General features: G+C 48.0%; 1 protein-coding gene and 1 pseudogene across 1 annotated transcript; both read right to left on the bottom strand.

The window, feature by feature from the left end:
• Positions 1-24,693: 24,693 nt before the first annotated feature.
• Spred2 (sprouty related EVH1 domain containing 2) lies at positions 24,694-132,568 on the bottom strand. The gene is made up of 6 exons (XM_038311342.1): positions 131,689-132,568; positions 57,470-57,647; positions 48,376-48,544; positions 45,509-45,573; positions 29,718-29,855; positions 24,694-27,407 (listed from the first exon to the last, which is right to left on the bottom strand). The coding sequence occupies exons 1-6, from the start codon at positions 131,712-131,714 to the stop codon at positions 26,739-26,741; spliced, it is 1,245 nt and encodes a 414-aa protein (XP_038167270.1). The 5' UTR covers positions 131,715-132,568; the 3' UTR covers positions 24,694-26,738.
• Positions 132,569-138,366: 5,798 nt separating this feature from the next.
• Positions 138,367-143,006, bottom strand: LOC121677191 (annotated as a pseudogene).
• Positions 143,007-144,179: the final 1,173 nt, after the last annotated feature.

Genomic DNA, 144,179 nt, shown 5'->3' with positions numbered 1-144,179 from the left:
TAACTGGACTATTTGGTGCACGGTGACTTTCTCATTTCAGCACATTCTCTAAGTTTTAAAATGATATATTTATTTATTATGTGTACAGTAGTCAGGCTGCATGTATGTCTGCCAGAAGAGGGCACTGTTATTCTTTTGTAAAGATATAAGGGAGGAAGGCCAGTCCCATGAGAGGTGGTGGTTCCACAAGCCAGTCCCATGAGAGGTAGCAGTGGGTGATCCGAGGCCTTGGTGGATCCCCCAGGCTTTGGTGAGTCCCCTGAGGTCTTGGCGAGTCACCTTGCTTGGTGGGAGACAGACAGATATATCATGCAGAGAGAGTTTGAGTATAGAGTTTATTCAGTGGGTTATGGAAGGGAGGGGGAAGGAGGAAAGGAGAAGGAGGAAGAGGAGAAGGGGGAGAGAGAGCAAGAGAGAGAGCAAGAGAGCAAGAGAGAGCGAGAGAGAGCGAGAGAGCAAGAGAGAGAGAGAGAGAGTGCAGAAGTTACCTTTTGGAGCCTGTCCTGGAAGTAGCTCTTGTAGACCAGGTTGGCCTCAAACTCACAGAGATCCGCCTGCCTCTGCCTCCCAAGTGCTGGGATTAAAGGTGTGCACCACCACTACTTGGCCCCATCTCTTCCTTATAATAAAAAGGCACAACATGCTAAAGAAATTGGGACAGTGGATTCTCAAAACTGCTTCCTGTTTATTTGTGGGCATCATCTTGGGGGAACCTGAGAAAGCTGGGTACTGGTCATATCCTGAGGTAGCTGGTTGCTTTACTCCTGTCCAGGGTTGGTGGTGTGGAACTGTCCGGTGTCTCTTGGACCTGACAAAGTTTGGCAGAACACAGGACAAAGTTATGTTTAGGAAGAGAAAAAAAATATTTCAGGACCAGGTAATTGAGAGGGATGTATCTGACCTGTTTAAGGTGAATTCTTCAATTTGGCTCCCAAGAACTCACAAAAATTCTTTGGGTTTGTGAAAACATAAGATTTAGACATATGCCTTGTGTAAACAGCAGCAGATTTATGTCAGAATGATTGTGACAGATGTTTTTGCACAATGAAAAGTATTTTTGAGACTATGAAAGGCAGTGTGAGAGGGAAATTTGAGAGTGTGCACTTGTTCTCACACCTTTATAACTTGCAGGTACTCTTACCTTGATACCTGTATTTGTATTTTACTAAATTTTTTTGGTGAGGTTGTCCTTTTAAACTGACAAAACCTCTTAGCTATCAAACTGCAGGACTTGGTCACTTGACCTGCCCTTAGTTAAGATGGTGGTGAGGTCACCCACCTTAGTCAAAATGGCGGCAGTCACATGTATGGAGAAACCATTTTTAGAGCCACGGGAGTTTTAAATATAGTAACAAGAGAGACATAGAGGCTGTGTAGACCATACATTTGAAACAGAATTACATCTGTGTGTGTTTGGTTGGAAGCATCACCCCAGCCCCTGATATCCATTTTAGAATGTTGGGTGGAAAATTCCATTTCCATCTCCGCCCCCTGGGAGTGGCCTCAGTACAAACTCCACCTCTGACAAAGCCCACCAAATGGTGACCCCTCCCCAGAGAGGGTCAAGACCACTCCCACAGGCTATTTAAACTGCCCCCCAGAGAACAAACACATGGTCTTTCTGATTCTCCTTCCCCCTCTCCATGTTTTCCTGGGGCCACCTGGGAGCGCTGGCATCCATTAAACCTGGGCTTTTTCTAATTCAGTTTGATTTGGTCTGATTTGGATTACTGTGTCAGCAGAGAGACTTATTGGGCTGGAGAAACTTTACAGGTGGCCACAGCATTCACACATTCTTTCATACATGAAATAGAGAGGAAAATTACTCAGTACCGTGAGTATGCCCGAGCTGCCATGCCACCAGCTGCGGTGGGGAGCGAAGGCTGCAACTGGAAACGCTGCCTTGTGGCTCTAACTAATCTTGTCGTTTTCTGCAGGACCAGCGGTAGCAGTGGCAGAGACAGAATAGAAGGAATAGGAACGAGAGGTAAAGAGCATTTACAGGAGAGGGCTTGTCTCTTAAAGGGACAGAGTACCCAGGTGACAGACCAGGCCAGCAGATTATAACAGGTACCAGATATCATTATAGATGGTTGTGAGCCACCATGTTGCTACTGGGAATTTAACTCAGGTCATCTGAAAGAACAGCTAGTTCTTAACCTCTGAGCCATCTCTCTAGTCCCCACATCCTCTAATTTTTTAAAAATGGTTGCTACATTTATTTGTTTGTTTGGAGTGTGTCTGGGCACCTGCACTCCAGACGCACCTGGCAGAGGACAACTTTCAGAAGTCGGTTCTCCTCTTCCACCATGTGGGGCCCTGGAATTGAACTCTGGCCCTCAGGCTTGGCAACAGGCCAAGGATTTTCAAAATCCTCAATGGCAGCATCGGCTTCAGTGTTTCCCAGTAAGATGCTATGTCCTGGTGTGCTCTGTGGCGGGGATGTGGGAAGTGCCTCATAGATTGGGAAGGAGTAGGGAGAAAATCTAGTAGACTTCATCCAGGCAAGAGTGTTGCAGGAGGGCCTGCCTGTTTGTCCTGGCTGCCCAGACCTGAAATAACCACACAGAAATTGTGTTAATTAAATCACTGCTTAGCCCATTAGCTCTAGCTTCTTATTGGCTATCTTACATCTTAATATAACCCGTTTCTATTAATCTGTATTATCACCACGAGGTCGTGGCCTACCAGCAAAGTTCCAGCATGTCTATCTCTGGTGGTGGATTCATGATGTCTCTCTGTGACTCTGCCCTTCTTTCTCCCAGCATTCAGTTCCGTCTTCTCCTCCTACCTAAGTTCTGCCCTATCAAAAGGCCAAGGCAGTTTCTTTATTCATTCATGGAAATCACTGCACACAGAGGGGACTCACACACCACAAGAGGTCTCCCCACTGCCTGCTAGTCCTTCCCACTCTGCTTCTGGGCCACCATAAATCTCCAGAGCACCTTCTGGGGAACACAGATCACAAGAGCCATTCTGGCTATGGCTTTACCCCGCATTCCTGAGCTGTTTCTTTGGCTGTGACCAGCAGGTTCTCAGGTGCCTGAAATGGCCAGCCACACTTACCTTTGCCCCACTCCTCCATTTAGGGTCTCACTATGTAGGTCTGGCCGGCCTGGAACTCACTTTGTAGGCCAGGGTAGTTTTGAAAACTATACACCTTTTAAAGGTTCATCCTAGGAGTAGGAAGAGCTGGTCAAAGTAGCTCATGCCTTTAATCCCAGCACTCTGGGAGGAAGAGGTAGGTGGAGTTCTATCTGTATAGTGAATATCAGGCAACTGGGGCTAAATAGTGAGACCCAGTCCAGAAACACAAAAACAGCTGGGAATGGTGGCACACACATTTAATCCTAGCACTCAGGAGGCAGAGGCAGTTGGTTTGAGGCCAGGGCTATTACACAGAGAAACCCTGTCTCAAAAACAAACAAACCAAAAACCAACCAACCAACCACCACCATTTACTTATCCCACATCTGTGCGCGTGTCTGTGCACATGAGCACCCAGCTTTTCTGCACTGGGCCTCAAGCATGATGACATCTGCACTCCCAGAGAACGACACCATTGCTTCTTTCTGTGTCTTTTGTCACGCTGAAATGTTTGGGGAACAAAGGTCACGTATTTCATGGACCGACCTCCAGTTGAATGCCTTGGGTATCGCAGATGCCGGGCAGGCATCTGGAGACAATCAGTATGGCCTCAGGTGTCCCCACTGCATGACTACTGCTTTTTCCTGGCAACTAGCCAGTCACTGTGCGGCCATCTTGTCCTTTAAGAGGCTGGACATGGTGCTTTGATGGAGGAGTTGCAGAGTACTGGGACAAGAACTCTTGACTATTTCCCACTTGGCCATTACCTCGCTGCAGGACCTCATACAGCTACCAGCTTCTGGGAGCTACCTTCTCTTGTCTGGGAACGGGGTGACTTCTTCTTCTGCTTGTTGACAGGATTGTGCATGGCATTCCCCAAGTGAGAACTTTCCACGCTCCCCCTCCTTGGTCCGATGACTTCAGAGCTGAAGCTGAAGACAGTTTGTTAAGCTCTCGCTGTTGTTTGCAGCGCCGTGGAGGGCCAGCAACAACAAGTAGATCATATAGTGTCCCTCATGGCACAGGGCACAAAACAAAACACAAGACACATAACACACTAGTAGCCCCAAAGATGTCATTCGGGGCACTCTAGAAAAGCCAGGGGTAGAGAAGCAGCAGAATGGCCTTCTCAAGAGGCATCTCTGTGCTCAGCTTGGAAGTCAGCTTTCGGTAAAGGGCCACAAGGACAAAGGCCGAGACTACCTACGGAGTGTCGGAGACCAGCTTCGACAAAAATACCACTCGCCAGGGTAGGGATGTGGGGGTTTAGAAATATTAGTAAAGAATACAAAGACACATGAAAAATAATAAAACAGAAAAACACAGAATAGGATCGGTAGGGAGTTTGTGAATATTGAAATTGCCCGTATTTAATTTCCAATTGCCTAAAATACCGGACCCTAAGAGATAGAAGTAAGATTAAAAAAAAAACTGCATTAACATGATACAAGGAAATGAATAGACCAGTTGAAGGTCGCAGCTACCTCCATAGTTAAACATTCTGTTGCTAGAACAAAACAAGTCACTCTCATACCCTGTAGGCAAACCACTCCCTGGGTAGAATCCAATGTTATCTCCTTAAAGGAACTGGAACCTTAGTTGGATCCTTAGACTTTTGTTTGAGGTAGAAACAAACCTACTTCTCTATTCCTGAAATACAAGGGCTGGTTATTAGCCGTACCTGTTGACAATAACCTTGAGAGAGCAGAACTCTGATCTAAACCTTGGTGAAACCTTTGTTTGAGGTAAAAACACAACAACCTTGAAGGAATAGAGGTAAGTTCCAACTCTCTGATCTTTAGTCAACAAGAAAAAATAGGTTCACACTTTTGGGCCTCCACAAAGGGACAGCTAGGACTCCAGAGCTACCACTTCTAAGGATATAGGAGTTTTGCATCACCCCATGTGAGACAAAACTTGCGCTACTGCCAAGTAACTATGTTCCCCGAAAACACCCATCTGCTCTAAGCCTTCATTTCCTTATCTTAAAATGACAGGTTTGACCAAATCTGTATTTCTCAATTTCATCTATGTATCAGAAACTGAAGGGGAACTGCGCGACAGAGTCATCCCTGGGACTACCCCCAGCACACTGGAGAGGCATATGACACAGTCATCCCTGGGACTATCCAGGGACGCGACACAGCCATCCCTGGGACTACCCCGGCACACTTGAATCAGAACCCAGACATTGGAATCTGGAATTTTCAAAAGTTCCCCAGACGATTCTTCTGCAAGCCAAATGCGAAAGCCAGGACCTGAATGAGCTTAGACGTCTGTCTGGGCTTCAGGTACTATGAGCCCGTGAGTGGAATTTTCTGAGGAACTGGCCTTTCTGGTGAACTTAGAATTCGCTGCCAGAAATTCCTTCTTGTTTCTGTTCTGTTTCTCAGATTTCCTCTAAGGTGAACACGTGCAAATAATCTCCAGGGTCCTTCCCACCTCGGGGTTTCTATGGCTACACAAGAAGTGTTGGTTCTTGGAGGAGGTGAGTTTTCTGGTAAATTTAGGCCCCACGGACTGGTTATATTGTTGTTTGTTTTTGTGAGTGACCAGGTCTTGTCTAGCCCAGGCTGGCCTCCAACTCCCTGTGGCTGAGGATAACCTTGAACTCTAGATACCCCTACCTTTGTCCCCCCAATGCTAGGATCACAGGCATGTGCTAACTATGTATTAGCACCACTGAGAATTCTTTCTGCTTTTATTTCCATTTTTGAGATCTCTTCTTAAGTGTACAATTTGAACTTCCAGCCCAGGGACCACCAATTCATAACACGGGACCTACCCATGTTGTCTCCCTAAGCAGAACAGATACATTTTATTAGCGAGGTCCTGCCTCTCGTGGATTTGCCTTTAAAAGTCTTTACGGGGCAGTCACTACCAGTCAGCTGAAGGTGACACTCTACACGTAACCTGTTTGACAGTCTGCGCATGATGAATTTACCTCAACTTTTCTTTTATAATTTGGTGTTTCACAGCCTTTAAGACAAATTTCTCAACAACTGCTCCTTCCCTCCCAAAGGCTCGCCAGGGCTGTGGGACAGATGGGCCTGGACTTAAGTACGTGTTCTAGATCTGGATAAACTCTGGATAAAGAAAACTTTGCAACGCTGATGATGAACCCAGAGCCTTGTGCATATTAGACACTCTAACACAGATAATATAGTCAACTCCTAACATATTATAGAACGAGCTTCGTTGGCCTTTGTGTGTGTGTGTGTGTGTGTGTGTGTGTGTGTGTGTGTGTGTGTGTGTGGTGCTGGGGGTGGAGCCATAGGCCATTCCCACGCTAGGCAACTGCTTTATCACTGATCCACATTCCCAGATGTTATTTTCTGCAGCCCCATTTGCTCATCTGCATGTGGCTCTAGTGCGAGGTATCTACCTCACATGGTAACTGTGATCGTCTGAGTGAAACAACAGACCTAACCCCCAGGGGCAGACACGCCAGGAACTCAATAGCTGCCAATACCACACTCGAGAAGCTCACTGAGTGACTTCTGCTAAATCAGAATTGCCTAGAAAGGCCAGAAGTAGAAGAGCAGTAGTTGAGATACTAGAATCCCTCTGCTATATTCCAAATCCCAGCCTGCATGAGGACCTCAGTCTGTGTCTGTTCAAAAGACTGACAATGTAGTCATGGGTGTGGTCATACAAGAGCCGTGGTATCCCAGAAGTCACATTTTGGAAATTGGCAGATATAAATTTTGGTTGGTAATACCACTGGAACCAAGAACAGGGAAGATGCATGCCTTTAATACTATCACTGGGAAGGCAGGGCCAGGCAGATTGCTGTGAGTTTCAGCCAGAGCCGCACAATGAGACCTCAAAATAAATAAATAAATAAGTAAAAATTAAAAAGTAATAAAATATAAAAGACCAGCAGAGCAGGTGGCAGCATTGTGACCTCCTGTGCAGCTGTGGGGGGGGGGGCTTTTATTCTGAAACACATGCTACTTTATTATATATTATCTTCTCTTATCCTTTGTGTCAGAAGAGTGGTTCCCCCCTGGTGGTGGTGGCACGTGCCTTTAATTCCAGCAGTTGGGAGGTAGAGGCTGGCAAATCTCTGTGAGTTTGAGGCCAGCCTGAATTCCAGGACATCCAGAAAGGGACCCTGTATTAAAAAACAAACAAAAAACAAAAACCCAAAAAACCCACCACCACCACCACCACCCAAAAAAACCATGGTTCCCAAGTAGAGGTATCTTATCTTCCTCCCCCTCAGACACTTGGCAGTCTCTGGAGACATTCTTTGTTGCCACGCCTAGAAGCAGATGTTGCTGGCATCTAGAGGGCCTGGGGAGCTAATGAACCCAGTGATACACAGTGCAGTCCCCAAACACCCATACCAGCTTGAGAAACTCTGGCTTAGGAATCATATGAATTGCTTGTTTTGTTTTTCAAGACAGGGTTTCTCTGTGTAGTCCGGACTGCCCTGAAACTCACTCTGTAGACCAGGCTGGCCTCAAACTCAGAGATCTACTCAAACTCAGATTTCCACATGAGCTTCCTTTAATGTGTATATGCAGATCATATCATCTATGAGTTTCATGTGAGATGTTAAGAGTCTACAAATTATTTATTATAAAAGGCTATAAGCCACTGGAACGACAAAATGTGTGCTGGGAATATAGCTCAGTGACATTCGCCTGAGACGGGGTTTCCATCCCAACATGGGGGGTGGGTCTCAAAAGGAAATGGTTTGGGTAGATTTCGGATTTCCCACTTCTGCCATAGCCACTATGTAAGTGGAAACAGGCCTTGGAAGCAGTGCTCTGCCCCTTGATGCGCCGGGGAAGCCCGCGCAGCGCGTCTGACGTGCTGGGTTCATCACAGCTGCGTTTGACGACATTTGCTCAGCATTTGGTTATTTCATTTTCTTTCCCTCCCATATTCATGGTAAGATTTTCAGGCATGTGAGAGGGTCTAAGGTTGCTATAGAGTCTGGTTGTGACACCCTTCCAACGGTACCAGCCCTGGACCTCGCCGTGCCACAGCTCCTAACCTACAGGGCACAGATGCAGGAAGGGCTTCCTTTCCCAGCCACAAATATCCGGAGAAGAATGTCTCATAATTAGGGAAAGGCGTGGCATTTTATGTGACCCAAATGTGGGAGAAGCCGGCTTGCGTATAGAGCCATTTAGTGCATTCCTGCTCAAGATGCACCAGGAAGCCTCCCTGCAAGTGGCATTCAACAAATGGAATGGAAAATTCCAGAGTGCAACACACACACACACAAAAAAAAACCGTAAGGAGCAGACAGGTGGAGGCGAGCTTTAGCATGGGGGCTCTGACACTGATGCTTCCTTGTGGTTGTGGGCACAACCATGTCTTCTCTGTGTGTTGGTCAATGTTCCCTTCTGGTAAACGCCTTGCAGGTGTTCCCACACGAGCTACGCTCCCTCTTTCTCTCAGTGAAAACATCCACAGAGGGCCCCCATCCGTCAGAAAGGGAACCTGACTAGGGAGGGGTCTTCTGGGGAGGAGTCAATGCTGCTGAGGGGCGACTGCCGTAGGTCTGGGACACAGCATTTTGAGAGCAGCTATGTCCTAATTAAGCTCTTGTTTTATTCCCATTATAAGGCAAAGGGGAGGCCCTACTGTCACTGCTAAGTTGTGCCCAGGGCAGGGCAACTGCCCGCCCAGTCTGCCAAAGGGCAGGTATGGCCCCTGCGCACTTTCTGCCTGGCCAGGGTCCCATCCTTTATTCAGTAGTACAATCATTGTTGGAGCCAACTTACCCCATCTCTGCAGGGCAGGGCAGGCTCTGTGCAGTTAACCAGGCCCCTCTTCAAGACCCCAGTTCCCTGGCTCCCTCTCCTTCCTGCTGTGGGCCCCTAAGCCTTGATTTCTGAGCACATCTGCTTGGTGGAGAAATGGGTGGGTTCCAAATAGCAGCTTATTGTATCCCCAGAGCCTGGGGCTCCTTCTCAGCTTTGCAGGATTGGACTGGTGACAGGGATAAACATGTATGACTCTAGGCTCAGTCACCCAGGGTTTAGTTAGTAGCTACAGCAATAAAAACAGCCACACAGGCAGCACACAGTGGGATGGATCCTTGCTCCCTGGATGCTTGCATTCTGGCCTCCTGTGAGCCAGAGAGGCTCTGTAAGTACTTCAGAAAGGAAGGAGAAAGCGGGACTTTGACCTTCGAGATAAGGTATCTTAGAATTGCCCCGCCCCCAGTCTTTCTTGTCCGGTTGTGTGCCCTTCTCGTTAAGATAGAGTCTCACTGTGGGGCTCAGGCTGGAACTCGGTAGCCCAGGCTGGTAACCAAATGATAACAATCCTCCTCCCTCAGTCTCCCAAGTGCCAGACTACAGGCAGGAGTCCTTATGGCCAACTAAGAGGTTAAGTTTTTCCCTAGAAGCACAGCTGGTGAGGACAGCAGCCAGGGCTGCTGATCCTGCAGTGTGCACGCTGATTCCTTCCTTCCCTTCCTCCCGTCTTTCCTTCCTTCTGAGACAAATGTTTTCTTCCACTGTTGTTTTATTTTTGGAGACGGGGTTTCTCAGTCTAGCCCTGGCTGTCCTGGAACTCGCTCTGCATACCAGGCTGGCCTCGAACTCAGAGATCCTGAGTGCGGGGATTAAAGGCGTGCGTCACCACCAACTGTCCTCCTAAAGCAGATGTACAATTATAAACTCAACACGTCAGCCACAAGAGTGCCATGAGCTTGAGCTCAGTTGGGATGCTTAGTGAGGCCCTGTCTCGAAAAAGGACAGAGGAAGGAAAAAAAGGAGGGGGAAAGGGAAGGGCCAAACCTAAAGGGACAAGTGAGATGGCTCAGCAGGTAAGCGGGCTTGCTGCCAAGCCTGACAACATAAATTCAATCCCCGGGACACCTACCTGGGTGAAATAAGAGAACCAACTCTTGGACACTGTTCTTTGACTTCTACAAATGCATCATGGAACATTCTCTCTCTCTCTCTCTCTCTCTCTCTCTCTCTCTCTCTCATTTTAAAAAGCAAAACTTAAAACTATAGCTGAGCTGGAGGCGCAGTTCAATGGTAGGGCACTAGCCTACTAGCCTAACCTGTATAAAGACCCTCAACCCTTGCATGTGGAACAACTACGTTTATAGCTAAGTGCAAGAGAACCACCCCAGATCCCATCCCACCACCTAGAGACAAGCTACCACCGCCCTCACAGAGAACAGCTCATTTCTCTATCTCTGGGAATGAACGCAAGGCATGTGTTGTTGGAAGGCTGCTTGTTCGTTTCTGGCCACCCAGACTCCCAAAACAATCACACAGAAACTATATTATTTGCAATACGGTTTGGCCAATAGCTTAAGCATATTGCTAGCTAGCTCTTACAGCTAGAATTAACCCATTTCCATTATTTTATATTTTACCATGAGGCTTGTGGCCTACGGGCAAGGTTCCAACTGGCAGCTCGCATCTTTCCCCTCTGGCGGCTATATGGCTTCTCGACACCTTCTTGCCACTCCTCCTTCTTTCTCCCAGCATTCAGTTTAGTTCTCCCTCCCCCCACCCCCGCCTAGCTCTACTCTGCCCTATCACAGGCCAAGCCAGCTTCTTTATTATTAACCAATAAAAGCAACACATATACAGAAGGACCTCCCACACCAGGCATGACTTTGCCAAATCACATCATCTGCAACTGCTGGTCATCTCCCTCCCCAAAAGATGTGTATCAGCCATTCAAGTGACATCTAGGGGCCGCAGGGGGTGGGGGAGGGATGAGCTGCTGGACAGATGCTACAGGGAACTACTGGGCAGTGGCTCTCCTCCAGAGATGGAAAGCCCCACCTTGGTCCTCCGGTTACCACAGCAGCAGGGTCTCCTGAGACTTCCTTCAGCCCACTCAGCAAGTGTCCCTGCCAGCAAGAAAGCACAAACCCACCTTCATCCACAAATCTCTGAAGCCAAAGCCACAGAAAGAACTCTCCAAAGACATTTCTTTTAATTTCTCTTTGAGACAGGGTTTCTCTGTGTAGCCCTGGCTGTCCTAGAATTCGCTCTGTAGACCAGGCTGGCCTCGAACTTATAAAGATCCGCCTGCTTCTGCCTCCCGAGATTAAAGACATGCGCCACCATCCCCTGGGGTATCCCTTTTTGAAAAATAAATACTATTTTTAAAATCTTAAAAACAAACCAACAGAAGAGCCATCTGCACGTTGCCCCTTCTTCATCCAGGAGCACTACCATGCACGCGGACCTGCTCCGGTAAATTCCACTCAGGTTTCCCCGAGTGTTCTCTGAAGAACACCTAACCATCCGCAGAGTCCCCTCTGGCTCCCAGGCCTAGTGGTGCTCGGGTTCCGGCTGTCCCTCTCCGAGGCAGCTTCCTTACAGTGCACAGAGTGTAGGCCTGGCAGGTGGCGAGACTTGTGGGCTCCGGGCTGTACAACGGCAGAAGGCAACTGGGCCAAGGTCCGCTCCAGCCCGAGCTCTGTATTTCTGTTTCTGAGATGGGCGGCCATCAAGTCCAGGAGACGAAGCGGCCAGAAACTTGGGCTTCCCAGATAAGTCCATTGACTCAAGTCTTCTTGGAGTTCGGCTACAAGCCAGGAGCTCTCCCAGGCCCTGGAGATACAGGAGAAAGAAAATCTGGGGAACAGCTGAATTATGGTTCAGCCACTATGAGGCAGAAATACTACTTTATAGAAAGTGATGTGAAGAGACAGGGATACTGGAATTCAAACCAGGGCCTCCCACAGGCTAGGCAAGCACTCAGCCCTGGAAGGCTATTCTTTCTTTCTTAACAGGAGCTCAATATGTATCTCTGGCTGGTCTCACAGTGGAAACTTGTGGGAATCCTTCTGCCTCTGCCTCCATATTTTTGGGTTTATAGGTACATGCCCCAGTGCCCAGAGAGAAAACGCTTCAAAGAGACATAGTTGCCAGGTATAACAACACAGGTCTTTAACACCCAGGCCTTAGGAGGCAAAGGCAGGTAGATTTCTGTGAGTTCCAGGCCAGCCAAGGCTATGTAGTGAGACCCCTTGTCAAACACACACACACACACGATAAAAACTGATCAGAGAGGCTTGAAAGATGAGGGTTGAAGCTACACAGAGATGGGAGGGCAGTGTACTTCAGATGGCGGGAACAGCAAGCGCGAGGGTCCAGAGGCAGGAACATGTAGAAGAATACAGAGACCAGTGTGGCTTGAGGGGCTGAAAAGGGAGCAGGCTGCAGAGACGTCTCCATGGTTAGGAGCATTTGCTGCTCTCGCAGAGGATCTAGGTTCAATTCCCAGCACCCGCATGGTAGCTCCCAAGCACCTGTAATTCCAGTTCCAGGGGGGGTCTCTGCTGTCCCAGAGAACCAGGCACACACATAATATATAAACATAGTCATTAAGTATTTTTTTTTTTAAAGAAGTAAACTTGAAACTCTAGCCAATGGGAACTAGAATAGGTCCTCCTCCACTCACAGGAAAGAACCTAGGTCACCTCCACGGGTGCCGCAGTGACCGCTACATGAGAGCTTTGTCCCTTCTGTGCGTAGCTTTTCTGCAGAAAGGGTGCAGTGTGGACTGGCAGCTTTGCTGCATGGAAGGAAGTGCTTAGCTGGGGAGAGCAGAAGTAATTGAATCCTTGCCAGACTCATAATGGCTTTCAGAGCCTTTTCTTCCCCATGGGTAGGAGGAGTTCTTCCTTAGCATCCTCCATGGAAGCTCCAGGAGATAATGATGCTCACCCCATCTACCCCCACCCCGCCCCCACACTGAGCAGTTTTGGGAAATCACATGGAGAAGCACATGGTTTAAGCAGACTTTGGGGACTGTTAATAGCAGGCTGAGCAGGGCACAGGAAGAGGCTGCAAGGGAGTGCAGCTCGGAGGTGCAGCCAGGTGGTGAAATATTAAAGCGTCCCTGACTGTTCGGGGAACGCTCTTAATGGTTCCAACCGCTCTCCAGGCAGGGGTCGAGTGTGCAGTGAGTTTTGGGCTCTATCAAAAATAGTTTAAGTGGGTGCTAGAGCTGGATGGCAGGAATGTCCGTGGGCAGCTTGCCTCTACCTCTGCCTCAGAGGGCTGGGGTTCTAGGCGGGTCTTTCGCAACTGCTTAGCTAGATCATCTACACTTTAGGTATCTTTAGGACTTTTGTTGTTATTAGTGTCGTAGGAACATCTTCAAGAAAATGCCACTTCACAGACTCAGGGGCAACATTCTTTCTTTGAGACAGTGTCTTATTTAGTCCAGGCTGGCCTCAAAGTCCCCAGAAAGTTGAGAATAACCTTGAAGTCTAGATTCTCCCGTCTCAACTTTTAAAGGGCTAGGACTACAAGCACGCAGCAGCACACCAGGCTGAACACTGCCTTTGGTGGTCGTTGTTTTGAGACAGGGTTTCTCTGACTAGCCCTGGCTGCCTGGAACTCACTCTGTAATCCAGGCTGGTCTTGAACTCAGAGAAGCACTTGCCTCTGCCTCCTGAGTGCTGGGATTAAAGGCACGCCCCACCAGGCTGATGAGTTACAACCACATTTCTTTTGGGGGCTGTAGGCCTCCCCCTTTATTGCCTTCTCATCACTATGATGTCTGTGGTATAAACTGCTGCTATCTCCTGTCCATCAGAGGGTGTCTCACTGGTGAACCAGCCCAGAATTATACTGGTTTAATACCAAGATTCATTTTCCTCTTGCTCAATCCCTGCCTCTGGTTTCTCCGTCTCAACTGCCCATCACCCTGCAGTACCCAGTGTGCTTTCATCTTGAGGGACCTAGATGGGCTGCAGAGCTGGAGTGGGGAGGCCCTGGGAGGATCCTATACTGACGTGGTAGTATCTCACCACTAGTCAGCTCGTCAAATGACCATACCAACTGGAAAAGACAAGGAATTGGGGGAGGGGCCTGTGGCTTGAAATTATACTGAGCATCAAATCCCTCTGCTTTGCCCTGAGGCTGGTGGAACAAGGGAAACAGGGGCTGCATCAAGGAGGGAGTGAGCAGAGGCTTGTGGAGACTTGTCAATAGCTTTGCGGACCATAGGAACAGTTAGGGGCCTCTGGTCTTTGGGTACACCTGTAGAGTATGTTTCTTTTTTCTTAGCCATCTTACAAAATAAAGCACACAAAAATGCTCCAAGAGCCAGGTGGTGGTGGTGCACGCCTTTAGTCCCAGCACTCGGGAAGCAGAGGCAGGTGGATCTCTGTGAGTTCGAGGCCAGCCTGGTCTACAGAGTGAGTTCCAGGACAGGCTCTGAAGCTACAGAGAAACCCTGTCTTGAAAAACCAAAACCCAAAAATCAAAAAACAAACAAACAAAAAAAAACCCAAGCCAAAAAAAAAAACAAACAAACCACACACACACACACACACACAAAAAAAAACAAACCAAACGACACCCCCACCCAAAAAGTAAAAAACTGTCCAAGATACAAGCTGAGCTTAAGCTCAGGAAATTATTACAGGGCAAATATTCCAACAACCATGCCCAAAGCAGGAAGCACAACCCACAGCAGGCCTGGGAATGTCAATAGTTAGACGCAGCATTCTCGATTGCTGGACTTGGGTATAGCCTGACTTCCGCAAAGTAAAGTTTTAATCCATTTTCAGAAAAAGATTGCTGCCTTTTTTCATTTCATTTTGTTGTGTATGCTTTTGAGCAAGGTCTTACTGTGTAATCCAGACAGGTCAAGGGCTCACGTGGTCCTCCTTTCTCAGCCTCTTCAGTTACAGTTGTGAGAGTCACCATAGTGGTCTACAGAGCTCTCTTTAAAAGTGTGTGCATGTGTGTGCGTGCATGTGTGTGTCTGTGCGTGCGTGTGCAGGTGCAGAAGCTGGACTAGTCTTTGCTTCATTCTTTTGAGACTGACTCTCTCACTGAAGCTGGGTGCCAGCAAACTGCAGGGCTCCCCCTCTAGCCACCCCTCACAGTGCTGGAATTACAGACATTCATGGCCAGGCCTGCCTTTTCATGTGGATTCTTAGGATTTGAACCTGAGTTCTCATGGTTACCCACTGAGTTAAGTCCCAGATCCCAGAGCTCTGTGTTTACATAGGAGGAAGTGAAGCTGCCATTGGCCAGTGAACATGGGAAGGGAGGCATCTGTCACTCATCTCCTGAAACAAATGAGGAAATGAGAGAGGTTTTCTGGGTCATGGGCCAGCCTCCTTATGGCTCTGGCACCAAGGGAATGAGACCGCCCCGAAAGACTGTGGTATTTAGTATATGGCGGCTGCTTCGGAGACTCCCAGCTCTGGGCAGATGCCCTGTGGCCCCTGCCAAAGTATGTGTGTGCCTCAAGTAGCACATGACATATGAAGCAGGAAAGGCAGAATCCTAGAAAGACTCCCGTCCCGGGGCTGGCCACCAGCCTTGGTGATGCTCACCCTGCCTTGGGCTGCCTCAGGCACCCTCGGTGAGCCCTGCCAACCCAGATTTCTAGGCTCAGGTCAGACTCCAGAAAAAGCATGTGTTTCTTTCCTTTCCACCCCTGTGGCCTTTGGACCCATGCTGCCACTAACCTAGTTCTGGGTAGAAAAATGGAAAAGATCCCTAGTCAAATAGAGGGGATGAAGCAAATGCTGAGATGCTTAGGAGATCAGACACAGCCCTCCCGAGAAAGGGGTGAGAAATGTGGGCCTGGTCTCTTCCCAGCATTTGGAAAAAAACTTCCAAAATCCCAGAGGCTGAGTGCAAAGTGTTCTGTCATCCAGAGAGGAATGAGTCACACAGAACCCGTGAATCGTCTAGTCTTCCAAATGCTGCAATTCTATTTACATTTAGTGTTATTTTACATGTGCACCTTAACTCTCCCTCGTCTCTTTCCCTCACCTTCGTCCTCCTTTCCAAACCAAAAACCAGCTGAAAAACCTTTCCCTGCCCAGCTTGCTGCGGCGAAAGGTGGAGCAGCAGATAGCCAGGCCCCTGTGCTCTGACTCAGACCTTCTTCTTGGCAGCCTGCTGATGACTGGGTCTTATGGGCATGCATGCACCGGAGGAGGCCTGAAACATTTGTAGAGGTGGACATTAGGTCTGCAGAATGGAAGGCCACTACGCAAGTCTCTGGGCTTTGGCTGGGGTGATGCATTTTCAAAGTGGCACTAGGCTGGCAAAGAAGCGAAGACAGTCACTAAAAAGCACAAAGCAGGAGCCACAACACACTTCCGGGGAAGCTCAAAATGACCAGCGGTTTGGGGCCCTGTGTGTTGACCTTTCTCCGTTACTGCACTGCACAGAATGGTTTTGTGACTGTTGAACTTGTCTGCCTTTAAGGCTGGGCAGACAAGATCGATTTTCTTTTGGAAAGGAGAAGGTTTTTTTTTTTTTTTTTTTTGGAAGCTACCCAATAGGCAACCATCGCTGCGGAAGGAGCATGGCGAGCAGGAGTCGGAGGTAGTTATTATCCGGGCCTCACAAGAGGGAAACCACGTGGGTAGGCTTTTGCACCGAGCCACAAATGATCAGTACCGAGGATTCCCAGATGAGTGGGGATGCGGAGCCAGACGCACCTGATACGGCTTTAAAGTCGTCCTGTCAGAGGGCCAGGTGGCTCACAGGAACCGGAAACCTGGCAGCAGCTCTCGAGCACAGGCAGGTGAGGAGCCAAAGTCCTGGCGGAACATTCACTTACCGGCTTGTCCTGGGGATTCGTGCAGGAGGACCGTCTCGGATTTCCTGTCATTCATGTTGGCCCCTCTGAGCCAGACTGGCCCAGACAGGATGAAAGGAAGATTTTATTTCACTCAGTCCCTTTGTTGGTGACCATCTTCCACCTGGGTAGAAATTACCTTCTAGGTTGGACAGCTTGGCCTTTTCCTTGTTATTGGTGGTGGTGGTGGTGGTGCTGAGAGACAAACCAAGTGCTAAGCACTGTATCCATCGAGCCACATCCCAGTCCCCCCTCCCAAGGCAGCTCTGTGCCCGTGTCAATTCCTCGAGATGTTTAGTTGCTAAAGGAAGTGGCAGACGGTGGAAGAAAGGGTAGGGTGCTGAATGTGGCTGCTCAGAGACAGGGAGGACAGGGCAGGGGCGCTACTGAACTCTCTCCCTTAAGAATCCCAAGAGGTGGGGAACAGATCCAACTGTTGGCTGGCTCGGAAATATCTTGGATAACTGTCACCAGGCACGGACATCTAAGCTGGACAGGCTTACATCTATAAAAGAAGCTGCCAGCACCCATTTGGAAAGCGAAGACTGCTCACTGCATCTGCCTGGTCTGATGACCAAGGTTGAGCCACGTGGCTCCCTATGCAATGGAAAAACACCAACCAAGGGCCAGCAGGAAGAGAGCAGCCCTGTCCTCAAGCCCCGGAAGTCACACGGCTCCCCGGGCGTTACTGTGATGCGTGAACGAGATGCCGGCTTTAGACAGCTGCCCGGTGCTGGGCCAGAGCTCAATGACTGATACAAGAAGGAACTTAGAACAAAGAGATAAGACACAAAGGGCCTCTGATGAAAATAAGAAGGGAATACGAAATAACCCAAGCCAGAAGAGATGGAGCGGCTCTGTAACCGGAAGAGAGCTAAGAGCAGCGACCCCCGGTTGGAATCCTAGCACCTGGGAGATGGACGCAGGAGGATTAGAGGCTCAAGCCCATTCTTGGCTACAAAAGGAGTTCAAGGCTAGCCCGAGCTACAGGTGACCCTGTTTCCTACAAGAAACAAAAAGAAGGCAGAGGAGGCTGTGCTGGGGAGGGAGAGCGCCTGCCAATAAGAGGTCTTGGGGGCGGGACATAGCACATGGGGACAGGTGGATCCCTAAAGCTCATTGGCTTAAGGGATAAGTTCCAGGTTCAGAGAGAGAACTTATCTGAAAAAAAAAGGTGGAGAGAAATTGACCCCTCTTTTAAAATTCTAGTCCTCCACACATGCACACACACACACCATGAAAAAAAAAAAAAAAGAAAAAGGCTAGAAATGGCCACAAAATAGCCTGCTGACTGGAAGGGGACAAACACTTTTTGTTCTCAATACTATTTTGTTGTTGTTTTTTCTTGAGACAGAGTTTTTCTGTAGCTTTGGAGCCTGTCCTGGAGCTAGCTCCTGTAGACCAGGCTGGCCTCGAACTCACAAAGATCCGCCTGCCTCTGCCTCCCAAGTGCTGGGATTAAAGGCGTGCGCCACAACCGCCCGGCTCTCAGTACTTTTTTATTTTCTTAAAAGTTATTGTAGGTTCCAAAAAAGTCTTGTGTAGCTACGCATAGCTATTTTCAAATTCAATTTTTTAAATCGTATGTGTGTGGGTGTTTTGTTCGCTTGTAAGACACCACATGCACGCATTGCCCAAGGAGTCCAGAAGAGGGCAGCAGATCCCCTGGAACTGGAGTTACAGCCCATGGAGAGCCACCATGAGAGTACTGGGATTTAAACCTGGATCCTATGGAGAGCAGCTAGCATTCTCTACTGCTGAGCAATCACTCCAGCCCCAAAGTTCTTTATGACTCTGTTTTTGATTCATTTCTCTTGAGACAAAGTCTCACTATGGAGCCCTGTTTGGCCCAGAACTCTGAGACTCAAAAAGACCCATCTGCCTCTCCCTCCAGAGAGGTGGAACCACCTTGCCCGGCTTTCCCTGGCTATACCTATTAATACAACTACATTAGAAATCAAAACTGGCTGGTCATGGTCTGCATAGTGAGCACCAGACCGGCCAAGGCTGCATAGTGAGACTGTCTCAAAAAAGACTAAGAAACGAAAACAAAACCAACCAACCAACCAAACAAACAAACAAAAAAACCCTTAAAACTCCCAAGCAAGAGAACTTCAAAAACCCAAGCCAACAATAATAAAAAAGAAATCTTTCAAAAAAAATTTAACAGCCAGTGGTGGTGGTGCATGCTTTAATCTCAATACTCAGGAGACAGAGGCAGGCAGATCTTTATGAGTTCAAGGCCAGCCTCAGAGATCCACCTGCTTCTACCTCCTGAGTGCTGGGATTAACTAAGGTGTGTGCCACCATGCCAGCTATGAAAAAAATTTTATTTTGCAAGTATTTTAAAATGGAAGACAGATGGATTCTCATAACTGCTTATGAATTCAATCTGTTGTATTTTTTTAAAAAAATATCTATTTATTTATCTTATTTTATGTGTGTGTCCAAGTGTGTATGTATGGGCATCCATGTTCATGCAATGCTAGTGGAGGCCAGAAGAGGGCATCCGATACCCTAAAACTGGAGGTCATTGTGAACCATCAGGAAGTGCCAGAAACCCAATCTGGATCTTCTGCAAGCAAGAAGTGTTCTTAGCTGCTGAGCATCTCTCCAGCCCCTGTGGTGTTATTTTGATGGCTTATATGGAGAAAATCTGACCTTAGACTGATCTGTTATGGGAAAGATAAGGGGATTTGTGTGTGCGTGTATGTTTTAATTTCTTTTTGTTTTTCTTTTTAGACAGAGTTTCACTATGTAGACTAGGCTGCCCTTGGACTCATAGAGATTTACCTGCCACTGCCTTTTGGGTGCTGGGATTAAAAGTATGTGCCTCTAAGTCTGGCTAGTAAGAGGATTTTAATAAGCTTGAAGTCTGTGGCTAGTTCTTTGGTACTGTCCTAAGACTCACAAGTGACAGTTGCACAGCAGACTCTGAGAACATTATTTTGCCACATCAGATTTGTGTCCTCCGATCTTTGGCACACATGTAAATATAGATGCATACTTTGGCCAGTTGGCAGAAAATAGTACAGTGAATGACACAGCTATTGTGAGAGTTTACACACTTCATTTTTATTATTTTATAACACACACACACACACACACACACACACACACACAGACACACGTCCGCTACCCCTCATCCTAGTGGTGCTGGGTAGTGAATTCACACAAGTGTTCATCTACCACTAAGCTATACCCCTGCCCCCCCCCTTTTTTTAATCTAGGCTATCATCTTGCCCAGGCTCAGCTCCAGTGACCTTGAACTTCTGACCCTTCAGCCTCTGCCCTGGGACAAAGAGATTATCAAAGCAAGAATTACCCTATCTGCAGAGACACCACCATGCCCCAGTAAAACCTCGGTTTTTCCTGTTGTTCACCTGACCCTCTCTTTGCCCCACCTCTGTCAGCTCCCAGGAAGCCTCGCAAAGTGACAACAACTCTAATCAAAGATGAGGTCATGAGCAGCAGGCCAGGAGAATAGAATGCCCATTGACTGATTCTCCGTTACTCACGAGGAAAACCTACTGGGCAGCTGTCGAGCATATTTTTCAAAACTCAGATATGTTTGAGCACCTAAATTATTAGATTCACTTTACTAATTTTTTTAAATTAAGAATTCCCTCCCCTCCCCCCCCCCCAAGACAGGGTATAACAGCCCAGGCTGTCCTGGAACTCGATCTGTAGACCAGGCTGGCCTCGAACTCAGAGATCAACCTGCCTCTGCTTCCCAAGGGCTAGGCGTGCACCACCACCACCTGTCAAAAAAAATTTTTTTTTTTGAGACAAGACTCACTCTATGTAGTGAGACCTCTAACTGCCTAGCCTCAAACTCAACAGAAATCTACCTGCTTCTGCCTCCCGAGTGTTGGGATTAAAGGCGGTGCCACCATGTCTGGCACGTAGGAATAGTATGAGAAGTCACCGCTCTGTTTTGTGCAAGGGAACGTACCCAGTTCCTCATGCACACTAGCCAAGTTCTACCCGAGCTAAGCCCCTAACCACTGAAGCTTGCCAGTACTTGGCCCTCCCTTTCATTAGATCCTATAACTCTTGATCAGAGAACTGGGGAGAAGAAAACACTTTAGAAATCACTTAGCTCATGACATCCACAGTCAGGAATAAAGCATTCATTGTTCCTGGAGAAAAGGGGTGAGCAGGGTTAAAGACAACCCAACCATTAAATAGATTAGCACCACTGCAGGGCAACCTGGCAGTCTGCACTGGGGCCATAGGAGGGGTGTCTTGAAGGCAAACCACACCCTTTGGAGGTTCCATCCTGTGGAGATCCCAGTCCCCTGAAAGACAGAAAGAATAAACTGAAGAGGTTCTTTGAGCCTCAAAAGCAGTTGCCTGGGAAGGCGTTTCCCCAGAGTTGGCACTCAAAAGCTGTGGTCTTGGGGTGGGGGTACAGGGGTGCTCCATTCTAAGTTGGCCGCAAAGCTTGGCAGTGTCATCCGTTGGTATTGGTTTGCAAGACACAGAAGATGCAAGATTGAGAAGCCATGGAGAGCAAACTGAGGCCAGACTGTGTGGCAGGGTTGGGTCCCTTCATTTTAAGAATCTGGCTTTGCCTAAACACATGCGGGCTGGGTTGGAGCTGTAGGAGCTCAGAATGTAGAGGGCCCTGGGTTTGACCTCCAGAACTGACACCAGGAAAACAAAGGTCACCCGCCCAGTGTGGGACAGATAACCATCTCATTCCTCCCTTCAGAAAGCCCAGAAGGCCTGCAGTAAAAATGACTGTAGCCAAGGGTGACTCTACAAGTTCTGGTATCCATTATAAGCCTGCTTGCATTCCACGATAAAAACCAACTGGGCTGCAGGTCCCTTAAACAGGGCTCCATAGCCTGTGCTCTTCTCTTTGGAAGCGATCTAATTTTCGGGATGAATGTCCATCATTCACGGGGGGTGGGTGGTGGGGGGCACTTGTGACCTCACTGGCCGAAGAGCATCAGGGAGGACCCCAGAGTCCACAGAAATGTTCAGGCGGGCAGTGCCCTGAAGACACCGTGCCCTAACGTTGGGCAAGTACCTTTTGAGCTGGGACCAGCTCTCTCTACAGAACGGCTCAGACAGGGGCCACCGGCTTCTTCCATGTTGTACGTTCTGGCTGTCCAGAATCCAGCCAGCTCTGTTACCTCTGCTGGCAGCAGCTGTATACATCTGTGGGCAGCAGCTGGCTGTAAGGCTATTTGGAAGCGTCAGCGAGGAAGTGCAACCAAACGGAGAATTGCTGTTAGAAGAAGAAATACGGAGTAAACTGCCGCTAGACTAACAAAATGTCCGCCCCATGCGGCAGCTTCTTGTGCCTTGAACAGGGCGCCTTCTCCAGTGGATGATCTTTCCTCAAGGCCCAGAACAAACAAGGAACCAAGGAAGTAATTTGCCTCCTGTGGCTCACATTACCGAGGGCAGGGGTTACCGTACCAGTTGTCAAGGCCAGACTTCATACGGGTACTGCCTCGCCTCACCTGACCCTTTCCACAACTAGGCGAATTTGTTTTCTTTGGACAGCCGGCCACTCCTCCAGCCTGTCCACGTGGAATGGACAGAGCAGAAACGGGAAACGAAGCAGAGAGAATAACCCCAGGAAATGGTGATCTGTTCCGGGTTTTTAGGGGTGCAAAACATCTTGGGACGAGCTGGTTAGGATCGGATGTGTCTCTAATCACAAACCTCCACCTGTGTGAAGGCGCCTGCTAGCCTGCACGCCTCCTTTCTGGCTTCCTGGAAAGCTGGGCTTTGGATACTTTAGCTCAGGTTGGCTGGAACTCACTATATATAGCCCAGGCTGACACTGAACTCAAAGCAGTCTTCCTGTCTCAGGCTTTTTTTGTTTGTTTCTTCAAGAGAGAGTGAGCGGTCATGTGGGTGGGTGCTGGGAACTGAAGCTGGGTTTTCTGCAAAAGCAGCAAGCACTCTTAACCAGAGTGGGTTTTTGTTGTTGTTGTTGTTGTTGTTTTGTTTTCGTGATCTTTGCCTCAACCCATTGTCTCAAGTTAAGGTTCAATAATTCTCAATTATTTTAAAGGTAAATGTTTTTGCATCACTGAATAAATTCAACAGATGGGGGGGCAGAAACGATGCTGGGTTACAAAGGCGGCTCAGAGCCTGGGTGCCTTCCAGCGGCTGCAGTTCAGTTCCCAGCACCAGTGTTGGCTAGCACCCATATTGGATGGCTTGCAACCACTTGTAACTCTGGCTCCAGGGATCCAATACCCTCTTCTGGCCTCCAGGGACACCAAAATAAATTTAAAATATTTACACCAACCCATAAATTTAAAAACAAAACAATAAAACATCCCTTCAAGCATAAATATAAAACTTCAAAAAATATTAAGGTGGTGTGTTTTGTGGTACGAGACTGTTGCGGCTCAACTTCCTCGACAGAGCAGCTCTGTAGATTAGAACCCTACTTCTGGTAGGATTTCATCCCCCTTAGCAAGGGGAAAAGGAAGAGCAAGTAGCCGAATTGGGGGTCCTGTGACATTTCTGCCAGAGGAAACTGAGAAGGGTAGTTACCTGCCTGAGGACCACTGAGGACCACCGGCTAGTGACGGGAGACTGTGACCAAGCAGCATCTTTTTTGCAGAGGCCTTCTTCATGTGACTTGAGCATGAATGCTTCATTTTACAGAGACTAAAAACGAGACTCATAGCCAGTCTAGTTCCTGGTACCTGGTCCGTGTGCCATTCCTGAGGCAATCCGAGCGGTGGCCTAGTTAGTCCTGGCTCACTTTTGAAGCAGGGATGGACCCAGAGGCTTGGGACAAGGCCCTTTAAGAACTTGGGGTTTGTCACTAGCCAGCCTGACCAGGTCCTGCCTTGTGACTGTTGGGTCACCCCAGCTCCCATTCTTAGCTTTGGTGTCTTAGCTGTAAAATGCTGGGATGGAGAAAGGTCAAGTGAGGTCTTACAATGTTCCCCCCACACCAGCTCTCGGGGGGCGGGCACAGCATCCCCCATTACCTAACCTTTAGCACCCATCTTGTATTTGATCTCTACCAGGGGCTTAGGAAAGTGCCCCCCCCCCCCCGGAAACATCAGAACAAGGACGGAAGGTCTGCACACTTCTTTACCGTTCTATGGAGAAGTCATTTTCTTTACAACTCTCAAAGATCTATTTTATATTCTCCTGGGGACTGCCACTGTAGCTCTGTGGCATCCAAGAGAGCCATTTGGAAAGTGGGCAGAGAGCAGACTTGGAACCATGGGCTGGTGTAATCTCCACTGTCTTCGGTCCCCATGCCCTCTGTCAGGGCTTTAGCAAGGGTGTGTAGGAAACAGCTCAGAGAAAACATAGCCCTCTCTCTGACAAGTGCTTGTAGGGAAGACAGGAGGGGAGGGAAGGGCATTCTTCCTGTGGATGAAGGGGACACACAACCAGAGGCGGGAAGGACTTCACAAACAGATCCATGTCCTCGTGTGCTGCCAAAGAAACCTCAGCCCATCCCGCGTGAGGACTCCAGACAGACAATACCAGTAGTGAACGGTCTCATAGGATGTGTTTATATTTACATGGTACATTTGAAAGCAATGGCTACATTGGTCATACATATTAGAAACCATAAAAAAGTTAAGAACTAAAATGTACATCATACACTTGTATATATATATATATATTTATATATATGTATATTTTTACAGAGGTAAAAAGGCTTATAAAAATCAATACAACAGGGGTTTTAGTATACAGGTGAATGAATTATGCTTCAGGCACTTTAATTTGTTAATGAGAGCAAATAGCTTGGGCAGGGGGGAAGAGTCAGGGAAACTTCTGAACAGGAAACCTTTTGGCTAAGTTTTGTTACCACAGATATAAAAATAAAATCTGAATAATTTCTCTCAAACGATTGACATCAGCATGGCAAAGCTGACTGGGAAAATATTCCACACCGTTCAGCTGCAGTGTGGCAATTGAACATATTTACATCAACGTCCCCATGGCTGTCTTTGTGCCCTTAACCGCTGCCTTCACAAACCAAAAAAAAAAAGAAAAAAAAACAAAACAAAACCAAAAAACGGTGCACGGAGTAAGATCTGCTAGCGTAACTCTCAAGAAGGGTGGAAATGAGGGGGGAGAGGGGGGGAACGGAGAGAAACAAGGAAGAATACGAATACCAAAGGCAACCAACGTGAAGCAACTGGGATCCGGGTTCTTAGTGAAATAAATAGGGGCACTTGAACTGAGGTCTGAGGAAAGAAAGATTAGTGTTGTGCTTTGCAGATAGGTGCCGTGGAGAAAGGCCCTGAGGACAGACAGTTTCTCCACAGCACTGGAGGCTGGTTGGAGGCAGTCTAGGTCTCCTGGCCTGGAGACCCCTCCATCGACAATGACGGTAGCTCTCTGCACCTTTTCTACAACAGATAGTCCCAACCAGTCATCCCAGCAAAGGGAAACATCTACCAACTAACTCAGAAGCACGCTATGATCTAACTGACGATCCGTCTACAGAAACAAGACAGGCTGTCAAGGCCAGAGGAAGAAGACATTTGCTGAAACGGTGAGCATGGCTAGCGTTTTCCCAGTATGACCAACACACTGGGGAAAAAGTCCTTTTCCTTGAAGACTGTATCCTGTGTGCAATAAAGGGAGAGGGAAGAAGTAGAAGGGACTGAGCCTGCCTTCCGCTGGTGATTACCATGGAAAGATCCTGGTGGGAAGAAGAGTCAGCGGCAACAAGCATGTCCCTATGGTCCCCACAGAGTTCTGATTGTCCTATGCTAGGTACAGGTGAACACTTCATTTTTCTTTTCCAAGACCTGGCTATTCCTTGCAACATACATTACAAAAAAAAAAAAATGTTCCTTTTCCTCGTCTAGCAAATTAGAAGCCTTTTATGTGGCTCGGCGACAGGTAGAATGGGCTGGTGATCTACCCTTATCTGTGCACCCCAAGCGGCAAGTGTGGGCGAGGAGCTGCAGGAGCAAAGAGGACACTTAGGCATCGGAAGGGTTTTTACAGATGGCCTTGTTTTTTCCTAAGTATAAATGAGTCAGCCCCAAATTAAAACAGAAACGTTAAGCCTAAAACAAAATGCAAGGCACCACTAATTTATGGTATTTAAAGTTCCCCCTGAATAATATAAAACAGTTGCAAGGGGCGGGGAGTGGCTATAATTTTTATCTACCACAACTTCTAGTGTTTTTCAACTGGAACTTGATCGCAGAACACTGGTTTGTGTTTGAATAAATATATTTGGTTTGCGAAACTATGAGGAAAATTTATTTCATTGATGTGTTATTCTAATATTGCTAAGGTTTTTTTAGAAGTGGTAATATAATTCTAAAAAAGGTTCTATTTTAGGGGTAAACTGGGCAGGCTCATAAAAACCCAAAATCCCCTTTCTAACCCTGGTCTAAGAGGATGCAATGCAATTTGAGGAATTTTTCCTGATTCTCACAAGTTAATCTGAAGTTAAGGCTCAATTCTCAAGTCATTTTAAAGGTTACTGCTTTGCATGAGTGAATGAATTCAAGATGTGGGGGAGGGGCAGAAGATGACGACAGGCGACAGGTGAAAGACAAAAAGCGAAGGGCTAAAGACAGAAACCACAGAAACCGCAGTAACTGCGGGCATTGGCTTTCAGAGTTAAAGCCCTATTGTTTAGTTATTCCGCTCACCTCCCAAAGTTACAACACACTGCAGGTTACAAACACTAACGGTAGGGTCTCACCATTCGGTCACATCTCCGACGAACCTGTGCGTGTTAGCAACAAGCAAACTGGACTGCGGAGGAAAAATCAACTCTAAACCCCTCCGAATCTATGTTTCTACTGCAGGTTCCTTAGAACTGGAAGAGGTGGGGAGGCAGGACAGGAAATCAACACGTGGATAAGATGGCGCGATCACAGGCTGATAACATACTCGCGTCTATGCAGAAGGCTCCTCTCCTCAGAACACTGCGAGGGAATGGGTTATGTGGCTGACACAGGAGTGGTAGATTCCCCAGGTTTGGAATGACGTTGTTAGGGACCAGGAAGGCCTGGGGAGGCGATGTGGGGTGGAGGTGGGGTATGCAAGAGACAAGTTCCCTGTGGCTGTGGAGGGAAGAGGGGGGAAAGCGGGAAACCGAGTCACACAGCGGCTTTGTGCTTCCCGCCGCAGCACCTGCACATCACTCCACAGTGATAACAGGCCCGGAGGGGAAGGTAACAGCACATACAGGGGGCCAGGAAGGACAAGGCGATTAACGCCAACCACCGGGGACAAAAGTTCTCGTCGCTAGTGTCGCAGGAGCAAGGGTCCGTGTAGTCTCCCTCGGGGTCCGACATACAGTGGTAGAGCATGCTGTCCGCGCACCACATACAGCTCACGCGGCGGATACAAGTTCTCACGGCATCGGGCGCATCCTGGCAGTGGCCCCTCCGGTTCTCCTCGTGGTTGAACATGTCCCTGCAATACACACACCGGGAGCGCTCGCCATCCTCCTTGCGCCGCCGGGACTTGCCCCTGGCTGGCTGCGTCTTGATCACACTGCTACCACGGCCTTTAGGATCCTCGCCGAAGCCAAAGTCTGTGGAGTCCACATAGGGGTAATTGTAGTCGTGTTTGGACACCTCGCCCTTAGCAAAGCGCACGTAGGAGTCCGCGTCCTCCGCAGTATCCAGGTATTTGTTGCGCACCGGCGCATGCCGGTAATCCTCATAGCCGCTGGTCATCCAGATCCTCTCTCTAGGATTGATGCGCACAATCTCCTCATCGTCCTCCGGGAAGGTGACCTGGGGGTAGGACCTCGGCAGCCGCTGTCCAGGGAAAAACCAGATACTGTTACAGCCCGAGGCTCCATGGTCAGCCGTCAGAGAAAGATCTACCGGCCCTTCCTTCCTTCAAGGATTCGGAGAAGAGCTGACAACCTTTTACGGACAGCTTGTCACTCACTCCCAGATGAGCCTCAATTATAAGCAGAGCCCCGGAATTCTGCGGTTTTCGTTGGAAGGTTTGCCCACCCTAAGAGCAGTTTGAGTTCAGCTCTTAAATCCTTGCCGAGCAAGTAGGAAGCCCCAAAGTTAATCAGCTCTCAACATCCCATAGACGAGGTGCCTAGACCACCCCTTTAATCCCAGCAGTTGGGAGGCAGGGGCAGGAGATTAGTACTTTCAAGGACTTCTCTACTAGCTTGGGCTACTGAGTCTGGCTCATAAAGGAGTACAGTTGAGTGAGTCCAGCATTCCCATGTAGAGGAAAAAGAGACCCTGCCTTAAAAACCTCACCTCCTGTCCCTCAGGTCAGCTGCACTCAGGGTGCTCTGGGTTGAGCGGACCTCGAACAGAGTACAGCAGTTGCGTACATTTTTATACAGTGTGCCAGATGCTTATTTATTTAGAGGTGCTCCTTTTTTTCTCTTTTCTTTTGATACAGAGTTTCTCTGTCCTGGAACTCTTTGTAGACCAGGCTAGCCTTGAACTCACAGAGATCTGTTTACTTCTGCCTGGGATTAAAGGTATGAGCCACCACTCCCTGGTGGGGAGAAAAAAAAATAAAGAACAAAGCCCACTAGCCTGTGTCATAACTGTTATCTGATTGAAATCACAGGTGCACAAAAGTGAGAAAGATAAGACGATTCCAGATTGGATTCCTACATTGGTTAATCTCAATGATCAACTTGCTGAGTCACTAGGGAGACAGCCTTTAGGGCATTACCTTGGATAAAGCTAATTGAGGAGACCTACCTACTGCAGGGCTGGAATCCTGGATTGTATATAAAGGCAAAGGTGAGCCAGCCACAGGCATTCTCCTGGCTGTGGATACAATGTGGCCAAGTGCTTTAAGCTCCTGCTGCCATGATTATCCACCATGAAGACTATCTACCACTCTTAGGCAGACCCTCCCCATCCCACTGCCCAATTCCCCCCCCACCCCCCATGAATTTGGATCACACAACAACCACCTCCCAAGCGCTGAGATTGCAGTCCTGGTTTAAAATGGAATATTTTGTTGTTGAGTTTTTTCATTTGTTAAGATAGGAATCTCACTTTTAGCCCAAACTGTCTGGAACTCACCACGTAGCCCAGGCTGGCCTACCTCAGCCTCCCAAATTCAGTACTACAGGTTTATGCCACCACGTCCAGTTTAAAAAAACAAACAAACACTTTGATGTCAAAATATAGGAAGCACATAGCACAGTAAAACCATCTTAAAACAGCAACAAAAATGAAGCAAAATCTCGCTGTCCCGTACTTGCTTCTTTTCATTTCAAGTCAGCCAATGATGTGGGATTCCCCTCTGTATGCTGTGAATATCAATGATTAATAAAGAACTGCTTTGAGCCTATGGCAGGGCAGAACAGAACTAGGCAGGGAAAGCTAGGCTGAATACTGGGAGAAGGAAGGCAGAGTCAGGAGACACCATGTAGCCCTGCCAGAGACAGACCAGGGAACTTTAGTCAGTAAGCCACAGCCTCGTGGCGATACACAGATTAATGGAAATGGGTTAATTTAAGATATGAGTTAGCCAGAAATACGCTTTTAAGCTACTGGCCAAACAGTATTGCAAATAATATGGTTTCTGTGTGGTTATTTCGGGGCTGAGCAGCGGGGAACAAACAAGCGGCCTCCTACTACAAGTCAAGAGGCCACATAACCCACAGGGGCACCTGTCTATTCCCATGATTTGGGAACCTGTTTTAGGAAAGAGCCACTCAGTACATATATGTTGAATTATTGAATTCAGACTGCAGTTATATCTCCCTGAGCAAGACTGGACCTGCAGCCCGCATGCCAGGGGTGCGGACCAAGTCTGCAATGTTCCTTGACTGGGCTTTCACAGGAGGGTCCTTTGGATGGAGGAACAGAGGGAGTCCCGCACCCTGTCCAAGTACTACATGGGCCTGGACCTCCTTCTCCCAGGCACCCACAGCTCTAAACCAGGGATGCCGATGCCCTGCTTTATGGGGTGATCTGGATAAATGCAGACAGAGCACACACAGGGTGAGTGAGGCACGGTGCTATCACCCGGACTTCCACCATGGCTGTGGGTAATGCGGGGGAGAAGGAGGGAGAAGGCCAGTGCAGAGCTGTCCTTACGTTTCCATGGGAATGAAGCCCCCAGCTCACCTGGTCGGGGTGGTAATGGTCCACAGGGTATGGGTCAAGGGTATAAATCCTCCGGTGCTCACATGATGTGGGGGAGGAGATTGTCCTCGTATGCTGCTCCCTCTTCTGAGAGGAATTAGAAGAACTGTCTGTAGCTGTCTGTTTGGAGAGAAGCAATGAAGATTTCATTAAAACGAAACAAAAACCCAGCAGGGCCTGCCAGATGGTTCGGCAGGTGGAAGTGCTGACTGCGCAAGCCTTGGCCACCTGACTTGACTGCCTGGGACCTACAGTAGAGAGAAGAGACTTCCAAAGATGTCCTCTGACTTCCACACTTGCCATGGCACACACAAGTACAGACGAACGAGCATGCACACACTCATGTTCACACACACACACACACACACACACAAGTAAGTAAACGAGGGCAAAACACACAAGGTCTACCATGCACTATCAAAACACCACCTGTTTCCTCGCTGGGGCATCTTCCTGGACCTTCCAATCCCTCTTTAAGGATTCATTCCTTTATTCATTTATCTGGAATAGGGTCTGGTTATGGAGCCCCAGCTGGCCTGGAACTTTGTTGTTGTTGCTGTTTCTCCATAACTTTAGAGCCTGTCCTGGAGCTAGCTCTTGTAGACCAGGCTGGCCTCCAACTCACAGAGATCCACCTGCCTCTGCCTCCTGAGTGCTGGGATTAAAGGCGTGTGCCACGACCACCCGGCTTGACACTTGCAGTTTTTGCAGAAGACCCAGGTCGGACTCTTAGCGTCCGTATCAGACAGCTCCACTGCCTGTAACTCCAATTCCAGGGATCTGATGCCCTCTTCTGGCCTCCACGGACCCTGGCATGCATGTGATGCACATGCAAACAAGGCACATGTACATACACACAAAATACACTTAAAAAAAGAAAAAAAAAAAGGTATGTGTCACCACACCTTGCTTATTTCATTTCTAATATGTGTGTGAGTGCAGGTGCCCATGGAGGCCAGAAGAGGGCACTGGATTCCCTGGATCTTGTGAGGCACCCGAGCTGGGTGTTAGGAGCAGCAGCAGTAGTAGATACTTTTAACCTTTCAGCCATCTCTCTAGCCCCAGCAGATTGACTAGCCACCCAGGGTGGCTTGACCTTCTGATGACCTCTTGTGGAATATCTGTACACTATGTGAAGATGTACTGCTGTGATTGGTTTAATAAAGAGTTGAACGGCCAATAGCTAGGCAGGAGGCATCGATGGGATTTCTGCAGAGAGAAGCAGGACAAGGAATCTATGCACACAGGGACACCAGGAGACACAGAGAGGAAACAGGAGGTGAAAGATGGAAGAGAGGTAACACCAAGTGATGGAATGCAGACTAATATAAATGGGCTAACGTAAGTATAAGAGCTAGTTAGGAACAAGCCTAAGCTATGGGCCAAGCTTCCTTTCATAATTAATAAGAAGTCTCCTTGTCTTTATTTGTGAGCTGGTGGCCAAAGAAAACTCTTGAACTACAACATCCCAAGTGCTGGGATCAACACTCATGGTTTTCCAGTAATGAGTGTAATGGTCTGTCCTGTCCCTTTAAGAGACAAGCCTCACCCACTCTCCACTTCTGCCAAGGCAAGCAGATCTTCCTTCCTCCTTCCCTTTCCAGCCCGAGCTCCTTCTTTTTCTGGCTCTCTCTTGAAGAGGTAGCTTCTCCTCTCTTCTCCCTGCACCCTCTGTTTCTCTTTCTCTCTGTTCTTCCCCTTTCTCCCCTTTCCCTTCCCCCTCCATAACCCACTAAATAAACACCCACTTTCTCTGCATGGCGTGCCTGTCCATCTCTGCCTCTCACCCGCCATGGCTCCTCGTGGGACTGGCTGCCCCGCTGCCCCTTATGGCCTGCTACCCGCTGCCGCCCCTCAGGGAACTACACTGCTTTATCATTACAGTGCGTTCATCTTAGACATGCCAAGGACCATCTGTCTCAACATGTAGTTAGCTCAATGGGCAGAGAGGCCCAGCAGCAAGGCCTGGGAAAGACAAGTTGGTTTTCTAAGCTCAAAACCAGTACTGGGTGGGGCTGGAGAGATGGCTCAGAGGTTAAGAGCATTGCCTGCTCTTCCAAAGGTCTTGAGTTCAATTCCCAGTAAACCACATGGTGGCTCACAACCATCTGTAATGGGGTCTGGTGCCCTCTTCTGGTCTGTGGTCATACACACAGACAGAATATTGTATATGTAATAAATAAATATTAATAAATAAATATTTAAAAAAAAAAACAGTACTGGGCCACAAATGGGCTACAGATGGTCCCCACCATCCCCGTGGGTGTGACTGAGCACAGATGCTGTGACCTGGGTTGCCAGGCACCATGACAAGAAGAGATGTACGTTATGTGGAAGTTCCCTCACCCTGCCCCTTTGGAAACAGGGTTTGTCTAAGTAGCCCCTGGCTGTCCTTGAACTCACGAGACTGGCCTGCCTCTTCCTGGTGAGTATTCGCAGCTTAATGGGCCACCCTTGTGGGAGCTTGGAAGCTAAGAATGCTTAGAGAAACACGGGATAATGGAGGCCTGTCCTGTGGGGTTTCAGAGGCGGCAATATTGAGATGTGATGGTAGGGGGTGTAAGCGTTGATACTTTGATTAAAAAATGTGTGCATGCTGATGACCTGGTGTTGAAGAATCAACAGTGACTAACAAGATCAATAGTACTGACGGGTTAACATTGGGATGCTGGGCGAGCTGGGGCCAGAAACCCCACTGTGACCAATGAAAGATCAGCACCATTGAAGTAAGGTCTTCTGAACGTCTTTGAGACAACTATTTCTTCACAGTGAGAGCAAAGAGCTGGTCCATGGGAGGCAGGCTGTATTTTGCTTTTGCAGTAGAACTTGGCAAACAGTATGTTAAGTGTTGTTCAGGTAGAACTGGTTTTGAAGGCGTGAGGCTGTCATGGAGGGTAGCTGAAGTTTGGTCTATCAGGCAAGCATCCAGAGTGGCCACCGGGGAAAGCACGGCCTCAGGTGCGATGGAGACCCCTGGATATCACAGGTGGATGCCAGGGGAACAGTAGGAGGAGCCAGCTTAAACCTAGGATCTGTGCTTGCTGCTGACGACGGAGTTGGAGAAGAGGGACTCCCCAGGCCTGTTAGAGCCGGAAGATTACACAATGCTGAGTTCCAGTTGCCAGGGAGTGAGCTACAGGATTTCTGACTTACACTGCTGGGCTTTGTTTTTGTTTTGATCTAATCATTTTTATGGCCTGGTTCTTCCTTTTTGGAATAAGTAGGAAACTTTTTTAGTTTTACAGGATCCCAGAGTTTAGAGGTTTTGGCTTTTTATAGCTGTAGTGTATTTTGTGCTGTGATACTAAGAACCTGAGACAAGGTTATGTTTTAAAGGGACATGTTTCTGCGTCGGGCTGACAGGGGTGGAGTGTCCTAGTCAGCTGTACCTGTCAACTTTACAGGCCAGTCACCTGAAAAGGGCACCTCATTTGAGGGACTATCCACATCAGAATGGCTGTAATCACAAATGTGGGGGACCTGTTAATTGAAAGAAGGGGGCTCAGCCTACAGTGGGTGACACTGTTCTCGGGGCAGGTGAGCCTGTGAGGAAGTCAGCAGACAGTACTCCTTTGTGGTCTGCCCCTTTAAATTCTGCTTCTACACTCCCTTCCAGATAACCCCAGATGGACCGTGATCAGGAAGTGAGAGCCAAATAAATCTCTCCACCGTCTAAACTGCATGCGTTCACGGCATTTATCACGGCCGTGGAAGGCAACTAGAACAGAGGGAACGCGAGAGAGATGAGGAAGGTCAAAATTTATTCCAGGTCTGTGCTATCAGATAAATCTTGCCAAGTGCTGATACGACGGAGACGTGTGCCTTGGAACAGGTTCACCTATTATCCCGTGGGTGCCCGAGCGAAGGGGAAGTGAAAACACAAGGCGGGCACACAGGCACGAGTAAGCAAGACCCTTAAGTATCCTGCTGACTTGCGCCAACGTCCAACTCCAAAACCTGGCCATCAAAGCTCTTTTTAATCTGCCTTGCTCTGGGGGAGGTTCACTGAACTAACATCGGGGAGATCCCTTAATTCCTCTGGGCCTGGGACCCGAACGCTTAGGAGAGGTGGCTTTGGCAACAGGCTTCCCGGTAAGCAGAGGCAGCAGGGTCAAAGCCACTTCATTCACGCCCCTGGCTGTATCCAGGGAAGCTGCCATTGGGTAGAGGAGCCTCCTCAATGCAGGAAGCACAGCCCCAGTCACCTGCACGTGTGACTTTGTCAATACCCATTTAGTAAAAGGATGTTCGGTGAAGATACGCACATCCCACAGAAGCACCGCCGCACGGCAGGGGGAACCACAGGGGGATAGTATACTAACAGGAACCACAGGGGGATAGTATACTAACAGGAACCACAGGGGGATAGTATACTAACAGGAACCACAGGGGGATAGTATACTAACAGGAACCACAGGGGGATAGTATACTAACAGGAACCACAGGGGGATAGTATACTAACAGGAGTAGGATCCCTCCTCCCCCGCTGGATATGAGTGACTCTGTTAATTAGTAGAAGCTGACCTCTTAACTCCAGTTTTTAAATTTGTAAAATGGGGCTAAGCTCTTCAAGGTTACTTAGAGAAATGAAACAAAGCTTACGATGTCTGTATTAGTTACTTTTCTACTGCTGTGATCAACATGGGGACCAATATAAAAAACATGAAGAGTCTAGAGCTCACATCTCAAACTGAAATCAGGACAGAGAGACCGAGTGCCTCTTGAGACCTGAGAGCCTTTCCCAGTGACACACTTCCTCGGCAGAGCCACACTTCCGGCGACGTCACAAACTTCCCACCAACTGGGGACCAAGTATCCGAAAGTCTGACAATCATAGGGGATTTCTTATTCGAACCACCCCATTCCACTTCCTGCCCCCCCATAGACTCACAGCCATTATCATAACGCAAAATGCATACAGTCCAACTTCAAAACTTCCCAGTCTTTTGGACTCAACGCTGTTTGAAAGCCTGAATTTCAAGTTGGGTGGTTGTGTCACACACTTTTAAGCAGAGGCAGGCAGATCTCTGTGAGTTCGAGGACAGTTTAGGGCTATGCAGAGAGACACTATCTCAAAACAAAACAACAAAAAGTCCAAAGCTCAAATCTCTTCCAATCAAGGCAATCTCTTAACTGTCATTCACTGTAAAATCAAAAGCAAACTACGCACTTCCGACGTACAATGGCACAGAATACATGCATCACTCTTCCAAAAGGGAGGGGAGAGGGCACGGTGAGGGAGGACCGGACCAAACCCAGATCCAGACTCAGCAGTACAAACTCTTGTAGCATTATGTTCGGTGTCAGGCCTTACATGGCTTTGTTTTCCAGCTCTGCTGGCTCCAACACACTTCTCTCTCGGGGAGGTTCTACCCTCTGTGCGCAGCTCCCCCATGGCTGGCAAGGCTACCATCTTGGGTTCTCCAATATGATTCGGGTTTTGTTTTTTGAGCTTTACACAATGGCCTCTCAGGGTCTCTTGCCCTCTAAAGGCCTTTGTGCAGGGACTGCTCTGTTATGCACTGAGTGGTGCTCCTTGACCACAGAGGAAGATCCCGCAACCCCTTTACTCCTGTACATCCTGCTAAGGCCAGAAGCATGCAGACGACAGTCAAGTGAGCTGCCTGCCTGGGACAGAGCCTGGACCCCTGGGTTCACATCTGCAGTGGTGTTCCTTTGTTGACTTTTTTTTTTAAAAATTAATTTATGCACGCATATAAGTACTTTATTTGCATGTATGACTTCCTAATAGAAGTGGGCATCAAACCCCATTATCAGTAGTTTTGAGTGGTTGCTGGGACTTGAACTCAGGACTTCTGGAAGACCAGGCAATGCTCCTAACTGCTGAGCCATCTCTCCAGCTCCCCCTTGTTGCTTTTTAGGAACAGAAATTCCTTGGCTTTTTCCTTTCACAAATTAGAAGCACCTGCCTTTTGCCCAGATGCAGACCAGGGCTCTGTGTGCACCCGCCCTGCTGCAAATCAGGTCTCTGTGTCTCGTTTCTTTCAGTATGTGCCTTCCTCTTTTCCCCATATATGTGTGTGTGTGTGTGTGTGTGTGTGTGTGTGTGTGTGTGTGTGTGTGTATGTATTGTTTTTTTTTTTTGAGACAGGGTTTCCCTGTAGTTTCTAGAGCCTGTCCTGGAACTAGCTCTTGTAGACCAGGCTGGCCTCGAACTCAGAGATCCGCCTGCCTCTGCCTCCCGAGTGCTGGGATTAAAGGCGTGCGCCACCACCGCCCGGCATCCCCACGTATATTTTTGCATTTCATTCTGTCCATTTGATCATTTTTAATTGTGCACCTGCCAGAGAGTGATTATGAGTGACCAAGCGACGGAGTCAGTATTAGGCTGTTTTGCAATCTCTTTGCCAAAGAAATTAGTCCATTACTTTTAACTTTAGCCTCAGGCAAGTTCTTCAGACTGTAGCATAAAGCAGCTGCATTCTTTGCCAAAATATCCCGGGTCATCTCCAGTTCTCTTAACTTGGCTTTCTATTGCTGTGAAAAAACACCACAGCCATGGCAACTCTTATAAAAGAAAACATTTAATTGGGGCTGGCTTACAGGTTAGAAGTTTAGTTCCTTATCATCATGGTGGGAAACATAGCAGCACGCAGGCAGACATGGTGCTGGAGAAGGAGTTGGGGGCCATATATCTTGATCCGTAGGCATCAGGAGACTGCCACACTAGGCCTAGCTTAAGCATGAGACAGACCTCAAAGCCCGCTTCACAGCGACACACTTCCTCTATAAAGGCCACACCTCCTAATAGTGTCACTGCCTATGGGTCAAGCATTCAAACACATACGTCTAGAGGGCCATTTCTACTTAAACCACAACAGCCCGGAAGCTCCTATTTCCCCCTCTGAAACTCTGGAGCTGGGCCTCCTCGGTCCTCAGCTCTGACTACTGCTGTCTTCCAAGTCTCCGCTGCGACAGCCCATTGCAATTTGCTTACAGCCCGCAAAGTCCCAAAGGCTTCCACGTTCCTCCAAAACGGCATGGTGAGACGCGCGTCCCAACTTCTGTATTGGTTATGCCCCTGCTGCTGGGATGAAACACCACGACCCAGGCGACTTTAAAAAGTGCCCACATGTTTCCTTCCATAACAGACTTCTAGATCTTCCACTGGAAGACACTGGGTGTCACGGCCGACTTCTCTGGATTTGCTGCTATGACGACACAGCCCTTCAGCTCACACGCACGACCTACAGTTTGTTCCCTCCACACACCTGCCCGGGCAGTTTCCTGTTCTTTTATTACATGTGTTTTACTAATATTTCAAATAACTTGTTAAGGTCACAATATAAAAATAAAACATTAGGCGGGGAGGTGGTGGCACATGCCTTTAATCCTAGCACTTGGGAGACAGAGGCAGGGGGAATCTCTGTGAGTTGGAGGTCAGTTTGGTCTATAGGGTGAGTTCTAGGACAGCCACCCTGACTCGAAAACCAACAGACAAAAACCCAAAACAAAACTAAAACTTTACAATAAAATTAAGTTACAAAAAAACCTCCCCCCAAAACAAAATCTAAAACACAAAAACAAAAACAGAAAAAACTCAGCAACAAGCAAGTTCTTAGAAAAACATCAAATAAATACCCTCCTCTGCATTCTGCTTCTGCAAACTGGTGGTCATAACATTCAAGAAGTTTACTAAATCAAGACTGAAAAAGAAGCACAATTTACAAATATTCAAAAGCCCACCCTGGTGGGTGGGAGGGATCAAGAAGTCTTAGGAGGGGCAGCTGTAGTGAACAGCCAGCAAGTCATAACAAGCTTGCGAAAACCAGGGTGTTACAGGTTCAAGCACAGGGTCTGAGGATGGACTAAGTTTTCCAGTCTGGGGAAAACATGAACAGAAGCAGAGTCAGCTGGGGCAAAAAAGGTGTCCTATTACCCGTGGGAAGGGAGAAAAATAAGGAATAATGAAACCCCAAAGCCTACACATACAGTTCTTTCCTGCAGGTCTCTGGTGCTGATGCTCACACAGAATGAGCCGAGGGGCTTCTCAGTTCAGGGACAGGGCAGTACACTGTGGGTACCTGCTAGGCACATGGGGGAGATGTCAATGTGCGGGCATCCATCACTCTCAGCTTGCCTGTTGTAGTGGTATTTCAAATGTATCTTAATAAATAAAAACTGCCTGAAGATCTGAGAGTAAAACAGTCCCGCTGGTCAGCCTTACAGACCAGACCTTTAATCCCAGTAGCCACCCTAGTTGCCATAGAAACCAGGTAGTGCACTCCTTTGATCCCAGCCCTAGAGAGGAATATAAATGGGGAAAGGCAGCTCCCGGGCACAGCCTCCTTCTGAGATTCCAGGAGGCAGGATCGCCATTTTAGCCTGAGGTTGAGCCAGTGGCTGGCTGTTTTGCTTTTTGGGTCTTCAGGTTGAACCCCAATTTCTGACCCTAAGCTTTTATTAACCGTACTTCGGCCTGTTGCCTTTGCTTCTGGCTTGCGTGGGCATTTATCCCACTGCAGCTGCTACCATGCATCAGAACCCAGCTTTCACGCCCTCTACTGTAAACTGAGGACCAGCAGGCATCTAGGCATGCTCCAGGCCTCGAGCATCAGACCGGAACTACCAAGTTCTCAGCACTGCATGGCAGCTGGCTACTGCTGGACTACCCAGCCCATAGCGTGTAAACCAATCTAATAAATCCCCTTTATAAATACCTATTCACTCCATCATCTGTGCTCCTCTAGAGAACCGTGAGTAACACAGTATGGGAGGCCTTCCTGTGGTCTAGCCTTCAGTAACTGTTTTGGGATTTCAAGGGTGTAACATTCACTACAGCAGGTCTTGGGCTCACCACAGGACCAGGTGATGAAGAACACTGACCAGTGCTTAGCTCGTCTTATCTCCTTCTAAAGAACTAGAGTCTAAGACAATGTTCAAACATGATTGGGAATTTGGTTATTGTTTATAGGATGGAATAGCTGCTGATTGTGGTGGCACATGCCTGTAATTCCAGCATTTGACAAGCGGGAGCAAGAAGCCCAGGAGAATTCAGGGCTATCCTCAGCTACGCAGCCAGTTCAAGGTACCCAGCCTGAGGTTCCGGGCTATATGAGACCATGTCTCAAAAAACGATGGCCTGGCATGGCAGCCATATCTTTTTGTTGTTGTTGTTTTGTTTTTTGTTTTTCGACACAGGGTTTCTCTGTGTTACAATCCTGGCTGTCCTGGAAGTAGCTCTTGTAGACCAGGCTTGGCCTCAAACTCACAGAGATCCACCTGCCTCTGCCTCCAGAGTGCTGGAATTAAAGGTATGCGCCACTACTGCCTGGTGGTAGCTCATATTTTTAATCTTAGTATTCAAGAGACAGAGGCAGGAGGATCTCTGTGAGTTCAAGGCCAGTCAGGTGTACATATTGACAGCAAGCACTACACAGAGAAACCTTACTAAGACAGTAACAACAACATTAACTTAATGATTCAACCAAGGAAGGAGCAGCTCTAGTGACCAGTTTCTAGGTAGTGTTAGTTGCTCGCCCACCATGAAAAGGCAGTGTGACTTTATGTAATCTGCCCATCTGAACCCTGGTTCCTCCGATCTGTAAAACCACACACAACTTCATTTCCCAGAAACAAGGAGGCCAGAGCAGATGACTTCACCATCCTCTGTCTGTGTGTTCAGAGGATCCACTGTGTGGCCACTATTTTAGTTACGGATGCAACCAACTGCATTAAAACACACACACACACACACACACACACACACACACAGAGAGAGAGAGAGAGAGAGAGAGAGAGCCGGGTGCGGTGATGCAGACCTTAATCCCAGCACTTGGGATGATGAGGCAGGCAGATCTCTGTGAGTTCAAGACCAGTCGGGGCTACACAATGAGACCCCATCCCAAAAATAAAAAAAGCAGAATAACAAATCACACCTTTGTTAATTAGGTACAGATATCTTTTTCTTGCCACAATTCCCTAAACAATAGTTAAACAAATATTTATTAAGTATTTGCAATGTGTTAAGTATTACATGTAATCTAGAGATAAGACAAAATATACTCAAAGATGTGTTCAGGTCACACACAGGCAGTAAAATACTATGCCATTTCATGTAAGGGCATGAGTACATTGTTCTTAATCCATGTTGTCAAGGTGGGATACATGACAGTACTGTACAGTGACAGTCACCAAAGAGACCCAGGGCCTTGGCACACACTCTTGGCTGAACTTCAATTTCTTTAAACCCAGAGACGGGTAAGGATGGGGAGAAGAGGTATCCGATGGCTGGAAACGCAGGGCTCTCTTTTCCTTGTCTCTCTTAGCCTCACCTCTCCCTCACCTCTGCTCCTGGTGTGGGAGGTTCTTCTATGTATTGCTTTTATTGATTAATGAATAAAGAACTGCTTTGAGTTTATGTCAAGGGCAGAACAGAACTAGGTGGGAAAAGCTAGGGTGTATGCTGGGAGAAAGAGGGCGGAGTCAGAGAGAAGCCATGGAGCCGCTGCTGGAGACAGACGTGCTAAAACTTTGCTGGTAGGCCACGACCTCGTGGTGATGCACAGATTCATAGAGATGGGTTAAATTAATATGTAAGAGTTAGCCAATAAGAAGCTAGAGCTAATGGGCCAAGCAGTGATTTAAATAATACAGTTCCTGTGTGATTATTTGGGTTCTGGGTGGCTGGGACGAACAAGTGGCCTACTACCACATGCTCCCTCACACTCGTCCTTTCTTTAACAGGCCAAAGCTTCCCAACAAGAGCTTGGAAAGATTTGCTAATATGGCTCCCATGTCTGGGAGGGTCTCCTGTCTCCTCAGACCTCTCCTCACCAATACCCACATCTTCTTTGCTGGCTCCAAACCTCTTTTCCTCTGAGCCCAGAGCTGCAGGGGTCCAGGAAGAAGTCAGCTAGCAAGCAAACCAGCTAAGCGTGTCCATGGAGCTAAAGTGTCGGTAGCCCAAGTTTTACACAGAATTCCTCAAGGCTGGCCAGTTGCCAGTGCAACAAAAACTGACTTTGGCAGAGCCAGCCGAACACAAGTCTCCTCAGCTCTGAAGCGAAAGAAGATGCTGAAGGGACAAGAGAAAAGAAGTCTACTTTTAGCAATGCCAGAAAGTCCCCATCACCGAATGTTAGCCTCTCTGTTGTGTGGCATGGTTGCAGATAGAACCCAGGCCCTCACATAGCTAGTGAGCACGCTGCTCACAGGCTATGACTCCAGCCCTTTTGTTGTGTGTTCTTAATATGCATCAAGTCTGTGAAGGTTCTCGCTGCCCCACAGCTGATCCCTGGAACCCGCATGGTGGAGACAACCGACTCCACAAATCTGACCACACACAAACACGCACACAGTTAAAAAAAAAAAAAAAAAAAAAAAAAAAAAAAAAAAAAAAAAAAAAAAAAAAAAAAAAAAAAAAAAAAAAAACAAGAATTAGAATAAACAACAAAAACTTATACAGAGCAAAGAATTTCTGGTGGGGCCTCTGACAGGAAAGACATGGGCTTAGGTAATGAAACAGGGGACAGGCTCAGGAGGAGTGGGGGGCAGGGAGAGAGGTGGGCAATGTTGACAAATGATACAATGTACACAGGCAGGTATCTTTCCACAGGAAGACGGTCTGGTTTCTTGCTGACAAGGTGATTCCTAGAGATCACTGGGACAATTGAGAAAGTGTTAGGGCAGAGACAGCCACTGCCTTGTGAGCCCACAAGGCCGTATGGCTGACTCCACAGGGCAGCTAGGTGGGTGTCCCTTTGTCTAGGTTTAGTACACAGATTCATACACTCTCCATTACTAAACCAACAGTAGAGATAGAAAGGCCTCTTTAACCCCACAGTTCTAGAGGTTCGACTTCACGGAGCTGGCACCTGGCGGGCTCTGGTGAGGGCCCTACCTTCGGAGATTATAATGGTGGGAACATGTGTGAGAAGCCACACGGCAAAGGGGCAGAGGGAAAGGCTAGGAAGGGGACAGGCTAAGGACAGCATTAATCTCTTCTGAGGCAGTGTCCTCACTCACTATCAACACTGCCACATTGGGGACGAAGCTGCAACACGCGAACCCTTGGGGGACACACTCCACCTGGTGTCCCCAGGGCGAAGTTCAGCAATGTGTGTGTTCATAAGCACCCACACAGTGTCTGGAGCATCCTGTGTCCCCCAAGTCCCAAGGAATCCTGAGAGCTAGGGAAACCTCTGGCCCCACTGGCAGACACAGAAAACAAGCACTTGACAACACCGGTTACAGCGCTGAGGGCTCCGAATGCCAGCGGCTGCCTCTGAAAACCACACAATTCTCAAGACTCAGAAGAGGGGACGCTTAGCGGCATTTACACCCTTTCTGATAGGAATTCCAACTTCTAAACATCTGTCTTCCAGAAAACGTTTGAGAACACTGTACCCACGTGGGAAGTGTCCGGCTCAGGCTGTGAAGTAGTGGCTCGTTTCCTTGGCTCATACTCCTTTACTGTCTTGGGGCGGAATGTCTAAGTTACAGAGAGCTAGCTGGTCAATGAACAGGAATCTGGCATGTCAGCCCCCCACCATGCGCCCATTTTCCCACAGTCAACAGCCTGGGAATAAATCTGAGCCTTTCCTGGGGAAGGGAGGTACCACTATAAATAGGCCTGTGTTTGTAAACAGGCCAGTGACCCTCTACACCAGCTCTACACGGAACGCAGTCTCTCGTGAGCGCCTTTCCCCAGGGCACGGCTTAAAGGATGAAACCTAGAGGATTTGATTTGGGTTTCCGCCCTGCTTTAGCCTATAAATCGCTGCTGGCAGGTAGCTGGGAAGCAGCTGCTGATTCCGGTTGTGCTCTGGATCACAGGAAGCCACCTTTAACCTCCCCGCTGTTGTCTGTCTCCCCAAACGTGACAGAAGAACAGATGTAAGCACATGCCAGCTGCTGAGAGGGTCTGCTCAGAGCACTAGAGGAAGCCTGTTCAGCGGCACCGCCAGCCGCTCCAAGGAAGGACGACCGAGTTCACTTCCTGACGGTCTCACTACACAATGTATCTGCGGCATCCGGACCATGATGCTCCACAGTTCCCACTCCTCCTCCAGCCTTGGTCCCCGAGCTCCCTCAATGAGATCTCTTTCCAAAATTCTGTGCAGATGTCAGTGAAGTCCTGTTCAGTCACCCCCACTCCCTGGCAGTGAAGGGTCTTCTAACCTCCTGCCTTATGTGTAGACGGGACTACCTTCCACTGCCTGCCTTCTGCCATTCTCAGGTTTCCTGTGGGTCAAACTCAGTTATGCAAGCTCCGCCACTGGTTCTGTGATCGTTGGTGCCTGGGCTCACACACCTGTATCGTCCCAAAGCAGTGTCTTTCACACCAATGCACACTCTGCACAAACCGTTAGTGCAGAGATATGAATTTATTCAATTACTCCGCATATTTTAAAGTGTGGAATTAAAAACAAACAAACGAAAACCAGCTTACAAAAGGCAGTCTGGGAGCAACTGGATAATTATAAAGGAGATATTAGGCAATGGCCTGAATTTCAGTGCTCTATGGAGGAGGCCTTATTATATTTAAATACTTTCCTTCCAACTTCATTCCTTATTTTATTTTAGGTTACAAACCAACAAAACTGAGCAAAAGGAACTGAGAGCACCTATGCATTTTTTGCCTCACACTCTGCAGTTCTTCTATTAGCAATGTTGCCCACCAGACTGCGTATTTGTTAAAAACAATCAATAAACCTTCCAGGTGTGCTGGTGCCCTTAATTAACCTCAGCACTAGGAAGGCAAAGACAGATGAATCTCTGTGAGTTCAAGGCCAGCCTCGTCTACACAAAGCAAGTTCCAGGTCAGTCAGGGCTATACAGCGAAACCCTTTCTCCAACAAAACAAAAGCCCAATTACAAAATCAATGAACCTATACCCACACATTATCCCGACGCTCAGTTTTCTATGGTTCGGTGTAGGTGTTACACAGTCTAGGGTTTTGGACAGATGTACAACAACATGTGTCTATTATTAGAGCATCAGAATAGACTGGCTACCTAGGACGACTCTGTGAGACTTACTATTATTAAAAGGGATAAAAGCCCTGCGAGGTGGGCTGGAGGGATGGTTCAGCGGGTAAGAGCACTTGCTGCTCTTCCAAAGGGGGTGTGTTTCTCAGCATCCATATCGGGTGGTGGCTCACCAACACTCTAATTACAGCTCCAGGTGATAGGATCCCCCCCTTCTAGAGCCCATGGGCACGCAAATACATGTAGTGTACACACATGTGCCACATACACACAGACAAACATATATACACAAAAATCAACCAAGCAATAAAAATGAAAATTGGGGAAAATTATACTCAACTTGATCAGTAAAAAAGTATCTGTGTGTGTGTGTGTGTGTGTGTGTGTGTGTGTGTACGAAGACACACTGGCACTCCTATGGCCAACTCATTGTTGGCCTGTGAGGTAACTGCCAGAGAAATGCTTGCCATACAAGCCTAGAGACCCAAGTTCGATCCCTCAGACTCCACATAAAGGTAGTGGGAGAGAACAGACCATGCGTAGAATACTGTGGCACAACCCCCACCCCTACCCCCCCCACCATGCACAGATACAAACACAATAATAAGCAACAAAATAAAAGCAATATATTAACTGTCAAGCTGATCGGCTCTAGTAAGAAACTGTACCTAGTCTAAATATAGGCTAAGTGAGCCCCTGATTCGGCCTGGGAAGCATTATCTTGATTCGGGTAATAAGACGGGAAGATCCACCCAAGAGGTGGGCAGCACCACCTCCTGGCTGGGGTCCTGCACTGAGTAACAGGATGACGTTTAGGCAAGCAGCAGCATTCAAGGTTGACTGCAGATACAATAGGACCTGCTGTCTCAAGCCCCTGCTGTAATGACTTCCCCACCAGAATGGCCTGTGACAACCACACACTGTGCCAGAATAACCCTGTCAGCCTTAAGTCACATTTGCCAGGACACTAGGGGAGTTGCAGGAACACAACTAGCAAGTGTGCTGAGTCTTGGTGCCATACACAGTCACCGTGCCATTCTTTACATTTTCGTAAAACACACACACACACACACATACACACACACACCAGGAAATGGAATCACCAAAACCAGAAAGTATAGTACAAAAAGAAGATTAGCTTTGAGGTGTCACAACAATGTGTCATAACCCTGCTGGGTCACAACAATGCTCTTCTCATTGGGGGGTCAAGATGCTTGGATTCACAATGCTGCTTGACCCCTACTTGCTGCTCCAAGCAGTGGATGAGCAAGCAACTGCACGGTAACTGATTTTTCAGAAGCGAAGAATTTCCAGGGAGAAGGATGCTGAGCAGTCATTCTGTCCCAGTTACATCCCATTAACTGAAGAAGTGTCCACACCTTAAACCCTTTCCTTCTTACTCAATATCACTTGTCTCATGTCGGAAGCAGAATCACTCGCGGGGAGTGGCGGTGGTGGTGGCGGTGGGGATGTCCTTTTGGCTTTCCTTTGGCACCAGTGTGTTCAAAGAAGGCTACAAGGAGATGATCAACTGTCCTGTTCTGCCTGGGACTGTCCTGGGCAAACCAGAGCAGCTGGTCCCCTGGATGTGCCAGGAGCCCTTAGGACCTGAACTTTGAAGCTCTGGGAGTGTGGGCTGCGCGGAGGGCTGTATAGGATGAGCAGGGGGGTCAAGACCACAATGTGACAAACCGAAATGACAGAGTTTTCTATAACAGCAGCCACAGAGCAACTTCAAATGCCATGCGGCAAAGTGTCCTTAATGGGCAACGTCTCTGAAGGTCATCTAATATGGGGAACAAAGGAGAAAGGAAACTCACTGTAAAAACGTCATCGTCTCCGAGCTCGGCCTCGTTGTGAATAGTGGAAGATGAGGTGGTGGAGCCTAAAGAGACAAGAGCGCAATCAAATCAATCAAGTTGTGGATAATCGACTTCAATCAGTTAAAAAGAAAAGCGTGGTGGCTAGGTGTTTTTGTTTTGTTTTTTGTTTTTTGTCTTGTTTTCCTTCCTTTAGTGCTGAAGACTGAACCCAGGACCTTACGCATGGTAGGCAGGTCACATCTACCACCGAGTCTCATCCCCAGTCTTTAAAAGCATAGTGTGTATTTCTTCCTCTCTTTATTTTAGCAGTAGTGGGGATTGACCCTGGGGCCCCGTGGACACCACGGGCAATTCTACCACTGAACGATTATCCCTACCCTGAAGAAAAAAAAAGTGTTATCTTAAAGTATCTTCCACTCTTTCAGTACACCGACCCTAGCGTATAATCACACGGGGATTCAGTATTTTAAATCATTCCCCTTGGCTGTGGCCATGATGCTTCCCAAATTAATTTTGCCTACTGTGGTTCCCATTACTTTAACTTTTGTACTGAAGGAAGGGAAAAGTCAAGGCTCTCTCAACTAGACCTACTCAGCCTCAGGAAAGCCGGGCTTTTACTGCCCTGATCTCACCTCCAGCTGAAGAAGCCCCAATCCCCGCCTCTCCTGAACTCAGACCCTGCACTCCCTGGCCATACTACGGGAGCTGTGTTGTTGGCAGACACATGCTGCTAGAGACTTGGCGTTGCTTTTTCCAGATCAAAACTGAGGTTTCTGTTAGAAAATCCAGCTAATCCCATCATGAGACGACCTGGTGGTTCAAGTTCAACTTTCTTGTTCACCTCTTTATCTAGTCTGCAAATAGTGCAGCAACCCCACTTCTCCCATTAACAGGAGCCAGGAATGTGGGGGTCAATTCAATACATATACCTGAAGAGAAACTCAAGTCTTTATACATATATAAAGTGATGTGCGTGTGTGTATGTGTGTATGTGAGAGAGAGAGACAGACAAGAGAGAGAGAAAGAGAGAATGAATTTCTGGAAATTGGTCATTTCCCTCCACCATGTGGGTCCCAGAAACCAAACTCAGGTTGTCTGGCTTGGCAGGAAGCAACGTTACCCACTGAACCATCTCCCTAGCTAAAATCTCATCTCTTAAGCAAACGAAATAATCATTTTGGTAATCATTCCTTTCAATCCTGACTTTGGTGTTACCACGCCTCAGGGTCCCAGTACCTTAAATACTGACTTGTGACTGAACTGTGCAGAGTTGAGACTTTGAATGCACAGCTTCTAAGCTGTGGTCATGCGCTGCCCGCACCCTGGCAGAAACAACCCTTTCAATTTGTAGCAGATTCACCGTGTTGGCACAGGCCCCTAACAGTTAAAAACAGACTGAATTACCATCTGACGACGAGAGTGTTTCACTATCGTCTTAGAACTTTTTTTTTGTCTATGGAGTATTTTTGCCTGCACGTTTGTATACTAATTGTGCGTTTGGTGTCCCAGGAAGCCAGAAGGGGACCTCCTGAAACTGGAGTTATAGGCTGTGAACTATCATGTGGGTGCTGGGAACTGAACCCTGGTACCGTGATGAGCAGCCTGTACTCTAAACCACTGGGCCGTCCCCAGGCCATTTCATAATTCAGTCAGAAGATGTTTCAAAATATTTCTCCTGTATAAAATTATTCATTGCTATTCTCACTATCTGAAGGCTGTTGATAACTGTAAATATATTTCCAACGCAATTTCTTTAAATAGTAAGTTCTAGGGATGGGGTCCCTCCTCTGCCCCCACTGCAGGTTCCAGGGACGGGCTTTAATCACCGAGCCGTCTTGGGGGCCCCCACTTTGCACTTTTCTTTTCATTTTTTTTTGGGGGGGGGGTCAGAGTCTCTCTATACAGTCCTGGCTCTCAGCGGGAACTTGCTATGTAGACCAGGCTGGCCTCAAATTTAAAAAGATCCTCCTGCCTCTGCCTCCTGAGTGCTGGGGTTAAAGGTGAGTGCCACAACAACCAGCACATTACACAGTTTTAAATTCTAAGTATTAACCTGAAATAGTGTAAGAATTCTATTGTTCTTAAAAATAAAAAAGAGGGAAAAAAGGAATCCTATTGTTTATGTGCATTTCCACACAAGAGAAGTAGTTTGTACCTTATTCTTTCTGTGCAGAGTTCCAGCCTTTTATGTTTCAAATTAAATACCTGGCTTAGTTTCTTTCTTTTCTTTTTTCTTTTCTTTTCTTTTTTTTTTGGAGACAGGGTTCCTCAGTAGCTATGGAGCCTCTGTAGACCAGGCTGGCCTTGAACTCATAGAGATCTGGCTGCCTCTGCCTCCCGAGTGCTGGGATTAAAGGCGTGCACCACCACTGCCCAGCTAGCTTAGTTTGTTTTAAAATTAAAAAAAAAAATAGATGTATGGGTGCTTTGCATGCATGTAAATCTGTGGACCACACATGTGCAGTGTCTGTAGAGGCCAGAAGAAGGCGTTGGCTTCCTTGGAACTTGGGTTCCTGGTGGTCATTAGCCAACTTTTAGGCGCTGGGAGTGCTGGAAACCTAACCTGGGTCCTCTGCAAGAGCTGCCACTGCCCTTAACTGCTGAGCCATATGTCCTGCCCCGGCTTACGTTCTTCTAAGGGACCCCTTTGTGTTACACATTAGCTACTTACATGAAACAGTAAACAATCTCAAGAGCAGGCACATCCCTTTCAATGACCGGCATTGGTGAAATGGGAGAACCATAAACCCACAGGGAAAACTTCCTACAAACAAGTCACGAATATAAGATGGCTGACTGTGGGAATGAAAAAGAAACCGGAACATTCCACAGTCCCTCTAAGGGTGCAGTGACAAGTCCAGTACCTTCTATAAGGTCTTCAATGGCTTTTCTCACGCCCCTGTCAAAGGCTCGTGCATCCGCAGGGCTTTGGAAAGTAAGACCAAACTTCCTATTGTCAACTTTCCAATGATGAAACGTCGGATTGGCTTTGGTGTAGACCAAGTCCTTTCTGACATAGCATTCCAATACCACCTAAAGGATGGAAACACAGGCTGGTTACTTGTGGGACAGTCACGGCGGTGTCTGTTGTAAGCCTAACCGAGAACCATCACTGATGGCCACCAACGGAAGGACACCGGCTTCATATGTGTACCTCTCTACGTGAAAGAAACAGATGATTCCCACTGACCCCCAATCTTTGCTGTTCCCTGCACACGGGCTCAGTTAAGACCCACTGTCCTGTCTTCCCGCACCCCACTTCTCCTCCTCCTGGCCCCTCAGTGTTGGGGCTTCTGTATGTCATCTCCTGCCTTCCCTCCTGGTCCCAATGGGTGTCTCCCTGTGCCTGTGGATTCAACAAACTGAACATGTCTAAATCTCTCCCAAGTTCTTCACACCTGGCACTGTCAACCCCGGTCTGCGCATTCGCTCTGGCTCAAAACTTCTGTGGCTATCTCTGTGTTCGTTCTCTGTCCCCCTACGCCATCAGTCACCGGGTCTACTTCCTGTGTGTATGGCCCCCCAGTCAGCTGCTGCAGTTCTAAGCTGGTGGCATTACTACTAACTGTACATTAGGATTATGAGCGCTCTCTGTGTTCCTAACGACCTAGCCTAAGGAATGGCTTTTCATCTTTACACAGAACCTGGTCCTGTTTCCCTAAGACTGAAAACACCACCAATGTTATGAGCAAGAACAAGAATGTGTTCTGAAAACACAGAGGAACTGAACAGGGTCACATGACTCCCCAGGACTTCTCAAATTCGACTTGTTCCATTCACAATTAATTCTGTACCGGATTCAATATTCTCTAATAGTTTCTTACATGCTAATCTTGTTCCTCCACTTAGATGGCAAGATACATTACAGCTTAACTCCCCTTCTAATCAGCGCTCTTGATGACAGACACCGTTTATTTCATGTCTTAGAAGCTTTGCAATCCAGCAAATATCAACTTCACATTCTCATTAATAAAAACCCCAAACTATTCAACAGCTTTATTACAAACACCAAAGCAACTTCACAGGGTTTTCACAGCCTTGACCTTGTTTTGCAAAGTCCCGCCATTAACACAATGTAAGCTTGTCAATCTAGGCTAAATGAAGGGCAAGAATAAAGGTTTACCTAAATTAGGGTAAATCTAAACTAAAGAATAGTACAAATTTCAAGAATATGTCAAAGCAGTAAGAAATAAAATACCGCTTACTAAATGTTTTCTAAATTAATAACAATCGTATAATTGGCATATTAAAAGCAACACTGAATGTTAATTTTATAACATTGTATTGAAGAGGACAGCTCCTTATAATTCTATTTATGATTAAAATGCTTATCACGGTCATTTTCCCCTAAGAATAGCACAGTGACTAAATGCCAGCCCAGCTTCGTTCCAAATTGGGGAAGTCCAAATAATCAAGGCTTTAACTAACAAATGTCATCCATTTTAGAATCCAAAGACTTCAATTCAAAACCTCAAGTTATTAATTTTTTTCTTTGCTAAAACAAAGAGACTCAAATTTCCCCGTATTTTTAGAATGAAAAAAAAAAATTAGTCTCTGGCTATCATTGTCTAACCGGGTTTTTTTGGTAGCTTTGAACTCTCCGTGTATTTGAAGATGACCTTCTAAATCCTCCTGCATGCTGGGATTACAAGGTGTGTCTCAAACCATGCTAGGGACGGAACCCATGACTGTGTGCATGCTAGTCCCCTACCAACTGAGCCCCTGTCCCGGCCGTGTTCCTCTCCCCACTCCGGTATCCCCAGATTTGTTTCCCATGGTCATGGAGAGCACAGCCCTGGCCCTTGTTCCTTCTTTACATAGGAACAGAAGTCTGTGTTTCAGCAGAACCATTCCTATAAATTGCTTCTGCAATGGGCCTTTTGTTTTCCTTAAAATGATGCCTGGGGGGGGGGCCTGGAGATATGATGGCTCAGCTATTAAGAACAATTGCTGCTCTTGCAGAGGACCCAAATTCGGTCCCCAGCACCCACATGGTGGCTCTTAATCGTCCCTAACTCCAGTTCTATGGGATCAAACAACCTCTTCTGACCTCCGTGGGTTCTAGGCACACATGCAGTACACATACAAACAAACATTCATAAACATAACATAAAAATGAAAAAAAAAATCATGTCTTGGGGAGTAAGTGTGTGTTTATGTATGCAGCCTAGTGGAAGATCATGTGCTTAATTAACATGCCTAAGGCCCTGGATTTGATTTCTAGCACGCGCGCGCGCACACACACACACACACAGAGAGAGAGAGAGAGAGAGAGAGAGAGAGAGAGAGAGAGAGAGAGAGAGAGAGAGAGAGAGAGAGAGAGAGCGCAAGTGCAAGTTAAACAGACACCCCCAACATTCTAGAGACAGGAGTTAATGGTTCTGTTCAATGACTGTGTGATGTTCTCCTATACAGACATGAATCCATTTAACCACAGACCACACAAATGGCCCCTCTCCCAAACAACACTACCATCTGTACTGTTACACATGAATAATTGCCCAAATCTGATCTGTGGGCTTCTGAGCACCTCCTTAATCTCCATCCCCTTTCTGGTAGTCCCAAGTGGGAGAGCACCACACTATCATTTCTGCCATCTTCCTCTGTGTGGACCTTTCTGCGGGAAAGGGAGGGTGATGTACCTGCCATGCGGCAGCATGAAACCAGCAGCTGGCAGTGGTTTGCGGCTTAAAGCCATCACCACGTACAATGTCCGGTCGGGTTACTCAGGAATGTCCTTCACCTTCTACTTCACGGCATGATCCAAAGCAGACACGCCTGGATTCTCACACCAGCTTCTTTATACTCAGCCTTTGGTGGTAACACACTGCTTTGGTAGGTACCAGTGATGAAGAAAGCCTGGCTTACACAGATACAGGGTCAGAATAGAGCGGGGTTCCCAAGCCTGCCCTCTTCTGAACAGGGAAGCAGGGTGACTGTCGCCGTACTGGCTGGTACAACCGTCTCTTCTGTGAAACGGGCTCCTTCGTAGGCTGAATTAACTTCTTCCTTTTCCCCTCCATTTTAGGACTGGGTCTCTCGTGTAGCCTAGGATGGCCTTGGATGTGATGAACAGCTGAAGCTGACCTCAAACTCCCGATCTCCCTGCGTCCATGTCTCCAGTGCTGGGACGTCAGGCATGTGCCATGGCCGTCAGCACAGGTTGCTCTCTGGGAATCATCGTTTTATTAAAAGATCAACCAAGAGATCAGGTATGGCTAATTGGGTATTTGGCAGAGATTTTCTCAAAAATGAGCAAACTGAGCTCGCTGTCTCGGAGAAAATAACTGGACACTCCCGCTCCTAATAGTAAAATCTGAACTTACAAGTTAAAAAAAAAAAAATCAGAGTTTTGGACAGTAACCAATAATTAAACACTTTCCCCCCCAATTATTCTTTTGCTTTCTATGTATGGATGTTTTGCCGCATGTAAGCCTGTGTACCGTGTGAATGTCTGGAGTCTGTGGAGGCCAGAAGAGAATGTCAGATCCTCTGGGGCTGCAGTTACAGATGGTGATGAGTCGCCATGTGGGTTTTGGGAACTGAACCCAGGTCCTCTCTGATAAACCATCTGTCCTCTGACCTACTTTTCTTCCTAAAAAGATTTTTCATATTTCTATGTGCATCAGTGTTTTGTCACATGTATGCTCGTGCGAAGGCACCGAGATTCACTCGAACTGGAGATGCAGACAGTTGTGAGCTGCCACGCGAGTGCTGGGAATCGAACCTGGGTCCTCTGTAAGAACAGCAAGTGCTCTTAACTGCTGAGCCCATCTCTCTAGCCCTGCCCTCCGACTATGAAATATGCACTGTGGCATGTATGCACACGCACCGTGTCATGAAATAATTGACAGGCGAGTGGGGGGTACTTAGGGGGGGTGTGGAGCAGGTATGGTAGCACAGGGCTGTCTGTAATCTAGCTCGAGAGGCAAATGCGTAGGAACTGCAAGTTCAAGGCCAGTGAGGACTGTGTCATGAGAGCTTGTCTCAAAGAAGGGCTGGGGCTACAACTCAATCCCTGTGCCTTCCTAGCCACAAAGAACATAAAGCAAAAAAAGAAATCTTTTTGTATACTGCTGGATGAAATGTGACACCGTCCTGAAGACTGGCCCAATCCCAGCAAACACCACGTTCTCTTCTCCAGACAACCAATTCACGACGCCACAGAATCAGGCCAGAGTAAGACATTCACACAAGATGAAGGATTAAACAGCAGTTTCCACGGAAGGAAGCATGAGAAAAAGGTGTGGGCTGGGCGTGCAGCTTCGTCTGAAGGAGGCTTCCTATCATCCAGCATACCCTGAGCATCAGATAAACCGGGCACATAAACACATGCCTGTACAATTGGGAGACAGAGCAGGAGGTTCAGAAGTGCAAGGTCATCCTCACCTAAGAATTGGGGCCAGCCTGGACTACCTGAATCCCTGTCTTAAAAACCAAGCCCGCCAGGCAGATCTCTAGGACAGCCAGGGCTACACAGAGAAACCCTGTCTCCAAAACCACCCCACCCCACAAAAACAAAAAAAAACCAAAAAAAAAAAAAAAAAAGGAAAGAAAGAAAACGTTACCAGTTAAATTCTGATATACAATCTAGGAAGAATATCTATAATTATAAGGAAGGGGGACAGATATGGGGGCACAGACCTGAGTCCCAACACACTTTCTTCTTAATCCCAGCATTTGGAGGTGGAGCGAGGGTGATAAAAATCGAGCATGTTGGAGGTCAGCCTGGACTATACTGTGAGTTTCAGGCCAGTCTAGGCTAGGCCACAAAGCTTCAGCATACATACAATTTCTCAGCAGCCAATTACCAAAAATTCTCTGACAACTTAAAAATGGGTATATGTAGAAGCAATGCCAGTTAAACTCACAGACTCCAATACAGAAGTAAAACACACGCGCACATGGACGTGTATACACACACACACAAACACACACATACACACACACAATGTTGACTTCCAGAACCTTGGAACAAATCCCCATACACTCCTATGAAAAAAGCACTTTGTGCCGAGCTGAAATACAGGGAACGAGGCCTCCACCTCAGGCTCACCCAACCACCACCTCACATTCCCCCTCCAGTTAAAGGGGCTTCCTTCAATGACCTGCCCCCTTTTAGAGCTCCTTCAGCGGGCAGGAGCATTGCCTTACAGAGCAGGGAGATCAAAGAGATGACACTGTATCTGCAAATGGTGTAGGAGTAGGGACCGGAATCCAGAATTTCCCAGAGCAAGCAGGCAAAGTGGGGGTTAGAAAAATAAAGCACAGCAGGTGGATGGGTGTGGGACAGAAATGCCACCAGGTGCAGAAGTGTGGTCAGAGCGCAGGGAGCAGGAGGAGGTAGGGAGAGGTGGGGAAAACTGACGGTGGCATAAAAGGAACACCCGGAGGATGGCGTCATCCTGAACCCAGGGAAGCAACGTGGAGACAGTCTCTTCCCCTTTTGGATGTGGCATGAATACAACAGAGGTTATTCATGTCAGGTCCTTGGACAAAAAGGAAAACATTTGTAGTTACTATGTATACGTCACTGGGAAGACACGAGTTCATAATGCAGTTTGAAAGGAAGAGGCTGGGTTAGACAGTCTCAACTTCGGCTATTTTTAACCCTGGGTGTGGTGGTACAGGTCTGTAATCCTGGAATTTGGAAGTAGTAGACAGGAAAATTAGGAGTTCAAGGTCATCCCTGCTACAAAGCGAGTTTGGGCTATAGGAGAGCCTATCTCAAAAAGCCAGAAATGGAGACTATTCTAGGTCGACTATCTACAACAATCCAGAAGAAACCCAGGAGAAATAGCCCTAAGTATCCAGAACCCTTCACACGAAGACAGTCTGATAACAGACTAGAAAGGGAAGATGCAAATGAAAGAATCTCTATTGAAATTCTGCCGAACAAGAATGCTGATGAAAGAGAAAAAAGACAAGAAACACATTTTTAAAATCCAAATAAGGCAGGTAAAGATGAATACCTCGTAACACCAGGGCAGGACACACACAAAAGAAAAGTTCCAGGAGATAGATACACAAAGGACACTGGCAGATAACTCAGTCACGCAAAAGACTAAAAACACTTATTTTTGTGTGTGCATGTCTGTGCGGGCATGTGTGGAGGTCAGAGGGCAGCCTACAAGAATCTGTGCTCTCCTACTATGTGGGTCCCAGGGACTGAACTCACCATTAGGCTTGGCTGCCTGAGCCCTCATACATTGGGCCATCTGGCTGGCTGGCAAGTTATAGCTTCTTAGCAAGTAGGAAACCGTATGAGGTCATTCATAAAAAAATCAACCGAGACTACTATTATTCTATTGAAATGATAGCGATTTAAAACCTATGGCCTTGGTCTGGAGAGATGGCTCAGAGGTTAAGAGCACTGGCTGCTCTTCCAGAGGTCCTGAGTTCAATTCCCAGCAACCACATGGTGGCTCACAACCATCTGTACTGAGATCTGGCGCCCTCCTCTGGCGTGCAGGCATACATCAAGGTAGAATGTTGTATACATAATAAATAAATCTTTAAAACAACAACAACAACAAAAACACCCTATGGCCTCAAAGGTTAAAGGAAAATCTCACACAGTGGCAGCACCCCTATACACTAATGGTCATGAAAACCAGGCCCCAAATTCTCTCTCTCTTTCTCTTTTGTTGTTGTTGTTTTGTTTTGTTTTTCAAGACAGGGTTTCCTCAGTGTAGCCCTGGCTGTCCTGGAATTTACCTTGTAGACCAGGCTGGCCTTGAACTCAGAGCTCAAGCGATCCACCCACCTTCTACTTCCCGAGTCTGGGATTAAAGACTTGTGCTACCACTGCGCAGCTTCTAATTATTTCTTTAAAAACATGGATTGTGGAAGGTGGGAAAACGCAGTTAAGTGTGTCTTCACAATGCCATGGTGACGAGGGGCCACAGGAAGGAGATGGTCTAAGAGCAGCACGCCACACTGCTGCGAGCGGCACAGGAAAGCCCTTGAAGAGAGCACCGGTGACAAGTAAGTAAGAGGCACAGCTCTTCACAAACCGACAAAAGGCGTGTGGAAAAGAAAACACGCACAGCTGTGTGCCGTGATGCTGCTTTTAAACTTCTGGGGTTTGTGTAATGCTGCACCAAATATGGTCCCCAAGAACACGAAATCATTCCCTGAGCATCCGCTAACTAATGGGCTAACCTTGGGCTTAGCTGGGGACACACACATGCCAGGCACATGGGAGCCAAGCCACTTTTTTCTTTTGTGTGTTTGTGTGTGTGTGAGAGAGAGAGAGAGACAGAGAGAGACAGAGAGACAGAGAGACAGGGTCTCACTATGTAGGCTGGTCTGGAGTTGGCTGTGTAAATCAGGCTGGCCTTCAACTTAAGAGAAATAGGCCTGCCTGCCTCAGCCTCCGAAGTGCTAGGATTAAAGGTGTGCACCTTTAAACCTGGCCACTTTGTTTTCTTTATAGTGTGGTCACACTGCCTACACTGGGAGAATTTTTAGGAAGGAATCAAGTGTACAGTGGCATTTCAGTTAATTTATCAGTGATATTTACAAGCTATTCTGTCTTATCTATTTGGTAATTTTCTTCAAACATAAGAAGTGGTGGAGGGGGGGGGAGAAAGAGCCTATCTACACACTTCATACATAAAAACCTGTCCAGCTCTCAAACGCAGCACCAATTTAGCGTGGAGCCACGAGCGTTTTCTCTGGGAGACCTTACCCAATCCATCACTTTCAGTCATTGTAGGTTTTGAATCTCTACTTCCAACGACAGTGGAAAGCAGGCTATGCCGAGCGTAGTCAGTCTAAAGGAGACTTAGGACTGGGGACACATGGCACCCGACACAGAAGTGCTTGCCCATCCTGCGCAAGGCTCTGGGTTCAATCCTGACCAAGAGAGTAGGCAGGAAGGCGAGAGAGTCTAGCGTGGACTGGGGACGTAGTTCAGTGTTAAAGCACATGCTTGGCACGCACGGGGCCCTAGAGCACAAGCTCTGGCAGCACCCACCCTCCAAAGAATCAACTGGGCTTGGACGGTCCACCTTCCTCCCTATCAGAGACCGTCCTGTAACTGGTCATCCAGGTTCCTCCATGACACTGCATGCTATTGCATCCCTGGGGTAAGACTCACTTTCCCATGCATTTTGTTTTGTTTGGTTTTTCGAGACAGGGTTTCCCTGTAGCTTTGGAGCCTGTCCTAGAACTAGCTCTTGTAGACCAGGCTGGCCTCGAACTCACAGAGATCCGCCTGCCTCTGCCTCCCGAGTGTTTGGATTCAAGGCGCTCCCATGCATTTTTCTAAGCACATGCAATTACTTATAGCAGTGCCATGTTACTGTTTGTGATAAGGCTGTATGTGTTGGTGTGGTGTGTGTGCACTTTAGTGAGCAGAGGCGACAGGAGGACGTCAGGGGCCCTGCTTTGCCACCCTGCATCTTATTCCTCTGCTTTGGGTACCTCACTGGACATGGAGCTAAGGCTGGGTCAGCAAGGTGTGGGGATCCTCTGTCTCTGTCTCCTACAATGCTGGGGGTACAGGCCTGCATGGCCAGCGTGTTTTTATGTGGCTACAGGGATCCAAACTCAGGAGGTCTTCATGCTTGCATAGCAAATGCTCGTACGCTCCAGGCCAGCTCTCCCAGCCCCTAAGCTCTGGTCTCTTTCAGACAAACATTTGTTTAGAAGGAACCATTGCTAGGTGATGCTGTCTCCCGCATTACCTTCTTGCACCTAAATCTCCCCTGGAAAACCCTGATTCCAGTTTGTTGTTACATGACTTGTAATAATAAAGAACATGCTTTTGACTCCAATACCTGTCATAACAGTACACCTTGATCAATCAAGGATGCAAACAAGATGGTAAATGCCCTTGTGGCATGCGCTCTATATGGTGTGCGGCCAAGAGACTGCACTCGAAAGGGAGGATTATATGTACAGAAATCAGTCATTGCAATTTCAACGCCCGCGATGTGTGTCTGTCATTACCAGTTTGTCTTTCTGTCGTTCACCATGGATGAGAAAGCCGCTTCGTCCATTGCCTTCAGGGTGCATGACCTTACACACCCCAACGCGACTGATCCCGCCTCCTTCCTGTGGGAACCATCCCCCGCTGGAGTCATCTCTGGTCATAACCACAGCCTTGACACGCACAATATAGCTGTCACTAAAACGACAACAAGAAGGGGCATGACAACAGTCTAGTAGCTGCAGGACACGCTTCCCAGGGCAAGACACTTCTCTTGATTTGTCCCAGAAATACGGTTGACAATAACCCAGAATGGGAGTCCATCTCGACATTTAGGAAAAACAGCATGTGACGGTAATATCAAAGTTCATCTTAAAAGAGACACCCACTGGTTAACAAATTTTACTTATGAGTCTTTGAAGGCCACATGGGCATATGTCCTCCAGTTTCTGGGTGCCGCACATTAACTGAATGAATAAACTAAGCTCTAGAATTTGACGTCTGGGCTGAAACGCCAAGCCTATTAACTTAAAAGGACGTTACAACTTTAATCTTTTAAACCTAGTTTACAATAATTGACCAAGCGTTAACATGTTATGACGTTAAGAATTCTATTTAGCAAGCAATATCAAAATTCACTTCTAAATTACAAAGTCCCCATCCCATGCACCATTTCTATAGGTGGGAAGACTTCAACTCACCCCAACCCCCTGTAGCCTTTGCTTATGATTTCCTTTTTCACGGTCGAAATATATGACCCCGCCCTAAGCTCTAGTGTATTATGGCCAAAGATCCCTTTTTCTTCCAAAGACCAACTTACGATTCTTTTCATTGTTTGTTGGTTTGAGGATAAATAATTCTCGCTTGATATTTTCTTTCTTTGCATATAATTCATTTGTTTGTCTTGCCCACGAGAACACACACTGTACAGAGCTGAGGGAAGCAGCAGCACAGAATGACAGGAGGACTGTGTCACACCTCAGCTCTCTGGGACAAACGCCACAATCTCAGAGACAGCCTGTCTCCCGTGCCTCTGCTCACCTCTCACCCAGACTTCCTGTGATCTGCTACTGTGACTTCATTGCCTTCCCACACCCAGGCAACGTCCTGTCCCACACAAAAGTCCCTTCTGCTTTCTTCACCTAGACTCAAAGAAGGCGCCTGTGGCGGCTCTCTCAGGCTAACGCGCCCTTGCCCTGGCCTGACAGAGACGTGTGTGTGTGTGTGTGTGTGTGTGTGTGTCTATAAAACATTCTCTACCTGCTGAGTTTTCTTCAACTCTGGGTTCCATACCCCAACCCCAATTCCAGGAAGAGTTTACCAGCCAGGCAAACTGCCCCTCTCTCTCTGCACACCCCCTAGTTGTGCCATTCATGTCCCCGAGAGATTTCCCGACACCGCTGCATCTTGCTTCTGGAACTCTCTCCCTTCCAATGCCTTTGCACTCAACCACGGCTATCTATGCCCAGGGCACCAAGTCAACCCCTGAACTTACCACCAATATGGGCACTACCTCCAAATGTCATTTATTTTTTCCTTTCAGATAGGCTCATGAAGCCCAGGTTGTGGATGAGGCTGATTCTCCTGTTTCCGTAGCCTCAGCTACATGCAGGTGCAAGCCATCGCTAACAAATAACCCTACTCTCCAACCATGACTCCCTGCTTTCACAGTTCCCCCACTAGGGCCAGAGCTCTCCTGCTGACTACCTCTTTCCCCCTGCTTTCTACTCCTTCCCATTCGGCTCTCTCAGGCGGCTGCATTTGGTCACAGGGAAACCCCACTGCACTTTGCTCACAGGGCTTCTTCTAAGCCACAGCCACTGACTGTGGGCGGGGCTACGTTCTGCTACATCTGCCCTCCGCCTAAGATGACTTCAGAGAGCCTCCTGCCTCCTGGCTCCAAGGTGATGGATGCCCTTGTTTCGTTGGGAAAACCAACCCAGTCAGCTGAGCCCTGCCCCCATGCCCATCATGTCTGCACACCCTCTCCAGCCACACTGGCTGAACCACTCCCCATTCCTCCACCTCAACATTGCTCTACGCCAACGACGCCCTTCTTCACACTTCTGCCCGGCCTCCGACCCACCAAGATCCAGACCAATGACGACAGTGGGTGGCGACATGCCTCTGCTTAGGTGTCGAAGCCATCTCAAGCAATACGTGTTTTCCTTCCCAAGGTCTTCCCACGCTTTTGGGTTCTTACCCCAGTCTCTATGCTGACCCTACTGGTCATCCCTTATCCTGAGGCTACTGTAGTGGTACCCTGACTGGCATCCTATGTCCATGCTTGTCCATGTTCCCCGAAAACAGAAAGGTCAGTCAGATTGCATCATGTGTACTAAGATCTCAAACCCTGCCATATCCTCCTACGACCTCCGCGCCCATCCCAAGGGCCTCCTTGCTGGCCCTCCACATTCCTGCTTCAGGGTCTCACAGTTCCCATTTCTTCCCATCTCATTTCTCACCATTCTCTCCACACATAATCACGTATGTTCCGTCTTAGCTGGGTCCCTGCACAGCATACTCCACTAGAGAACACTTTCTTGGCATCTGTAAAAGCAGCCCCTCCCCCCTCATCTCCCCCAAATCTCTTCCCATTGCCGGCCCTGAAACCTATTTGCCCACCAGGATAAAACTCTGCGAGGGTGGAGACTTTGCCATGTTCGTTCACCACTAATCCCTAGGGCTTACAATGGTATGGAGCCCATCAACAGGGTGCAGGATCGATGGACTGAAAATGTAGTATGAATAGGTATTTTACAAAACTGAGACTACCAAAGCCCCCGCATCGATACTCATTTGCTTACAAACCACAATAGCTTAGCTAAGCTATGATCATAGATTTTTGTAGTGAGTGGCTCTGTGTATGAAAGACAATTTCTTGGCTACCGAGCTGTATCCACTCCTTTTTTTTCACTTGATTATGCGTGCGTGCGTGTGCAAGCGCACACCCACACACACCCACACACCCACGGTGCACATGTGAAGGTCCAAGGACAACCTGAGGGAGTTGGTTCTCTCCTTCCACCAGGTGGATCCGAGGGGTCAAACTCAGGTTGTCAGGCTTGGTGGCAAGTCGCCTTCTTTACCTCTGAGTGTTCTCGGTCACCCATCAGTCCTTCGTATGATTTTTATTTTGAGATAGGGTCTCCCTAGGTTGAACTTGTGATTCTTCTGGCCTAAAAACAAGGCAATGAGGTATCACATCATCCTAGCCAGGACCCTCTCAATGGGCTGGGGATTCAGGCAGGAGTTATCAGCGCTAGCAAGCGGAAAGCAGAATGAAGTGTCAGAGGTCACCCTTGAAGATGTGCGCGCAGACAGCACAGGCCACACCTGCACCTCTAGTCCTAGAGTCTTGCTCACCTCAGGATTTAATAAGTCTGTGCTTGAGAACCCAGAGGTCAAAGAACACTGGGTGTGGGCCGGTGAGGTGGCTCAGCAGGCAGAGGCACTTGTCACCAAACCTGACAAACTGACTACCATATCCAAGATCCATGAAATGAAGGAGAAAGCTGATTTCCCCAAGTTGTCCTGATCATGATACCTGTGTCATGACATGCCCCCCAAATAAATGCAGTAGCAGTGGTAATAACAATCATCGTCATCATTACCACCATTACCACCACCACCACCATCGCCAACATCGTCACCATCACCAACATCATCACCACCACAACCACCATCGTCACCACCACCACCACCGTCACCACCATCACCACCATCGCCAACATCATCACCACCATCACCACCAGCATCCTCCTCCTCCTACTAGATGCCATATCTTTTGATATGCAAGCAATTCCAGCAAATACCCACATTTTCTCCCCATACGCAATTAATCCCAGAAACAACAGGAGTCATAATTCTAGCACACAATATACTTTGTCAAATATTCTACCAGGGCGCAATGAACTCAATGCCTCAGGAAACGGCTGGGGTGGGCACTGAAGCTCTCCACACCGTGGCTAAAGCGAAACTTTTACTTTCTGAGTTTCAACTGTGTGTCCCTCACCTGAGGGGATTAAGCAGACATGAAAAGGAGAGATCAGGCCGGGCGGTGGTGGCGCACGCCTTTAATCCCAGCACTCGGGAGGCAGAGGCAGGCGGATCTCTGTGAGTTCGAGGCCAGCCTGGTCTACAAGAGCTAGTTCCAGGACAGGCTCTAAAAAAGCTACAGAGAAACCCTGTCTCGAAAAACCAAAAAAAAAAAAAAAAAAAAAAAAGAAAGAAAGAAAGAAAAGGAGAGATCACATTGTGTGAGGGCCACTAACTCCACCTAAGTACACATTTATTAGAGATTAAAAAAAGCAAACATCCCACCCCTTGGCTACCAGGCTACAGTGGTGTTGTCTGTGGCCTTTGCTTGAACTCTAAGGCCTCCGTCCTTCCAACTTGACCATTCCTAACAAGTGCCTTCCCCAGGCACAGATCTTCTCCATGGGGGTGGGGTGGTAGGGGCTTAAAACCAGACCAGGGCATGTTTGGTATCCGTCTATATGGCCCCGAGCCAACTGCTTCCTACCTGTGGCCCACGGAAGTTCCTCAAGCTCTTCATCCTGCCTGGTATAGAGGAAAAACTCCCTGCCCTCTCTCCTTCCCTGCTTTGTAAAACTCATCAGACACCCGCAGGTGTGAGGTTTATTTACGAGTGTGCAGCAGGAAGCTGGGGGACAGGTTCATTTAAAAATTTTTCACACGCAAAAAAATGCTACTGGTAGCTGGTATGCCTTAGACACCACGCTTTCAAATCACGCGACCACTGTCAAAAAGAAAAAAGGAAACAAAACAAAAACAAAAGCTCCCGAAACTGGCATTCTTGCAGCGTGTGCCGGTGGAGACTTTTAAACTTTGGATGTGGCCCCAATATTAACTGAATGAAGGCCAGGTAAGCATGTAAGCTGAAGAGCCCAGGCAGCCAGTGCCAGTACCAACGACACTCACTGTGCCAAACTGGCCGGACTGGGGACCTTTCCATTTAAATGTGGTTTCTTAGAAGAAAAAAAAAAAAAAGTATGATGCCAACATGCTGACTAGTTTGTCCTACAGGCACTCAGAATGAGAAGGAGGCAGGTAACGATCTATGGCAGGATCCGAGGGCCACGCCACTCTATTCAGATTTGGAGCAGGCCACCGTACAGGCGTAAACAAAGGAACTGTAGGAAGCTGCGACAGCTGCTCCTAGCCCTGTGGAGGATGTGCACTCCTGGGCAAGGCTGGTCAGCACTGGCAGACCTCCCTGGTTGCTGAGGCCCTTTCTTTTGAGTTTCATTTTCTTTACAAAAGGAAGACTGAATCCACCCTGCTGCCAGCGATAAAGGCCACGTGTCAGAGCCACGGCGACTTGGGAAGTTGTAGGGCACTGTTTTGGCTGTTTGGCTTTAGTCTCTAAGGTGGGGCTCTAAACCACAGCACTCCTGCCCACTGAAGAGTAAGAAGGCAGAACGTGGGCCCTGCCAGCTGTCGGGCACCTGAAGGGATAGCATCTTAGACCACCGGCCTCAGCAGCAGACAGGGTCATAAAACCCAGGATGGATGGCGCTGCGGGCACACCTACAGAGGGAAAGGTTCCGCCTGCCATCTGTGACCCTCTGCCCGCCCCCTCTTCCTGCAGGGATGGAGCCAATTTCATACCGCCATAAATCCTCCCCAGCACACCCCATGGCCGGGCCTTATCTGATCACATGGCTTCTTTATCTCTCCATCACGTTAAACATGAGGTTCACTTCCTTCCAGCCCCTTTACCACTCCCCTAGACCTAGAGGGGGACTAGCTGGGTCCCAGACTCCCCAGTCCACTTCCCAGACGCCCGCTGAGCCAAAACACCAGGCTCTCTGGGAGCCAGGTATGCTACTTTGTCTTCATCTTAATCACACCCTTATGCCATGCCCACTGATTTAGAAAGACACTTAGATTTCACCAAATTGCCCATATACGTGCATGCTAATGATGTATGCCTAGTGAGTTCTGTAAAATTAATTGGCAAGATACTGTGGCATAGGCAAATGTGCTGAGAAGCCGAAGGTGCTGGTCATCGTCCACTGGCGATTTTTTTCAAGTGTTCGTCTTAAGCATCAATTACTTAAGAATTCATAAAAGATGATTACCCTGGTCTTAAAAAAACTTTTATTCTGGACTTGATGAGTGAGAAAAGAGATCCACATGGGTGGACGCACGACGGTTACATGGTTTTCTGCTCTGTACAAGTCACCCAAGGTAGAGCATTTATTTGCTCTGCAAGCCAAAATGCAGAAGAAACAGGGTCTCCAGATTAATGATTTAAGCAGACACTGTGTGGATGGTTCGTTAGCCTGTTATGGAAAACGGTTTAGTTGCAGAGATGCCATTTCCGGCAGGGTTAGTAAGTCTGGGAGGACACCCACAGGCAGGCTCTGTGAAGGGGTCCGGGTCCTTTCTGAACCGAGACTTTGCTTCACAAGAGAAATGGTGTCGCTAATGTCAAGTTAGGGAAGACCGCCAGCACCTTGCCTAACATACAGTGCTGTTGAGCATGCTCACACTTCTATACTGATCTGACCCAAACCTTCGGGGCATAGAGAAGCCAGAGCTTCAGAGGCACTGTACTTGCTAGCACATTCTCTTGTACAGGGCCTGCTGCCCTGGCCCCACAGTCTTCCTGGATATCCCAAGGTAGGGAGACCAGACAGTGTACCATGCATGAGGCTGGGGTACCAGGCAGTGTGCCATGCACAAGGCTGGGGTGCCATGCAGTATGCCATGCACAAGGCTGGGGTGCCAGGCAGTGTGCCATGCACAAGGCTGGGGTGCCAGGCAGTGTGCCATGCATGAGGCTGGGGTGCCAGGCAGTGTGCCATTCGCCAGTCCAGTTTTTCTTTCCCTTTCTTTGCTGCTGTGTGCTGTGGCCCCGTAATGGTCAAGAGTCATCAAGGAAGTCAAAGGAACAAAAACTGGACGTGAACCCAAGGAGCCTTACAGAGACTGCAGAGGCTGGGAGGGTGGGGGTGGGGCAAACGACTAGGGCACCTGTAAGTGCCAACAACAGAGGCTCCTAGTGAGCTGGAAGATCAGTGGCCCAGACAGTTTGAGCTTTCTGCGGTTCCCAACAGTTATCTGTAGCCAGGGGTGACTTCACAGGCACTGAGCATGGAAAGCGCAGGAGCAGTGTGGACTCACACTGGGCGTCCCCTCATGAAACACAAGACTGGGCTACTTGGCAGCAGTTTACAGAGTGCGTTAGTTAGCATGGTATTTAACATGAAATTGCTAATTTCCCACCTAAGCATGTATCTCCTACATTCGGTTCTGCCGTGCTACCTCAAACCATAACACACGCCGGTCAGTAGAAAAATGACGGTGAAGAACCTGCCCTGGAGAAGAGGGATTATCAAGAGTAAATCTCTGCTGGGAGGCAGAGGCAGGTGGAGCTCTGTGAGTTGGAGGCCAGCCTGGTCTACAGAGCAAGTTCCTGGCTACGAAGAGAGACTCTGTCTTGAAAAACAGAAAACAAAACCAAAAGTAGAACACCCTCTCCCCCCAAAAAGGTCCATCTTCAATTCAGCACCTGAAAAGCGATTCTAGCCGTGCTGTATACAGCAGGTGACCTAAGATGCTTTTAGACCACGCTCTGTGTCAGTGTGGCCTTCTGGGCCTCCCTGCAGAGATAATGGGAGATGAAAGCACCGCTCGGGTGACTTTTCCTGGTTTCTTTTTGTGTCTGCTGCTTTATTTTGGGGGACCCTGGTGCTTTCCTGAGTATGTTGCGTGCACAGCCATCAGGGATGGAGACCCTGCTCGTGAAGAGCCGAAGAGACTCTCTCCTCTACTCGTCATAGCTGAAAGTCACCTCTCTACTTGCCCCATCCCCACCCCCACACAGGCCTCGCCACCAAAGTGGGCTTGGCCAGTCAAGGGTGACCCCTACCCTGCAACAGCCACATTTCTCAGCTGGAGGCTGGGGACTGCACCTGTAATTATAGAGTTCGAAAACAATGGCTCCAGGTGGTTAAGCCTCTCATGCCCTCTGGCTACAAGAACAGATCCATCAGATTCAAAAGCACACACAAACCAAACCACGTTTTTTAAAAAATAATAATCCAAGTTCTTAAAACCTGGAGGTGGGGGGAAGGGGGCTTGGAACTGGAGATGGCTCAGCAGTTAAGAGCCCTGGCTGCTTTTCCAGAGGACCTGGGTTTAATTCCCAGCACACACATGGCAGCTCACAACTATCTGTAACTCCAGTTCCAGAGAATCTGAAACCCATGGCAAAATGCCAATGCACATAAAATAAAAATGATTTTTTTTAAAAAAAGGAAACAAAATTCTTTTTAGAAACATGCTAGGTGGAGATTCTAGGTACAAGATGAGGTTACACCAGACCTCGGCCTGCCGCAGGGCCCTCTCCTCTGCTCCACTCTGCCTTACTGTGATACTCTGGCCCCTGCTGGCCACAGTTACTACAGAACCACAAAATGACATGCATCTGCGGTGGGTGTCATGATTACATGCATTATATGTAACTTTAAAAAAATGCTAATATGGGTGCTTTCAGGAAATGATAAATAAAAAAGTCACTAAAATAACTTTGACATCAGTAGTTTTAGAAATAAGCTTTATTTTATTTAGGTTTTGTTTTGAAAAATGAATTTGTCTAATTCTTACAGACTAAGCATGCGCCCTAGAGGGCTGAGTTTCAGGGTGACTACTTGGCAAAAAGTGGGGACAAGAGAGCCCTGGGAGGCAAAGGGCCAAAGCTGAACTGATGTTTAGGGCTCTGTGGGCTCTGCTTAGCCCAGGGTCGGCAGAGTTCATAATTAACCAAGATTTAAGGGATTTCCATCTTGAGGCAGACAAACTGACCAGCCCTGAAAAACTCTTCTGTTTACCTTGAAAGCAACCATGGCCAGCTAACAGAGGCCCTGAACCACTGGACAGAAGGGACCCTCACCACATTAAATCACACCAGCAATAAAACAAAACCAGGCTTTCAAAACATAAGCGGCAAAGGGGGTTGCTTAAAGCTGATCATCTCCAACCCAGGACGGACCCGGAGCCGCTGAAATTCCATGCCTCCTAGTTCTGCCCTTGTCCTCATTATTGGTGAAAGCAAAGGAGTAAGAATGTCAGCAGAAAACCAGCGGCCAGTGAGAGGGGAATCTAGGGCTATACAGCATCCGTCGGTCATGCCCTGAAACGTCTGCCCCCTTCTGTCCCGTGCGTGGCGGCCGCATTATTTCCCCTGCTACCCTGCCCTTCTCCCACAGTCAAAAGGGCAGGAAATTACTTTACCAGTTTTAGCAAATTCAAAACCTACAAAATCTTTTACAGGCCAGTCCTTCTTCAGATCTGTTCCAAACAAAAGGTGATAATTTAGCCCACAGGAAGGAAGGAGTGCCTTGTGAGCCACAGGAGGGCTTTTATGAGCCTCGCTTTATATTCTAGACAGATCCACCCATGGGCTGTCCTCTCGGGGACATTCGTTGATTCATTCAGTTCTTTTTCACCAGAGTTCTGTCACCTCCTTCTCTAGGGAAGGAAAGATAAGCAGCAAATAAAACTTGTTCAAGGTAGCTGCTCTCCAGTGTGTGTGTGTGTGTGTGTGTAGGGGGTGGAATCTCGACTCCCCAGCAGACACTGGCAGTTAGGCCTCCGGTCACGAGGTGAACAGATGATAAACAAGTTACTTTCTCGCACCTTTTCAGCTAGAAAGACCAGGAGCAACTAAATCGCACCCCTCCTTCAGATGGTGCAAGGCTAGTGACCTGGGACAGATAAAGGGTGGTTACCCATCGCTCCCCACACTGCTTACAAACAAAACAGGGCTCTGGGCTGTGGGGAAAGCCCCTGGACTGCTGCTGTAGGGATCTTCAGATCTACTGGCTTAGGGAAGGGCCATGAAGGAATTTAAAGCCTAGAGAATCACTAACAGCGCAACTCTGGGACAGAGCGACAGCTGGAGGGCGGGGCGGGGCCATCTTGGCGGTTTCCCCTGGACAGAGGTCATTCCACTTGGGATTTATTAGTATACCTAGACCTACCCTGTAACATATCCCCTTCTCACAATTGGGTGTGACACTCCAAGTTTACTACCGAGCCACAGCCTCTTTGAGGGCAAGACGGGGGCAAGAGCCAAAAAGGGCTTTTGAGGTCTCTTTTCAACTTTTGGATTTTTAAAAAATGGGCTTCATAGTCCTTTAGTGTTGCCAAGGGCGTCAGCAAACACATGCTACTGAAACATCCCGCAGACCCACAGAAGCAGAAAACTTCAAGCAGTAAAACGCAACGGAATACCTCTACTAGAACAAGACCAGAAGCCACCAAGACCCAGGGCCGCACGAAGGTGCACTGTCAGAGTTAGTTCCTACGCAATTATAAACTTCCCAGAGCAAGACACGCTTACTGAAGTCTTTTGAGAAAGGAAGAAAATAGGCCTGGAAATGTAGCTCAGAGGCAGGGCGCTCACCTAGGATGCACTCAGACAAGACCAGAGGTTCAATCCTCAGCTCGTGTGAGGGGGTGCTTATGCACACGTGCACGTGCGCGCGCACACACACAGAAGAAAAACATAAAAACTATTTTAAAAATAAATTTAATAAGCTACATGTGCTGACACACGTCTGTAACTGTAGCACCATGGGAAATGGAGAAAGCTTTTTTTTTTAAAGGCAGTGTATTACTATGTGTGTATAGGATATACACACATTACACACAAACACACAGAATATATGTATATTCTGGGTTGATCTGGAACTCCATACGTAAACCAGGCTAACCTTGAACTCTCAGCAATCCACCTGACTAACTCCCAGGTGCTGGCACTAAAAAGGCATGTGCTGCCATGCCTGGCACAGGTAAGAGGTTCCCTGAAGTCAACACAGTAAAAAGCCATCATTGTGGGTAACACTTTAGCGTCAAAAGAAAAAAACAAAAAGATGTTTACCATGATGCCAGTCAGCCTCCAACTCAGTATATCCTATGGTGCATTCCCGATAGTAAAGCTGAGATCACATCACGCTCGGTCTCGCTCTCTCCCTTTTTAAGATTACAATTTTTATTTTAAATAGTGTGTGTGTGTGTGTGTGTGTGTGTGTGTTGTGTGTTGTGTGTGTGTGTGAATGTGTGGAGGTCGGGACAGCCTGCAGTCACTTCTTCCCTTTCTACCATGTGGGCTCCAGGAATCGAACCCAGGTCATCAGCCCTGGCAGCAAATGCCTTTATTCACCAGCCATCTCTCTGGTTCTCGAGGACAGTCACCATTCCTAAGGCACCACAAATAAGCCACCCTGCATCCAGCAACTTCCTCCAGTGAGTCAGCCTATAAGGAAGTTCTGCAAACCGAGAAGGCTAAGCACAACCCAATGCACGATAGTGCGTCTCCTTGCGTGTTTGCATACAGCCAACCTTCACATTTACTACACGGCAATTCCACCAACACAGACTAGTGCAGATATGTTTTCTCTGCAGTATTCACAATAAGCCAAGAGGCGGCAATCATCAAAACGCCTGCTCAGCCCATCCAGAGACGAATGGTTAAACAATGTAGCAATATCCACACTGGGTTATTATTCAACCTTCATAAAGAAGGAAATCAACATGGGATGAACTTTGAGAATGCTAAATAAGCCAGGAAAAAAAAAGGACAAACCACTGCACTGTTTATATTGTTATCTGAATTCTAAATGTCTTAGTCAAAGCCAGGGACACAAAAAGCAGAATGGTGGTTGCCCTGGGTGGGGAAGGGAAACTCAATTATTGTGGGTGAGTTTGGGCTTTGCAAGGTTAAAATGTTCTAGAGATCTAGAATGCATAGAATCACTGTTACTTGACTAAAAAGTAGTTGAAGTAGATAAACTCTAAGTTTGGGGGCTAAAAATCATTTGCTTGTGTTAATGAGGGGAGGGGTATTTATATGACACGAGGCATGTATGGTCAAAGGGCAGCCCCCATGATTTGGTTCTCTCCCCACTAGCGCGTGGGTCCTCAGGCTTGGCAGCAAGCTGCCTTTACTTGATGAACCATCTCACTGGTTCTATATCCTGGGTTCTGTCACAATGAAAAGAGGGAACCCGAGAGAGAAGGGAGCCACTTGAATTGTTCAGAAGGCCTGGGTTGTGCTAAGGAACATTCCTACAGTCTAAGGAGGACCACTGTGACAAGGGAAACAATTAGCAGAACCTTCTCCGGGAGCTGAGTGCAGGGCCAAGGCCAAGGTTGCCTTTCTTCTGCTCCTTCATGCATAAGGCAGGCCACATACAACTCAAACTTCTTAAGTAGTACCTTTAATTGCCAGAAAAATGGCTTTTCTTATAAAAAACCATTTCAAAGATCAAAACTGTGAAGCAGAACTGTATGTAGTGCCCACTGTGAGCACTAAAAAATCCTCTAAGCTCTTAGACAACAATATTCTTTAAATTTTTTAGACTTATTTTAAGGCCATGTGAATGCCTGCATGTATGTATGTATACCACATATGTGCCTAGTGTCCATGGAGGGTGTCAGATGCCCTGGAACTGGAGTTACAGGAGCTTGTGATGCTGTGGAACATTGGTTAGAGATGTGTTACATGTGTTTATACTGGGGAACATTTGTTTATGATGCAAAGATGTGTTGCATTCTTTTATGTTACATTTGTTTAACTCTGTGAAGCTGTTACTCTACCTGTCTAAAACACCTGATTGGTCTAATAAAGAGCTCAACAGCCAATAGCTAGGCGGGAGAAAGGACAGGCGGGGCTGGCAGGCAGAGAGAATAAATAGGAGAAATCTGGGAGGAGAAGATCAAGGAGCAAGAAAAGCAGGAGAGAGGACTCTAGGGGTCAGCTTATCTAGCTACATAGCAAGCCACAGAGTAAGAAATAAATAAAAGTATACAGAATGGAGAAAGAAAAAAAGTCCAGAGGCAAAAAAAAAAATAGATGGGATAATTAGATAAGAAAAGCTGGTTAGAAATAAGGCAAGCTAAGGCCAGGTATTCATAGGAAAGAATAAGACTCCGTGAGTTTTGAGAGTTGGGTGGTGGGTCCCCCAAAGAGTAATAAAATAAAATAATAAAGTAATAAAAACAACTAGCTACATTGTGAGCTGCCATGTGGGTACTGGGAACTGAACCCAGGTCCTCTGCAAGAGCAGCAAAGGCTCTAAACCACTGAGTCATCTCCCCAGCCTTGACAAGTATTCATAATGAACATTTAGCATGTCTATAATGCAATGAACAGAACTGTACCCCTGACATTTTTATGATGACCCCCAGTTTTAAAGATTACTAAACACAAGTACAGGAATTCTCTAACACTTCCATTTCTTCTCCATGGGAGTTAGCTGTGTTTTTAATATTCCTCAAGGCAGGAGGAAAAAAAAGGGACTGGCTTGATTTTTCTTTGGAACAAGTCCCTGCCAGATTTTGCACACTGCAGCTCTTTGGCGATGTGATGAGAACACATGCCCACCCACAGACACTAGCTTTGCTCATCACCCTCTCTGAGCAGCCCTGGTGACACATGCTCTTTGTGCTCATCTAATGGAATTCAAGGGGCCCAGTCAAGCAGCAGGGCCCATGGGCCCAGAGCAGTGGCAGGCGACGGAGGGAACAAGTGTTTAAAAGGAGAGATGGAGACGGGAAGGGAGAAAGGCAGAAGATGGAGGGAGTAAGAGAGAATTTCCATTCTTTACAGTTGCAGGAGTTAACGCCTAAAACAATGCAATTTGTCTTGGGCTGGATCTGAAGATGCGTCTCCCTGAAATATTTTCACGGTCCCTTCTGCAGATATTCCGAGCAGCATGCTCAGAAGGTGGAACAAGGAAGGCTCCACTTGCAATCCAAGCCAAAAGCTCTTTCAGAGAGAGCTGAGGTACCAGCCTCCCAAGTATTTGTTTTATGTGTCCATACCCACCCCAAAACAATGGGGGGAGTTGTCAATGCATCCACAGTGGCTGGGTATGAGTGGGCATGTACCCCACTTACACTTTCTTCAGAGTATAGCTTGTGTCTTCTGAAACCCACACCATGCTTGTCTCTGGCCTTTCTGAGATACACAGAAAACCTACAATTTCCAAATAATGGTACTGTGTGTGTGCCGGGCACATGCTCCCGATGTGGGACAAGCTGACACCACTGCACAGGCAATGCACAGGTAAAGACTCTGGTAGGAGCCAGGCATGTCACCGTGCACACTCTTACATGTCAACAGCAGGGGCAGCCTGCAGGGACGGGACTCAAAAGCACGTGAGTATTTTTAAATGTTGGCAGCCGGTCTATAGTGGTTTTAAATTAGCTTGTTTTTATGAAATACTACTGAATTCATATAGCTTTAAATGTGACTAGAGCTTTAATAGATCCTAAAAAGAGGAGGGGAGTCTCCCAACCAGTGAAGACAGGGAAGCAAGACGTCTGTCCCGCTAAGGTACCTTGGACACAGTGATCTCATATGCGCTCCCTGACTGCCACCCGCCAAGAAACAGCGGGGGGGGGGGGAGCATCCTTTGTCCTTAGTTTTTTTTTTTTTAATTTATTTATTTAGTATACAAATATTCTGTCTGTGTGTATGCCTGCAGGCCAGAAGAGGGCACCAGACCCCATTCCAGATGGTTGTGAGCCACCATGTGGTTGCTGGGAATTGAACTCAGGACCTTTGGAAGAGCAGGCGGTGCTCTTAACCACTGAGCCATCTCTCCAGCCCTTGTCCTTAGGTTTGTCACTTGTCTTGGCTTAGAAAACATGGCCACCAAAACCATTATCACGTGGATTTTGGAGTAGAGCGTTTTTTTCAGCAACCAAGGGCAGGGCAGAGCTGAGCCTAGGTGCCAAGGGCTTCCACATGGAACTGCCCCGCACATGCCTGTCAATACAGGCAGCAAGCCACTGACTGCTCCTAAGCCGAAGGAAGAGACTTTGGTACCAGCTGTGGCTCTTGAGTTCTTCTCAGAGCTCTCACGGCCATGATCGCCCCGCGCTGATGGCTCTTAGTACTCAACAGCGCGGGGACCTCTGGGGGCTGCTCATGTGTCGAGCTAGGTCAGAGCTCTGGCAGAGCTGGACAGCACCTGGGCTAGTCGCAATGAGACGGTGAGTGGGGAAACAGGATATTTTCATAGCAAACGCCAATAAATCAAGAGATTTAAAGGAAGTGCTTAGCGCCTAGGGTCATTTTCTGCAGGCCTTGTGTGCGCGCATGCGTGTGTGTGTGTGTGTGTGTGTGTGTGTGAGAGAGAGAGAGAGAGAGAGAGAGAGAGAGAGAGAGAGAGAGAGAGAGAGAAATGAACCTTGTTTCCATGAACTTAGAGATGAGCCACTCTTCTGCAAGATAGTAAAAAAAATACTATTAATTATAATTATTATTTGAGACACCGTCTCATTGTGCAGCCTTGGTCATCCTGGAATTGCTATATAGACCAGGCTGACCTTAAATGTATAGGCCTTGAAAGTCAGCGTCTTATACTGTAGCCCAGGCTGGCCTGGGATTTACAACTGTCCTATTCGCCCTCCTGAATGCTGACATGATAGGCAAGACCCACCCTACTTGAACTTTTGACAAAGTGAGCCCCAAACCGAGTAAAGGCTTTCACCAAAACTCTAGAGGGGCCCATTTACTCTAAGGCCACCAAAGATAAGAACTCTAGTCAATCCAACATGTTTAAAGCAGCTTCCCTAACTCTGAAACAGAATCTTCATGAGAAGGCAAAGGGCTCTCGCTCTGAATCTGAAATATTTTTAATATCACCAAATGCTATTATTAAATACGTACTATATATACATATACGCACATATGCACACAAAAATAAGCACTACAGATGTGGGCAGGGAAATTCTTAGCCAGACCCCCACATACTCCAAACACTATTCTTCCTCATTATCGTCCTTGACCATAATTAGCAAGTTACGACATGACAGGTGGCTTTCATTTATAGAATGTAAAATTAATGAAATTTAAAGGCAGTCTGTCTTTAAAAACAAGCTGGCCATTCTTAAGAAAAACACACATGCACACAAAACCACACACACTTTAATCTACAAATAGAACATACCAAGCAAACTCCTTCCAAAATATATGAATTTCTGAATCTGTTGAAACCAATAAATGAAAAATATTTACCAAGAGTTTACAATTCATATACCTAAAAAAAAAAAGACGTTATTATAGGTTCTACAATAACGAAAACAGGAACAAAGCCTGCCTCGTTCTCCAGTCTGATAACTCCAGATCTGTGTGATACTCTCCAAGCGACAGCAGGATTGACACCACAGGTGGAACTGTGCCCTCGATGACATCCCAGGCAAACCTATGCGCGCCAGTCTTACAGGTCCTGACCCACCCAGTGTGGACAGAACGTCCAGCAAGCAGACATAACACAGACACAAACTAACTCCAGCAACTGTCCCTAACAAGGAGGACTGAAAAAGTGTCCTTTAAAAATATGAGGAGACACTGAATAGTCTGTCAACACACACAGGAATGTTTGATATACTCAAATAAACAAGGCATGTGCCTCCGCTAGCCGGGTATTGTTTAAATTTAGTGAGTGAAGAAAGAGAGAAGGTCAAAGGGGCAGCCCCAGCCTCCCAATTATGTGGAATGATCCTTCAGGTCATGTGGAAGCTATAATTACATGTTGCTACCAAATCCCCACTCCCTTTTCCTCTACCTTGGAAAAGTTAACACATGAATTCAGTACGAGCAAATCGTGATCTGCAAAAAAATAAACATATCCACTCAGGAAGGAAGAAAGTTTTTTCTTTTTCTTTTTTCTTTTTTGCACGAGGCCACATGGGGGTGGCAAAAGGACAGATACCAAAAGCTACCATAAACTCCAAATACTCTCCCTCAGCTGCCCCCTGCTTACTCTGTTTCAGCATCCTAGCCTACCCACCTAGGCTTGCTGTTCCTGCAAGATGTCCCCAAACAGCATCTTTAAAACTTACTAGTATAAAATGATGGGGTGAAGCCATGTTTATCTGAATCTCTAAGGAGGTTCAGAAAGGGGACAGACGAATAACAGCTCTGTCCACCAGAGCAGAGGTTCCGGATCTGCGCATGTGGGTGAGCACACAAGCACACTCACACGCACGCACACGCACACACACTCACACTCACTGGTCCCTGAGAATAATTTTCCTCCCTTAAGAATATGCTACAAGCAAATCCCAAAAAGGTTAAACACAAGAGGAGAGCAAGGAGAAAGGGGAGCTCAAGTCAGCACAATACCTGCCCGGAGATGCCATTTCCTCTACATCGCGGAGTCCAAGTGCCGGCTATTAGCATCAGCGCTACTCCAAAGCTTCCGATAAAAATGGATCCTCTCTGGCTGACCTGAGAACCAGCTGGCTGCCTGAGAAGAAGTAGTTCCCCCCCCATATATGATTCAGTCTCCTTGACAAATATACTGCATTGTACTGGATGAGTCATCCGAGGGTTAGAGTCCGCAGTTTAGAGGCCTGTTGTCATTGCTCACATTCAACATCCTGCTTCTGAAAAGCGGGAACGGGGAGCCCGACAGCTGACAGATGCTTTTTCCAATTAAAATATTGTTTAAAAAGAAAAATTCCTGTAAGTGACGATGATCAATCACTGACAAAAGGCTGAGATGCCCACAAAGCCAAGCTCATACGTGGCTTGCCCTTTGAGATTCCTGTCCGGAGACCCACAAGTGTGAGCTGAGCATCGCCCGGACAAACCAAGGAACTGTTCAGATCCAGAACCAGGAAGAAACCGTCTCAGAAGCGATTGGTTGAAGAGGTTAGGTTGGGACTCCGCTGACTCCTGCAATGTGTTTGTTACCAGCTCTCACTATTCAGTCCAGGCTGGCCTCAAACTCATGATCCTCCTGCCTCAGCTTCCCTAATGCTGGTATTACAGGTGTACGTGACTCTACGAAGCTTGATTCTTGCACTGTTAAGACTACCAATTACAGAAATGTATAAAAACCTATACATAAAAATAACTTTGGAGGTAGACACAGTTAACACACTCCTACGGCTCCCGGGGAGGCTGACGCAGTAGACCCAAGACCTTGAGGCCTGGGTTATACAATAAGACCCTTTCTCAAAAATAAGTAAATAATAATTTTGGGAGCTGCGAATACGCCTCCATTGGTGGGATGCTTGCCACAGCGTGCACCAGCCCCGGGTTTAACTCCCCAGCCTGCAGGAAGCTGGGTGTGGTGGCACATTTCTCAGCAGTAGGAACCCTGGAGTTCAAGGTCAACCTCAGCTCTGCAGAGCCTGGGGCCAGCTTAGGCTATCCCAGGCCCTGTCTCAAAAATTAGAAAGATGGGCTTTAGAAACTGTGCTAGTAGCTGGATGGTGGTGGCACATGCCTTCAATTCCAGTACTTGGGAGGCAGAGGCAAGCAGATCTCTTTGAGTTCAAGGCCAGCCTGGTCTACAGAGCAAGTTCCAGGTAGTCAAAGCTACACAGAGAAACCCTACCTCAACAACAACAAAAACAAACAACCACAAAACAAAGAAGAACGCGTGTTACTGAAGCATGTTAGGGGTAACATGAAATGGTCTATGGTGTGTTACAGATGTTTTAGCTATTCCCACATCCGAGTGATACGGGGATAAAGAAACACCGCCAAACCCGGATAAGCTGCTGCACCTGGGATCTTTCTCTCTTTTGAGTTACCTTCGAAAGTTTTTTACGGAATATTTATACATGATTTTTCAATCCCTAGGATGCAATCTGAACCAGAACGAGGCACACGGTTACTAAGGCGTGAAGCTTCCATGTGAATGGGGGGAGCGAGGCGAGAGAGACATCTGCCACCCAGCGCCCTGTGGGTGTGGGAGCTGAGGCTGACTAAGTCTCCAGCTGGTATGAACCACATATCCCAAGGCCACTGTGAAACCTCCACCGAGCCCTTGAATGAATGCCTGGTACAGCTTCTTCCTAAGGCCGGCTGGGGAGAGCTTCCTTGTGCCCTGAAGCCCTGTTCATGAGCTCAGTGCTAACTCTATGAAGGAGTCCATTCCCAGCTTCCTCGTACGGCTTTGGCAATGTTCCCTGACAGCTTATGTAAGTCACATCCCTAGTCCCTCACACCAACAAAGGCCTATGTAAGGTGGCAGGGTCGGTTCAACTTACTTCATGCTCAAATGGGATGACTTCAATCATCTGGAGATGGGGCTTTGATTTCATAGCTGAGAAAAAATTTTGTTTAGCCTGCAAGCAAAGCCACTGTCGAAACTAGACGTCACTTCCAAAACTCTCCATGTTGATGCACTGTGAAAACAGGACAAGTCATTCCAGGAAAACAGAGATCTCACTAAGGACCAAAACCTCTGCCTTGTCCCTTTATGTCCTGAAACTGACAGTTACCTCAGCCAACGGTCCCATGCCACATCAACTCTCGCTAATCCAGAATGACTAGGGTGGAGCGTGGGACCAAAATGAGGACGGTAGCAACAGGACCTAGCCAAACATTCTCTCACAATTCCCGACTTTATATACACTGGCCTTAAGGTAGTCACGTGGAGTTGAATACCTCTCCAGCATAAGGAGCTTCTATTAGTATTCGAATGAAAACCTTATAGCTTACTAGAGAGTTTTGTAAGTTAGGGGATAGGAATGCAGCTTAGCTGGAAGAGAGCTTGCTTAGCATACATGAAGCCCTGGGTTTGATAACCAGCAATGCATTCATTAACTAAGAACAGTCGCACATCTATAATCCCAGCACTGGTGAAGTGGAGGCAGGAAGATCAGAAGTTCAAGATCATCCTCAGTTACACAGTGGGTCTGGACTACATGATACTCGAGTCTAAAAAACAAAACAAAACTTTGTAAGCCAGATTTCACTAGCTAAAAATACAAAAACAGGGACAGGGGTACCGCTTAGTTGAGGATCTTAGTTCAACACATAGAACCCACGTTAAAAAGCCAGGTATGGGCCGGGCGGTGGTGGTGCACGCCTTTAATCCCAGCACTCGGGAGGCAGAGGCAGATGGATCTCTGTGAGTTCGAGACCAGCCTGGTCTACAAGAGCTAGCTCCAGGACAGGCTCTAAAGCTGCAGAGAAACCCTGTCTCGAAAAAACAAACAAACAACAACAAAAGCCAGGTATATTGCAGTGTGCGCTAACCGCAGTGCAGGGGGCAAGGGCAGCAAGCATGGAAACAAGCAAGCCTGGACACTGCAGAGGTTGCTGCCTGGTCTGCCCTACTAGAATAGTCCCAGGTGAGAGGCCCCATTTCAAATTACTTAGAAATAAGTTGAACAGAGCCATAGAACACATGGGAAGTTGTCTTCCGGCCCCAACATGCACACACACACTGGAACCTATACGTACGCGCATGCACGTGCACACACATAAGTAAGTAAAGAAATACACAAACACGAACAAACCCAGTACTGAGTATGTGTCTGCTAAAGAATAAGCTAGAGTCGGGCGGTGGTGGCGCACGCCTTTAATCCCAGCACTCAGGAGGCAGAGGCAGGCGGATCTCTTGTGAGTTCGAGACCAGCCTGGTCTACAAGAGCTAGTTCCAGGACAGGCTTGAAAGCTACAGAGAAACCCTGTCTCGAAAAACAAAACAAACAACAAAGCAAAACAACAACAAAAAAGGAATAAGCTAGATTGGGTAAACCGAGAATCAGAGAAAGGAATGTTTTGCACTATTGTTGCCACTCTCCTGCAAGTATGAAATATTTCAAAATAAGGTTAAACACACAAAAGTAAACATATCACCTGTTAGGAAAAGGAAAACTATGACTTTAATAGCCACAATAGGGCTGGAGGATGACTCAGTGGTTAAGAGCACTGGCTGTTATTCCAGACGACCTGGGTTTGGTTCCCAGCACCCGCTTTCAGGTAGAGTTCATGATATCCTGTAACTCCAGCTACGCAGGGTTCTATGCCCTCTACGCAGGGTTCTATGCCTCCACGGGCAACACACACACACACACACACACACACACACACACACACACAGTAAATCTTTTTTTAAAACCCACAATTGTTGCTACTGCTGATAAGTCTACCCATTAAAAAATATTCTCAACTACGAGGAAAGTCAACAAAATCTGAACTCTGAAATGTTTCTAGGTTCAGATTTCTTAAAGGCTGTTCCTTGAAAATAACCTTTAAGAGTATACACACTACACACAGACACACACCACACACTCACAGACACACCACACACACACTCACAGACATACACACCACACTCCACACACACTCCACACACAAGCACACACACTCTATTCAGGCTTACGTAGCCTTTGATCTCCTACGTTCACGTGACCAGGGAACCTCTGCGCCCCCTGTGTGTATATGGTTACAGAACTTGCACCTGCGGCAACACTCTCACACCCGATTAGCATGATCCTAAGAAACAGCTGGAAGCCAAAGGACCTGAGACACTCACACTATTTTACATCACACCAGGTGTATATACAGCATATGCACTCGGCATGGTGCACCTGTGGCGGTCAAGAGTGTTCAACACTGGAATTGTCCTCGCCTTCCTCTAAAAGAGTTCCAAGATCCAACTCAGGCTGCCAGGTTCGCACTGCGAGCAGTTTTAACTCTCGATGGCTCACGGGGCACTGGAAAAACGATTTGTACTTTTTCTTCAGTCTACAGTTTTACTTCTTTAAAGGAAATTTTCTGAGTGTGTACTTGGCCTGTGTGTGTGCACAATGCACTGTGTCCACGCCTGGTGTCTGCAGAGGTTAGAAAAGCTGGATCCTTCAGATCTTGAGTCATGTGAGCTACTACATGGGTGTTAGGAACCGAACCTGGATCCTCTGCAAGAGCAACAAATGCTCTCAGCTGCTGCACCCGTTTCTGCCATCTTTAGTGGGCATTTCTATTGGATGGATCCGTTTGCTAATGACTACTGTATGCAACTTTCCTGTCTCACCTGACCATCTACAGTGGCCTCTGCCACTACCCAAGGCAGCCTGTGGGGGGGGGGGGGGTGGAGAGGAGGAGGAGGAAGAGAAGGATGGGTTGGCAGCTGCAGAGGTCTGGGTAAGAAGTGCTCGCCATTGGCTTGCTTATGTGAGCACTTGGTCCCTAGCTGATGGTGTGGTTTGGGAAATTGTCTGAATGGAAAGGTGAAGTCAGCTTCTGGCTCCCACTGCCTGTTGCCATGCCTACTTTGCCTTTATGGGCACCTCCCACCCCCCTGCCCGGAACCAAAGGCCAACATAAACCTTCCTGTAGGTTGTTTTTGGTCATGGTATTTTATCACAACAACAGAAAGTAACTGATACAGACTAACAGGGAAGTCCAGGTCAGTGCTGGCATTTCTGACAAGAAATGGATCGCTTTCGGAAAACTGGATCTAGGACCATGGAAATCAGGTAGCAGCACTGCTTTGGCTTCTGGGCTCCCGTGCCTTCACGTGTCCATTTTCTGGCACGGGCAGTAAAAAGCCAAACCACCAGAAGCATAACAAACCGGCCCCTAGTTTTTTACACTTTTCTAATAGATTTCATTTTCGTTTTTAAAAAAGATTTATTTACGTTATGTGTATGAGTGTTGAACCTCACGTAGGTCTGTGCACCACATGTGTGCAGTGCCAGCGGAGGCCATAAGAGTGTCTGGCATCCCTGGAGCTGGAATTACAGGGGTTGTGAGCCACCCGTGTGGATGCTGGGTGCTTTTAAACCTCTGAGTCACCTCTCCAGTCCCACAGAGACTTAGTTTAAGGTTCTTGCCTTGTTTGAATTTGCCACGTTTTTTTTTTTTTCTTTTAAGCAGTTATAAGTGTTCTGTTGTTAAAAACCAAACACAAGTCAATGTCAAGACCTGAAAGCATGGATAGCAAATACTACTGTAAGTTAATCTTCTGCAGTAACAAAATGAACTTGGAACCCAGGTGTCTTGGCTCAAAACTCAGGCTTGCTTTGGTTTCTCTGGGCCTCTATCTCCTTACTGTAGAATGAGTTTATATTATGGATAACATCATAAAGCCATCCCTTTTCAGATAAATGTTATGTTTATTTAAGTTTTAATTCCTAGCTCAGTACAGTGGCACAGCTGTAACCCCAGTACTTGGGAGGCTGAGGCAGGAGGATCAGGAGTTTGTTATTTTGGCTTGTTCAAGTTTGGGGTCAGCCTGGGTTACTTGAGACCCTGCCTCAAAAGGGGGGAGTGGGCAGGAGAATAAACTCACCAACCAACCCACTAAACTCAAACCTTATTTTCATCTTGGGTATGAAAAATACAAACTCCATGTAACGTTCATTTTATTCAGTAGCTCACAAATATACTACGCAGAACTTTGCTTAAGTGTTTATATTTATCAAGGAAAGAACATAGGGAAAAATTCATGGAGGGGGCGATTGGGCAAAGTTGGTAATAAACCATTGCAGCAGTCACTACACCCTGAACCCACAGTGCTGAACAGACTGCTTGCAAAAAATGTCACAGAAGCAAAACAGGTGTATTTTCCTGACGTGGGGACAAACAGGGACCAGAAGAAAAAAATAGATTTTTCTTGTCAAAATACGCAGCAGCCAAAGAACTCTGGCTTCCTCACACAAAAACCACTGTGGACGGGATAAGTGGATCCACTCCCATTGGTACTGAGCAGGCTGTCGACACAGAACGTTCGTCAGTTCATCCACACGGCAGCCATGAGGATGCTTCATGAATTTCTCTCTCAGGGGTGGGCAACCGTAGCCAGCCACCTCATTCATCTCTTCATCTACTGTGTCCCGGAGGTAAAAAGCAGAGTGGAGCAGCTGAGACGCAAGTCTGACTCCTGCAGCAGCCATGCATGGGTGTGCACATGCATTCTCATGTGTGTGCCCGTATCAGAGTATCTGTCAGCCATTGGTTCCTTATTGCTTGGAATCAGATACTCAAGGGTGAATTCTGGTTTCCCAAACACCATGAGCCACTGCTTACGACGCCAACAACTCGCTCTAGCTTATGGCAGGGTAGAGCCTGACGTCTGTTGCTCTCGTACCCTGGCCTGCCCGCTCAGAGAAAGTCACCTCCCCATTGCAGAGTTCAGTCCACCAGCTGTAGCGTGCAAGGCCACAGTTATGCCTCTCTCCCCCAAGCACATCTGTGCAGTATGGAGAAACCACATGTGTCCCCGGAGCGTGAAGCGAGAGGTGAAAGATGATCGGAAAGGAGCCTTCAGGAGATGGAGCAAACAGGAACGAAGGATGCTTTCAAGGATGGCCGACCGGCCACGTAGCCAAAGGCCTTAGGAAATTAGGGGAAAGGGCCCCATAAGGAGAAGGCGGACGGCGCGGACAGGAGAACACGGGACCCAGGGAAATGAAGGGCATGACTCAAAAGAAGGCCCTGAGACAGCTCTGTGTCCAATCAGGATGCAGATTTTCTTTGGCAGAAAGACTTGTTTATTTGGTGGGGAAAACGAATCCAAAGCACTAATGGATAATGCAGGTGAAGGGACCCCTGGGACTGGCCTCTGGGAGGGGAAATCTGAACAAAAGAAACCATTCTCTTGCCTTCACTTACGTTCTCTTGAAAACAAAGTCTTGGCCAGCTGCTGAGACAGATGAAATCTAGGGTCTGGGAGGAGAGCTGTCCTTCCGCTGGCAACGGGCTGCTTTCCCCACAGCAACATCTTTGGAAAGTCAATCCAACAGAGAACGGCCAGGACACAGAACAACCCAGGGGTAGGGAGGGTGACTAAGAGGGGGTGTAGATTTCTTATGTCATCTCCTGAGAAAAGAACTTCAGATACAGAAGCACAGTGACCAACCACCTCAGGCTAACTCAGTAACATGCTGAGGTACCGACCTATGGTCTAGTCTAACTGGCTCTCTGTGGTTAATCTCAGGAAGAGTTTGGCTTAGTCACAGCCAGGTCGGATACATAGGTACCAGCGTCCGCCACAGTTTTGTCTCGTTTCCTTTCATGAGGCCCTATGTGAAGACTGTGGACTGGTTTGGAAAAGGCAAAGAGAACCCCCGTTTATCCCATGTCCACTCTATGATGTGAGAACATCTTGATCACAGATTCCGTTCCTGGCCAACATGGAACAGCCATGGGCTACACTGGTGCAGACGCCCTCTACGGGGTCCATGGCACAGCATATTCTACAGGAGGAGGAGGGAAAGAATGAACACTCATACCTGAGTAATAAGTCACTCGAGAAAACCACAGGAGGAGCCAAAGGCTGGATTAGCAAGGAAAAGGGAAAAGTCAGTATTCAAAGTGTGGTTTTGGAATTCAGCTGGGGGGGGGGGGGGGGCAGATATCTGAGGGAATCCATTTTCCCTTCAAACCCAGACCCAGGCTAAAGAGAAACCAAACCTCCATCTAGACCTGGAATATCAAGTGGCAAAAGACGGTAGTGGGGCACGCCTTTAAACCCAGCCAGCACTCGGGAGGCAGAGGCAGGCGGATCTCTTGAGTTCAAGACCAGCCTGGTTTCCAGAGCGAGTTCCAGAACTCGCTCCAGAGAAAAACCCTGTTGCCAAAGACAAAAACAAACAAAAGGGCTGGAACAAGCCCTGGTTGTGCCCACAGATGCCCCAGAGGATGGGTATTCCGTGTGTCTCGTACCTTAGCATGAACTCAAACCATAGAGATCATGGACTGGTGACCAAACGCCATTCTCATCAGCCCAGCCCTCTCTGGGCTTTCTCTCCAAGCCAGAAGGACACCGGCTTGTGAGCTGGACAATTCTAGGAGCGGGACTGGTGAAATGGTCCACAGAATAAGAGTCTTACTGCCAAGTCTTACGACCTGAGTTTGGTCCCTGGGGCTCACATTGTGGAAGGAGATAAATGACCACTCAAAGTTGCCCCCTGACCTCCACACGGGTCCCCTCCTTTAAAAGGGTGAGGGCAGTCATGGTGGTGCACACCTTTAATCCCAGCACTGGAGATACAGAGGCAGGCAGATCTCTGGATCTGAGGCCAGCCTGGTCTACATAGCAAGTTCCAGGCCAGCCAGGGCTACATGGTGACACCCTGTCTCAAAACAAACAAGTTTCTTTCTTTTCTTTTTTTCTTTCCTGGAGGAAAGTGTACTGCCCCTTTTGAGATCAGTCACCTTAAAACTTTATGAAACTCAGGTGGCTTCCTAATGGAACCTTCCACAGGGAAGCCACCTTTGTCAAATGGCCAGACAGACATTTGCTGGCAGTGCAGTGCAGATCTCTTCTGGGAATTCTCAGCAATGCTCCTTAATAATTTATCTGTATAAACAACACACAATTCATGGACAGAAACGCTGCAAGTGTATCCTTTCTGAGGCAGTGGCTATGCTGGGCCTTGGCACAGTTATGTATGATATGGGCCTAGGTAAAGAAGGAGGACACAGATGGGGGGGGGGTTCGGGTGGGAGAGCACAAACATAAGACTTGGGTTCCAACATTATAAAAGTCAGCAGTCAACAACAACCCTAAATTAGGGGGTGCAGATGTGCACCCCCTAGTCTCAGGAGGGCTGCATCCAATTTAAGGGCAGTCTAGACAACATAGTGGGTTCGGGCCATCCTTGGCTAGAAAGCCTGTTTGAAAAACCAACACCGGCTCTGGCTGTGATGTGACGGCCAATGCCTTCCATTCTAGTACTCAAGAAGAGGCAGAGGCAGGTGGAGATCTCTCAGTTCACTGCATCCTCTCCCCCCCCCACCCAATCAAAGAGAATCATAGAGTGGCCTTTGTCATTAAGCACAGCCACCTGATTTCAACTCCCAGGACACACACGGTGGAAGGAGAGAGCCAACTCCCTTCAAGTTGTCTTGGGACCTCCACACATGCCCCACCCACTCCCTACCTATAAATACGAAGAAGCAAACAAAGAAACCTGTTGGGGCTGGAGATGATAAGGTTGGGCGGGAGATGGCTGGGGTGACGTGTGAAGTTCTGTGGACTCCGAGCACAAGAGAGAAGGGTAAGGAAGACTGGGAGGGAGGCATCGTGCTCGGTGTGGTCATCTAGATGGGTGCCTTTCGGTGAACCTGCAGACTCAACACACTCAGCAAGAGAGAACCTGAGCCCAAAGATATTCAAGGGCTGATGATGTGACCTTGACTTTGTGTAGACGAGTGCAGGGCAAGCTCATCTTCCAGCACATTCAATGTTCGTCTACTCTCTCATCTCCATCAAAGGTTATTTCTCAGCAGCGCAGAAGTGTGACTGCTTAGTCAGATGTCACAGCCAGGTTTTAAGAGCAGCCAGCAACATGGTAATTCTCGCCACATCGCCGCGCACATCCATACAAAAAGAGGCCGCCGGTGCTGGAGAACAAACCCCTCACCTGATCAGCACACACTCAGCACCTACCCACTGCGGCACTTATTCCAGAACCGAAGGCAGGGAGGCAGCTCACCCACTCTCTGCCATTTACAAAGATAGCACCCGGGCTTCATTAACATAAATATCAGGCACTAAAGCAAGAACAGAAGGGAGAATGGACAACGAATGCGGGCTCCATCTACTCAGGCTGAGATGCGGGACCGGATACCGGAGCATGAATGAATACATGACAAAAGAGATTTCTGTGGCAGGGCTGAGTGTACTCGTATTTATCTTCCAGAACACTTCTGTGTAAGGCTCACTCCCAGATGTTCTTTGTTTCAGATGCCCAAAGATCCTCTCTGCTCTTCTCTGCTCAGGAAGGAGGATTTTATTTGTTTGCTTCCCGTGATCTCGGCTGCTAAGAATGAACCCGGTGTGAGGAACAAGTCTCAACATTTGAACATTCCAAACTACCAGGGTGGGACCCATTTGTGCTGTCACTCCAAAGCTGGAAACAAACACAAACACACCATCAATTTGGTGGACAGGATGCCAACGGATAAGCCACCAGGCAGTCGCAAGGCAAAGGCGGCCGCGCCACCGTCTTTGGGAAACAGCAGCTAACGGCGCTGCAGGGCTCAGTTCTGGGCCTTCCGTAGCCCCTAGAGTTAAGCTCCAGATGTTGTTGGCTCAACCCACAGTGTCAGAACAGAACTGAGCATCAATCACCTGCCGTAGAGCAAGGCATTGTGGGAAGAACAGGAGTCACATTCCACTGACTGATAACAGCCACGCTGGGGTCACAGCAGGGCAGAATCTGGGATGTCTTAGCAAACGATGCTCAGAACTTACAACACAGATTAACTGGGACCTAATAAAGCCACCAATTTATCTGACAATGTAAATACAGATGGATTCTTTTAGCCGATTGCTGTCTGATTCATAAATTAAAGTGTAAAAAGGTATATTCTACCACATCCTATAATCTGATCCCCCTTTCCCACCCCGCAAGACTGCAGGAGCCATCTTTTTAAAAAGTTTCTGGTGGGCTGGGATGTAGCTTAGTTGGTAAACTGAACAGCAGGCAACAGGCTCGGGAATGATCCTCCCCCAGACAGCGTGAAGTCAGGAGCGGTGGCACAAGTCTGTGGTCCCAGCGTGGGGAGGGGGGTGCCCTGAAACACTGTCATACTTCTCAGAGTCTTTGGACCTCGGCCTTTTACAAGTTTATTATTTTATGTGCCTGCATGCTATCTGTGCATCACATGGGTTCCTAGAGAGGAGGCAGAAGCAGCTGTTGGATCTCCTGGCACTGGAGCCACAGACGGCTGTGACCCACCATGTGGGTCCTGGGATTTGAACCTGGATCCTCTGACAGAACAGCCAATGCTCTTAACCACTGAGCCAGCTCTCCATCATTTTCAGCCCCTGATCCTTGATTTTTATCTCTTTGACCTTTATATCCTGGAACATAGACAACTCGGTCTTTTCCCCCCAACACCCGCACATTATTTTACTATAAGGGTATACCATGATTCTATTCAGTGATCGTTCATTTTTGTGGCGCTAGCGGTATCAGACCCAGGGCCTTTGCAGGTTCAGGGCAAGCGCTCTACCAGTGAGCTTTGACCCCCAGTGTTATCAAAGAGCATTTGGGTTTTCCTACCCTTTTCGCAAGTTCAGTCATAAGATGAATAATGTTAGAGATGCCTTAAAATATCAAGACATGCGCTTACGGCTGTTGTTAGCCACCTGATTGTGATGCAGGAAAGAAACAAAGAACATCCCGACAGCCGCAAATCCATCCTCACCCAAGACAGGAGTCCCGCAGGCTACAGAGGAGAGCTTCATCTGCTGGGCTAGAGAGTGTGTCGAGATACTCAAGAGAGGAAGGAAGGAGAGGTAAATCAATCAGGGTATCTGGTCTCCATCCTCTTTTTTACCCTCTTCCTGCTGACCCTGTCTCACCCCCAATCCAATTCAATGGACTTATCTGGGCGGCTGTCACTTTAAGTATCGTCTAGATGTGGCAGGGACACAGACCAGTCATCTCAGCACCCCGCAGGGAGCTTCAGGAGCACAGCGTGTTGAAGGCTGGTCTAAGTCACACAGGAAGACCCTGCCTGTCTAACAACAACAAAAGAACAAACAAACTTTACAAAGAAAGACAGTGGTCATCATGTGGACCTGACTCCAGAGACCTAGGTGGAGGTCAACTCCATACAAAGCCACCCCCAGGGGATGGGAGCAAGGTTGGGCTGCCCCTCCACGGGAACACAAGTGCCAGCTGGCTCCTGGGGGAGCTGTCAGAGCAGGACCCCTCAACAGAGCCCAGGAGCCTGTCCCTTAGCCACAGCTTCCAGCCAAGACCCTGCTGCCTTCTTCCATCTCCCCCCCCCCCCCCAAGTACTTCAGGCTGGCCTTGAGCTGCTTCTGATCCTCCTGCCCCTGCCTCCCAAGCACGGGGACTACAGGGGTACACCACTATGCCTGGCTTATGGATGCTGGGGATGGAAGAAACGCAGGACTCCCTACACGTTAGGCAGGCATCGGCCAACCGAACTACACATCAGAGCTCCTGCATACTAGATATTTACATTACAATTCATAAAAATAGCAAAGAAAACACTTGTGGTGGTGGTGGGGGGGGGTCACCACAACCCGAGGATCCGTGTTAAAGTGTCACGGCGTTAGGAGGGTTGAGAACCACTGCCGGAGAAGCTGGCAAGGGCCCTCAACGGGCACAGGAAGGCAAGAGAACGCCCTGTAAACATCGGCTGGGCCAGGTGCCAGAGACACCTCTCTTTCCAGATGTGCACACCCATCAGCACCTGTGTGTACACACTTACAGTGTCCTTACCCCAGAGTCAAAGCCAAATTACTGAAATGAATTGTATGTATTTGGGCCCTAATTTAAAAAAAAAAAAAAACAAATATTGTGAAGGCATTTTTAGACCAACTGAAGAAATCTGAACACAGGCTTGTTATTAATATCCTCAGGTATGACGGTACAGTGACTCTTATTTAGGTCCTTACCACTTAGGGATACACACAAAAGTATTTATGTATGAAATATGTATGACTATCTGGGCTTCGCTTTAAAATGGCTACCCACTCTCGAGACTACATAGTCACCAGATCGGCCCACTGGGGAGACGACCCCTGGATGATCCAAAGATGACACCAGGTTTCTCTCCCACCAAGGAAACTACTGGCTGGCTCTTAAGCTTGGGATGTCAGGTGAGCTTTTTGCTGTTCTTATTAAGTGGTGGCGTATAGTCTGTTTGGGGTGCAGCCTGGATCCCCATCTTTTTCAAAGCTCCCAGGTAATTCTGATGTACTGCAAGGTTTAGGAATCAGTGCTGTAAAAACCTGTCAGGGCCACTCAGAAAGAAGACCTTCCCGAGGCCAGGGCCCCAGACTTGGCGTCCAGGTCAGCTCCCCTGAATTACAGATGCCATCAAGGATAACCAGAGCTTGTACAAACTAGGGAGTTGGAGGACTGATTAAAGCCAGCAGTCGGGCCTACTTTACATCCACATTCCACTGGCTCCACACCCTTTTGCTTACAAGGGCATTAAGTGTCAACACGCCTCTGGTGGAGATCAGCCTATGCGGGGACAGATCAAGTCCTGTTTTAACTGGCTGAAGAGCTGTAAACATCCAATTCGCTGCAGCAGCCTAACAGCTGGCCTTATTCAAGCAGAGAGGAGCCAGCAAGTCCCTCAGATGTGCAAGCCTCACCACACAAGAGACCGGGAGTTCCTGTGGGTAACATTGATAGGCAGCCATGAGCCTCCGCCCTCTTTTCTGTAATTAGTTGTGTCCTTCTGAGGTCTTTGAAGAGAAGTAGGATCTGTATCTTCATGTCCCTTCTATGTCAACTGACTGACCATCACAATAACCCTAAAGTGTAAGAATGCACCCCCTCCCCCAAGAGAAAAGTGAGGCCAGGCCAGCCTTTGTTACTATGACAGAGAGGCTGAAACTGGAGCCAACCAAACAGCAGCACCCCATGCTCTTTCATGGCAAAGTCCTCTGACACATCTCAGGACAGTGTGAACAAGTCACCCCTTTCCACTCACAGGAAAGACCCCAAAGGTTGCTTGGACACTCCACCCTCCTACATGAACCTGAAGGCACAGCCCTCGAACTTGACCCCCCGAGTCTCCACGGAAACGTGGTGCTGGTTCCACACTTTCACAGAGCCCAGCTGTGCTGCTCAGGGACTGCCTAGCTGTGGCACATGGATAGTGCCTGTCACACACACACACACACACACACACACACACACACACACACACACACACACAACTCTGACCTTTACTTTCTGTGCTACTGAGAACCAAACCCAGGACCTTGTGCGCACTAGGTCACCATGCTACTCCTGCACCACAACCACGGCCCTTCCAAAGCCTCCATCTTTCTCGTTGGTTTTTGCGATAGAGAACAGAGCCTTACCAGGTGAGAGCCCAGCACTGAGCGACAACTCTTTAAACACAAAGATAGACGCCTAGATGCACAGCCACATGCTCCAATCACATCGCCTTCAAACAGAAACACATTTAAACCAGAATTCAACACTTGAGCACTGTGATCCATGGCGTGGCACCAAGGAACGTCATTATGAAGGTGTAGATGGAGCGGCCGGGCTGCGTCCCGCCACCCGGCTAGCTTTACACCCAAAATAATTACACGGAAACTGTATTCATTTAAACACTGCCTGGCCCATTAGTTTCAGCCTCTTATTAGTTAATTCTCACATCTTGCTTTAACCCATATTTAGTAATCTGTGTAGCACCACAAGGTGGTCGCCTACCAGGAGAGATCTTAACCTGCGTCTGTCTTGGAGAGGAGAAGCATGGCGACTGCCTGAAGCGTCTGCCTTCTCTCTCCCAGCATCCTGTGCTGTCTACTCCACCCACCTATGTTCTGACCTATTGAGCCAAGCAGTTTTTTTATTAATTAACCAATGAAAGTCCTCCATCATGAAGGTCAGCTGACATTTACCTGATGTGCTAAATATACCCTGTCTGAGTCCCCTGAATTCCCACAGATTTCTTAGTGTCCCCATTTGAGAGAAGGAGAAACAGCACACAGAGAACAAGACCCCAATATGCCAAGTCAAGGAGAAGCAGAAGCCAAGAGAAGTTTGATCCAGAGCATGCGGCTCTCATCCTAAACTCATCGCGTGAGCTGGATATGCCGCAGGGCACCCCAGAAGTCACATCACCCCCTTTCACACAGCCCCGGGCCCTCTGCAGGAACACAGCAACCATGTGGTTACTCCCGTAGCTCATAACGCTGAGTCATGAATGTGCTGGCTCATACTTATGATCACAGCACTTGGGCGCTTGGGAGGCAGAGGCAGGGGGACTGCTGTGAGTTCAAAGCCAGCCCAAACTACAGATCAAGACTGTCTCAAAAATAAAAAACAAATGAAAGCAAAATAAAATGGCAACCTTTTCAAAAGGAATGGCAGAAATTATCCTCGCAGCAAAGCTTAACTGTCCTCCATCCTTGGCTCAGATGGTCTGGGGAGTCCTGCAGCTAATCATCCTCTATCTAGCCTGTACCTCCAACAGACATCTTAACACAAAACAAACAGCGGTGCAAACAAAATGAGACCGGGCAGCACACACTGACAACAGCCAAACACTGGACTTGAATTAACCCTAAACTATACATACAGTCAACGCCGATTCAGTCATAGGGCGACTCAGGTCATCTTTCTTAGCTATGGGTAGGTGCTCCATCCACAAACAGGGAAATAAGAGTGGCTACTTGGGTAGCTTGGAGTTTGTTCTATTAATTAACTTTGCAGTGCTTGAATACTCCAAACATTCAATAATTCAATAAATGCCTACTACTAAAAAAACAAAAATGGTTTGATATAAAACAGACAGCAAGCCCAGTGGTGGTGGTCCACACCTTTAATCCCAGGACACAGGAGGCAGAGACAGCCAGGTCTAGGAGAGAGTGTTCCAAGACAGTCCAAAGAAACCCTGTCTCAAAAAACAAAATAAAACAAAACAAAACAGACAGCAGAGTGGGCAAAAATGTAGTCAGTACAGGGATTCTGTACTGGCTGGTAAAACAGGTGTCCCCCCAGTCCTGCAAATGATAACTGTCCAGGTAGACATGTTCTTCCTGGACCTCTGGGGCAGCAGAACTTCTTCCTCGAAGCAGGGAACTGTCTGGGGCTTCGGCCAGCAGCAGAACTTCTGCCCCTTGTCCCTGAAATGCCAGCACACCAGCGTGAGCTGAGTGAGTGTTGCTCCTGCACTTCTCAGATCAGGAGTTTCCCAGGCTGACTTCACCTCCATTGTGTGCTTCCCCGGAGTGTGCTTATCCTTGAGAACCCACTCCGGCGTGGTGGTGGTAGTGGTGGTGGGGAACCAGCAACGGGGATGGGCATGACCCACTCTGCAAATAGCGGCTTTGGGGTTCTGACCACCTGCCAGCAGCGAGTGCAAGGCAACCACTGGAGTCTAACCTGGGGAGGGAGGGCAGAAGAGTGCTGGAGCTGAGAAAAGGCTTCCAGGAAGGAAGCTGGTCCGCAAGGCGGACTAGAGGGGAAAAAAACCTGTGTGTGTGTGTGTGTGTGTGTGTGCGCGCGTGCGGGCGCGCGCGCGCGCTGCTTATTAAGTGATTAACTGTCTGCCTAAAGGAATCACTGTCCCAACCACTGCCCTAAGGAAGTCTAGGGTTATGGCTGGGTCACCACGCAGCTCGGCCAACAGGGAGCCCAGCTCTGGAGCCTGTGAGCCTGGGAACTCACCACAGCCAATTAACAACACAGAAAAGAATGCAAGCCACATTCACAATGTGGAGATTTTCCACAGAGTTGACATAACTCAGTGCGTCTAAAATAGCATTGTTTCCACGAGTGATCAAAAGAAAATAATTACTAACGAGACACCTAGCACCTCTTTGTAATAGAAATAATAATAAAAAAAAAAAAACCCAACCAACGGGCTCTTTTTGCACTGACGCCACCTGTCAGCCCACACTGGCTTGTTTCAAGGGCTCAGAACCCAAATGACTAGTGGTTACAGTACTGGACAGCGGCCTGGGACCGTCATTCCCAACAGCGCCACTTGGATCTCTAAGCAGCCATGGGGTCGTGGCTTTTGAAAAAAAAAAATGTGGCATCCCGGCCCCACCTAAGATGGCATCAATGAGAGGCAGCTGGCTCCCCTCCAAGTCCCACTGTGGCACAAGCTGCCGCCCACACAGCCAGGTCACCGCAGCCTCTGTGTGTAAGGCACTGTGCGAGGAGGCTTACATCTTAAAAGTACTCACTAGGAGAAGCAAGGGGACTGCTGGGGGCAAGTGGGCAGGGCGGATGAGCTGAAGCCTCCCCGCCTACTGAACCCAGCTCTAAACTTGCTTAAACTGGGTTTTCTTTCTGCACACAGCCGCTCTAACTTCCTGCCTATGAAAGCAGATGCCCTGCTTACAGTGTGGAGACGCAGGAGCCACTGGTGGACCAATAAGAAACACTGAGCTCTTGAGAATGGCAGAGCTGTTTCAGCTGGTATTCCCCTATGGTATTTATTCAATAGGGGCACTAGAACCTTCTTCACATGGGGTCCTTTAAAGATGGTGCTTTCCTATCTCTGGGATTCTGTCCCCAAAGAAGCCACCTTTAACATGTGAGGTGGACAGAACGTGCTCATCCAAACACTAAATGGAACTGGGCAGTGGTGGCGCGTGCCTGTAATCCCAGCACTTGGGAGGCAGAGAAAGGCTGATCTCGTGGAGTTTGAGGCCAGCCTGGTCTACAGAGTTGAGTTCCAGGAGAGTCAGTGCTACACAGAGAAATACTGTTTCGGAAAAACCACAAACAACCCACCAAACAAACAAACAAGTAAACAACAACAAAACACTAAACGGGATAGGAAATGGCTTACTGGGTAAGTGTGCTGTTTCCACCACACCTGATGACCTGACTATAATCCCCAGGACCCACAGGGTGGAAGGAGAGAACCAACTCCCAACTTTCCACTTTTTCCTCTCACCTGTTTATGCACACACATAACACAACACACCACACACACACACACACACACACACACACACACACACACACACTGTAAACAAACAAAACCACAAGCACTGAATGAAGTCACTTCCCACCACTACCCGGTCTCCTCTGACCTGACAGGAGCCTTCATCCTTGGGATTCCCAACTGAAAACCTCTCAAAGGCTGACACCCCAGGATGGAAAAACTCCTCTTATCATTTGGAGAAATAATCTCGGGCTGTGTGGATAAACATGTACAGGAAATAGTTCTATAGAGGTCCTGATCCTCTGAAGGTTAATACCCACAGAACAGGAGACCAGCCTCAAACTCAGAGGAAATAGGCAAGTTATAAAAACAGGAAGATCAGGACGTTTATTTTTGGATGAATATTTGTTCTAGTGACGCTCTCGATGCTGACAGTAACCTTGATCTGCAGGCCATCCACCACAGCTGCGCTCCGAGTTTCCACAAGCAGCCCCTCCCAAGACTTCCGAGTCTTTCTGGAAAAGGCCTTGCCCCATTCCTGTACAACATCTGCCTCACCGCCACTGGCTCTAGCAGGCCCAGTGGCCTATGGGATCTCTAGCTCGACCAGAACCCCACCTCCACCCCCATTACCCCCCTCTCCCTCCCACCCTATGCCCAAAACAAACTCTCCACCAAAGCCTGTGAATAAACTGCTATGGGTGGTACCTCCCCATGTTGCAGCATGAGGTCCTCCATTGCCCTCAGTGGACCGACAGCCTCCTATTTCCACTGAGTCTTCTGCCACCCCAGCACAGACCCTTCCACAGCTCCCCACTGCCCACAGAATAAAGCCGAATGGTGCCAAGCACGCCAGAACTCTCCAGTTACACCCAACCATCAACTCACACCCCATCTTGACCTACAAAACCATGTGATTTGCAGGGCCTAAGGCAAAGCAGGGGCATGGCTCACAGGGGGCTGCTTACCTAGCAAGTGTAAGGTTCAGAGTTTGAGCCCTAACACAAAACAGAAGAACTTCAAAATCACCAGGCGCGAGGCCCAATACGCTAGCACAGAATAGAGCCAGGCCTCCCTCTTAGGGGGCTACTGTCTTGAGCCCTGGATCACAGCTGCTTCATTATTTACCCAACATGCCTCGCATCTCGTTAGACCCCAGTGTTCCTTGTCCTCCCTTTTAGCCACTTCTATGTCCTCTTCTTCACGTGCCAAAAAAACCCAGCACATAGTAGGCTTGTTGTGATTTCTACTGAATGGTCAGGAGGAATTTTTTCACTTCTCACACATGTAGAGTCTCCTATGATCCCTGGCAGGTAACCCGTGATAGGAAAAGTGATAATCTATGGGAGATCTTCCTCATACTCAGGAGGAAAAGCCCTCTATGCTGGGGCAGTGGAGTTCTTTTTTTTTTTTTTTTTAATATTTATTTATTTATTATGTATACAATATTCTGTCTGTATGTCTGCAGGCCAGAAGAGGGCACCAGACCTCATTACAGATGGTTGTGAGCCACCATGTGGTTGCCGGGAATTGAACTCAGGACCATTGGAAGAGCAGGCAATCGCCACCGTCATGAAGCCAGTTGCTGGATGCTGACCGCCCTGCTGACTCTGGTAGCGGCTTCGCTGTGGCCAGGACAGCGCAGTAGGGTGGGGAGGATGAGCAGCTAGCACTGCTTCTCTGTCCTTCCTCTGTGACAGTGTGCTGAACCCTGGAGGAAGAGTGTGAGTTAATGGAGATTTCCTTGCTTTGGCCATTATAAGCAGGACAAGTGTCTGCAAACTTCAGTAAACTGTCCTCTTCTTGGTGATGGGAGAGCTTTGCTGGAGAAATGCTTGTTCTGGGCAGAGGCAGTTAGGGTGATGTGGAAGAGCCCAAAGGAGCATCACCATGCTCCCAAAGTTGCGGCCTCACCATTAGCGTTAGTCCCAATCTGAAGCACTGGCTGGCCTTGAACCTGCAACGATCTTCCTGCTGTCTGAGGGCTAGGATTGCAGGTATTGTCCCCACACAAGGCTTGCTTCATTATTTGTTTAAGAGAAAGAAAAACACTGGAGGTTCCAAATAGCTTCCTAACAATGAGTTTGATTCATTGTTAATTCATTGAGTATGGATTGTCCTTATATCAGACGGCGAGGGACGGTATCAGGTTCTCACCACACTGAATGAAGGACCCTGCCAACCTCAACAGACACCCTCTAACAATAAAGCAGCTGACATCCTAAGAGTCAAAGACTGAGCAGGCTGGGGTCAGGTGACTTCTTCTATCGTCTCTCAAGGCACTTGTCAAGGCATTTTTCTTATCCGTCTGTTTCCACGCTTCAAAACTATTGAGCCGGTATTGGTCAAATGCCTATCAACTTTATCTTTACAACATGGTTCCCACCTTACAGAAGAGAAAGCCCGGGCCTGGACTGGTCCAACTACCTGAAGAAGACAGGTTTCACTCAGCTCCAGCCCGTGGTTTCTGCAGTACCAACTTCTCATTTCCATGGCTAATAACCGGAAGGCCTGACTCAATTGCTGGCCTTTGCACAGAATAATGGTAAGCCCACCCAGTTCTCAGCTTATATAGTGGAGAGTGACACATTCAATTTTAATGCCTATAAATGAAAAATGGCATGAAGAATTTAAAACATACCATAAATGCTTCTAAGTTATTTCTGAAGCCAACAGATTCTCATGGAAGGCTCAGGCAGTTGCGTACATATTAAACTGAGTGGAGGGGAACACTATAGTGCTTGGCTAAAACATACTCAGAAATATCTCAGTGCAAATGTATTTCCCATCTAGATCTAGGCTGTCAAACTAAAAATTAGAACATACACATATTCTTCACTAATCCTGAAAAGCAAGGGATAGCGAACATCTAAACACCACCAATCGTGATTCACCCATAAGGCTTGTGCCCCACAGGTTAGGACATTCCCGCTGCTAAGACCTAGCGGAGTGTTTCAATCACTTACTAATACAAAGCTTACGAAACTGAATCTGAGCCCTCAGGTAGAGACTGTGTGTCTCCCATTAGAGGCAGGGCCAAAGACATTATCGCGTCCAAGAAATGGCGGTGAGGAAATGCCATCCTGTGGGCTAGGCTGCCTCACCCACCCTGGTGCCTGGCTCCCAGCTTCTCAGTCGTGTGTCTGTAAAATGTCCAAGGTCCACAGGCTTACGGCCCTACATCTGATGATTTCTTGAGTAGCCAAGAGTAGAGAAAGGAATCCAAGTGCTAGCTAGGTATGGCCATTCATGACGAAGGCAGTTGGTGGTCCCTAAACTGAAGGGCTTATAGCAGGGGCTCTTATTTACAAGTGGACAGTCTCTTGGTCCTCTCCCGCAACTATGCCAGTACAGAGGAGGAAGCAGTTTTTTCTCCAGCGAGCACGCACACACACACACACACACACACACGCACACATCAACACACTCTCACGCGGCTCATGAACATTTCCTGGGCACCTGAAGGAAGAATCAACTCCTGAGTATACAGCCCCTTGCTAGACAGTCTAGTCTGGGTTTCAGCAGTCTTTCTCGGTCTCCCCTTACTCCTTGGCTTGGGGTAAATTGCCCTCCAGGACAGTCATACAAGCCAGCAACTCAGCCAACATCTACAGGTAAAGCAGAGCGCCTGCCACCATCCAGCAGGTTCGGCAGATGGGGTGAGGGTGCTCATTCTGCACGTCTGCTGGCCTAGTGAACAGCGCGGTGCCCATTGCGGCTTGAGGTCTCCTGGCTTGCCCAGCCTACCCACGTGGCCTACTGACGGAAGCTCTAGCTTCTATCTGAGTCCTCCGCCCCTGAAGGATGAAAGCCCTTCACTTTATAACTGCTCTCGTTGAGGGAATTTTACCTGGCCAGACCCCAGAACAAGCCTTCTGTTCTCAACCCACAGCTACTTCATCCTCCTTCTCCAGAAGCAGCAATATAGAGATGCACTACAGAGTCCTCTTCTCGACTCAGGCCCCTCCTTCCTTCCTCCCCACTTTCTTAAACATCTCGCCTTAATTTTTAAGAACATCCTACATCTGACTTACTTTTTATATTTGCACAAGAATGTGCTTTCTCAACACCATTTTTATTCCTTATCAGCCCCTTTAAAGTATGTAAGGAGGGCTGGAGAGATGGCTCAGTGGTTAAGAGCGCTGACTGCTCTTCCAGAGGTCCTGAGTTCAATTCCCAGCAACCACATGGTGGCTCACAGCCATCTGTAATGAGATCTGGTGTCCTCTTCTGGCCTGCAGACATATATGCAGGCAGAACACTGCATACAAAATAAATAAATAAATAAATAAATAAATAACAAATAAATAAATGTTTTTTAAAAATAAGGTGTGTAAGGGCGCGAGGGCTCCACATGTTTGAGAGAAACATTGATTGTTCTGAGTGTCTGAAGGTCCCTACTTCAGCTTTGATTCAAACAGAAGATTATCCACAAGAAAGTACCTGCACATCAGTCTTATCAGACACAGATCTCAAGACTCTCTCGGGCCTAAGGGAAAATGCAGGAGCCGGCAATATGGCTCAGCCCCTGCCTCCAAATTTACCAATCTGAGTTTCATCTCCTGAGGCCCACATGGTGGAAGGAGAACAAATTCACCCAAGCTGTTCCCTTGACAGCCACACACACTCTGTGGCACGTGCAGACCTGCCTCCTGCCTTGCCCCCCACCCCCATACATTTAAAAATGTTTTTAAAAAAGTGGATTTTAGGCCTCCACCTCCCCACTGAAGAATGCAATGTTTTCCCGCTGTTTCATTAATGTAAAAGAAAAAGAAAATCCAGGCGATTAATCAGATTCTGGCTCTGTCCCCAGCAAAGTACAAGTTCAGACAGTTGCTGGTGGTATTTCTTTTTGATACAAAAATGGAATTGCTCTAACTTGAATCATAGGAAGATCTTTGCCACACACACAGATTTTGAAGAAACTAGCAAATCTTCAGTGAGACTAAAACTTTATATAAAATACACTGTTAAGCAAAGCAAGCTTATTAAAGAAATGGCGTGTACAAGTCAGGGGAGGCTGTGACTGAGCGGCTCAATGATACAGGATTTGTTCAGCAAGCATGGGGGGCCTGGGCCAGAGGCCCAGGGCTGCTAAAATCAAAACAAAAGAAAAAAATCAGCCAGTCAGGCAAACAGTAAACAAAATGAGCAGGCACAGGTACAGAAACTCAAGCTCTGGAAACGTCAGTCCTGTGCTCGCATGCGTGAGTCCCTGGGTTCGAAACTTGTTTTTCCCCAAAGAAGAAAACTCAAAACTCAGCATGCTCCAAAATCAGAAACTCTTATTGTCGCTGTTTGAGAACGGATCTGACGTGGTTCTGATCCTCCTGAGTGCTGGGATTACAGGTGTGTGACAGCACGCCCTGCTTACTGTAGAAAATGTTACATAAATTAGCCTTCAGGCTATGGGTATAAAGTGTATACGAAACACCTTCATTCCGGGTTTAGATTTGGGTGCCATCCCCAAGATCTCATTAAATATGCACAAAAATCTTCACATAGAGTGAGCACTTCCAATCCTGAGCATTTGGGGGAACAACATATTATCATGGGGATCTCAGCCAAGGAGGGCAGATGCCCCAATTCCTGCCCCACCTTCCCATGCTTGGGTTTCCTCCTAACTTCTGTGATCTAGAAGCTCCATGCAAGATTACAAACCTACAGAAATGTCTGGTGGTCCAGGAAGAAGAGCTCCCAGAGGATGACCAATGAGCCATTCTCAAGAAAGAGAAAGGAGAAGGTAAAGTGCTTCCAGGAACAGCAAGGCCTCACCTGGACCCCACCATAAGCCCACGTCACAGAGCTAAAAGGACTCTATATACCCAGAGGCCTCGGGTTCTGCCAATGGGTTCCTGTTGTTAAGGTAAAAGCTTTCCCAGACACGGGGTGAGAGCCAAGCAGCAGGAAGTACATCCGGTCAGGTCGGTAGCCTGGCACTGGCAGTAACGACACCCACTGCTGTGCACAGAGGAACAGAACCAAATGTTGGGACTCTGGAAAGATATAAACGGTGTTCAACAGCCTGGACCCTAGCTAGATCCAGACTGCCTGAACTCAGATCCATCCTCCACCATGAGTGCCACAACCCTGAAAGAACTGCTGTCTCTTTATGACTTAGCAAATTAGATGAATCACAGGGCCTTCTTCCATAGGCGTCATCTGATCACCCCAAAGGCATGTAGAGCGGAGTGGGCCATGTGTGGTTTGCACTGGTTCCCCCTATTCTTTCTAAAAGCATTAATCGTATTATTATAAAGGTTACTGTAATCCCAACCAGGCCCTACCACCTTGTGACTTCTGGGTAGCTTGGCTTTTCTTGCTAAGTGGCAAAACCTCATCCCAATATACATACATGCACACATACCATATGGGAGTGATCAACTGTCAAGAATAGGATTCTAAATCATTTACACACAGCATGTAAGCACACACACAAAATCCCTCCAACACCACACTCGGCTAAGGCTTACACTATATCCCAGATACACGTTTGCTATGCACATTTCGGGTAAAATGTGAACCTTGTCACACAGGGGAGTTCTGTATCTTCTTTCCACCCAATATTGTAATTCTGTATTGTTAACAGTTCCCCGTAGAGCTGGAAAGACGACTCAGCTGTTAAAGGCACATACTGCTTTGGGAAAGAACTGAGTTTGGTTCCCAGCACCTACTTCCAGTGGTTTACAACTGTTGCTAATTTGAGCTCCAGAGGATCCAATACTCTGTTTCGACCTCTGTATGTACTTACTACTCATGCACACAAACCCACAGAGACATACAAATAATTAATTGAAAACGAACTCCTAAAAAAAAAAAAAAAAACACCCTAAGCAGGGCATAGTGGCACTCACCGTCAATCCCAGCACCCAGGGGGCAGCATGAGGACGTCTGTGAGTTCTAGGCCAGCCTGGTCTACAGAGCAAGTTGCAGGACATCCAGGGCTTATGGAGTGAGACCTCAACTCAAACCACAAGGCAAAACAAGATGCAACACGACATCACAGCACACTACACCAATTCCCTGACAGCCGTTGCTCACAGCTGCACAGCAGTACATGGTTGTTCCATGAAACCAAACTCGTCGACCGGGCTCTTATCAATGTCCCCACTCACAGAACTGTAGACGTCACTGCCCATAAATGGGTCCCCATCTGATTTTATCTTCACATTTCTACAAGACTGTCTCATGGTGGGGGAGGGGGTAGAATACCAACAACAAAACTGCCCTCCAGAAAGAGGGCACCCAACCCTACTCCCAACAACTCTGAGTGAAAAATATCTCTTACCCAAAGCTACAACTAACTTACCATAGTTTTCCATTTGACGGTAAGGTTAAAAAAAAAAAAAAAAAAAAAAAAAACTATGACGTTTCATTAGTTTTATAATTTGTGGGTTGGCCATCTTGTCTTAGCGATGTTTACCTCTTTCAATCAGTCAGCCCTGCCATTTAAAAGGTAATAAGAACAACACTGTTAGGGCCCGGAAGATGGTTCCGCAGGTGAAGGCACTAGCCGTGCAAGCCTGACAAGCCAACCTGTGTTTCTGGAACTCACTGTATAGAGCCAGGTGTGGTGGTGTGCTTCAGTGACCCCAGCACCACTCCTGGGAGATGTAGATACAGGAGCACTGCCTGGAGCCTGGGAGCTTGCAGAGCAGCTGGCCTGAGCTGGCCTCTGACGTGCACCTGGACTCACATGTACACACAAACAAAAAAGGAACTGCTTGTTTTGTTATTAGTTGTCGGACGTCTCTTCTGTAATTCCCCAAGTTTATAATCTTCTACTAACCCTTCAGCATCGTACCTAAAATTTGCACCTTTTCTTTGCAAGAGTGCTAAGTTTCTCTGTGGCACTATATATAAAGTCAAGCTTGGAAACGCAAGTGAGTCCTCTGCGAGGATTTTGTTTGGTTGGTTGGTTGTTTTCTCTAATACTTTTCATGTGCAGACAATTCTGCTCCCTTCCAAGCTGGGCTAAAATATTCACCCATGTGCTCTATAGTTTTACTCCAAAGAAAATGCGAGTAGAGGTTCTCCGCCCGAAGGAAATCCTCAGTTCACGGTGCTGTGTTGAAAAGAGGAATCTGCCAAGAGTCAAATCCCCAGGATCTGAACGGGAGGTCTGTGTGAGGCCTACCGCTCATTAAACGACCGTGCTGGGCAGTCTCAAGTTCTTCTCCGCCTAGGTGTTCAGCAGATTGCTGGGCGTCAAGTGGAAAGGACAGGGTGAGTGATGAGAGCACAGGGAAGCTCAGGGGTCACTCGTGGTCACTCAGACCCCCCCTTACCTAAGATTTTACCACCCTGACTCCTTTCCAAAAGGCAAAGATGGCGGAACCGGTAGTTCTTGTAGAAAAGTGATCGCGAGAAAAACAAAGCAGCGTGTTATAAAAACCGCCCTACATAGATCTGTTAACAGCCTTTAAATCAAGCCTATCTTTAATTACAGTGTTATTTATTTAGAGTCAGTGCAATCTTTCTCTCCCTCCACCTTTCTCTGAGGTCCCTGCTCAGGTCACCTGGACCTTAAACTGCTGAGCCACCTTACTAGCCCTCAGGCACGTTAGAACCCTCGATATAGATAAATGTTACCATGGAAAACTCCAGAAGGGAAATACAACATCTCTCTCTAGCTCATCCCTTCCACCTGCATCTCCAGTCCTCTCTCCCTTCCCCCAACCCCAAGCTGAAGGGTATCACTGTATGCAATACCTATTTGTAGACTAACCATTTAACCTTTACATTATTAGTTTTTATAAAGATACTTACCAGAAATAAGGAAGCTTTACTGGTGCCTCCTAGTCTATGGTTCCCTTTTTTAAACGTCTTTGAGACTATCCTAAATATTCTCTCAGAATAGGGAAGATACTAAGCACAGTCATTTGTCAGCACGGGAGACAGAAGCTAAGAACTGTCCTGGGAGGAGACTTTCTTCTGAAAAGATGTCATAAAACGCCAGGCAGTGGTGACATGCGCCTTTAATCCCAGCACTTGAAGGCAGAGGCAGGCGGATCTCAGTGAGTTCGAGGCCAGCCTGGTCTACAAAGCGAGTTCCAGGACAGCCGGGACTGTTACACAGACAAACCCTGTCTTGAAAAACAACCAATATCAAAACAAAAGATGTTATAAAGCATATCCCCGTGGTCACCTGGTCTGCACACTGTGTTAAACTTCTGTGTGATTGGCACTAGAATAGGTTTGGTTTTACCAGCGCTACCCCAAACATGTATAGATAGGCAGCACCGCTGGGCAATGGAAAACTTTCAACTACATTATAATCTTAGTACTCACTGGTGCCGATGGTCCCGGCATCCACAGAAATACTGTATGCAGCATAGAATCACATTCTCTCTATGGCCTTTCTTGATCCACTCAGCCTCTTGTCCACTACTGACCCACTCCAGACAATGAAGAAGAAAGACATGGTGCCATCTGGAGTGAAGCTTTGTCACCTCCTGAGTCTGTCTGCTCCTCATCGCTAAGAGAGGGAGGAACGGGCACAAGTAAAAAGTGTGGGAACTGTTTGAGGACCATTGAGAATAGGTGAACGTTACGAGTGAGAAAACTCGTTAAAGAAAATTCAGTAAGGGAAGGCTCGGCAGTCAAAAACACTGCCTGATCTTGCAGAAGACACGGGTTCCAGTGTTAGCACCCACACGGCGGCTCACAACCAGTTCCAGACAATTCAATGTCCTCTTCTGACTCTGTGCACACCGCATGCACAGGCATGCATGGGGCAAGACACCCATACATAAAAATGAAAATAAAAGGAAAAACAGCCAATTTTTAATTAATAAAATACTTTTTAATAAAAAAAAATCAACAAATATGGCTGCTTCTGTGGAGAAACTTTTGCCATGTCTTATGCACTTCAAGATGAGAGGTCTCTCTCATAGGAGCAAATTGTTTTATTTTGCTTTGTTTTATTTTTCCAGAAGTGCATCAAACGCTGGCCATGGTGGGTTAATCCCAGTGTTTGGGAGGCTGAAGCAGGGTGAAAGCCAGTCTGGACTACACAGTAAGGCCCTGTCTCTACCAAAAAGTACAGCAAAGAATTAAAATTCTCATTTTCTCTCAGGTAGCCTCTAGGCAAGAAACTGACCAACAAGATGAACCACAATCTTGCTATTGCCTAAGAGAAGGAGGACGTAGCCACAGCCACAGTGCAGCTTCTTCCCTCAGGCTCAGGTCGTGGCTTTCAGAGACCCGGCTGGAGCTGGGGGGGGGGGGGGGGGGGGAATGTCTTGGCTGAAAGCTGGAGGCAGCTGAGAGGACTGCAACAAGGCTTAATGGACCTTCCCTTTCAGCGTGGCCTCAATAAAATGCAAAAGATGAGACTGCCTCTGGACCCTTCTGTAGGGAAGCACAAACACTTTCTTATCAGTGTGGCCTTCTGCACGATCAACCTTCACCTAACCCCTGGGGAATTTAAAGACCAAACAGCTCTCCTCCCCACAGCTAGCCCTGGCCTCAGCCAGCACAGAGAAAGACCTGCCCACTTCTGTCTGGCTTCCACCCTAGAACCCCTGATCTCCAGCAGATCTATTTCTCAGGCGGACAGAACCCCTGAGCTCCAGCAGATCTATTTCTCAGGCGGACACAGACAGACTCAAGGACGCCTCAATACAATGAGCTGGAGGAATTCAGGCATAGCAGAACAGGCAACCATTTAAAAACACACTGGGTTTTCACATTACCCCGCTTCTGTCTTTCTCAGGAGAGACTGACAATTACAGCGATGGCTCTGGGGGTTTCTGTTGTTGTTGTTGTTGTTACTGGTGGTGGTAGTGGATTTTGGTTTTTCTTTTCCTCTTTGTTCTTTCTTTTTTGTTTGTTTGTTCCAGACGGGATTTCTTCATACACCCCTGGCTGTCCTCAAACTCACTGAGATCCCCTTGCCTCTGCCTCCCAAGTGCTGGGATCAAAGTGGAATTGAAAGCATGCATTGGTTTTGGTTTTGCTTTTTTCAGACAGGGCATTAGGTAGCCTGGTGAGCCTCAAACGGCCAAAGATGACTTTGAACTTGTATCCCTGCCTCCACCTCCCTAGAGCTGGACTTCAGCGATGTATCACCGTGTCTGGTTTATGCTGGAAAAAGTCAAATTCCGGTGCTAGACAGATGCCAGGCAAGAATTAAGCCGCACCCGGAACCAAAATCATAATGACTTTCAATCTTTTTCTTAATGAGGAAAAAAGAGAGACCGTCTCAGGCCGCTGGTTGGCTCTAGTGACAAAGTTAACTGGACAGAGATGGCCAGGGACCCGGTAATGCCTATCATCCAGCCCCTTCAAATGCTGAGGCCAGGAAACACCTATCCATTGGTCCTTCTGCTACGGTTTTCCAAAATGCCAACTCTCACACACTTAATTCCCAAAGTCACATGCTAGTGTATCTGAAGGTAGGGAATAGATGTGGCTGTGGGAACGGGACCCCAGGCTGCTCTAGTAGGTTTATAAAAGCAGAAGAGACCCGAGCTTGCAGTCTCTCTGTCTTGACATGTGGTGCCCGGTGCTGACTTGCAGCAAGAAAAAGCTCCTTCCCACATGCCACCATCCATTTCAGCCTTCAGAACTGTGAATGAATTAACCTTTATTCTTTGGTTATAGCGGGGGAAGAAAAAAAAATGGACTCAAACACCTCGTGTGACCTCCATCACTACTCAGCCCTGAATTAGAGCGCTTTGTAATTCCCAGAGAGTCCCTGTCTTTGCTCCAGCCATCACACGCATGTTCTCTCGAAAGCTGAACCCTGCAGAGATTTCTCCTGTTGCTTTAAGTTCTGCTCTGACAAATACCCACCCTTAGCTCAGGCCCTCAGTCCTAGCTTTGAGCAGGACTCTGCACTGTGCAGAGAGGGCACAAATGAGGACTTCACCCTTCTCACACCACCACCACCATCGGCATCCTATGGGGTGGGGATGGTAGCCTCTGCCATCGGTCAGATTCTCCCAGCCCTCCCTCCCTCCCTCCCCTTTACTGTCTCTTAGGGACTTCTCCAGTGGCCTTTTGGCCTTTGACCTCAAGTTCACCTCGTATTTGCTTTAGCAAGTCTTTTTGCCTCTCTAACATCATGAGCAGTAAGGAGGGTGGGGGGTATCTACACCGCCTACTGTACAGGTTGTTAGGAGAAGAAGTGGAGGTTAGGGATGCCAGCTCTGGGAGAACGTCTGGCGCGGAGTGATGAACTCAGATGTTTTACTACTGTGGCCATGTCACGCCCCATTAAAAACTTTCCATGGCTTCCTGAAGCGTCCAGAGTAATTAAGTCAGCACTCAGGCGCCTTCTGCCCATCTGTCCCAAACCACATTTTCCCTGAACTTTACCTCTTCACATTATTCCTTTCCCCTTCAAGTAACCATTTGCTCTAGCCAAAAAAAAAAAAAGCAAAAAAAAACAACCCCTAGGATGTGAAGCTAGACTGCCTTGGGCTCTAAATGTTACAGTACTTAGACAGTTCCCTCCCCGCCCCATAGGAAAAAAGTTACTAAAAGGATTAAGTGGGAGTGGATCCTCATGGTATACACACTTAAATATGCAGTGTCAGTTACTCTCCTCGAATTTCAACCCCCTGGTCCTGAGCTTTCTATCACCTGGGTCTGATTCCTACGCCTACAGCATCTCTTCCCCACCAGGGTTTACCTGACCTGACTCCCGCCCGCCTAACTAACCTCCTCCTACGAAATGCCTAGACACACTCTGGCTACCTCTAGACAGGGCTCGCCCACTGTACACCTCAAGTGTTTCTGCTCAAAAGGACAGAAAAGTCCCATCTTTGTCCCCTTTCACTCTTCCGAGAGCCCCAACTAGATCTGTCTTGCCCAGACAGTTCCTGCATTCTTACTGAAAAGAAGCCTTTCTGGCACCTGGGTCTGTGTACCTGACTGCCACCAGTTGGGGACACACCCCAATCGGTGCACCTTGGCGCTTTGCATGGCCTGCATGCGGCAGAAACTCCACACACATGAGCTGAGCAAAAACACAACTTTCTATAGCCAAGGCAAGTGGCAGTTCCAGGTTCTGAACACCAAAGCACCAGTGATAATATGGCCGAGCCTCCGGACAGAGATGGATCTGTGCAGGGCCACACAGGGGAAGCAAGGAATTTTGTACTCCAGAGGCACACTGAAGCCAAGCTACACAAAGCTGAAATGAACTCAGTCTTCTCCTGTGTGAGGCATGGCTGCCTTTACAGAGCCAAGGGTGGGGGCTCTTAAACAAATAAGTCCCAGGCCTCCGGTGCAAACAGCCCTCGATGCATCCGTCCCGAGGAGAGAGGCTTGCATGCCATGCACTTGAAGAATTAGATCTCGGAGCCCCAGGGGCTGTTATAAGCTCCTCTCCGTGCGTGCCTGCGCCGCCTGCGCCGCAGCCTTGGTAGTGAGCACAGCTGCATTCCTAATCACTCACACCCCACAGCCCACTAAAGAGAGCTTGAAGAGGGCTGCCATGTGCCAAGGTCTTCCTTTAAATAAGAATGCAGGAGCTGTTTGGGCAAGAACATTTCAGTCCCAGCCCTCACAAAAAGCAAGAGAGGAAAAACCCCTAACTCTCCTCTCCCTGTTTTGAATGGAAGCACTGCGAGATGCCGTGAGGTGGCATCAGGCTGAAATGGTGCTGGAGCCCCCGGGCAACAGCCCCAACATTTACTCAGGAACACCCTGAAAATGATCCGAGCCTATCAGAAACTGGCCAAGATGGCAACAAGTAATGACTTTGGCCCTCATAACACAAGCAATGCCAACTTTTCTCACGAGCACCGGGAGCAGTTGTGACTTAGGGCACGTCTCTTTTTGACTAATCCCTACTATTACCTACGGGGAGAGTCCATTCTCTGCTTTTCTGTGGAGGATTTTTAAGCTGCGTACACCGAGATGAACTGCCCTGACTTTGTATCCAGTTCTCTGGTGAGTTTTGAACAGCAAATGGGGAGGGGCTGCTTTACTCACAAGGTAATCCATACTGTAATTCACAGACCGGCTTTTCTAATTACGTTGCCAACTTCCAACGGACAGAGGCAGCACCTCAGCTAGCCAGCCCTCTTTACACGCATTGCTATCCCACAGCATCTGATAGGGCAGATCTCTCCTGGCCATTGCAGGTAAATAAAGGTAAACCATGGCCTCAAGCTCTGACATCAAACATGGCTGTGGTCTAAAAGCTTGCTGACATTCAGCCACTATACCACCCTGGTTCCTTCACAAGTGTCTTTGCGCCTTCTTAAATAGCTTACGTAGAGCTCCTGCCTGGCAAGACCCAAGTTTGATTCCCAGCATCAACAAGAAATTAGAATAGCTAAACACACTATTATTGGATATATACGTAGAGCTCATCTTGGGATAGAGTTGACTCTGGTCTTTTTATTTTTTTTTCAATTAAAAACTGTGGTAGATATGGTGGTATATGCCTGTAATCCCAGTACTTGAGAGAGACAGACGGGAAAATCAAGAGTTCATCAAGGGTAGCCTCATGCTACTATCCCAAGCCTAAATAAATAAATAAATGAGTAGGGCCTCAATGATTAAGTGCTTACTTAGCTTATAAGACACCCTGGTGGGGGGGGGGCTGGAGAGATGGCTCAGAGGTTAAGAGCATTGCCTGCTCTTCCAAAGGTCCTGAGTTCAATTCCCAGCAACCCATGGTGGCTCACAACCATCTGCCAGACACAGACACACAGACAGAATATTGTATACATAATAAATAAATAAATAAATAAATAAATAAATAAATAAATAAATAAATAAATAAATTTTGGGGGGGAAGGCACCCTGGATTAGATCCTCAAAATGAGAGAATTTTTTTTTGCTGTTTCTGATGATGAATTATTATTTAATCCACAAACTGGACCACAGCTGGCTGGAACATTCCATAATTCGGGTCAAGAGCATCCTTTACTGTTCTGCTAATCCTTCTAAGAATACTGGTCCTCTATCAGGGTCTAGACTGGCTGGTTTCAGAGCTCCAGTGTGTGGTTGCAAAGCTGAGGCAGCATTCTTTCCTCCTGCGTGGGATGCTATTTTGGTTAATTCTCTTCCTCCTTTGGTCCATTGTTTTTGGCTTGGCACGACATATTCAACTCTAGCCTTTTGGAATCTGTAACAAAATTCCATCAAGCCATCCCAAGCTTTGCACGGCCGCCTGGCAGGCAGGGCAGCAGGCGGGCTGTATTTGGGCACTGACATTCCATCTTTGAAAAATCTGCTCGCTGTCTTGCTTCTGGGGGTGAGGGTGGGTTTATACTGTTCTTCCTTCTGTCGTTTTCCTGGAGTTCTGGGAGGTTGCAGAGATTCACCCACCTGCTCCGTTTACCACACTTAACGAGAAGTCAGAGTCAATGTTAACGAGAGAGTCACAAGGCCAGTGTTGCATGTGCCCCTTAGCCCTGCTTCTCAGTGCAGAGTAGCAGAAACTCGCAGTGAATTGGCCACAATGGCCAAGAGTTTTGTTGATCGCACGCTAAACAGATAGAACAAGTCTAATACAACCTGCAGGACCATGAGAACAGTGTTTGTTATTAGGTGGCTAAGGGGGCATGGGCTTCACAGGAGCCCAGCAACTCAAAAAGGATCAGGGATTTACGCAGCTAGCCCTGGCAGGGCCTCAATTCCTCACATTCTCCGGAAATGGCTACTTTACAATGGGAAAAACTGAAGGAGTAACACACTGACTTTTTAAAAGGAGAGAATGAAACTGATTACAGAACTCTGAACTTCCTTACGTACAAGATAAAGTCACTAACTTCACCAATACGTCCCAGTCTACTACATCCTGGTCCTTTCTGAGCTCAGCACACAAAAGATGCTCTGTTCTGCCAGGCAGTGGTGGCGCATGCCTTTAATCCCAGCACTCGGGAGGCAGAGGCAGACAGATCTCAGAGTTTGAGGCCAGCCTGGTCTACAAGAGCTAAGGCAAATGGCAAAACAGTGTTCCAGTCTGGAGGCCCAGGCAACACAAGGATCCTGAAGTGAGGGGAACCTTGATAGCAGAAGCGTGTGTGATGCCCTCCACACAAGGATCAGGAGTTAGTGAACGTGGCCCGGGGGCTGAGTCCCGTGGGAAATGGCCACCTGGTTTTCCACAAGAAGAGAGGTGAGCAATGTGATCGCCGCCATAAAGATTCCTGAGGGCTAGGCTGCCAAAGAGTATGCAAGGACAGGAGCAAGGTGTCGCCCCAGGGCTATGGTGACAGCTCACGTGAGACCAAGGGAGCCGGCGGCAAGGGTGCTGTGAAGGAACAAGAGTGTCTTGAAGTATGAGGACGTAGCTCAGCAAGGCCCTGGGTTCAATCCCCAGCATGGCAACTAGGCGTGTGTGTGTGTGTGTGTGTGTGTGTGTTGGGGGGGTGTCAAAGATACCGGGGACTTGGGATCTGGGTGACAGTAAAGAACAGTCAGTGCCATCTGCCAAGGCTGTGAAGTTAGATGGAGCACACTCTTACGAACATTGAAGTCAGGTGCTTATGCTTGCCACAGGCCCATGTGGAGCTACCGAGAGATACCTTGAGTCCCGGGAAAGGCCAAACTGAAGAAGTCACCCTGAATGTCACTCGCACAAAGTCAGGGAGGTCAGAGGGGGGCGAGGTGCCACCCAGGACGGCCTATACAGAGCCAGGAGAAAGGGACAGGACAGGCCCTGGGGTGGAGAGTTCCAGTCTTTACAGAGCTGAAGTAATAAGAAAAGTAACATGGTCACAACCATCAGAGTTCATAATGAAAGTACAGTGTCTTGACTTAACTAGAGCTAAACTCCTACCTAGGTAGTTGCCGAAATAAATGAAATTCCACAAAGCATGTGTATCCAAAGAGATTCTCTGATGATTCAGAAAGGAGCAAAACCCAACAGGCATGTCAACACGCATGTGGGCTTTCATTCTGCACCACGGAAACTCTGCTTTGCTTTGTAACCACAGGGCTGAGCAGGGGGCATGGTGGCACACGCTTGAAGCCGAGACAGAAAGATTACAAATTCAAGGCAATCTAGTGAGATCCTGCTAACCGCTCCCCCTACCAAAAAAACCCAAAAACCTGACACATGGTGACAGACTACAGTACTCCCAGGACTCTAGAACTAGACCCCGTATCCAAACCAAGAAAGTGGTCAGGAGGCAAAGCTGCAAGCGTTGCTTAGCAGTGGAGCACGGATTCAATCCTCAGCACTGCAACAGGAAAAAGGCGCGAGGGGACTTGGCTTAGACAATACTGAGCACTTCCGAGCGAGCTGGGAAGTAGAGAAGAATCCTGCCACCAGCATCTCTCACCCCAAGAACTTCAGTGCAACCTCCTTTGTGTTGACCGCTGAGGCCAGCGACGATGACACACAGCCAAACTGCAACCCCCGAAGGCCAATCCAGAGCTTCAGACTGAATAGCCAAGCTCTAGGAACCGCTGCAGAAAAGCAGGGTGGTAATGTAGTACCCACCAGCAAACCAGGCAACCCTCCTCAGGGAACAACTGTTTCCAGGAGGGATTAAGTGCGCTAGACTTCTTGAGAGCACCTAGAAAAACCTCCAAATTCAAGCCTGGAATCCTGAAACAAGGCTTCAGAACATTGGTGAGCAGAGACCAGGAACTTATTAGGGGCAGGATGTTGGACCGCCACCCAGCTGTGCTGACACAGCAAGACCCCCGTGATAAGCAAGGCTGAGGAAGGCCAACACATCAAATCACCCGCTGCCACTGATGGGCACCACCCTACCAAGTGAACACTGCCCTCCAGAAGCCACTGCAAGGTTGGTCTGCTGGCAGAAGATCACAGGCCCTCACTTGGAGACTTGGGGTAGCTTCCCTGCATACGCTCGTGTATACACACAGTGAGAGCCAATAGCCACGGAATGTTCACACTAATAGTGTTCCTCTTTAGTATTTGCTTTATTTTTGACCTGGGGATCCAACTCAGAACATAAGCACAGGTAAAACACAACTTTGAACTGTTTTAAGAACTCTATGGGCAAGCTGGCCATGTTAAGCTATTAAAATCTATAGTCAAACACACTCACAAAGTTAAGTCTATTAAACTTATTATTGGGGCTGGAAAGATGGCTCAGCAGTTAGAGAAAGTATTGCTTTTGCAGAGGACCTGAGCTTGGTTCTGAGCAATCACAACTATGCCCAAACTCCAGGTCCAGAGGATCCGATGTCCTCTTCTGGATTCCACTGGCACATAGCCCACACAAACACACATACAATTAAAATAAAAATCTTAATGAAATGCATGGCAACCAGATATACACAAGTTTATACTATTTATCTATGACCAAACTGCGTTGCTTTTTTAACTGTCTTAACTCATTTTTATAATGAGTTTCTTGAGTTTTCTCAAGGAACACATGTAATTTAACACTGATGTTTATTCATATTGTACCTCATTCATTCATCCGCCCATTCATCCATCAGGCACTTCCTGAGACCCAGACGTACATCACAGCAATGACTAAAATAGGCAGACACTTGGTCCTCCACGGGGTCTCTGGGAGCCGGAGTCCACAGACTTGGGGACACAAGACCAGGAAGAAGACACCCAACGCATAAATGTACAGCTAGGTGTGGACCACAAAGCTAAGGCAGCAGGAGGATCTCAGGCCTGCATGGGATGCATGCATGGGAAGATGCACATCCATTTCTTACCAAGAACACCACAGCTCTGCCACGCCAGGCACCACACACCCCAGCGTAAACAGATCCTCCCTTCTGCCAAATGACTTTCCACGACAGGCTACAGTGACCCAGTCGTGGACGAGACTCACTTAGCTTGGGCACCTGCTTCTCACCACACTGTCCTGTCTTGTCCCTACACCAGGTATGTCTGCCTTCGGGCACATGTCTTTGTGTACGTGATTACGCCACAGACAGCTTTCTAATAAACCCTCGTGGACAAACCGCTACATAATAACATACACATCAGCCCATCTTTTTCAGAAGAGAAAACTACCTGCCCGGAGTCACATGACCAACAATTGGTGAAATCAGCAATCAAGCTGCCCTCTCATGCTATTTCCCAGCCTGATGGAGAGAAGCGTACCGGATAGAAACGCACACTGATGGAGGAAGGTGATTTCCACGTAACTACAACAACATCCTTCAAACAGCGGTTGGCAGTGGCAAGGCACCATCTTGCTTTCCTCTGGGATCTTTACTCTGACCCAAGTATCCTTAGCTCAAGTGCTTAAACACTGTTTCCATATTCCTCTCCAGGCACTTGCTACAGATGCAAAGCAACTGTGAATGCCTACCCAGATGAGCAGGACAAAAACTCCCCAAGTAGTTCAGTACACACACCTGAACTTAATGCCATCCAACACCCCTCAACCAGATTAATCAGCGGCACAGGGTCCCAGGAACACAAAGGCTACTTTGTGGGAGTGCAGCAGCCTCAAACCCCTTTTCTGTGATTACACCGCATTGTATAACAGTGTTCAGACACTTGGTTTGAGCAAGCATGGTAATTACATTTCTCACTCTGAACTAATTTAAGCAGCTCCATCTGAGTTCCTCCACCAGTCCTCAGGCTGAGCCACCCTCCAGCTCCCAGCAGGAGCTCTCCTGCGGAGAAGACCAGGGCTTCGGCTGAATGACTGCCCCTTTTGCACGCCACAGCTCCTGCTAGTTAGAAGCCCCCTTCAAGCTGACCTCCTGGAGTGGGCAGCACACTCCTTCCTCGAGGAGCTCAGCAGGAAAACAGGCCAGCCAGGCTCACCAACTGTGTGACCTGGGTTTAGCTCCCCAGACCTCCATGTTCTGTGGGGGCTGGAGATGGGGCAGCAGTTAGGAGTGCTTGTTGCTCTTCCAGAAGACTGGAGTTCAATTCCTACATCTAATGGCTCGTATACGCCTGGAACTCCAGGTCCAAGCCTTTGGGCCTCTTTGGGCCTCTGCAGGCATATATGGATTAACACATATAGATGCAGAAGTAAACATGGAAATTTTTTTAAAACCTTAAAATGTTGCTGTGGGGCCATGTGATGGTTCAGCAAGCAAACCAGCGTGCCAACTCCGAAAACCTGAATTTGATCCTCAGGACCCACGTGATGGGTGGACAGAATCAATTCCCTCGAGTTATCGCCTGACCTCCACGTTTGTACTGCGGCATATGCGTACCCACACACGTTTACAGATAAATATATACCCTTTTGTTTTTGCTTTCCAAAACAGGGCCTATCTACGAAGCCCTGGGTGTCCTGGAACCCAGAGATCTTCCCACCTCTGCCTCCTAAGTGCCGGGATTAAAGACGCGCACCACTGCTGCCCAGAAGTAAATCCATTTTTTTTTTAATGGCACTACAGTCTACATTTAATGGTCGAGTGTCCTTCTGGCTGGCAGTGCCACCCAGAGGTTAGAAAAGCAAATCCTGCCAGGTCTTTAAAGTTAATAGTTTCACAGAGTCTAAAAGTCTGACCCGCCCTCCTGCCCCGAATGAGCCCAATTTCATATGAAAATCCTACACCCTTGTCTTTTTCTTCCTTATCTCCCCTCTGCTCCCTTTCTTTTGAGTCAAGAGGCTCTATAGCCTCAGGTGATCTGGAGCTTGCAGTGAGCCTCCTGCCTCAGTCTCCGAGGCTTGGAACGGCAGGTAGGTGTGCTACCGCATCTAGCGCAAAGTACGATTTCTAATATTCTCCCCTCTCACCCCTCCACCCATGGAACTGCATCTTCCAACCCTCAAAATTCACCCCCACGGGAGTCTGAAGCAGCAACAAGAAATGTTAAAGGAAGAAAAAGGAAAAGGAAATCAGGGCTTGAGAGATGGCTCAGAGGGTAAGAGAACTCAGTTTTCTTGCAGAGGACCCAGGTTCAGTTCCCAGCACCCACATGGTACCTCATAAGCATTCTTCAATTCTAGTTCCAGGAGGGGATCCAATGTCCTCTTCTGGCTCCTAAGGCACTAGGTCATGTGTTATACAAACACAGATGCAAGCAAAACAAGCATATGCATAAAGTAAAAACAAATAAATCTTAGAGAAGCAAGCGACACCCATCCCATCTAGCCCTGCATGATTTGGCTAGAGATGACCCACTTGCCCCAAGCCATGCTAATGCACCAAAGTTTTATCTAAGAAAGGCTCTTAGAAAGGCAGACAATATCCCATCATATCCCTGACATTTTATATCTGGGGAGGGACATGGGGGCAGGGAAAGGGGCCGGTGACAGGTTACTTTCTGGTTGGCAGATCATACCACTCTGCAGCCCATAGGGAAGTCTCAGAGTTAATACCAAACTTTTCTTCCCTTCTGGCTGGGAGCTAACCTGCTTCACCTGACTGGCCTGATAAAGGGAAGGAAAGTACCACTTCCTTAGAGGCAAGATGCCCCAGACCAGAAAGCTTGGGAACTGGGCAGGGCCATCCTAGCTTTTGGCCCCATAGTTTGATATTACACAAGGCAGTTGAAAAACCTAAGCCCTTTCTCAAAAGGGACATTTAGTTCCTTCACTGTTGGGTCAATGACTTGTTGTTGTCGTTGTTGCTTGGAGCCGAGTCTTCTGTAGCTCAGGCTGGCCTTAAATTTGTTATACAGGAAGCTGACCTTGGAACTCTTCTGCCTTGGTGTATTGGTTTGTGCCACCACACCTGGCTCCCAGTAACATCCTAACCAGGAACTTGAGGAGGTTACACACGTGTTCTGACGTGGGGTGGGGTGTGCATAACACTAGTGACTGAAGTCAAGGATAAGATAAACAACAGAAGCTTAACAGGTCAATTTTCAAACCACTGAAATTGTCATTATCTTCCAGATGTGTGCAGGATGAGGCTCCATGCCACAGCTACGCGGCCAGATTTGGGTGGTGCAGGTTAGAGACATCTTTGCATGACATGCCATTGCCCCCGTGACACGCTGTATTCCCCTGTGTGGGGTGGGCAGAAGGCACAGCTGATCTGAGCCGGTCTTGGTTGAGTCAGCGTGCAGCAGACATCACACATCCACCCATCCACCCATCCACTTGCTTTGCAGACCTAAATTTTGTTCTCTAGTTGCTTAAACCAAAGACCAATCAGAGTGAAGTGCGGGGGCTCACACCTGTACTTTCAGAACCTGACAGACTGGCAGTTGGAAAGCAGCTTCAATTTCAAGGCCAGCCTGAGGTACCGCAGAAGACCCTGTCTTAAAAAGGGGAAAGTTATCGCAAAGCCCCACCCCTCCCTGGGACCTGTAGGCAGTTAACAGTTGCTGGGGAAGGGAGAGGCGCTCTTGAGCAATTGCCTCTGATAAGTTGCTCCTGTTTCTGTAAATAGCCCTCATTAGGCCAGGGGTGATGGGGCACGCCTTGAATCCCAGTACTTGGAGGGAGAAGCAAGCAGATCTCTACGAATTCCAGGCCTGTTAGGGTTACGTAATGAGAGCCTGACTGAAAAAAACAAAAAAATTAAACCAAACCGAACAACAAACAAACAAACAACCAAATCATCTGTACTTATTCTCACTTGATGAGTAACACTGACCTTTTACATGTGGAGACAGAGACACTACCTGTCCCTGCTTTATTCTGTGTGAAAAGAGCACAGGAAGGCAAACAGACAACCTCCCTGGAGTCACCTTTGAGGACAATGCTCCTTGGGCTCTTGGAGAGCCTCCCATCAGGAGAGACTAGGATGTTCTAGGCACTTCCACTTTCCAGGACAAACAACAATGCAGGGGAAACTATGAGGAAACTGGACTAACGGGGCAGAAAAAGAATGTCAAAATGATCCCAAGGGGCCAGGGAGATCACTCAGACTCAGAGGGTGAGAGCACTTAACCAGCATTCCAGTTCCCAGCACTCACACTGGCACAGCCAAGCGTGCCCCTGGGAGGAACAGAGGCAAAAAGCGCAGGAGGATGACGGGGGTTCGCTGGCCACAAACTCCAGGTTCAGCGAGACCCTGTCTATGTCCAGTGTATAAGAAGGAGATAGACACTCAATGTTCTTATTGGATCATACTCTCTTACGTTCTCTTGTCCCATTTCTTTCCTGGAGTTCCCCCTAACACCCTGTGCAGTCAGAAATCTTTAGCAGACATACCAGACATGGTGGCTCACACCTGTAATCCTAACCACTTTGGAGGCTGAAGCGAGCGTCTGTCAAACAACGGAAAGAGCCAATATGGAACCAGGTGTGTGGCTCACACCCACCACCCCACCACTTCAAGGTCATCCTTGGCCAAATTCAGAGGTAGAGGCCAGCCAGGGCTGCACGAGATCCTGTCTCAAGCAACAATAAACAGTCAAACCACAGGACTACGGGAATGGGAAGAGCATACAGGTACCCACTCCCCCTTGGTAGGGTTCTCAGTATCGGATGCTCGGCTGCCACCTGGATGGGGAAGGGTCGCTAGCCAAACCAAAGGTTGATTGCTGATTATGACCGTACTGTGGACAGCCCACATGCTAATCTCATGGTTAGTCCTTACGTTTTCAACTTTCCTGTTATGACCGTCTACTGCTGCCTTTCTTGAACTGTTCATTTCCCACTTACCAGGCACATTTTTTTCACCAACTTCCACAGTAACCCTCTGAGGCAGCCTGACTCTCCTTCCTTTCTTCCCTACCACTAACGATGATGCCCCTGCCACACACGGAGTCAGGGAAGAAGCCCAGCACAGCCTGGCTTCACAGTGATGACCATCAGTCTTTTAAACGGGACTCCCACATGGCGCCGTGACAAGTGGCCCTTCTGCCTAGGTGCTCTAATGGGCCACCCATGCATGGGTTACGAGAAGTAACTGTCACGAAGGAACTTGGCAAACCAAGCTCCAGCCGAGGCCAAGGAGCGAGGGGTGGACCGTTGACAGAACAGCTCATTTCCTTGCCTTAACTGGCACCCATCTTAGTGTTAATTGGCTTGGAGTTAAGAACCTTTCAGGCGAGCCTAGGGAAGCTGACCTTTGGAACGGCTGGGGACTGGGTGGGTAAATATGTCTTTATGGACTTCATAAAATGCAGTCTGTGTAAACACACGCTCAGGAACTGTTAAGAACGCTGAGTGGCTGAAGTGTGGCACAAGAGGTGGCCTTTGTGATGGCCGAGTGGTCAGTGGTTAGGCACCTAGGAAAACCAACATGGGGATCTAATTTCAGTTTCGGAAGCAGATCTCAAACTGGCTTGCAGGCAGAGGGACCACAATGGCATCACGTAAAAAGTGTAGCTTAGGGCTGGGGGTACAGTCCAACAGATAAGTGTTCTTCAGCAAGCGTAAAGCTGGGGGGGGGGCTCCATCCAGCACCACATAAAATCGGGTATGGTGGTGCATACGGGGGAGGTGGAACTAGAAATGTCAGAAGTTCAAAGGTAACCTTAGCTACACAGGAAGTTTGAGGCTAGCCTAGACTACACGAGGCCCTACATGTACCCCTACACGCGCACACGCCAGCTGTAATCCCAATACTCAGAAACACAAGTAATAGGACTGAGCTTATGCGCGCTGGACCACAGTGAGGATAAGGCTAGTTTGGGCTACACATAGAAACTCATGTCTCAGGAAACAGGAGAGGGAGAGAGAGAAATGAAGGCAGAAGAGCCCAGCTGTAAGGCTGTCTGGACTTCTTCCTCAGAGACCCAAACCCCCATCAAGACGACCTTGTCATGATGCTGTATGGTAGACATTTGCAGACTTGGCAAACTTTAGGGCCCTTCATTACAAATGCATGACTCTGGGCATTTCTGGCCAATTTCGAAGTTCATCTCCCTCGAACTTCTCTAAAGGGAGAACAGAGGCGGGGGGGGGAGGGGAAGGGGAGACAGAGAAGGGGGAACCAGGCAAGGACGGACTGAGAGGTAGACACCAGTGAACAGGGGTGAAAATGGGAGTCTAGGCTCAGAAGAGCACAAGGGAACTCAGGATTCCATCTTCCACTCTCTCTCAAGCGCTCGTACACAGACCAGCTAGCTGGCTGCGGCCCGGGAGCGGGTTATGTGGCAGAGTCTGGCCTTGAACTCCTGATCCTCTTTACATGAGCAGGTACCCTTCCAAGGGCTGGGATTATAGGGGTAAACCAACTGTGATTAGCCCAAGTTCCATTTCTTGGAACAGAGTGTTTGTGGAGTTCCGATCAAGCTGTTAGTTAACACTGTCCTACTTAAACACCATGGGGACCAAGATGTCATTCTCAACAGGCAAAAGTACTTGCCATACCAGCTGACGGCCTGAGTTCCATCCCTGGGAGCCAGGCAAATACTGGATGCAAGGGCACGCGTGTAAACACAACATTCTTAGGAGATGGGAGATGGAGATGGGGGGGGGGAGAGGAATAGAGGGAAGGGAGGAGAGGAGAGGAGGAGAGGAAGGGAAGGATCTAGGCAGGTTGACTGGCAAGGCACGGTGTCACAGACGTGTAACCCCAGCACCCAGGAAGCTTGGGCAGGAGGAAACACTGTGACTTTTAGGTTAGTTTGGGGTACACGGTGAGAACCTGGAAGGAATATCTGATATGCTGGTCTCCAGGGTGGAAGGCAGGGATGCCAGACTGGGATGCCTGGTAGTTTAGGTACATTGTTGTGACAACTTCATGCCATCAGAACGGTTACAGCAAGAAGGAAGGAGGCGTGGCTCTACTGGTCATGGAGAAACATTTTTCCTTATTGTTTTTTAAACAGGCAGTAAACATCAAAAGCACACAGGAGCATAGAAGTTTGGGCTGGGTAGCAAGAGAAATTATAGGTAGTCACAGAAACTTCCCCTCCATTGCCCAGATGCAGAATCCTGGGAACTTTTTGTGTATTTCAACTGTTTGAGGGCTCATCTCCTGTCTCCCAGGACAGCCATCTGGAGGCCCCTTGCCTCCACTCCCAAACTTCCTGTACCCTCCTGCCAAGCCACAGGCGACACACAGGAACAGCATTTGGAAGCTCATCTGTCTCACCCTTGCACAGCATGTGACCAAGCCTAGCAATCTGTTGTGTTGATGGTTCAACATCTACGTGGGCCACATGGACCTGAAGGGATGCCGACTCCGCCTCCTTCCTGTCTCCTAGGCTTTGACAACTCAGAGCTAATGGAAGTCTCAAATGTTTAATAGAAAGCCCAGAAGGGGATGCGACCAAGACCAGATGGTATCTCCCTGACATAGCTCAAACCACACCATGGCTGTATAACTGCCTTGCCAGACTACAATTTATGTGTCAAGGAAGGGACCTGAGCTTGTCACTTCCCAGAACCTTCTCCAGCTCTAAACACGCGGTGGTGAGTGGCAAACACTTTACCGCTGAGGAAGGATGATGCACCTGCCATTTCTCTAATAGTGAGTGGGCTGAGATGAGGGACAGCAATATGAAAACAGACAGACAGGAAGCCCTCACAGGGGTTCTAAGGAAGATGCCTGACCGTCAAAGCAAGTTGCTTTACTGTTCTGAACCTGCCCAGAGTACTTTCCGACGAACACGCCAACGGCCTCTGGTGAATGCAGGTTTCTCCATCCACGCCCTCAGTGCTTAACTAGACCCAAACAGAAAAGTCCTATCAGCCCCGTCAGACAAGTGGCCTCCTTGACTCCAAGGCGGCCCACACCCTCTCACTAGTTTTATATTACCTTCTTATCACACGTCATCGGCCCGCTCTCAAGTCTGGCTTCAGGAACAAAAGTCCACACACCTACTCTGTTGGCCCAGCACTCGGCAGCCTCCAAACTCAGCCTCAGCAGATACATGAACCTGCACGAACTTGCAGGTTCGTCTTGCTTGTGGTGGAAGCCTATGGACAGGACTCGGCCCCTCCCCAGTCTGGCTGGTCTGCCTCTCCCTGCAAATGTACTAGCGTCCTTGTAGGAGTCAACACCCAATCAAGACCTACAGAATACCAACTCTGTCTGGTTGGTATGATCATTTAAAAAAAAATCAGTTTCTTTTTTTTCTCTAAGAGAAAAAAATAGAAGAGTCAAGAAGAGTTTGTTGATGTTTTCTGTTTCTATTTTTCAATTTTTGAAAGAAGGTCTCACGGAGATCCACCTGCCTCTGCCTCCCCAGAGCTGGGATTAAGGCATCTGCATGGGCTTGGTGTTTACTTTTATTTATTTACTATTTTGCTTGATTGTTTGTTTGAGACAGGACCTCTCTATTACACAGTGCTGGATGTCCTAGATAACTTGCTATGTAGACCAGGCTGACCTCAAACTCATGATCCTCCTGCCTCTGCCTCACACCAGGACTTTGCGCGTGCTGAGCAAGTGCTCTATCACTGAGTTATACTCTCAACCAATTAGGAGACCTGCTTTAAGGAGACCTAACTTTTTGCCTTGTCTGTAGGGAAGAAGTACTGGCTCATGGTCAACACCATGGTCATGGCTCGTGGTTAACACGGCGGTCACGGCTCATGGTCAACACAATGGTCATGGCTGAGGGTCAACACGACAGTCATGGTCATAGCAAGCAACACTTAGGTGACATAAGGAACACCAGCTACTTGTTGTGAAATATTGGGTAGTTAGTCAATTCAAGACTTACAGCTTAGGGCTGGTCAGGGCTCCGTAGGTAAAGTCGCCTGCTCCTGAGTCTCATGACCTGAGTTCAACCCCTAGGACTAACATGGGTCAAACAAATCCCAAAAGTTGTCCTCTGACCACCGCACACACACTGTGGTGCACACATGTCCACAGATAGGCACACACAAAACCAAAACCAATTTTAAAAGATCCACAGGAGCTCGAGAGACAGACATTAGGACCCGAGATCATTTCCCAGAACCCAAGCTGGGTTGATCACAACTCCAGCTCCAGGGAATGACACCCTTTTCTGGCGTCCTCGGGAACCTGCATTCACATGTACATATTCACATATACATATACGCATAGTTAAAAAAAAACACACAATCTTTTCAAAAAAGTTCTAGAAGAGACTTCCTGGGAATGGACCTTAGGCCTGATGATCCGCTGAACGAAAAACATGGCAGACTAATAAACCACAGGGTCCCAAGCTCCCTGCAGAAGAACTGCAGGCTTGCATGTTTTTAGACTTCTTTGGGGGAGACAAAGATTTTCTCACTTATTTTAGCCTTCTGGTCTATTCTTAGAGCTGCAGCAGCCAGGTCCAAGTATAGCCCTCCCTATTCCAATTCATATTCCAGTCTCCTTCCATTCTCACCAGGAATCATCTCCAAAGAGTAAGAACTGACAAGTGACGGATCATTTACATTTTAACCCTATTCAGATTGAGGTAAATGGTTTAATATGCATGCTAATATTCCATCATTATTCCAATTAAGGAAACGATTATGTTAAAGTGTTTAATCAGGAGAATTAGGGAGAACTGCAGACACCTAAAATTAACCTCTAATAGTCTTGACAGTCATCCCATTTAAATGCTTGGCTATAAGCAACTCTCGCTTAAGATTTCTGCTTAGGCACGCGGGGATCCCTGATAAGACCTAAAGGCAATTCATTTCCTGACAAGACTGCTGTCTAAAAGAATAAACTAAAAGGACCACGATTTAAATACAATCGAAGCCCCAAGCAGTCACATGGCAGGAGATTTAAACACCATCCTCTTGATCCCCAGCAACAACAATGCCATTCGCATCAGAAACAACACAACCACTTCCTCTTTCTCTGACCTTCTCTGTTTAATTATTTCCTGTGATTTCTTCTAGGCCTGAGCTTGCACGCTTCCCAGGGCCAGCCGGCTTTCCGTACAATGACTGATTTCCCTGGAAGGTGCAGAGCACCAGCTGCCTGGTAGGATATTGCACAGCTGGGGGACTTTGCATGCCTAAGTGATGGACTTCTTGGGGCTCCTGGCATTCACAGAGAACTTTCTTGGGTTTTTTGTTTGTTTGTTTGTTTGTTTGATACCTTTTTGAGACTGGGTTTCTCTATGTAGCCCTGGCTGTCCTGGAACTCAGAGAGAGCCGCCTGCCTCTGCCCCAGAATGCTGGGATTAAAGGTGAGGACCACCATGCCAGGCTTCAGCATGGTTTTGTTGTTTGTTTGTTTTAAAGCCAGAAAAAAAAATTACAAAGTTTTCCTCAACTCATTCCCATCTAAAGTCAAACAGGAAATCCTGCCAGGGATGGAGAAAGATGTTCTTGGTATTATTTCCCACGCACCACCTTGTCCAAAGAGCCTCAACAAGTGAATGACTAATACCAACTATGGTTCAGTATTTATCTTAGATCATACCCATAAAATACGTTTAAATCTTTCTGAAAACATCATCCCTGGCCCCGCGGAGTGAGGAGCCCATTCCCCTAGGAGCCCAGTTGCAGAGGAATTTGTGAGAGCCACTACTGTTCCTCCTCAGCTGGCTCAGGTGAAGGATGCCCTTGGCACCCACTGTAATCCACCCATGCTTTCCACCCAGGGTGCAGCAGCTTGTTCTCTTTCCAAGTATGCGCTTCCACTGCTCATGCTGCAGGCAGAGAAGAGCCCACCGTAAGGGCTGAGGATAGCTCACTGGCAGCGCTAACGACACGAGGTCCTAAATTCAATCCACAATGAGAAAGGAAGGACTGGCGAAGATATGTCACCTAGCATTAAAACACAAGAGTCTGAATTCAGCTGGGCAGTGGTGGCCCATACCTTTCACCTTAGCGCTTAGGAATAGACAGATCTCTGCGATCTAAGGACAAGCACCTGGGTGAGAGTAGCAAATCCTGCTCTGGCTAATCGCTTCGGCAGTGAAGTTCACTGGGTGCTCCTACAGAGGCCCTGAGTCCAGTTCTCAGCACCCACATGGTGGCCCACAGCCATCCATAACTCCAATTCTAGGAGAGCCCGATGCCTTCTTCTGACTTCCTTAGGCACCAGGCACACATGCGTTGCACGCACATACGTGTAGGTAAAACACTTATATACATAAAATAAAATTTTTATTTAAAGGGAAAAGTCAGGCAGTGGCGGTGCACACCCTTTAATCCCAGCACTAGGGAGGCAGAAGCAAGTGGATTCCTGAGTGGGCGACCAGCCTGGTCTACAGAGGGAATTCCAGGATGGCCAGGGCTACACAGAGAAACCCTGTCTAGAAAGTAACAACAAGAACAACCAAAGTCCAGCTAGTTCTAGTGGGTCATACCTGCAATCCTAGCACTAAGGCAGGAGGATTGCCATGCGTGTGAGGCCAGCCTCAGCTATGGAATGAGATCTTATTTAAAACAAAAACAAAAAAAACCCACAAATCCTGTTGTGATCAAACAAGATAAAATTTTAATTTATTATTAGCATTATTTTGTGTGTGTGTGTGTGGTGTTAAGAGATTGAAACTACAGTGGCCTTGTGCCTGCCAAGCAAACATTCTACTAGTGAGCTACATCCTTAGCCCTCAGGCGAGATGTTAACTTTTCAAAATCTCTCTCTCTCACCTTCAGCACATGGATGATGGAGGGTCAGACGCAGTCTCCACCCACAGACTAACATGCACCACGCACTTACGCACGACACACTCCCCACGTGCCTTAAGAACAAAGGGCGTGCTCATTAGGCAAGCCTGACCAAGTCATGCAGATCCTAAAACACTCTCGGCCTGGATCTTCAGCTCCACCATCTGGGAAGCCCAACCACGTGTGAGCAGGTGAGGAAAGGGAAAACAACTGCGCAATCAGTCACCTGGGAAGACAAGGCTGTCCCCATACCCGTAAGGCACGAGAAAGCCAATTACACCCTAGCAAGCAAGTTCCCCAAGGGCAGGGACCGCCTGAGTCACTGCTCTGACAAGTGGGTGGATTAGAGGTAGGTGTTAGAGGTTCCTTATCCAGCGACAGGCAGTGGCTAAGCAGGTCACTCCCTCCTCCGGCTGTACCCTCTGCTGCTTATTCCATGTAGTACAATAATCTACACATGGTGTCGCAATTAGGGCCCAAGAACAGGCATTTAGAATCTAAACCTACTGCACACACAATATCAACACGTGTTCTCTAGTGCTCCCTAACTTCCCTAGAAAAAAAAAACTTCCATAAGCAGTCTGGTGCATGCCTCTAGTCCGACAGCAAGAAGGCCCATGCAGGGGGATTACCACAAGTTTGAGACCAGGCCAGTCAGGTACATTAACATTGTCTTGTCAGCAGAGAGAGGGAGAGATGTTTTATTCTAGAGCGTCCTTCCAGGACATCAGAAAAGCAAAGCTGAACGGTCGAACCTGACGACGAGGCTCTGGCTCTCCTATCCCGGGCTCCAAGGAACTCTGAACAAGTCACTCCACTCCTGAGTGTGAATAAGCAGTGGTCACCTGACACTGTGAACTATGAAAAGACAGGGGATCTTGTCACACAAGGAGCCACAGCAGATGTGAAGGGGTCCAGTGAATTCCCAACACCCAGTGTCTGCTTAAAAAAAAAAAAAAAAAGCTTTACCCAGGCTACCACACTTCCTACTTAATAAGAGGCTGGTCTAGACCAGTTCAATACAATGAACTTCTGTGTGCAATCCAGAGCTCCTGAGTCAGAAAGGGGACAGAGGTAGGATCTGTCCAAAGCCATATCTAGAACACTACTGTCATGGTAGTCCTCTTCTTGGTAGTCCTAAAAATAAATATTCTCAAGCTCGAGGGGGTAGTTCATGTCTGTAATTCTCCTACAAGGAAAGCTGACACAAGAGGATATGACTTTGAGGTTTTTCTGGGTTGCACCGAGTTCTAGGCTAGTCTGAACCACACACAGAGTAAGAACCTGTCTTTAAAAAAACAAATAAGGAGCTGGCCAGTGGTGGCACACGCCTTTAATCCCAGCACTGGGGAGGCAGAGGCAGGCAAATCTCTGGGAGTTCGAGGCCACACTGGTTTACAGTGCTAGTTCCAGGACAGATGGGACTACAGAGAAACCCATCACGAAAACCCAAAAATAAAAAGAGGGGCACAGACGGGGGAGGAGGGGGGGGGACGACAGTAGCACACACCACTAATGCCAACACGTAAGTGGCAGAGGCAGTCAGATCTCTGAGTGTTCAAGGCCAGCCTAGACTACACAGTGAGTTCCAAGCCAGCCAGAGCTAATAGTGAGACCTTGTCTCAAAAAAACAAAACAAACAACAACAAAGCAGGGCTGTGGACTGAGTTCGGGGTCAGAGCGCTCGCCAAGCCCGCACAAGACCCTGGGTTTAACCCTGAGAACACAGTGTGTGGTAATTCAATGACATCCCTGACTACATGGTGAACTCTAGCCCAGACTGATTTAAAATTATTAATATTTTTTAATAAAAAAAGCATTAACTTCCATCACATGTTTGCAGAAAGCCTACTGACTGATATGCACTGCCAGGCCATGGATGTAAGGGTCGATAAAGTCTTCACACAACACGGGCAAAGTTTCCCTACACACCTGCTGTCCCCACAGAACACAAATGTAAGCCTGGCCACAATTCTCTGAGCCATCAGTGCTGGAGGCGAGAACCGGGGCTATGCAACAGCAGACAGAAATAAAAGGGATAAATTATGACAGAAAAGGATAGTATTACCAGATGAATAAGGAAAAGACAACTGACATTTAGCCTGGTACATTTTTATGCATTTATGAATGGATCCACGGGGAATATAACTAAGATCAAAACAACCAGGTCTGAAAGAATCACTATGGCATCTGCGGAGGCAAAGAGCCACAGCCATCATTTTAGAAGCTGCCCGGGTTTAGAAGCTGTTCTACTATCTAATATCTTCGGTCAAAAATACTTCATATAGCCAAGTGTGGTGGTGCACGCCTTTAATCCCAGCACTCGGCAGTCAGAGGCAGTTAGAGCTATATGAATTCGGGCCAGCCTGGCCTATATAGTGAGCCCCAGGCTAGTTCTGGCTACATAGTGAGATCCTGTCTCAAAATACAAATCGAAAGTACTAACGGCTAAGGTGAAGTCAAAATTTGCTTTTCTACCTCTATCCACTAAGCACAAAGACAAAAACTGCTTTCAGTCAGCTATGTTGTATGCGTAAGTAAAGCATGCATATGGAAGCACACTCTGACAGTCACGTGTACAAAAGGCTGTGTGCGTGTGTTGTTAACAAAAACCAGCTAAGCGAGGGAACGGACTGATCATAAAACAGCTGCCCTGCAGTTGAGCGGGCTCTTAATCCAGTCAGTATCACACAATTTATTAACGCTACTCTGTTTTCTTTCCATGCCCTGGGATACCTGTCAGGGCATTTAAGTATACGCCTACTCAGAGCAGGCACGCAGAAAACACACCTTGCCCCCACCCACGCTCGTGCAAACCCTACTGAAACGCAGCGGGACACACACTCACACGCACTTAACACCTCTACATAGTTCCGAATGCTGTTCCATGACAAACTGTAAGGGTTTCCTCGGAGCATTGTGAGTTAGTTGCTCAGATAGGTTTTGAAACATCTGCAGTTTTATTACATTAGTTCATAAGAACGGAACAGCAAGTAGGAGGGGAGGGGAGGGGTTCAACGGGGAAAAAGAAAAAGATGAGAGGAGGGCGGGGTGGTTTACTGAACAAAGCACATTAAGTGTATGAACTTTGAAAGTCTAAATTAAAACACATACACATTGCCACCCAGGGCACTGTGTGCATCCATGAAAAATGACACCATAGACAGTGCCCCCAAATCACCAATGTATTATCTTTAAGGTCTTAAAGTCAGTCTAATTTCCTTCAGAGAAAATGAGCCAAAACAAACAAGCACACATATCAAAACTTCCTGCTCTGCCTCCATTAGCGCGCACTGGTTTCTGAGGATCCGCTGTTCGAGTGTTTGTGTTCAGCCAGCCATGTCGGACCCATGCCAGGATGGAGTTCATCAGCACAGCTGTCCCCAACAGCAAGCGAGAAGGCTCCCCCAGAACCCTGCAGCTACTGCAAACTGTTAATATTGTGATTTCTCCAGACTTCCCTGCAGGTGCAGAGACGCAGACCCCACCTTACTACGCTGGAGATTCACCTCTAATCTGGAAGACGAGCTGACCCACTGCCACAGTGCCACAGCCCAGGTTTCTTGGAAACGTAGAGGCAGGAGGATTGCTGGAGTTCAGGAGTTCCATGCCAGCCTGGGGAACACAGTGAGACCCCTCTAATCTCCATCTCTAAAAATGAACCAATCAAGCAACACTAAACTTCTGGGTCCCCTGTAAGAGGAGCAAGTGCTCTTCACCACTGAGCCACCTCTCCAGTCCCTGGGGTCTCTTCATCTGCTGCTATGTATCTCTAGGCTTCCAATCTTCCAGGAGCACCAAGATTCCAATGTGCACTACCAGTTTCTATGGGTTTTGGGGATTCTAACTCAGGTTCCCGCATGCTTTTATCTATTGAGCAATCTCCCCAGGACCAAAACAGCATTTTGAAATAATTATATCCATTACTTTCTTCGGTACACGTTTATTAAGCAAATACAATGTCCTCAATGGTACTGGGCCAACAGGAGAAAACTAAACAGTGCAATTATTACGCAGTAACCCTGAATCCAAAGTAGCCCATAGTCTGATGTAGAATCTAGACCGGAGAAGCCCAGCTATATGGTTAAGAGCTGTCTGGCAGAACAAGAGGAAACACTGCAGCCGGTAGAGGCGGGGTGGCGAAAAGTCAAGGCAACCCCAAAGGATAGCTCAGAACTGGCTGGGAAGAAGACTCTACTCACCTATGGATGGAAAGAAAAACAGAATCCCCAAACGAAGAGCAACAGTGAACTCGGAATTCATCCCAATAATTCAACACTCAGGGCCATCCTCAGCTACACGGTAAGTGCGTGGTTAGCCTGGGTTATATCCTCTCTCAAACAAAAAGCACAAAAACAAACTCACAAAAGCAGCAAGAGTAAGCAACCTGTTGGGGCAAAAAAGTTGTAGGTCTTCCTATGGTGTTCCTTACGGGTTTTGCTGGTTAAGGCAGCAGGAAAAGTATCTGAGACTTGTTGTAGCCACAATAAAAAATGTAGCATTTTCTAATGAATGGATCAAGATTCTGATTTTGCCCAGTCAACTCCTATTTTCAACATCAAGAGTTCTGCGTGTAAAGATTTCCTGGCTCAGGAATTTAAACCTGTGAGCTCTAAACCAGCGGTGTTAGACAGCAAGAGCTGTCTCAAAATATTCAAACAAAAGAGCCTGCTTAACACTGAATGGAAAAGGTATTCCCAGCCCTGGGAGGCAGAGGCAGGAGGATCACTGCAGGCTCAAGGGCAACCCCATTAAATATGTGGTAAGTCCCTGGTGAGCTGGGGCTACACAGTGAGACCCTGTCTCAAACAAACAAACTCACAGACAAACAAATGCTAACGCAGTCAGCTGGGCTTAGTGGGGTGAAGCTGTACATAATCTCCAATACTCAGGGGACTGAAACAAGAAAATCATAAATTCAAGTCAGCCTGGACTACAGAGTGAGCTCAAGGCCAGTCACTAACTTTCCTGTTGCAAAATTTATCAATTTCTGAAAAACAGAAGGAAATAAAACAAAACAAAACAAAACTGGGGCTGGAGAGAGAGCTCAATGATTAAGAGCATTAGCTGCAAGTTAGGCGGTGCGGGCTCACACCCCAAATACCGGCAAGCTATGAGTTCGAGACCAGCCTGGTGTACAGAGTTCCAGGACAGCCAGGGCAACACAGAGAAACCCTATTTCAAAAGAAAAAATAAATAAAAGAAAGAAAGAAAGAAACAGTATTTGCTGCTCTTCCCAAGGACGGGAGTTGGGTCTCAGCACTCACATTCGGTGGCTCCCAACGGCCTGTAACTCTAGATCTAGGGGATCCGGTGCTCTCTTTTAGACTTCACAGGCACTACACGCAAGTGCACAAATGCACACCCAGACAAACGGCACATAAATAAAAACGTCTTTTGTCAGGTGCGGTACAGGTGGGTTGCAAGCCCAGCATTCAGACACAGGAGGAAGAGGGAGGCATTCAGAGACAGCCTTGGCTGCACAGGGAGTTGGAGGCCAGCCTGAGCTCATAAAACCCTGTCTCAAAACAAACAAAAAATCAGGACCCTGTTGGGGCCAAGGGTGGCTCATTAGGTCAAGAACTTGCCATAGAAACCTGATGACCTCAGTTTGATTCCCCAGGATCCATACAAAGGTGAAAGTAGAGAACCAACTCCATAAAGTTGTCCTCTGACCTCCAACACGGCACTCACGTATGCATGCATGCGCACACACCATTTACACTGCACATACACACCAAAAACAAACTTTTGAAAAGACAAAATTGTATATGGTTCAACATTGCCTGTACCGGGTCTAACACACTCCAGTAACAATACTCTGAGCCTCCATCCATAACCTTGAAGAGAATTACAGCATTCTCATGCCCAAGTTTGTTTGACTTCACTTGAATGTATATGCGTCTCATACTTTACACCAAGTTTCCAAAGAAGAAAAACCACGGCAACAGATTGTCACTGATTTAGAACAATTAGGAACAAACAGAATGACTGGCAGAAGCGTGGTGAATCCGGCCAGGAGGCAGGACTCCAGCTGCGGTGAAGCAACCGCCTAGCCTGCAGGAGGCCAGGCACACGAAGCCTGACCGTTGCCCTTCACAGACACTAGCTGGGTCCAAAGTGCTCCTCCTGCACCAGGCTGTGGAGTGAATTTCTCCAGTCACTAAAGGGGTGCTCTTGGGCAGACTACTCAAACTCTCTTCAGTTTCCTCAAATACAAATAGAGTTAATACCACAGCGGGTTCCACACAATTCACTGCCACAGAAGTCGTATTAACTGACTCCAGAGGCTGGTACAAGGGTACAAACATGTCAGTGAAACCCTGTCTCAAAAACAACAATAACAACAACAACAACAAAAGTCAGCACTCAGGAAGCTGAGGCAGGAGGATCTCTCTAAGTTAGAATCCAAACTGGTCTACACAGAAAGTCCCAAGTCAGCCAGGGGGTTCATAGTGAAGTTCTGTCTCAAAGACAAAAACAAAACAATGTAACCTCCAGCAAACATTTCAACAGCAGTGGAGATGCCGGGGCTTCCGATCCTCTGAATCATCTCCGGATCTATTGTCTCAACAGAACTTTTTTTGTCTTTTTGGAGTCAGGGTCTTCCTCTTAGCCCAAGCTGGCCTGTATAGAGGTAGCACAGGCCGGTCTCAAACTCACAACAGGTCCTCCTGCTTCGGTCTCCAGCTGCTGGGATAACAGGTGTGAGCCACCAACTTCAACAAGGTGCAGTCAGCACTCGTAAAACTCACCTCTCTTCCCAAGACCGGAGGGAGAGGTGTTCACTTCACGCTATTGCCCCCGCCTGAAATCCTTTGGTTTAGGCTAGCAAATGGGCAAGGATTCAGAGCTAATGCGCTGCAGAAGGGCACAAGCCAGACTGGCGCTCCTGCACTCTCCACGGAAGGAGCCAAGGAACCCTCGGCAGTGCGCAAAGCTCTCCAAGAACCCCCAAGAGCACAGGTTCGGGTCATCGCTCTTAAGGCTACTTACTCCTACGTGCAAGCACGAACTGGGGGCCAGAAAAAGGATTGTTTATTGGCCAAGTTCCAAAAGCGGAAGGCCTAGCAGATATTCCTTTCCCTCCACATTTCAGCATGAAAACTCCCAACTTCTCTTTTCCGCTTTATGATGTCAATGACAGGTATAGGAAGGCGAAGTAAAATGTCTAAAACAGGCCAACAGGGGCTGTGTGGGGGCTTGCACAGCAAGTGGGAACCTCTCCAGGGACAGGTGTCTTGACAGATTAGGGTGACTGCAGTCAAATCTCCCTGGGGACACACCGAAGGAAATTCCCTTCCCAGAACATCAGCTTCCTTCCACCCAGCCTGACAATGGACGCCAAAGGATAAAGGGCCATTTAAAAACAAACGAGGGCTTGCTTGTCTGGGTGTGCCAGGCCCTGGGTGCAAACTCCAGCACCAAAAACAAAGAAAAAGGTAAGGTTTCTCATACTGGAACACAGGATTCTGCCACCTGCTACAAAAGCTCTTTAAGACTCCAGGTCACCCAGTCCTAAGTCACTTCCCCTCTCTGCTCTCCAGAGTGTCCATGGGGAGGTGGGTTGGGACGACACACAAAAGCAAAATACAAGAGGTTTGGAAACTAGTCTCCAGCCACCCAACCCCAGGTCTTCCTCCACCTCGGCTTCCGGAGGCTGCTGACCGGCTCTGGAGTCCAAGCAGGAGCCGCTACTACCTTGGCTAATGGCAACACTGAATGAAAGGAGCCGAGGCAGACTTAGGATTTATGAATGTGCAGGGGAGGAGGGATATCATGTGACAATAAAGGAGACCGTCTTATTCACAAAAAAAGAGGGGGGGTTGGTGGCGAGCTCAGTCACTGAACAGCAGTCACAGAGTAAGGACCGCTTGGACCCCAGGCAGAGTACCGGCCCCGGCAGAACGGCGGCCCCGCCCCCGGAACCCCGCAAGGGAAACGCCTCGAACCCAAGAGGGAGACCCAACCCAACGCGCAACTAAGGCGTGAGGCGCAGCCATTTGCGGGGAGACGGTGACAGGCCCGGGTCTCCCCAGGGGGCGGCCCGGGAGCACCTCCGACTAAGCACCGAGAGCTTTGTTCCCCTTGGGCCCGCGGGCCGGGCACACTCTCGGGCACGCGCTCTCCCTCACAGACACGCCAGGAGCGCGCTTCCCGCACGCTCTCTCCCGCCCTCGCTGCACACGCTTCGGATCCGCCCCCAGAGCTGCCCCGACACCGCGGGGCGTGTGTGCCAGCCCACACGCGCGTGCACACACTCACGCGCACCGGGACTCCGCGGGCTGCTCCCGCGCTCCGGCTGCTGCGCGGACCCAGGCACACGGACCCTGTGCAGAGCCGAGCCGAGCCGGCCCTCCCCCAACTCCTTCGTGTTTTTATGAATGAAAATGTGGTATGCAAATGAGAGCGATTCAAGAAAACGAAATGGCGGAGCCGGGCCCCAGAAGGCTCCGGAGAGGACTGTGGGGCAGGCAGCAGAGCCAGAGTCACAAAGTTACCATGCACACAAACCCATCGACCCCGGGATGCCCCGCGTGGAGGGCATTGGAGCTTCAGCTCGCGCAGTGCGGGGACTGCCCCGAGGTCATTCGCGCGCCCTTGGCCCCGGCCGCGACCCGGACTCGCAGACCCTAGGCGGTTCCTGCAGCCTCCCCCAGTCAGGCTGGAGAGCCTCGCGCGCAGCCCCGACAGCTTGCAGCACCCCACGCCAAGTTCCCCCGACGAGTCCCTCGCCTGCGTCCTTGCGGCGGCCCCCACGCCTCCCTGCCGGGCACCCGTGTCCCACCCGCGGCGAACTTACTCGTCCGGGTGTGTTTCTTCGGTCATTTTCTTGTTCACCTAGACGCCTGTCCCGCGGCGGGCAGCCTGGCTCCCTTCATCTTCCTGTGCGCTCGCCCCCCTTCTTCACATCTCCGACATCTCCTGATTTGGTGGTGGAGGGGGGAGCTAGAGATGAAGGGGGCGCCTAGGCAGGCGGAGAAACGGCGCTCCCCGAGCGCAGGGCGAGGTCTGGGAAGGGGTGCACCGGGCAGCGGACGCCACAGGCCGGCCGGGCGCGGCCCCCGGGCTCCAAACGGGCGCAGGGGCGAGATTTGGGAAGGGGATCCGGAGGGGTAGAGCAGCAGAAAAACAAGCACGCTTGGGGCGGCGGGCGGGCTGCCGGCTGCGGTGAGGCCGGGCCGGGGTCGCCCCCGGGGACCTGGCCAATCAGGGTTCCGGGTAGTGCTCGGCGGCCGGGGGAGGTGCGCCTGGGAGGCGGTGCAGGGCGCCCCGTCCGAACCCCATCTCGCGACTCCACCGATTTACTCCATATTGGATTCTCAGCGCCGCCAACAGGAGGAGGAAGTAGGGCGGAAGCGATGACGTCTTCCCAGCGGCCAGAGGTGGTGGAGTGCAAAAAGCTTCCTACTTGCAACCAAAAGAGAGAGATCGAGAAAGAGAGAGACAGAGACAGAGAGAAACACACACACACACACACACACACCACTTTGTCCCGCCTACTGAGAGTGCCCGCTTCTACTCCCCCTCCCGCTAGCTTCCAGTCCGGGAGGAGCCGCGCGGAACAGCGTGGTTGGCGCTGTGTTTGTCCGGCTCCAAATCCTTGTCTCCGGGGCTCCGGGTTTTAGGAAGCCCAAGAGGGAGGGAGGCGGGAACGGAGGACGAGAACACATCTGGCTCCCGTTTCGTTCTCTCCCTCCTTCTGAACCTTTGGATTAAAAATCAAGTGGGAGGTGGCGGGGCGGATTGGGGAGGAGTTAAACTGAAGCCCGAGAGTTCGGGCTCGGAGCAGTGCTACAGGGTGCGGGTGGGGGCGGCGGTGCAGGTGGTCCCTGTTGACCTCAACATCTTAACTGTGATAGAAACCGAGGTAAGAGGGAGATGGACTTTGCCAGTGTCCTGAACGGCAGAAAAGGTTCAGTTTCACGAGAATCTTGCGATTTTCTCTGTCTCTTTCTCTTTGTCTCTCTCTGTCTCTCTCTCTGTCTCTCTCTCTCTCTCTCTCTCTCTCTCTCTCTCTCTCTCTCTCTCTCTCTCTCTCTCTCTCTCTCTCTCTCTCTCTCTCGTTTTCTAACCTGCCTTCAAAGCTTCAAAGTGCTTCGAACTTGTTATGTGGCCGAGACTTCCCTTCAACTCTTGGTCCTATTGCCTCAGCATTCCAAATGATGGGATTATTCTTGTGCACCACCATGCCCACCCAGAGTGGGCATTTTAAAAAACTCTAATTTGCAGAAAACAAAAGGTACATTGGACCCAGATGAGAAACTTTTGTATTGCGGGCAGAAATGGAGCTCAAAGTAACACCAAAGTATATTAAATTATCCAGTAGTCTCTTTCTTGTTGGTGAATAATGTCTCTTGTCACCAACTCTTAAAGTCTATAGTTAATTGGGCCACAGATTACTGGCCCTTGATGGGCTTTGGCAAAAGGGAGACCCGGGAACTCATTACTCTACACGGCCATCTTTTTATTTTAGTTTTGTTGTTGTTGTTGTTTGTTTTGTTTTGTTTTTTAGAATATGCTGTGGGCGGGGAGGGAAGGGGCCGCATGCATGCATGTCTGTGCACCCACGTGTGGGCAGAAGCTGAGGTCGTTGGATCTCCTGGAACTGGAGTTGTATACCTGGTGGTTAGCCTCCACATGGGTGCTAGGAATTGAACCAAGGTACTCTAGGTCAGCCAATACTTTTAACTGCTGAGCCATCTCTCCCCACATCTCTAAATTTTTCCTGCCATGGCCTAGTACCTGCCTGAGGTTTTCTGAGTGGACCCATGCAACATTTGAACAATGAACAGGGTTGTTTCCCGGACCTTGGCTTGTGCATTTGCCTGGGATCTGAATGTGTGGTAATGAAATCCTTTTATACAATTTCTGAATGGGATACCATGTTTTCACTTTGCATTGGATCCCACCAATTTTAGAATCATTGGGCATCTCCCGAGGTCCTGCCAGGGAACAAGAGACATAGTCCCTATTCCTTTCTGTGTTGACTGAGGTTTCTGTCCCACCGGGTCCTGCAGTTGTTCAATCCCAAAGAAAACACGGAGGTCTACATTAATTATAAACTGGTTGGCCTAGTAGCTCAGGCTTCTTATTAACTCTTATAACTTATATTAGCCCATTATTCTTGTCTGCGTTAGCCATGTGGCTGGGTACCTTTGTCGGCAAGGCAGTCACGTCTTGCTTCCTCTATGTCTATCTGGCTGTCTGGGTGGCAACTGCAGACTGACTTTCCCTCTTCCCAGAATTCTCATAGCCCTGCCTCTACTTCCTGCCTGGCTACTGGCCAATCAGCATTTATTTAAAATACAAGTGCAGATTACAGACCATTGTCCCACAGCATTTCTGTTTCCAAATACTAATAATGAACATTTCTATCCTCCTGAATATGCCATGAGAGACATTTCCATAGATATTTAACTAAATGGGATTTTAACTAAACAAACTAGGAGATTAAATATTTGCCTCAAAAACAGAAAGCTGCTGGATAATCCCATTCTAAAAAGACTGAGTCAGGAGAATTGATACTCATTCAAGTCATGCCTGGTCTACACAGGGAATACTAGGCCAGCCTGAGCTATTAAGCTAGATCTAAATAAAACCATAAAAAGCAAAAAAACAGTCATGGTGGGTCATGTCTGTAATTCTAACATTCTAGAGGCAAAAAGGCAGGTGGATCTCTGTGATTTTGAGGCCAGTATGGCCTACATAATGAGTTACAGACCACCCCTGGGCTACATGGTGAGATCCTGTATCAAGAGGAGTAGTAGTAATAATAATAATATTTTTAATAATAATAATAATACAGACCAGCAGCAACAACCAAAACAAAACCCCTACACAAAACAAAAACAGACTCTCTTAGAGGTATATGCATAGAGAGAGATCCACAAGGTCTTGAAAATAAGAGTCTCACTTTTGAGTCAGATATAAACTGGTTGACTTTTTTCTTTGCTCTTCACAATTATGACCTCTGTGGACACAGACTGAGGATCCACACTCGATTCTGAATGCCAGTGGCATGTAGCAGTAAGGACACCAGACCTCATGAACACCTCTATTTTGGTTTTCTCTCAAAAATCCTGAGACCCTGAAAGTAAGGTTTCTATCAATTCTTCAACTTTCACAGAAATAACAAAGCAAACCTTGTCTTTTTTTTATTTTGTTTCAGTTTTTAAGGTCACGGAGAATATGAGACATTCTGGGTGTGGTGGTAGACACCATTAGTCCTGGCATTCTGGACACAGAGGCAGGTGGATCTCTGATTTCAAGGCCACGCTGGTCTACACATCAAATTCCAGGCCAAATAGGGCTAACTAGTGAGACCTTTGTCTTAAAAGGGGAAAGGAAAGGGGCGTGGCATGATGACTGTAGAGATGGCTCAGTGGTTAAGAGCAGTGGTTGTTCTGCCAGAGGACCCAGGTTTGATCCCCACTACCCACATGTTCCCTCACAACTGTCTATACCTCCATTCCAAGGGTCTGATACCCTCTTTTTTTTTTTTTTTTTTTTTTGGTTTTTCGAGACAGGGTTTCTCTGTGGCTTTGGAGCCTATCCTGGAACTAGCTCTTGTAGACCAGGCTTGTCTCGAACTCAACAGAGATCTGCCTGCCTCCGCCTCCCGAGTGCTGGGATTAAAGGCGTGGGCCACCACTGCCCAGCCTCTGATACCCTCTTCTGGCATCCAAGGGCACCAGGCACCCATGTAGTACATAGCTCTATGGACAGGCAAAACACCTATACACATAACAAAAAATAAAATAAAAAATAAATTTAAAAAAAGTGATGCATTCAGGACAAGGAGTATAAGTTAGCATGAGACTTGCCTTGCCATTGGAGGATCTATGCTCCATGCTTAGCACCCATATTTGGTGGCCTGCATCCCAATGCTGGCGAGATAGAGGCAGGCAAAGTCCCCAGGGCTCACTAGTCACTCCTGCGACCTAACTGGCAATTCCCAGATCCCAGCAGACCACTGTCTTTTTAAAAAAAAAAAAAAAAAAAAAAAAAAAAGCATGATGGTTGGCCTCTCAAGGAAAAATACCCAAGATTTACCCAGCTCCTCTCCAACCCACCCCCCCCAACAGTGCTTGTACATAATAAGACATTGCTGTCACTAGGGCGCTTGGCTACAAGAACTCTGAATACAAACTATCTGGAAAGGGCATCGGTTTTTTGCCTGTATATAAGATACAAGTTGAACTCAAAGAGTTTTTACACATAGATGTCAAGAGAACCAAGCTAAATATTGTCTCTCTGATGAGGATGATTAAAAAGACATTCTTGAATTGGACGTGGGATCCATACCTGTTTTGGATGACTAGCTCATGGATTTAGACGCGAATGGGGAGTTTTGTGTGGCATGGCCTGGGTATCCTGTGCAGTATATTCCAGAAGATGGCTACTTACCTACCACCAGCACAGTGCCTCATGAACAACTCGGATTGTGCCGATCTAATTCTAGAACTTGTTGTAACATCTCAGGAACTATTTGTATTTGTGTTGACTTGTCCCACAGATGTCTTATTATTTTTCTCATTCTCTCTGCCACTCCTACAAACTAAAAAATCATGTTCCTTCTCAAAAAAAAAAAAGAAAGAAAGAAAGAAAGAAAAGAAAAGAATCGGAGACATTTGAAAATAAGTATTCGCTTGTGCTGATTTTAAATTTTTCGATTCAAAAAATCATCAATCTGAAGGTACGGGGCACGGTAGCATCACCGGTATTCCCAGTTCCTGAGGTAAGATAATCACTGTCAGTTGGGACACATAGCTCCAAACTAGTGTGAGATCCTGCCTCAAAAACAAAAAACAGAAACAACAAACCAAAAACAAAAAAATCGCGTGGGTAGCACAGTCTTGTATCCCAGGACACAGGAGGGTTAGTAGTTCAAGGTCATTGAGTTCCAGGACGCCCTGAACTGCTTGAGACTCCCTCAGACTTTTAAAGAAAGTGTTGAGTCAGTAAGAAGGTAAAACTTCAAAAGTACTATCGATCTGCACACTACTTCACGGAAACCCAGCGCGGCTGCTTGCCTCTTAACTCCTAGGGCGGGGCGGAGGAGACCCCGCAGCAACTCTGCCTTTCCCCCTGGGGGCTTCGGGGAAAGCCTGGAGCACCCCTCCGTGGAGGCCACAGCAGCTAGCGGGACCGGCAGGCCCAGTATCTGGGCAGATCCCGATTTTCGAGCCTGCGGCCGGTGGTAGGGGAAGGGGTGGTTCGCGAAGTGGGCATTTAGGCCTCCCCTGCAGCCCGCTCTCCCCGCCCGGACAAGGAAGGCTACCGCTGCACGTGGGATCGTGGGATCGCAGGCCACGAGCTCGGCCCTAGGGCTGTCCTCGCCTCACCCCACTCTGCCCCTTCGGTATTTCTCAATGACCGGCCGCTCGAGAACACTTCCGACGCGGGGGAAGGGTGCCACTCGCATGGGTTTATCAGTTCCTTCCGGTCGCGCCCCAGCTGCTGCAAAGCCTGCATCACTAGGCTCCAACAAGCAGCCGCGGGTACCCGCTGTGCCAAGAAAGCCCGGGACCGTGCAGACTTAGAGAGAGACGCCACGGCCCTGCAGGGTGAATGGCTCGGGCCCATTGCACAACCTCCGGTTAATTAGCCAAGGGCGGTGGTGCAGGGCTCTTCCCCCGGGCGGCACACTCCCGGATCATTTTCCCTTTCGGTTGCCTAGCCAGGATTTTATTAAACAGAGATGAAAGGCCCTGCCCCGCCTCCCTCCACACGGGTTCAGTTATGAATGAAACGCCAACCCTGCTGTTTCTGAGGTCGTCACTTCAGGTAGGAGGGTGACTTGAAGCGTGCTCAGCGGCTCACCAAAGACTCAGATGTGCCTTTGCTGGGGAGACACAGAATGCAGGAAGTAATCTACAGAGCAGAGCAGGAAGCTTTCTTTGTGTAAAAATGTAACCGCCAGGGTTTGCCCCAAGTTTCAGTTTACAATTGTACAAGCCTCAGCCAATTTAAGAATGAGTTATGCAAAGGGTCTTCCGTCTGAGGCTGCTCACCCTAGCAGGCCGCTGCTGCTTGGAAAGAGGTGTTTTGGAGTAGCAAATTACTACATTTTAACCCCATGCCTACTGACTGTAGAAACCTAGAGGAAGCCAGATTTGGGGGTACACTCCGGTATTCTCAGCAGGAGGCAAGAGGATCAAAATTGGACCTATGGTACAGAGAGGAAGAGATCCTAGAATTGGGGAGGATCAGAATTTCAGAGTCAAGCTGTGACCCAGGTGGTACACTGCTTGAAGCATTTGGTGTGCATGAAGTCCTGGATTTGATTCCCCAGCCGTGAAGTTGTACCTGTTACCTAGAATGCCAGAAATTCCTACACAGTTTGAGGGACACCTGGGATCCTTGGAGGTTCTCACAGAGGGAATTAAAAAAAATTAAGAGCGAAGTGCTGGGATTAAAGGCGTGTGCCACCACTGCCCAGCTAGGATTTTTTTTTTAAACTAAAAATCATGCCTTACTAGCTTCTGAGTTCTAGTTCAGTGCAACCCACTTTGCGCCAATCAGGGGCGTCTCTTCGGATGGTGGAGGGTTTGCAAATGGGCTGGTGGTTACCACCTCCACGGGAATTCTCCACGGGATTTATGGCCACACCCTGTATACGTGGCCAGCAATTTTTTTTTTTACTTGTACGTAGGCACAGTAAGCCTTTAAGATGTGTTTGTCAATTCTGCCCCTGCCGTCACAAACGCCTATGACAGCTCTGTTAGTCACAGAAATGACCCTCTTGGACCCTGAAGGCGGCTTCACTCGGATCTTTGTGGTCTCCAAGTTGTGGAGTGACAAAACACGATAATAGCCTCGGGCATTGTGCCCACATGCAAAAAAGAAAAAGAAAAAAAAAAAAACATTGCCTATAGATACTCCGCTGGGCTTTCTTGCCGCGTTTGCCGCGTACACAAAAAAATGTGGAAGCTCTCTACAGTGATGAATAGTTAGTCCACTTCTTAAATTGGCAGGGATCATGAAAGATCACTTTCCCGTGGGGAATGCCACAACCAGTCATGAATAATGTCCTTTACGAAGCCCTGAATAAAGCCTTGCTACTTAGCGGAGTGCGTAACAGTGCGCAAGCGCGGCATACTTACGCGTTTCACTTGCGCGATAAACTCAAGAGCCTACCCTCTGTTCTCGGATCACATAGCCCGTGGTGATGAGTCTATCAGCAAGCCGGGTGAATGAATTTAAAATCTTGTTTTTTGTATGTTTTACAAGCACGCAAGCTCCCCCCAACCTTGTGTATGTGTGTGGTTAGTGTTTCTTTGTAACTCTGGCTGTCCTGAAACTCTTCCTGCCTCTGCCTCCTGCGTGCTCAGATTCCCAAAGTTTAGGATCTAAACACCAAACGACAACTAAAATTCTTTCTTTTTTGTTTTTGTTTCGTTTTCTTGATTTATGTTTTTCCAGACAGGGTTTCTCTGTATTGGAACTTACTCTAAAGACTAGGCTGGCCTCAAACTCAACAGAGATCTCCCTACGTCTGCCTCCCAAGTGTTGGAATTAAAAGTGTATGACACCACCTCCTGGTCAGTCCAACTACATTTCTTTTTGTCAGGTGTAAGATAGGATGTCTGTGGAGACCTGAACACAGGTCTAGCTTGCCAGGCCAGCCATTCTATTACTGAGCAGCATTTCTAGTTCCTTCTCCACACGCCATAACTTTAACAAACAAAAGAAACAAAGGGCGGCGGGGGGAGCTTTTTCTGTAGTGTTGGCTGGGTCCTTCTGTCTCAGCCCGAGAGTAGCTGGCACTACCTACAGCTTTGCTGCCATTCCCACTCTAACTTTGTATTCCCGAAGCACTAATTTCTACACAAATGGATTTTAGTATGTTGGAGGCAAGAGCCAAGAAGTCACTTTTCATTTAAGGACTGAGGTACGCCACGGAGTCACGGGGATACCAAGGCAAATGAACCCAAGCCTTCTAGGTTAGGACTGTAGCTGGTGATTGGTGTTTGTGTAGATGAGGTAAGCCAGAGAGTAAACTGAGGTCGAGGAAGGCTGTCCAGGGGAAGGGAGGTTTGTGTCAAATCTTGGAGGACTGTTATGACTGACGGACGGGTTGTAGAAGAACTGCAGAAGGAGAGGTAAAGGGAGAGAGTCACAGGAACAAAAAGGCCTTGAGGTATAAGCTGGTGTTAGAGGCGGGGCAAAGTCACTGCAGGACCTAAAAAGGGCAGAAGCTGGGCTAGGGAGGCCCCCACGGCCAAGCTAAAGGTCAGATTTTATTTTGAAGTCACACAACCTTCTTCAGCCAGTTCACAGCTAATCTTTGTTCCGCCCTAGAGCCCTGCCGCTGCGAGTTTAGTTATGCAAATGTAGGGCAAGCGGTGTCCATTGTTCAGGGATCAGTGAGTGAAACTGGAGTCACAGACTGACAGCTCAGGGGCAGGGGAAGGCTCTCAGGCAAGGGTTTTTCTGCCTTTCCTTTTTTTTTCTAAGTAAAACTGAGTTTAAGTGAGAATGTTTTATACATAAAACTTGAGATCTTTGGTTCTTCCTGGAGGGGAAAAAAAGGAAGGAAAGGAAGGAAGGAGGGAGAGAGGGAGGGAGGGAGGGAGGGGGGAAGGGAGGAAGAAAGAAAGAAAGAAAGAAAGAAAGAAAGAAAGAAAGAAAGAAAGAGAAAGGCAGGCTTTGGCAACTCTGTGGGCCAAGCCCTAGTTGGTAAAAATTGTTGAGCAGTAAACTCTCTGCTGGCCCCAGGAGGCATCTGAGCTTTTGACCCTCGGAATAAAAGAACATTTCATGACTAGATCCAAACTCGCATTCCCGATTCCAGGAATCTAGAGAATTGCTACTGAGTAAAGTGATTTGCTAGGAGGAGCATCACACATCCCTAAAACCCCTTCCCCAGAAGTCTGCATTATGGGTAGGCAAGCCATGCAGGGTGCATCCAAGAGGGCTTGGTCATAGCCCAGTGACAAAGAACAGTGAGGCCCCTAACCTGGCAGCTATTGCCTATCCCAGTTCAGGCTCGGTTTCTAAGATAACCTGGCCATCTACTACTCAGCAGGGGGTTCAAGTGACCAATTGAAAAAAAGTCACCAAATTGAATCCTGCATGTACCCCATATCTCCAAAGAAGGATACATAAGACATGGGCTCAAACGTTTTAAGCAGGGAACACAGGTCTCAGATTGCACAGTCCTAAGAGATTTGATTACTCTAGGCCCTGTAGATGGTTTGAGGTGAGCAAAGTCAAAACTAGTCAGGAAGACATTTTCTTCCAAGAAGAGAAACACCAGTATATGACAGAGCACAGTGGCCATGGCCGTGAAGACAGATAATTCCCAAGACACAACGAGGGTAGACATGGCCTATCTTTGCGATTGATGAGATCTGGGACTCAGGAAGAGGTCTGGGACAATTCGGAATTCTAACTTGTGTCCCTTGGTCCTCCTAACAAGGTCGGGATAGGCATCTTGAAGGAGAAGGAAGGGCCACATAATAGGCAATTACTATCACCACTCAAGCTGGGAAACACAAAACAGGCCAGGCCAGAGGGAAGCAGAACCCAGAGGTGGAGATGGGGGTGTAGTTAGTTCCTGGGGTGGGGGTGTGATATATAGCACTTGAAGTCAGTCTTGCCCTATGCCTGACTTTCAAGCAGTAAAAGCTAATACCTTCCCCCCCCCCCCCCCCCCCCCCCCCCCCCCCCCGTCTTGAGCTAGGTTGAGTTGGACTTCTGTCTGTGAAAATAGAGACTTGTCCTTTGAGTAGTAAAGAAGAGTGAAAGAAACTAAGTCATGGAATATAAGGCGAATATAATTTATTACTATTGTTAGTGCTAATTTGGTTTCTCACCACTTATCTGTGACAAATATTTCACATTCACAATGTTATTTCTCTTTTAATATTTAATTAATTAAATTTTGAGAGAAGGTCTGACTACATATCCTTGGTTTACTTGGAACTCACTATATAGACCAGGCTGACCTCTTCCAACTCAAGAGATCTGTCTGCCTCTGCTAGGATTAAAGGCATGGCCCATCATGCCTTGCTATAATTAAATCTGGCTCATGGGCCGGATAAGACCCTCAGAGAAGGTTTTGGTTGTTTTTAATCTTTTTTTTTCTTAAATAAAACTAAGTTTAAAACAAGAATATTTGCTGAGCAGTGGGATTAAAAATCCCAGCACTTGGGAGGCAGAGGCAGGCAGATCTCTTTGAGTTTGAGGCCAGCCTGGTCTACAGAGCTAGTTCCAGGACAACCGGTGCTACAGAGAAAAACCCTGTCTTGAAAAGCAAAAACAAACGAACAAAATATGTTTTATATAAAACTCCTGGGAAAAAAAAGGATGTGGCAACAGTGAGTGCCAATTCCTACTTTGTATATGTGTGCACACACCGGTATGTGTGCGTGCGCATGTGCTTGTGAGTTTGGGAATGTATTCACACATCTGGAGATCAGATAGCAAGCAGGAGTCTTAGTTTTCTCTGGTCAGAAGTTCCTGAGATGAGTTGGCTTTGTCAGAATGCAATCTTCCGAGTCACTCATCTAGTGAAGACCCCCACAGAGGGCATAGATATGAAGCTGTCCATTAACTCTGCCTGCGATCTTGTTAGCCTTAGCCACTTTCATCTGATGGAGGCCTAGTCCTTGGAAGCACTATTGCAGTTGCCTGTAAAGCATTTTTTTTCCCAGTACAAGCGCAAGGTCTGTCTGGCCATACCATTTGCATGTGGAGGCCGGGTCTTCAGCTTTCTAGATAAGTTCAAAACCAGGAGCTCCTTTGGCAGGGTTGGTGGGGGAAGTGGGTAGGGGAACGGAAAGAGTGGCAAGATAGGGTTTCACCAAGTAGCCCAAGTCTGGTCAGTTACTTGCTAGTTAGACCAAGCTGTCTTGGAAGTCACAGTACTCCATCTACCTCAGCCTCCCGAGGGCTGGGATGGCAAGCATGCACCACCACAGGTGAGACTCCTCAGGGAGATTTCAGGATGCGGGGTTAGCAGTTTGACATAGGTACCGCTGACCAGTACCGAGGATGCAGAGAGACTTGGGTATAGTGGGATTTAGTCAGCACTGTGAGGGGTCTAGTCCTGTCCAGTGCTGGTCCCCTGCCATCGCCATCTCCCTGCGGCTCCCTCCCACTGTGCGTCATGTCTGATTCTCACTCCACGCACTCAGCATTCTCTTTCTCCTGGGGAGAGAACAGCAAAGGAAAGGAACAAGAGCTGAGAGAATCAGAATTTTAGAACTGAAGGAAGATAAAAGGTCTATGTTTATGGCAGGCGTGGTTTCAATAAATCAAACATCTTGGAACTGTCATTGTTTTGTTGTATAGTGTGTGTGTGTGTGTGTGTGTGTGTTGTTTGAGAGAAGGTCTCATTCTGTAGCCCTGGCTGGTCTGGATGGAACTCACTATGTAGACCAAGGTGGTCTTTAACTCACAGATTCACTTGTCTCTGCCTCTCAAGTGCTGGGACTAAAGGCATGTGACACCACTGTCAGCGTCTGTTTGGTTTCGAGACATGTCTCCAGTAGCCTAGGCTGCCCCCAATCACAGTGATCACGGTCTTGTGTAGCTTTCATGTGCTGAGATTATGAGCATGCCCTACGTGCTTAAATCAAACGTGTTTTTCACGCATGTGCTAGGGATGGAACACTTGGCCTTCCCTGTGCTGGGCATCGCTTTCCCTCTGAGCTTCATCCTCACTGAAATGTCGCCCCGGCTCTTTTACACTAAGGATGAGATGGAAACAGGACAGTAAGACTGGGCCCTGGGTCCCTTCACCTCTGCTATGAAACAAGGCACCACGCATACAGTAGCTTGAAATGGGAAGCTTGACTCTGCGATCTGTCGGCTGCTTTGCCCTGCTAGCAGGTGAGCCTGCTCAACAGGGACCAAGCATCCTCTTACAGCCTTGCTCACGGGATGTCATGGCCAGGCTGATTGGCCTGAGCTGGGTAAGCTCAACTGTGCTCTGTGTGATCTGTTATCCTCCAGCAGGCCAGCCCAGATGGGATCACATGGTGGTGGCAGGGTTCCCAGATCAGCCACAAGGCTAACCTCACTGTATATGCATGTTTTAAAGGCTCTGCTTAAATCACATTTGCTACTACTCCATTAGCCTGGTCATGTGATCAGCCCAGAGTCAGAGTCAGAGTCAGGGAAATTCTCCTTGAAGAAGGAAAAGGCATTTCACATACAAGAGGTATGTAGAACAGGAAGGATTTGTGAGCATTTTTTACAGTCTGCTTTATAAGCGAAGAGCGAGCATTTACAGCTCGGCATGATGGTGCATGTCTATAACCCCAGCACTTGGGAGGTAGA

This window comes from Arvicola amphibius, chromosome 1, assembly GCF_903992535.2.
Source record: "Arvicola amphibius chromosome 1, mArvAmp1.2, whole genome shotgun sequence".
NCBI classification, from domain to species: Eukaryota; Metazoa; Chordata; class Mammalia; order Rodentia; family Cricetidae; genus Arvicola; species Arvicola amphibius.
The sequence above is the reverse complement of the archived record's forward strand: the minus strand, read 5'-3'. Positions and strand labels throughout refer to the sequence as shown.

Coding starts and splice junctions, on each gene's coding strand:
- Spred2 (XM_038311342.1), bottom strand. CDS start 131,714: ATGACCGAAGAAACACACCCGGACGA. Junction 29,856..45,508: donor GAGACGATGACGTTTTTACA/GTGAGTTTCCTT, acceptor CTCTCCAAACAG/ACAGCTACAGACAGTTCTTC. Junction 27,408..29,717: donor ACCATTACCACCCCGACCAG/GTGAGCTGGGGG, acceptor TTCCCTGGACAG/CGGCTGCCGAGGTCCTACCC.